Source organism: Denticeps clupeoides, chromosome 13, assembly GCF_900700375.1.
Source record: "Denticeps clupeoides chromosome 13, fDenClu1.1, whole genome shotgun sequence".
Lineage (NCBI taxonomy): Eukaryota > Metazoa > Chordata > Actinopteri > Clupeiformes > Denticipitidae > Denticeps > Denticeps clupeoides.
Genome location: NC_041719.1, coordinates 8,983,123 through 9,084,319, shown reverse-complemented (window position 1 = coordinate 9,084,319; position 101,197 = coordinate 8,983,123). Strand labels below are relative to the sequence as shown.

General features: G+C 44.6%; 1 protein-coding gene across 1 annotated transcript; it reads right to left on the bottom strand.

Moving 5' to 3' along the window:
- Positions 1-11,040: 11,040 nt before the first annotated feature.
- Positions 11,041-94,918, bottom strand: ror1 (receptor tyrosine kinase-like orphan receptor 1). Its single transcript, XM_029001556.1, has 9 exons — positions 94,550-94,918; positions 40,711-40,782; positions 36,237-36,524; positions 35,823-35,859; positions 18,293-18,420; positions 17,179-17,496; positions 16,444-16,689; positions 15,926-16,137; positions 11,041-13,385 (listed from the first exon to the last, which is right to left on the bottom strand). The coding sequence occupies exons 1-9, from the start codon at positions 94,638-94,640 to the stop codon at positions 11,943-11,945; spliced, it is 2,835 nt and encodes a 944-aa protein (XP_028857389.1). The 5' UTR covers positions 94,641-94,918; the 3' UTR covers positions 11,041-11,942.
- Between the last annotated feature and the right edge of the window lie 6,279 nt (positions 94,919-101,197).

The following is a 101,197-nucleotide window of genomic DNA, read 5'->3' as shown; positions in this document are numbered from 1 at the left end:
TCTTAGAATTCAATTTGCCATCATTACCAAGAGGCAAGAACTCACCCAATTCCCTACACTTGACCTAGAGTCATGGAAAGTAATCACTGTAAGGGAATACTGCGGGAGAGAAAGGGAACATGTGAGAGAGAGTTTCATCTTTGTTCACCACTTAGGCGATAAGAAAAACATCCAAATATGAATGATTCAGGATGATGAGAGAGAGGAAATGTTCTGTGGTGTTCCTCAAAATAATATTTTTCATGAGACACCTTTTGAGGAATGTCGCGTGGGCCCCATGAGGATGTTGTGATGTTCTTGGTGACATTTTTAGGCTCTGCTCTCGCTGCATTAAAAATTAAGAAGAACGGGGGGCGCTGCGGAGACAGGGGGATGTAGACGTGTTTTCCAGTGGCTCCTCAGAAGGGTGACTTTTTATATAATTTTTACTTTTTAAGTGCACTTGATTTACCCTCTTTTTCGAACCAAACTTTTGTGCCAAAGCTGCTCGCCTATTATTTTAATTTTTAGTGTATGGCACAATGGCTAACCGCGGAAAAACCGAGCAATCTAAGTCAGGCCGCAGTAAACATCGGTCTTCTCCTGAGCTGGAAGCTACTTCACAGTCGGACACTAACGAAAGTTTATTGCTGGGTATGAGACGAATGATGGACGAGATGCGAACCGACATCCTTGACAAATTTGACTCTATTATTTCGGAAACTGTCCGAAGGGAGATAACGGTGGCTCTGGAAGTTTTTGATGGCAGGTTAGCTGCACAAGGAGAGACAATCGCGAATCTCGAACGTTCGGCGAACGATCACGATGGTAAGCTAACCGAGCTGCAGGCTAGCGTTAGCACGCTAACAGCACAGGTAGATTACCTGTCCAGGAAATGTGAAGACCTGGAAAGTCGCTCCAGATTAAATAATATTCGCTTGGTGGGACTTCCCGAGGGTCTGGAGGGCCCACGACCAACTGAGTTTGTGGCGCAGTTCCTGCAGGACCTACTCGGTCTTGATGAGAAACCTGTACTGGATCGTGCTCACCGTACCTTACGTCCCAGGTCCAAAGATGGCGAACCTCCGCGTCCACTTATTATTAGAGTTAACCTGTTCCAGGTTCGGAACGAGATTCTACGAAGAGCCGGAGAAATGTCTCCTCTTCTCCACATGGGTAAGAAGATTTCTATTTTCCCGGACTTCACAGCGGCGGTGGCGAAGAAAAGAGCGACATTCGCTAACGTGAAGAAGGAGCTCCACTGCTGCCCGAACATTAAGTTTGGACTTCTCTATCCGGCCACACTGCGCATTACACTGGCCAACGGTCAGACCCACAGGTTCGAGGATCCCGCTTTGGCGCTGGACTTTATTGAGAAGAAAGTGAAAAAGGTGGTGGCTCCAGATTCCCTCTAGCTAGCTAATTAGCTAACGTGCCATTGTTGCTGGTAACATCGCGGAATTCATGTTCCCGGTGTTGTTCTAAAACTTTCTCACAAGGTGAGCTTTATATTCTTTTAAGAAGATCTGATTATGTACTCTAATAGAGCTATGATGTCGATCTTTCTTTCTTGGTGCTACCTTTAGAAATATCGAAATTTAGATTGTGTGTGTGTAGTTATTTTATTCTCTTCTTTTTTAAGATATACTGTGCCTTCCTTTAGGTATTGTGAATGCAAATTAATATTGCCGGTGTTTTCAAGTTGTAGGTTTATGTTTCACTTACTAATCCTGTTTTTCCTACTTAGGGTTAGTGCAATTTGTTACTAAGGGTTAACTTTAATTTATTTATTTTTGCGCACGGTTATTGGATTTCCAATTTGTCACTCTTCATTAGGAACGTCTTGTAGTGATGGGCAGTAGGTTACTTGCACCATCCACGGACGTGCCAAGAAGATGGTGTGTTATGGGGTGGGTGGCGCGCCTCCAGTTTTGGGAGAGGCTTCTGCTAGGTTGGGTGGGGTGGGGTCTTGGTTTTTTATTTCAGTTATTTATTTTTCCTTTTTGTTTTATTAATTTTATTTTACATTCAGCTTACTTCACTTCCCACTTTATTGCGGAGTTCCACTTTGAGACAACATTCCTCTTTTACTCTAAGTTATGACCAGGGCTAATTCTGTATCGATCCCAGGTGGGGGCAACATTTTATTTGCTAGTCTCAACTGTAGGGGGCTCAACAATCCTATAAAACGTAGTAAGATCTTTCATTATCTTCATCACGCAGGTGCCCATGTAATATTCTTACAAGAAACACATCTCAAACCCTCAGACCATGTCAGACTTAAGAAGGGCTGGATCAATCAAACCTACCACTCTTCATTCTCAGGGAAAGCAAGAGGAGTAGCCATACTACTGCATAAATCTGTCCCTTTTGTACATACAAGTGTAGTATCTGACCCTAATGGGAGATTCGTAATTGTTACGGGCCAAATTCATAATACTTCAGTGGCTCTAATTAATATATATGCCCCCAATTATGACGATGAGGGTTTCTTCAAACGTCTCTTTTCATTGATTCCTGATTTGTCTACACATTATCTAATATTAGGGGGTGACTTCAATTGCTGGCTTAATCCCCACTTGGACCGCTCTTCTTCTACAGTTTGTGCTCCTTCTAGGTCGGCTAAGGCTATTTTATCTTTTATGAAAGAATATGCAGTTTCTGATGCCTGGCGTTTCTTCAATCCTACTAAACGTGAATACTCCTTTTTTTCTCAAGTTCACCATACCTTCACTCGCATTGATCTTTTTTTGGTGGATAATAGATTACTTTCATCCACATCAGATTGTAAATATGATGCCATTGCCTTATCAGACCATGCATCAATCTCAATTAATATATTTTTCAAGAAATTTAATCACACTAGAGCACCATGGCGGCTTAATACTCGACTTCTTTTGAATGAAGAGTTTAATAAGTTCATTTCACAACAGATTGACTTATTTATTAGCTTCAATAAAACCCCTGATATATCAGCGTCTTTGTTGTGGGAAACCCTGAAGGCTTATATAAGGGGGGAGATTATCTCTTACTTAGGCTATGAGAAAAAACTTAGAAAGCGAAAAGAGACTGAGTTGTTGCAGCATATTTTTCATTTAGACAATGAATACGCCATTAATCAATCCCCAGACTTATACAAGGAGCGTCTCTCTGTGCAAGCAGAGTATGACACTCTTATGACACATCAAGCTACAGAAATGATACTTCAATCCAGAGCTAACTATTATGAACATGGAGACAAGGCCAGCAAGTTATTGGCACACCAGATACGTCGGACAGCAGCTTCCCGTCAAATACTACAGATCCAAACAGTCTCGGGCAAAACCTCTGATCCCCTGGAAATTAACAAAGCCTTTAAGGAATTCTATGTGTCTCTTTACTCCTCTGATCTTACATCTTCTTCTGCTGAGTTTGATAATTTTTTTGACAAACTGCATATTCCCTCCATAGACACATCCATTGCTGAGGATTTAGAGAAGCCAATCACCATTGCAGAACTTAGATCGGCACTGATGTCTCAGCAAACTGGAAAATGTCCCGGACCTGATGGATTTCCTTGTGAATTCTATAGAAAGTTCTGGGATAAACTGGCTCCATTATTGCTAGACATGTATAATGAATCGTTTGACTCTGGCTGCCTTCCTCAAACCCTTTCACAAGCCACCATCTCACTGCTTTTAAAAAAGGGCAAAGATCCTTTGTGCTGCTCATCCTACCGCCCAATCAGCTTGTTGAATGCAGATTTTAAACTTTTATCAAAATTGTTGGCTGTAAGACTGGAATCTACCCTCCCAAGCATCATCTCTGCAGACCAAACAGGATTTATCCGAAACAGACACTCTTTCTCTAACCTTAGATGTCTGTTTAATATAATTTATAACACTCCGGATCCCTCAGCTCAGGAGGTCCTCATATCACTCGATGCTGAAAAGGCTTTTGATAGAGTGGAATGGCCCTATCTTTTTCATACACTGGGAAGGTTTGGCTTTAAAACAAACTTCATTTCATGGATTAAGATACTTTACTCCTCACCGCAAGCATCTGTTAGAACAAATAATACTCAATCTGAATATTTCCCCCTCTATCGTTCGACTAGACAGGGTTGCCCCTTAAGCCCTTTATTATTTGCGCTTGCAGTTGAACCTCTTTCAATTGCACTTAGGTCTAACACTCAGATTACTGGAATTGTTAGGAATGGGCGGGAGGTGAGAGTGTCCCTTTATGCAGATGACCTCTTGTTATATATCTCTAATTTACCAGTTTCAATCCCTGCTGCTCTTACTATTCTTCAATCATTCTCTGAGATTTCTGGTTATAAATTAAATTTGAATAAAAGTGAATTATTTCCCATTAGTACTGCTGCTAGGAATTACCCTCTTTATAGCTTACCCTTTAAAATTGCCCATCATTTTACATATCTTGGTGTCTCTGTCACATCTAAATTTGAAGATCTTTTAAAGGCTAATTTTGTTTCCTTGCTATCTAAGGTTCGAGAGGATTGTGAACGGTGGTCCATTCTCAATCTGTCCCTGACTGCACGTGTTAATACGGTGAAAATGAATATTTTACCACGTTTTTCTTACCTATTTCAATGCATACCAATATTTCTGCCTCAGTCATTTTTTCAGAAAGTTGACTCTGTGATCTCTGAGTTTATCTGGAACAAGAAAGTTCCAAGACTACGCAAACAATACTTACAAAGACCAAGAAAACTGGGTGGGTTAGCCTTACCACATTTTAGGTTTTATTACTGGGCATCTAATATTAGGATCCTCAAATACTGGCTTCAGTCCGAACCATCAGATGCTCAAATCAATTGGTTGGCAATAGAAGCAAATTCGGTCAAACCTACATCTCTGAGAGCTTTAGTGCACTCTGCTATTCTGTCTTCCACTTTGCCTTATACTAAAAATAGGATTGTTAGAACTACTCTCAGAATTTGGGTGCAGTTTAAACGGTACTTTGGGTTACAAACTTCTTCCACCTATGCCCCGCTGGCTGCAAATCACCAGTTCCCTCCATCTCTGGTTGATGATCTGTTCTCTATGTGGTCAAAAGCTGGCATTCACTCTTTTAAAGACCTATACATAGACAATGTCTTTGCCTCTTTCTCACAACTGCTTCAGAAATATTCTCTTCCTCAGCATCATTTCTTTAGATACTTGCAGGTGCGTAGCTTTGCTCATCATACCTTTCCCACATTTCCCAATCTACCCCCAGACTCTGTTTTAGATGACCTTCTTAAACCAACTCCATCTCTGAAAGGTTTGGTTTCTCATACTTACAATCAGATTTTTAATATATGTACTAATTCACTAACCCCTCTGAAGACACTCTGGGAAGAGGATTTGGGACAGGAAATTCCTGATGAGATTTGGGGGGAGGTTTTGCTGCGATTTGTGCTAGACTTGGCCTCATACAGTTTAAAATCTTACACCGTTCATATTACACTAAGCTGCGGTTATCACAAATCTATGAGGGCGTCAGTCCTTTGTGTGACCGATGTCAGCAGTCCCCTGCCAATATTATTCATATGTTCTGGCTTTGCCCTTCTTTACACCAGTACTGGACTGAAATATTTGACATGTTGTCAGAATTTGTGGGGAAAAGAATAGAGCCCAACCCGCTTGGGGCATTGTTTGGGGTTTTCTCCTCACCTTCTTCATTGTCTGTTCATCAAAGGGACATGCTGGCCTTCTCTACCTTACTGGCAAGAAGACTCATTACAACAAACTGGAAATCCTCGAAACCTCCCAGCCAAATTCACTGGATACGAGATATTCTTTATTTTGTTAAACTGGAAAGGATAAGACTTTCACTTAGGGGTTCCCTTAAGACATTTAAAAAGATATGGGGTCCTTTCCTTGATCTGGTTAAGAATAAGAATTTCCCTTCTGGTCCTGGGTGATTCAGTCCGCATCTCGGTGGAGCTCTGCAGAAGTGGTTTTAAATTTATTTACTTATTTATTTATTTTTGTATAGGTTGATGGTGGGGGTGGATTGTAAGCTGCTTTTTTTTTTTTTTTTTTTGGTTTTGTGTTTTTTCTTTTTTTTTTTTTTTTTTTTTTTTTTTTTTTTCCCTCTTTATTTTTCTTTTTTTTCTTTTTTTTGGGTATATCTGAATGTGTATGTATGTATCAATGTGTGTATATATATGTGTGTGTGTGTATATATATATATATAATATTTTTATATTATTATTATCCTTTTTCTTCTGTTTGGTTGTTTAAGTTTGAGAGTTTGAGCTGTTTTCTTTTGTAACCTTCTGAGAATATTGCTATTGCCTATGCTCTAATTCTAATAAACAAAGTTTAAAAAAAAAAAAATTAAGAAGAACTTATGCACAGCTCTCTGGGACTCGCAACACATTCTGATTCTGACTTGACATTGAGAGGCGATCAAGGCATAATAGATTTTAGATTATTTACATAGATATAGATGTATATACCACATCTGTAATGTTACACTGGAGATTAATAATAATGTGTCACCTAATTAAACTGCGGATATATTTGCAGAATGTGATCTTGACATTTTAATGATCTCTGTTTGATGTGAATGTGCACATCTTAACAAGATTTCATATAAAATAGATGTATTTCTTGGTGAGTCATAAGTTTGTCTCAACCCCATTAATTCAAGTTCAATTTGAGATCTTACTGATACTAATCTTTTATTTAAAACTACATGTTCATTAAAGAGCATAATGAGAAACCAGTAATGATTTCTCAAGCCCTCAAATGTCCAGACATGAGACAATCTCATTCCAAGATAACATCAGCTCATGAGTTAAAAAAGATGATGTTATGGAATTCAATTCCCATGTTTCATACCTGTGCATCATTTTTCTCTCCTTAAAACCCCCCTGACCATGTTACTTTAAGATCACTGGCATCTCACTTCCTTGTGTTTTCAGGGGAGCGTGTTTGCAACGGAAGCCCAGAAGCCCAAGTGGGGAAGATTGGCCACTTTAGTTCCATGGGCTAACAGAAGATATGAACTGGGCCCTGACCTTGGACAGCGGCCACACAATGCAGCGCTTTGTTCAGGGGGTCAAACGGAGTCGTCCTCTCAACAACAACACTTCATCATCTCTGACAATCGGGGGTCTGTCTGAGGCACGGCCGGCTCCGGGAGAGAAGCGAGAGAGTAACAGAACACCATTACTCCTTCATTTTCTTCATCCCTGCCTCCTGCCTTTCATCTCGGCTGTAGGGCACATCAACCTGTCTCACACTCCTGGGTCATTCCGTCAGTCCGCTCCTCTTCTGGCAAGGCTCCATCAACCTAGAATATCAGTAGCAACTCAATGCTGACGGTACTTACTGTATCTTACAGAACAGAATAATTTCTAAGTTGAACAGACCATGGAAACAATGAAATATACACAAAATGTATGGAACATCTGACTGCAGCACAGTGGTTAACATAGGGTGGTAGTAGCCTAGTGGTAACACACTCGCCTGTGAATCAGAAGACCCGGGTTCAAATCCCACTTACTACCATTGTGTCCCTGAGCAAGACACTTAACCTTAAGTTGTTCCAGGGTGACTCTCCCTGTAACTACTGATTGAAAACCGCTCTGGATAAGGGTGTTTGATAAATGTTTGAAATTGTAGCCTCAGAGCTAAAAGATTGTGAGTTAGAATTCTGGCTCTGACTTTCTTTCTGTGTAGTTTTCCTCCACTATTCTCCAGTTTCCTCCCACCACGAAAAGGTATTCCTTGCCAACTCAGGGACAGTGGTGACCTAGTGGGTAAGGAAGTGGACTTGTAACTAAAGGGTTGTGGGTTCAAACCCCAAACTGCCCAGGTCCCAGCGAGTCCCCACACACTGCTCCCCGGGCGCCTTTCATGGCTGCCCACTTCTCGCCAAGGGTGATGGTTAAATGAAGAGGACACTATTCTTGCTGTGTATCACAAGGTCAAAACACTAAATCTAAATAGTCAATGTCCAATTGTTACCTTTACAATCTGCAGTTACAGGGACTGTTGCCCCCGGAGACAATCAGGGCTAATTCTCTTGCTCAGGGACACAATGGGAGTAAGTAGGGTTTGAGCCTATGACTTTGTGCATAGGCGAGTGTCTTACCCACTAGGCTACTTCCATCCAAAGGTGTGAATGGTGTGTGTGTGTGTGTGTGTGTGTGTGTGTGAGCCCTGCAGTGGGCTGGCATGCTGCCCCGGGTAAAGTGAGAGTGTGAACGAAGTTGCCAAATTCTCCTGGATATACAGTTTTGGTTACACCTGGTGGGCAAACCAGCCGACTGAATGAGGAGACTGGCCACGCCCTGGTGGGTTGGTGCTCCCACTCCGTGAACTCTTGACCCTGACTGTTGTCATCTGTTCTTGGTCTTGTCCTGACTGATGACCCTGATTGTGTTTATCTGGGTGTATACAATCCTGCCTGATGCGTCTCGTCTTTGCTCTGCCCTTTGTCAGTCCCACTCCCCACAATTTAAGGTTGCGTGTGTGGTTTATGTTTGTTTGTCTGTATTCTGGTTTAGTTTTGGGTCTCAGTCCATTTTCTGTTTTTCACTCATATAAATAAACCTGAGTATTGTCATGCAATTGTACCCCCATCTTCTCCCTCATGACAGGAAAGTACCTGTACCCCACATATAGTCTAGGAAAAATTGCAATGGACATATTTATGCATGCTGCATGTAGGAGACTCTTCACCCACCGCTCTATGGACCCCTAGTGTGATGCATGTTCATCAGTGTGGTGGGACCATGAAGCACAGTTTACCCAGGTGAATATTCACAGAAACTTGAGCCGCATTGAATTTTGACTGAGCTGAGGCCCAGCAGTCAATGACACATCAAACGCACCCTGAGATTCATGATGAAATCTTCAGATAAGCTCAAGAGCTAAAGGTTCTGAAGTTTGGTTTGCGAGTCAAGTAAGATGAAGCATCTGCTTTTCATTGTGGGAATGTTCCATCTCTGGCAGGGGGCTTGTCCTTCAAAAACAGAATAGTATTTTTTGTTTTCTCCCAGATTCCTCTTTTCTCCCCTCGCTTTTGATATCCACGACCCTTTCTCCATAAAGCAAACAGAAAACAGACGAGAGCTTAGGAGGAAAAGAGGCTCGGAGGGGTTGTGCGCTGCAGACAGGGCTGGCATGTTGTGGTCCGAGGGCACATCAAATTTTGAAGGCCTCATCCATATTGCATCAGCAGTGGGGGGATCGCATCGCTCCGCCTGGCGGATTTGGCCCCTACCTCGCATTGTGATACAGCTGTTGCATGAGAAAATGAGAAGGGCAGCATGTTAAAATGCATGGTAACAGGTCACTCAACGCAGACCTACAACACAAATACATTTACACGCGAAAAGAGGTGTCGGTCAGGTAGGTTTTATTCCGGCGCCTGGGAGTAAATAATTGATTGTGTCAGGTATCATTTAAAGGACCACCGCGCTACAGCATGGCAGGTACACCGCCTTCCTTATGACACTACATCAGCAAAGTTTTGTGCCGCACCCGTTCTTGCTTGCGGAAGAGGACAAAAACCTGCATCTGCAGTGTCCGCCTGATGTGCAAAATGCTGATGACAAAATGAGTAAAAATAGTGTGTTTTTTATTTAAACATGAGAAATAAATTGATTTCTTTAAATGCATGCGTAAAAACGACTGTTTTTGGCTATTTGTTTATTTTTCTGTTGCAGTACGTCTGGACGTCGAACCTGTCAGCCACATTTTGCACATCAGGATCATCATGAAAAAAATATCAGCATCGGCTGCTGAGTGCGCAAAGCCAATTACATTTTTTTATATGACAGTAGTATTTACCTCTAAAAAACTGCATTGATTTTTGTATTCTTAACATGCCTTGCCATTACATGCATTCCGTTATGCACCAAACATACCAAATCTGTTATACATTAGAGAATCTATACTTATGTATTGGCAAAAAAAAAACTGAATCCAGAAACCAACCAGTAAATTCAGGTTGTACAACGGTCCTACATTCCAGAAACAGCCTGCAAAGCATTCTGGGAAAAGGCTGGGAAGAAACGAGCAGGATGATCAAAACCATTCCTTCCATTGGATCCCCTCTCTCACTGATCCCTCTCACCCCTCCTCCCCATCGCATCAATTTTCAGAGCCCATCAAATCATTTTTCCATATGCTCACCATTACTCTTTCTTTTTGCAGGCATGAAAATGCACACATTTACCCATGCATTCACACCAGCGTACACTTTGTGCGTATACCCTTTTTATAGACTTAAATCAGAATGGGCAAGTAAATCAGTTCAATTTCACTCAGACTGTCACTATGCTAAAAAATGCTAAAATTAGTTTTTTTTATTCACAATTATGACAGCATATTTCAACTATAGTTCTCTTCAAATTTAACCTGTGCAATTGGATCTTGGGCCGTGATCTGAACATATAGATTGAAATGAAAACCTTTATATTTACAGAAGCTCAGAATGTACAAATGAAATTAAATGTACTCATTTCCAATTTAAACTTAGAATTATATATTTGATTTTTTTTTTTACTTTAAACTTTTTAAAAACTTTTTAAACTTTTATTAGTGGCCGAAAAACAAGGCAACACACCTTTTTCCGTTCAAAATGTGAGATTTGGCGCCATCTTCTGGTGCAGCGTTAAGACGACGCCACTTTTGCGGTGCAGTGCTACACCATCTCGTGGCCAAAAACAACATTACAACATTTTAAAAAGTCAAACTCAAGTCTTGCAGAACTGAGTGGCGCAACAGGCTGCTCCAAACTTTAAACATTTCTCAAAGTTAGGAGCACAAACCCTAGTGCATCTAGTATCACACTATAGAAAACTATAGGTTTTCTGACACCTACTGGACATTCAAAACAATGTCATGTCTGGGGTAACAGGCACACTAAAGAAACAGACAATGACCAAAAATGCCATTTAATAACGATTTTGCATTACAAAACATTTGTGCAAATTGTTTTCACAAAAAAGCTCTCTTGGTCAATAAAAGTGTAGTTGTAAACCATGTGATGAGCAATTGAATTGTTGTTTCTGAAAAAAGGTCGTTCCTCTTTAAAAAAAAAAAAAAAGGCACATATGGTAAAACAGCACACAGAAAAATCCAGTACCAAGATTCACAGTCTTGTGTTTATAAGTGGTTTTTGATCTGGAATACATTACGTTAATACTTAAGTAAGAGAAGATATCTGTATAAAACTTCAGATACCTAGGTAGGTAAAACTGCAAATTAAGAAACAAAAAGAAGAATACACAGGGGAAAACATCTTAAATATGGTTATGGGTTCATATGGTTCATTGCAGGACATGTAACCCAAGCACAGAACCTTTAGCAAGTCTGTACGATAGAAATGGGGGTTCAAATCTTCATGGAGAACCCTGAAAAGAGGACGATTGTCTGAATAAGAAGCCTGGGGGGTGCCACCATAGTAAATTGTTGCATAGCAACAAACACAATAAAATACTGATGTATAGCTTCTCATGTGAATCCTCTGAATCTTTCTAGCAATGAAAATCTTTATCCCTGTATGTGAGCACTCAGACCATCACAATGCTATGAAGTACTTTTTGTTAATCTGAAGGACACTGGAGCGACTATAGAATTTAGTCTGATGCCCCACCCCTAACCCTGGGTTCGACTCGCACCTTGAGAGCCGAGAAGTTCGGCAAGTGGCAGGCTGTGCGGAATCATGTGACCGCCCGTTCCCTCTCTTTTCTCCATTAGACTAACTGTGACACAGCCAAGCATCAGAAAGCTCCGGTCGAGCGAAGACTCTTATGTACAGACTGTATGTACAATTCAGGGTTGTCACCTCATTAAACCGCCACCTTAGCCGAGAGAGAAAAGTGTCCCTGGACAATATTTCTTCTTACATCGTTTGATAATAACACCATTATTGGACATACATCTTTCTTTTATTTACAAGATGATGAGTTTAAAGATATTAACGAAGAGCAGAAGCGTGCGAGACGCGTCTTTTCACAGGTCGGCAGTGATGACGGAATCGCCGTACATGAGTCTGCTGGTGTCGGCCAGCAGGGCGGCCTGTGCGGGGTCCATCTGCAGGGCCTTCTGTGCCAGGTGTCCATAGACGGGCATGGCGCCCGCCGGGGGCAGACCGGGCAGCGCGGACATGGGCGACAGGGTGACGCAGTGCGAAAGCAGGGGCGTGCTGGCGTCATGGTTGGAGCCCGTTGATGGCACGCTGGTCACGTGGCCGGTGCTGGTGGAGCCGCTGGCGGAGCTCGGGGAGCGGCTCTTGGGCGGGGGGCAGTGCTGGACCACGCGGGCGGGGCCCTGAGGCGCAGGGGCGAAGTGGGCAGCGGGGAAGGCGGCGTAGCCGGGAGGGATGGGGTAGCCGTTGACCGGGATGAAGCGCTGCGCCTGGGCGAGCGGGGCGGCCATGAAGCCGGCGATCTGGCCCGGCGCGGCCGGGTAGATGTAGCCGGCGTAGCGCGGGCTGCTGAGATTGCTGACGGGGCTTGCGCTCAGGGAGGTGGTCTGGGTGGTGGCGTTGCCCCCCGTCGGCGTGCTGGAGCTGGCGTGCGACGAAAGCCCCTCCCAGGCACGCAGGCGGGCGTGGACGTCTTTAAAGCGCGGCCGCTGGGCCGGCCCCTCGTGCCAGCACTCGGTCATCAGCGAGTACATCCGCGGCGGGCAGTCCTCCGGGCATGGCAGCAGCTGCCGCTTCCGCACCACCTCCATCACCTCCTGATTGCTGAAGCCGTAGTACGGCTGCAGGCCGAAGCTGAAGATCTCCCAGAGGACCACGCCGAAGGACCAGACGTCCGAGTCGGTGGTGAACTTCCCGTAGGCGATGGCCTCCGGGGGCATCCAGCGGATGGGCAGCAGGGCTTTGGGCTGGATGCGGTAGTAGTCGGAGGCGTAGATCTCCCGCGACAGGCCCAGGTCCGAGATCTTGACCAGGAGCTGCTCGCCCACCAAGATGTTGCGTGCCGCCAGGTCCTTGTGCACGAAGTAGCGGCTGGCCAGGTACTCCATGCCGGCAGCCACCTGGATGGCCAGGTGCAGGAAGTCGGCGTGATCCAGGCTGGAGCGAATGGTTCCGTCCTCGTCACTGCTGCAGCCCACGTCAGAGTGCGGAGATCTCAGGATGAGGAACTCGTGGAGGTCCCCCTGTGCCAGGAACTCGAAGAGCATGCAGACAGGCTGCTCCTGGGTGACCACGCCCAGCAGACACACCACATTCTGGTGCTGCAGCTCTGCCATCACGTTCACCTCGTGTTGGAAGTCGCCCCACTGCTGAGCGCTGGAGAAATCCTTCAGGGTCTTGATGGCTACCAGCTGAGCGTGTTCCATGCCAGGCAGGTACAGGTGGCCCTTGTAGATCTTCCCAAATCCACCCTCACCCAGCTCCTCCATAAAGCGCACAGCCGACAGGGGCAGCTCCTTAGCTTTACTCTGCAGGGCAGAGAGAGAAAGAGAGAGAGAGAGAGAGAGAGAGGGTGGTTCAATAAAGAGAGCCGACATGCTTTCTGTGATGCTCAATTCATGCACATCATCCTGCAGACAGAGGAAAAGGTCACCACTCAAAATCATTTTAAATTACTAGCAGAGAAAAATGAATGAATGGAAAATCAGACCCAAACAGTTTCAGCCAAAAAGAAACCCCGTAAATTGATAAATCCTAAAATTTGTTTAGTATAAAGTGCCTTATGGACGTATTTTCCTGCCCCTAAATACAATGAAGCACATGCGGTGTCTTTTCTGCTCAGGGTGATGGGTTAAATGCAGAGGACAAATTTCACTGTGTGCACCGTGTGCTGTGCTGTGTATCACATGTGACAATCACTACACTAACTTCTAGTATTTCCAGGAATGAATAGACACAGACTAAACAGGACTGCTCGCTGGCTACCTGCACATTGGAGAAGAGGATGGAACTTCCTGGCCATAGTTTCTGGAACATGCAAGATGACTGGGAGGATGGAGAGCAGGATGACTGCTCTCACACACCCCACTTCCTAATCCTCAACTGATATAAAGCATGCACAGGCGCAGTGCAGAATCCCACATCCTCCCTGTCGTTCCCTTGCTTTGCTCTCTTTCACTACACCCCTAATACTATCAAGACATCTCTGGACCACGCCCACTGTCTAGACAACAAAGCAGATTATGAGCACATTAATTCAAGAATTCAGATTGAAAACAGTAGTAAATGTGACATGAGCCATGAGGCCATTATCCATTTAAGTGTATATATATATGTTGGACTCCTGCTAAATAATTTTTGACAAAGTTAAAATGAGCATGAGAGCTGCTGTAATGTACTGTACAACATTTATTTTACCCTGAAAGTTGGCTGATCTTACAAGTTATTTTAGGAATTCCTTTCTACTGCTTCCAGAAGAAAGAAGCTCATCCCGCTGCAGCCATATCAGGGCGCTGATCTCGTTCACCTTTCACCTCTTCTTTTGACAACGGACCTGTTTGATATGTCTCCCAGGCTATTATGACCTGCCCTACACAGGGCTGGAATTTTGGCCGGAGAACAGTGATAACACCAGAAGCCTCCATGCATCTGAGCAGGTGTTTCAGAGCCTTTGTGTGGTCGTAAAAACCTTCATGTTTCCTTATCTGCGGGCCGCCGATCGGCTTCCGTCTCTCGTATGCACTAGATGAAGGAAGTGGGCTCTGGGGGACGGTGCACAGCTTTCAGAATGTGTGGGAGATAAAAGGTGAAGAGATCAGTGGGATGAGATTCCTTCTCGGCTAACTGGAGAAGGAGAGAGGGTCAGGTAAGGCAAGGAGGGCAAAACGCCATAAATGATGGTGACCCCAGTTTTACCTTTGACCTGGAGTTGAACTGGTTAGATTACAGCCCTGAGGTAGTAAAATGCAAAGATAAAGAGATAAGGAGTGATGTGATCTAGTAAAATTAGTTTTAGGCAAATTGGGATTTTAATTTGAACATGCATAAACATTACCAGTAAACATTAAGATGCAATCTGCACTGAAAAAACCCCAAAACAGTGGCTCAATAAAAAAAAAAAAACATGTAAGTAATCTGTGGGGTGCCATAATATTTTAGCCTTGCTGTAATGTAAATAAATCAAACAATCTCGCTGTCAGTAACATTATAATAAAGTAAAAAAATCAATGAACGTGTAAGCATAAATTAGACATCTTAGTTTGAGAGAGCAAACTAATGTTTTTTTTACTAATTGAAAGAGTAGGCAGGAACCAAGAACCAGGTCCTGGTTGACCACAAATCACTGTGAGTGACCAATAATTTTTTAAACACCTTTACTTTCTACTGAGGACGGATCCATGGAATGTACAATGAAAAAAAGTGAACACCGGCTAAACGTAATCTGTCACACCAAATATTTTAGCAGTGACGTAATGTAAATAAACAGGTTACAGCAGGGTTGAATGGTGTATTTACATTACGGCAATGCTAAAATAGTACATGTGACAGATTACAGGTGAGTACAGGTGCTAAAAAACACGCTCACATTATATATAAACTCCCTATACGTGTGGAAACATGTAAAAGTTCGACCAGGTAAAAGTCCAAGAATTTAGAGCAGGGGTCCAGTGTATTTGTGGGAGGAGTTTGCATGTGTGTGTGTTAGAATAGTAGCATTTGGTTTAATAATAATGTAATGATGCGGCTGCCGTAGCTGTACCATGCCTGACCTCTGTGATGGAAAAAGAGTTAAAGAAAGGATGATCACAGATCCCCTCACACCCTGGACACAAACATCTTAACCTGACGCCCTCTGGCAGATGATATGGAAGCCTGCAGGCCAGGACCAGTTTCTTTCCCCTCGCTTCCTAAATAGCTGACCTGTCACACTGCTTAACACCTACAGTATTGCTAGAGAGACGAAATCGACCGGAATCAGATTCCTTCTACGTGTTCACTCACACACTTGGCCAATAAACGCGATTCTGATTCTAAATATTGGCAGAACGTAAGAGAAAGAAAGACGCACCTTTGGCTTGTATGCGGGCAGCATGGACATCTCCACGTTTTGGCCACGGACCGGTTTGGGCTGGCGCGGGGCAGGGGGGCGGGCAGTCTTCTGGTTGTTGCGGCAGACGCAGATAAAGAAGAAGAGCAGGGCGATGGCCAGCGGGATGGCCACACTCGGCACCAGGATGTAGAGAATCTCCACGCCGCCGCCGCCACGGGGCTCTTTCGGGTCTGAAATGGCAGAGACAGTTCCTGAATTGTTGAATCTGGGCTAAATTATATGTTATTTTAATACAACTACATAATATATATGATTTTACAAAGAGTTAGTCATACGTCAGTAATTCTTTTAAACTGTGAAACCAACGAACTGTCAAATGAACAAACAGCATCTATGTAATAATACATTATGGACATTATGTGGAACATGGAATGCGTGAATGATTATCAGTAATTATTAAAAAGGACAGATGGAGTACAATTTTTCTTTACAGATCAGTAAACCCCATGCCCAAAGGCAAGCACCCAGATTCTCACCGCACACAGCAATGTCACACAGCTCCATGCGCACACTGTCGTCCAGTGTGAAACACCACGGCGCCTCGTGCTTGTTGCCAGGGTTACGACAGTATGAATGGCCTCCATTGAGTTCAGGGTAGCGCATGGCCAGGTAGGTGTGGCTGTGAGGGTACTGGGAGTTCCAGGGCTGGCACTGCCGGCCGGACCGGGTCACGCTGACCGTACCTCGGTAGTCCGAGCCGCTGCTGTTATAACACTTGTGGTCTAGCCGAGGCCGAACACGGACAGGAGGGAAGAAACAAGTTAATGGAGCAAGTAACAAGCAAGTTAAATGGAGAAAGGAGGAAAATTGCTCATAGAGATACAGAAACAACAATCATGTGTCAAATGTGTTTCTAAACCCTGGCCCTGGAGCACCAATTTCAGAAGTCCTACAAACATTATTAATTATACCCAAGCATCACTGTAACACTGTTCAAATCTTTGCAGCGTACATAAGCACATTCACAACATAATAAGAAAATAATAATTCAATGTACCATAGAAATATGTGAAGTCCATCACATATTTACAATGATAAAAATTATTTTAAGGCAACTTCCACTCTGGTACACAAAATTCAGATGGTAGAAACATTACAGTAAAGTGGGTTGAAAGTGCTCTCATAGGGGATAATTGAGGAGTCACACTTTAGAGCACAATTTGTGAACAGGCTCATTTTAATCTATTTGTGGATATCTGATGAGAACTTACTCTTATTAATGGACTCAGCCATGGGGATGCCAATCCGCATACAGTTGGCGGCCTCAGGACTGTTAGAGGAGGCCAGGTCCTCACAGTTGGGTAGCTTAAGGCGCTTGAGGATGATGGGGTTGGAGCGGGCAATGATGTACTCCGTCTTGCACAGGTCGTTCTCCAGGATCTCACACTCGTCCTTGCACAGGTCGCGCGGCTTGTCCATGCCAGAGCTGCGGTCGCATGTGGGGAAGGCAAAGTGGCACAGCGAGGGGATGGCAAACTGGGAGCAGCGATCTGACAGGTGGTTGGACGTGCCAATCATGGTGAATGCAGCTGATGGGAAAAGAAGGGAATGAGAGAAAAATGAAACATGAGCTGCTGTTCTGCTGGTTGGAGCTTAATTACACATTAAATACACATTAATTCTGGCATAAACTCAAACTGGAGTTATTATATATACTAGATATATAGTTTCTATAATGCATACCCTTAAAAAAAGAGGTTTTATGTAAAAAAAACATGACCCAGGCTTGAACCATTGGCCAATAGCACTGTGCAGAATTTGAGTTACACTCTGAATTCTATTTCAAATGACTGCGAGGAAATATGACAGCCGTGACCTGAGTGCAGGGGGGCTGTTCAGCCACAGGGCTGCACAAGGATTTGTGTTTTTTTGGATATCCCCATTTTGGACTGCAGTACTTATAATGTTTCTCCAGGCGCAGCATTATCCTGAAAGAACAATATGTCAGGTTATGTAAAGCTCTGTGGTTTGAGAGGCAAGCACAACTTTAGGGCCATGCACAAAAGGATGCACACTCAGACATGCACATCACCCAAGTGTTGATGGCTTGGAAAACCACAGACATTTCCTTGGGCAGCAGGCACTCTGCTTAAACAAAGGAAGCCACATGAATGCGCTGGTGTGCAGTTGCAGGCCCATATGTGACCCATACAGTTTAATTCAGCAGTGACCGTGTTTCTGTTTCAGATCCTATGGATGCTCTGGCATGATCAGGGCACCCAGACTGGCCAGAGATCAGTCTGCGTTAATAAGATTGCCTTTCAGATATTTTACCTGTCGGTCTAAGGTTAGATAAGGTTTGATCGAAATGAACGCCGTGTGTACCTGTTATCTGAGTTTCAATCTCTCCCTGCATCTGCAATGAGTCCACAAAGATGCTGCGGTTTCCGATGAAGCGGGCACAGGCAATACCCCGATAAGGCTGGCAGAATCCCTCTTCCTCAAAATCATCCCTGCAAGAAAACTGGCCATGTTAAGCATTTCACCATACCAACAATAGGGGGCAGTAAGGGCACAGTTTCTGAGATGAAATTCAATAATTAAATCTATATGCGAAGAAAAATGTATTCAACACATACATATACTTCTAAAATATACTTCTTATGTCATATTTTAAAGATCTGAGTAGCAGTTTATAGCCTGATGGCTCCCGGTGTTGCTGACTGTAGCCTATAATTTTAACTTCATGAATTGCAGGTTCCACTTGAAATGACTGTGCATCATCCCTGTGAGAGTATTTCGCTGTGTGTGGGTCAGCTGGCCTGAGTGACCACAAAGACATTCAGACACTTATTATATGTTACAATAAACCAGTTTGAAGAAAACTGTGTACATAAATATTGTGCATGCAAATGTATATACATTTATAAGCATCACATACTTCGTACTGCACTGCAATGGAAAATAAATAAATGTAGCATAGATGTAACATGATTTGAAATGTCCTGCAGAAGTGATTAAGTGTCAGATGTGTGCTATGGGTATTTAATTTTTTTATTTGACCCCTGACAGGACAACTGAAACCAGGATTGTACACTGCATCCCAGCCTGACCAAAATGTGGCTGAAGGAGACTACCAGAGAATATCCTGGTGTGAGTCATAGGAAAGGGTTAAGTGTCTGAGACACCCCCCCAAAATATGACCCCCATCATTGTCCGTCTACATCCATTCATACACATACAAGGCACTAATAAATACACACTCAGACATCTTCTCCTCGTCGTCTCAGCTCCTCTCACTACCTTACAATGAAAACATATTTCTCCTGCACACTTCAGAAACTTGGAAACTGTATATCTTTGGCCCTGCATTAATCTGATGACAGCAAACCACAGTAAAGGGAGTTGCACTGATGCTGCTGGGAGAGGATCACAGAGGTTCGCCTCTGCCAAAGACCCTCTCTCACACATTCACCGTCACCAATCCTTTACATCTAAAAATCTTCATCCTCCTCCTCCGCTCTGAAGTACGTCCAGCCAGGAAATTCAAAAGCCAGTGGAAGGCCTTAAAACATCTGATCTGTCAGTAAGAAGTAGCACTGTTGGTAAGCACCGTTTTCAGGCACGGTTCTTGTAATAACGCTAATAGCCCAAGCAAGTAGAACAAAAACAACTCCAGAGCGAAGGATAAGGCTTCTTTTTTACTAGTTCTCACAATCCACTGGCTAAGTGCAAGTGATTTACTGGTGATGTGCACACAAGCCTGCAAAAAAACAGTGTCGGAAATCGGGTTCAGTCGACTTTTTACATTTACATTTAAGGCATTTGGCAGACACCCTTATCCAGAGCGACTTACAACGTGCTTTCAAGTTATCATCGATGAAGAGATCAATTCTAGTTCATTAGGACCCTCAACTATGAATACAATCTTTTTATTCACTCTTGTTGTAGATTCTGTACATAAGTCAGACAATAAGAAAGTTACAAGTTAATCTAAATATTCTCTGAAGAGGAAGGTCTTGAGCTGCCGTTTGAAAATACTCAGTGACTGAGCTGTTCTGACCTCGAGGGGAAGGGGAGCCAAGACGGAGAAGAGTCTAGATGAATGTCTTCCTTATACCTTTAGCGATGGAGGGACCAGGCGAGCAGTACTGGAGGCTCGGAGTATACAAGGTGCAGTGCGAGGTGTAATAAGGTGAGGTAGGATGAGTGAAAGTGATTGTCATTTTTTATGAAAGTGATTGTCATACACAGCACACGGTGACACAACGAAATGTGTCCTCTGTTTTTAACCATCACCCTTAGTGAGCAGTGGGCAGCCATGACAGGCACCCGGGGATCAGTGTGTGGGGACGGTGGTTTTGCTCAGTGGCACCTTGGCGGATCGGGATTCGAACCGGCAAACTTCTGATTACGGGGCCGCTTCCTTAACCACTAGGCCACCACTGCCCCAACCTTTTTACAGCAGGATGGAACAGGGAGTTACAGAAAGCACCACACTGAGGTGATACAATGTAAAGGCGTGTGTGTGTTTATATGTAATTGTGTGTGTGTGTGTGTGTGTGTGTGTGTGTAGAAGAGCAGCGCGACCTCAGTGGATAAACAGAGCCGACATGCAGGCCTCCCTTTTTTTTACGCATCAGCACCAGCGCTAGTGACAGGGAGGCGTCTCCCCGTTCCTCCGCAGCTGCTAATTACAGGAAATGTTTGCCTTTCGGGGTCGACCCCCCCGGCAAAGTTTGCGTGTGATGATGTCATGGACGCCGCCCCAGAGAGCGAGATGAGAGGGAGCCACTGCAGACCAGCCGGAGAGGTGTGCTGCAGAGCATACCACACACGCGCAGAGTCGTAAAAGTAATAACGCACACAGATACAGATGTACACATAAATACACAGCCATGGCTGTAACAATAAAATGAAATAAAATCTCCTAGATTCACAGACAACAACAAAAAAAACAACACGAACACACAGACACATACTGTCATAAAAATGCTAACACATAGAATTCAGGCACAGACATGCACAATATAAATACATACATACACACACACAGACATTGGTGCACACTTTTTGTATTTGTATTTGTATGTGAATAGACGTAAGTGTGCATGTCCATTTTTTGCTCAATTAAATTATTGCAATTATGCATTACACATAGTAATAATTCCATAAAACCACATAATGTACCCTTTCTTGTACTGTTTAACGGTTGTTGCCAGACTGGGCTGTTCTGGAATTGCTATTTTGGGAATAGACTCCTTGGTAAAGGGTGAATTTTTGGATGTCGTTAGGCAGGTATCTGGCAGATTTAGTGCAATTCAGAACTGGTCAAACGAATAGAACATCACATACAGGTGTGATCCTAGACTGTTTGGTGCCATGGGCAACACCACCCCCCCTGTTAACAAAAAACACAGACATTTCCTTGGGCAACATCATACTGTGTATGTTTTGTATGTTTAATTCATGTTTAATTGTGTTTTGCTTTATTGTACCTGCAAAATAGGTTTCATTGACTGACTGCTATTAAGCTGTATTCATGCTTAAAATGGATGACTGTAAAAATATATTATGAAATAACTATTCATAAATAAAATGCTGCTGCAATTGGATTCGGTGCCACCCCTAATAAACACACACACAACTCACAGTGGAAATAGATTACGGAAATTTATTTTAAAAATTCACCTCTGTCTCTCTCTCTCTCTCTCTATATATATATATATACACACACACACACACACACACACACACGTGTATATATAAAGACACTCTCACATACTACACACCAAACCAAGCAATAGAGAGAGAAGGAGCAGCTGAGTTCAAGTTATCCAGTCGCGGCACGAAGGAGAAGAAGGCAATTTAAACACATGTTCCCGCAGGCCACCGGCCCAGGGAACCTTGGGAATGAAACTCCCGCAGACTTGAGGAAGACGGATCTGCCTGTCTCTCTGTGTGTTTTAGCCATAAACACTGTATAGCCTAAACTGGCAGAATTCTCGACACATCAAAAACATTAAATCACTAACTTTTTCTATAGTGTTAAAAGTTGATTATGTATAAACTATCATCTGTTTCTGGGCCTCGTTGATCCTCCCTTGTGGATAAAATAGGACAAAGGCTACAGTAAAAGCCAATAATTTTGGCCTCTCCAAAACGTGGCACCACAGTCTGATACAAGAGAGATAAAACAGGGTTTATGATCTCCAGAAAGACTATTTGTGAGGAAGTGTAGTCATGGACGTGCCAGAAGGCAAAAGATGTAAGGCTGCTGCTCAGCGTCGCCCAGGACCCATGCATCACTGCGCCAAAGCTTGAGTCAGAGACAATGAGGATGGGGCAAGGACAAATAAATATCATTCAACCCTGTAATAACGCGGCAAAATGAAAGAAAACATGCATTCATAAATGCAGATAGAACAACCCACAAAAATCTCACATTAAGTGGGTTGAATGCCACATGGAGATTTTAGACAGACCCCCTCTCTATATCCTAAACCACTTAATCAGAATCAGAAAACTTTATTAATCTCGAAGGAAATTGCTTAATGTAAATATATCAGTCCAAATGTATTTAATTAATTTCTCTTAATTTTTTTCAAACTAGAAATGCATATATTCAGTGCAGTGGGATTATAATTTAGTGAATTTTAAATGCACATTCACAAAACCAGTGCTTTGACTGTGTAAGTTCAGGGTCCCCTCAATGTAATCCTGAGGATGTCAACATTTCTCAGCCCTCGGGACCGCTGCACTACAAATAACTTTGCTGGCTGTCCTCAAACCCTGGGCTTTTCCAGTGAAGATCCTGCAAGGCTCCCTGAGCAAACGCACCATTTAATGTTGATTTATGGATCACGGCGACCGCAAACGTCCTTCTCCTGCCCGGTCTGCGCATGCAATGATCTTCCTGACTCCGCTACAGCAAAACAATAAAAGCTTGTGCAATCTCAGTTATGTGACATCTGGTCTCAGCTGTCCAAAGACGAGGCCTAGTGTCAACTTTATAGCATGTATCAGTTTCGAACACATAGTAAATAAGTATGCGTAAATCATTTAAACTGCAAATAAAATCTGTATAGCTGGTACCTTCATGGCTATGGGACATTCTAGTCTTCCTATCTGCAGCTCGAAAACGGGATCTGGACGTGGTCATTTTTTTAATGAGACGAGGTGAACCAGCAGCAGGAGGTTCATGCTTTGGGCGTTTCTGGTCCGTGACCATGGCCGGAGTAACTGAGGGAACTCTCATTAGAGCCGAATGAAGGAAGAGAAGAAAGCCTCTTCATGTTACATGGGGACAATAGCGGCCTCTATTAGAGAAGGAGAGGATAAGAGCCCATAACTCAGAGATTTCCCAGAGAATGGGGTGGCTGATGAAATTATAGTAAGTTCATGTGCAGAAATACATTTTTAAAATCAAAAACTGTTTATAGAATAAAACATTAACAGGGACATGATGAGACAGTGACTCGCTGAAGACACTGACAAGCATCCATCAACAGGGTCAGGAAGTTGGAGCTAAGACCCCTGTGGATCCATCCAGCTCACTTCCACAACCCTTATAAGAGATCTGGGGCTTCCCTACGAGGGGTAAATCCCATTTCTATCCCATCACTCCACACCGGGGTCTCGGGCTTGTGACATCACATCCAATTCCAAAGGTATTAGGGGACAAGGGGGAGGCTCTGGTTACACGCTGCCTTTAATATTCCGTCTGGGATCAGCTTTCAATCTTTAATTTGAACCCTTGCGAGCAAAACCATAGAAAGAGCCGTGCTGGACCAGTGGTTTGGGGCATAAGATAATACAGTGAAGGGGCGGCGAGATGGAGGGGGGCATGCGGAACACACTGGTCTTCTGTTTACACACGTCCAGTCATCGGATTCGCCAAACAAAGGAGGCTCAAGGGGTCAAGCTGTCAGAAGTCAATTACGGCTCGAGAGAGGCCGGGGGAAGAGACGAGCGCCGGCTCGGTTTTCTCTCCGCTGGCCCTCCGCTGTGTGCCGCCTCGCTGAAAAAAACAAACAGGGCTGGCGAAAAACAGGCGGCGGAGGTGTTGGAAGGTGAGGGAGCGTGGTCTGGGGATGCTTAGGAAGCGCGCGTGTGTTCCCTTAAAAACACATTCTTACAGCATCATTATGAAAGTGTTGCTGAGGGGTGTCTGTGTGAAACAGCTCGCGAGTAAAAGACAGAACCGTGCGGCTCCAAGTTCTTGTTATTGTGCTGTTTTAGAAAGAAAAAAAAAAGAAAGAAAAAAAGAAAGAAAAAAAGCCGTCAATATCTGCCAGCTTTAAGCACCTGGATCTCATTCTTTAAAGTGTTCTGGCCGAGTGCAGAGCCGAACCACATGGGGCAGGATCACACTGTGGCCATGAGAGTAATCAAAGGTCGATGACGGCATGAAAAAGAGACAGCGCCAGAGATAACTGCAGGCGAGAGCTACCGTGCCGCCATTTCATCTAATGATTTACGCGCCTCAGCTTCGACTGCAGTGACGGAGACGGCTGCTTAAGGAACAAGAGCGCGCACGTTCGACGCGAGTATGGCTTCCCGATGGGATCGGGAAAACCTGGAGAAGAGCAATTAAGCACAAGCCAGGCAGACTGCAGGGGGGAGGACGGCGTGACACAGCATGAGCCACGGACCGTCCCGATAAATCAGAAAGGTCTCCTGTCATCAAACTGCCAACCAAACGCAAAGCGTCTGCTAATCTGCTACACATCTTCAGCGGAGCATACCATAAGGATGGAGGCAACCATTTGGCCCAGCCAAAAGGCAACACTCCCAGAAGACTGTACAACATCCCTGACACATTCTAAAAATGATAGGCTCTAACATTCGAAACCGAATCTTGGATCATATTGACTTCAATGAAAATAAATAACTAAATAAATCTTTTTCTTTACATTTTCAAAATTTCCAATTTTCAGTGTCCCCTTTTAAAATCATCTAAAGTACAAAGCCGTATTTGATCCCGTAACTTTATATGAACGTAATAAACACAGTTTATTCAGATTTGCATCATCTTTTAAAAGGTGAAGCAGGAGCTTATTCCCATGACCCACAAAGGTCACAGGATCAAACCCCACTTGCTGCCTATGTCTCCCTGTGTTTCTCCAAAGTGACTTTCAGTGTAATTAGTGAAGACCAACGTGATGGCTAAACCACGAAAACATAAAGAAAAAATGCTTCTTAAATTAAATTTAAGTTAATTTTGGGGAACATAAAACAAATTGAACTCCTGAACACACATTTTTTCTTTGGCTGTTAAATTCCAAAAAGATGTAACTCTTGAAATCAGCACATTTACCCTTTATTATTTAAGAAATTGCTTTTACATGGAACAAAAACACCAGATGGGTGTCTGAATCGACTAATGGGTACCAGAGATGAGAGGTCCACACCCAGACCTAGTAGGCACAATTTTAGAATTGCTTACTTTGTTTTACAAATTCTTCTTAGATAGTGGGGCATCCATTTGAGAGGCAGAGTAAGGGTCCTAAAATGGGATTTACAGTTTCATCTTAAACCGACAGATACTGGACGCAAGTTACCCCGCACTGTGAAGAAAGGGGTGAGGAAGGGGTCTAGTGCTGTCAGGATTGCCTGCAGCTGGCCTCCACACCTGACTTTAATCCTGACGCCCCATAAATGCCGGAAGTTTCCGCCCGTTCGGGGTCGCTGGCATTTTCGTGAACTCTCTGCACGAACTTGACCTGGTTTAATTTATGTGTTTTGAGTTCTGGCAATCGCCACACGCCTACGGGTTTGTTTCAGTTCTTTATTTACGTTAAACTGTTTTCGGCCACCGCGCCATTGTTTCTTTGAGTTTATTGTTTGTTTATAAATAAAACCCCTTCCCAGTATGTCAGACCTCTGCGCTTCCTTCCCCCGTAAGTCCGTAGTCGTGACAGAATGCCAGCGACCCACCCAAAAGCGCAGAGGTGGAAAGCGGAGGAGAAGAAACGCCGCGAAGGACGCAGCGCGGCGCGGCGAACGCGGACGGCAGGGGAGAGACGCGCCGCCCGTTCTGGTGGAGCGTTTTCTCCCCGAGAAGCCGTGGTACGCGGCGCCGCGTGATGACGTCACCCCCGGGAAACTCCGCGAAACCCGGAAGCGACAACGTCGGCGGGTGAGGAGGCGGAGCGAGGACGTTGGCGTCGGCAGCAGCGAGGAAGTGACGTGGGCAGCGAGCGCAGAAGATGCGACCCCCACGATCTTCGCCATGTCGAGCCAAGAACTCTGCGCTCTGCTGGCAAGGCTCCCCGTGGACTGGGACGACACGGATGACGACGAGAGCACGGGAGACGAGAGTTGGGCTCCGCCCATCGCGCCAGTCTGCGATCGTCGCAAGGTCCGTGGGGACCCACGTCACTTCCAGGGGGGTGAGAAGCGGCAACAACAACGACGGCGTTCCTCCAGCGAGGAGGTGGGCAGCCTCCAGCCCGAATGGCCAGAGTACTGCCCATGGGAGCTTATCGCGCCATGGGTCCAGGATGTCCGCAGGGTGGACGACCCTCGGAGTCACCGGTGGGAGGACACGGATGACGAAAGCGATGATGACGTGGATTTTCGGTGGGCGGTCGGTGCCGGGATGGCTCCGCCCAGCGTGCGCGTCCGAGATCATCGCGGCGTCCGTGATGACCCATGTGACTTCCGGGGGTACGAGGTTGACACGGACGACGACCAGGATCGTCACGAGGTCCGTGGAGACCCACGTCCCTCCCAGCAGTGTGAGGAAAGCTGGTGGAAGAGGGCGACGGGATGTCGCCAGCCAGCAACTGCGCTGCCGGGACTGCCTCGCAGGGAATCCTCCATTCCTGCTCCAGTCGCCGACCCGCCTTCCCTCTGCCCGGACGTTCCCCAGCGAAAAGGCAGCGCAGCACCAGCGTCCACACCTGCTGGAGAAGACGTCCACCCCCCTCCACACCACACACCTACCACCATCTCCAGCGACGTGCCCAGCCCCATGTGGGACAGCCCAATTGTCCCGGGACCCTTCAGTGGGGCAGCAGACACTGATAAGACCACCACCATCCTCTCGTGTCTGCTTGGGTCAGCATGGGGCTGGAGCGCAGCCCTCTGGCAACAGGGAGAGACAGACCGCAGTTTTCGGGACTTCCAGCAGAGACTGAGGGCGGAGTTTGATCGGCCAGAGCCTGAGCCAGGGATCGAACTCTGCCCCTCCACCACGTCCAGCGCCAGTCAGGATCCGGGGCAAGAAGACCAAGCACTGGCGGGCGACGAGAAGGTCGCACCTCCCGAGATCCTGGCTGTGCCCCCTGAGGAGGTCCTGGAGAGCCCAGAGAGGGAGCCAGACGACCCTCTCTTCTGTCTGTCTCTGTCTGTGTGTGTCTGTGTGACATATGTGTCCGTATGTCGCCCCCACTTCCCCTCTTTGTGTCCACCAGATGGCGACCCAGCCGCGGAGCCGAACCCCAGGGAGGAGGTTCCTGACCCGAATGTGCTGGTCCAAGGCGAGGTGGACAAGCCCCAAGGTACCCCGAAGTCCAGCCGGGGGGGGTGCTCCCCCAAAGAATTTTTGGGGGGGTGCAGTTCGGGTTGGGGACTCCTCCTGAGGGGAGGGGAGGTGGGGAAGCGATGGAGCTGGGTCCTCCGGTAGCCAGTGAGGAGGGCGGGCCAGGCATGGGCCTGCGTCTGCCTCCAGAGGGGTGGAGCGCCATAGAGCCCCCGGGTAGGCATGAGGACCCAGCTGGGACAGGCAGGAAGAGGGCCTGCTTGTCCCAACGGACGCAGAAGGGGCTAGCCGGATGGTCTGGCAATGCCCCCCCCTTGGCACCAGGGCCGTGCAGCGAGAGGGGCTGCATAGTCCCAGAAGGCACCAGCCTGGGGTGCCTGGAACAGTCGCCGGAGGCTCTGGGACAATCTCCCTGCGCGGTGCAGGGGGTGACACAAGAAGTGTCAGAGGGGACGTGTGGAGACAGGGCCCACATGTACCCAGATGGATCGGCCCTGATTATTGTGTGCAGGTACGGGAGTCCGGGGGCCGCCATGCGGGACCACGCCGGGGAGCCAGGCCGAGGGTCCGGGGCCGCCATGCGGGACCACGCCGGGGAGCCAGGCCGAGGGTCCGGGGCCGCCAAGCGGGACCACGCCGGGGAGCCAGGCCGAGGGTCCGGGGCCGCCAAGCGGGACCACGCCGGGGAGCCAGGCCGAGGGTCCGGGGCCGCCAAGCGGGATCACGCCGGGGAGCCAGGCCGAGGGTCCGGGGCCGCCAAGCGGGACCACGCCGGGGAGCCAGGCCGAGGGTCCGGGGCCGCCAAGCGGGACCACGCCGGGGAGCCAGGCCGAGGGTCCGGGGCCGCCAAGCGGGACCACGCCGGGGAGCCAGGCCGAGGGTCCGGGGCCGCCACGCCTGACCACGCCGGGGAGCCAGGCCGAGGGTCCGGGGCCGCCACGCCTGACCACGCCGGGGAGCCAGCCCGAGGGTCCGGGGCCGCCACGCCTGACCACGCCGGGGAGCCAGCCCGAGGGTCCGGGGCCGCCACGCCTGACCACGCCGGGGAGCCAGCCCGAGGGACCGGGGCCGCCACGCCTGACCACGCCGGGGAGCCAGCCCGAGGGACCGGGGCCGCCACGCCTGACCACGCCGGGGAGCCAGCCCGAGGGACCGGGGCCGCCACGCCTGACCACGCCGGGGAGCCAGCCCGAGGGACCGGGGCCGCCACGCCTGACCACGCCGGGGAGCCAGCCCGAGGGACCGGGTCCTCCAAGGGGAGGATACAGCAGGGCAGGAGCCCTGTGGTTGCCGCCGTCCGCCCCGCCGCCTCCACTGATGGTACTGTTGGGGCTCCGAGGACGTAGCCCTTGGAGGGGGGGCTCTGTCAGGATTGCCTGCAGCTGGCCTCCACACCTGACTTTAATCCTGACGCCCCATAAATGCCGGAAGTTTCCGCCCGTTCGGGGTCGCTGGCATTTTCGTGAACTCTCTGCACGAACTTGACCTGGTTTAATTTATGTGTTTTGAGTTCTGGCAATCGCCACACGCCTACGGGTTTGTTTCAGTTCTTTATTTACGTTAAACTGTTTTCGGCCACCGCGCCATTGTTTCTTTGAGTTTATTGTTTGTTTATAAATAAAACCCCTTCCCAGAATGTCAGACCTCTGCGCTTCCTTCCCCCGTAAGTCCGTAGTCGTGACAAGTGCATTTATTCACACTTAGTAGTGTGTAAGAATGGATGCCCTTCTGCACAGCGCCTGTGGAAAAAATATCTTGGGGTTTGGCAGGAAGTCCCTGTTGATGGAAAAAGATGGAGAAGGAAAGAGAGGGTGTTAAAAGGCTAAGTTAGAGTGAGATTAAGAGCTCTCCTGTTCTCCCGAAGGTCTTAAAGTAAAAACTAATTTACCTATCGAGGATTTATAATTGGTTTTAGCATCAGAAAATTCCAAATACTTTTGCATGGTCTTTGTAGCAAGACCTACTGATCACCAATGGAAAACATTGTCAGAACAATACATTTTTCTGATATTTGGATAAGAAAAGCTTTGAATGTCCCTGCCCTGTTTAAATGTGAGAGAACCCATGATGCTCAGATACTGGACGTATTAAAATGCATTTCAGTGGCCCAGAGAAGTCAGTGAACTCAAAATGCAATCTCTGCAACGGGCCCGGTCTGCCCTGTTATAGGGCGCCGTGGGTCAGCACCGGCTCGCACCCTTGGCTGTCAGAAACAGACATGCATTAAATCCAGTAAAACCATTGTCAGGGGTTTCCGTTTATGTGCTGCATTTAAAACAGTATGAAGTGCCCTAAAGTCTTTGGCTGCACAGCGAGTGTTTTTGCCGCAGATAACAAGTCTCGAGTTTGGCCGAGATCTGTTACCAGGTTGGCTCTGGGGTGCAATGAACCTAAATCAGGTTTTTAAGAGACAAAGCAGTCTTGACCAACCCTATGAGGTCAGGGAAGACATATGATACAGCTCCTTAGATGAGGCTTAGTGCTCTAACTTATTAATCTTGCGGGGGGGCCACACACAGACCAGTCCATCATGGTCACCATCCCTCTTTCTGTCCTGTCCAGACTGACATTCGAGTTACACCCCCCCCCTTCTGTCTTCATGCCCCTGCTCCTGTGATGGATCCCCCTTAAAGAGACATTTTTGTGCCGTTCTCATTACGCATCACATGTGAAGGATGGGTGATGCTGGGATACCATTCCAAACGTCTCTCTGCTCATCTGAGAGGCTGAGACCTATTTCCATCTGCACAACCGCTAAAATCTGTACAAGTCGAAGTGAGGGGTCCTTTTCAGGGACTGAGAGAGAAAGGAGTTTAACACGAGTTAGCGTTGGCTGCGCTCCACAGACAGACAGAAAATGCACTCAGGCAGAAAAGGAGTCCGAATGGGACGTCAGAGCTGGATAAAAGCTTTTCTTTTTCCATTTTTTTTTTCCTGTGGGGGTGGGTGTGACTGGCACAGAATGGATGGTGGGATGTGGTGCAGCAGAAACAGTGGCATCATTCATGATGGGGAAACTGCCCTGGGGTGGCTGGAGAGGGGCAAGGTTACCAGCCGACCAACAGCCTCCACTGTTCCCAATGCTTCTCATGGAAATCTGGACGAGAGGCCAAAGCAAAGGCGATCCCTTAGGGGTCCCACACACACACACACACACACACACACTCTTGAATGGGAAACATAAGCCACTTACTAGCAGGGAGCCTTAAATCTTTAAGAGGATGGAGGGCAAGGGTGGTGAGGAGAGAGGCAGGTGGGGGCAGAGGTTACAGGCATAAGACAAACACGGCCATACAGGAAAACCCTCTGCCAGCTTTTATGAGGTTTTCTTTTTTTTCTATAAATCAGACTTTCTAAGGACCTGGTGGTGGTCAAGGAATGAAAAAAGTGCAACGTCTGTGGCACAGACCGGTTAAAGGGTTTCCCCCGGAGAATTATATTCAATCAATCACCACTTTGTTAAAGGGGATCCAAAAGCAGGCACCGACTGAGCAGTGTCTCTAAGAGCTGCCATTTCATATGTTGTACTTGAATAGGGTAAGAGTGAAGAGAGACTATAATGCAGCACTGTGTTTATGGATCCAGAAATAATGTGTTTGCTATGGCTGTGACAAGGTAAGTTCTACCTTAAAAGAATAACATGAAGCACATATACGATACTGTGTAGTGAAGAATGATTACATTAAGAATGATTGAAATTAATGCAGACAAGAAATAACTGGGCATTTTTACAGTGATTCTAAAAGCAGACGTGCTCTTGCCCTCGGGTTTAGGCACTGAAGTGCCACGGCGATCAGCTTTCAAGTCTAATTCCACCATCAAATGAAGTAAATGTAACTCGTCGTCAAACGTAAACACAGCCCAACACGGACCTCCAGTATATCTGTACACGTTTTACGCGTCTCAGACAGCAAGGCCTGCACAATCCAAGCTGGTCGTAGATCAGTTTAATGACGGAATAATTAACTTAACGTCAACAGCGTCTGCGAGAATTTCACTGTAAAAGCTTATCTTAGCATGCCTGTCCATTCACATCGTCCTTTCCAAACATTCCATGCGAACCCGTGCTTCTTTTAATCGCAGATGTGAATATTTTCCATCCTCGATAGCACACCGAGGCTGATGCACAGAGGGGGAGTGGCGGCCCTGCGGTTCTGCTGGACTCCCATGTAAACCTTTTGGAGAGGCATAATGGACCGTGGTAACTCAGACGTGGCGGGGAGGGCTTCCATTAGGATGTGCTCTTTCGGACGGAGCCCAGGCTTCTGGTGGAGCGGCGTCGGCCGCGCCCTGCCTGCCATGTCAGGGCTGCAGCGTGTGTGCGAGACGGTGTCTGGTCTTCGTTAAAAGCCCCCGCCCCCCCAACACCCGTCCTCTGCATGGCACAACCGGATGAGAGGAGCAAGGAGGGCTACCTTTTTTTTTTTTTTTTTCAGAATTTACGTAAAGGGGAAAAAAAAGAAAGTTAAACAGCTCTGACAGGGCCGCGCAGTAATATTAATCTTCTCATATCGGTAGAAAAAAAATACAAACGCAAAACTCAAGAGCCGCGTGTTAAAACAGCACCGGCCGACAGGCTTCTCCGAGAACCTATGGTGGGCCCAGCATGTATACGTTACCCTGTCTCTTAAAAGCAAAATCTCGGGCCAGAAATCCTGTCTGTTTATATTACACTGATGATATTTTGATTAGAGAAAATTATGGGCCAGTTTTCTCACGTTATTAATATGCTCCCACTTGGCTGCAAACGACCTTTCCTTTCCTGCAGTTGAAGCCGTGCCTAACTGGCACTGCAGAGAACATCCCAGAGCAAGGAACTGTGGGTAAAAAGCTGGACTCCGAATGACACAGTGTGATGCAACATGTGAATATATATATATATATATATATACACACACACACACACACACACACACACACACACACACACACACACACACATTTAACTTGCCCATCATCACAGTGGGTGAGATTTCAGAGATGCTATATTCAGTGTTTTATGTTTTATGACAATTGTGATTATTTAATTAAAAGGTAGATAATCTATCAGCATATTTGGTCTGGTAGCCGTTGTGGTTCTGAGATGCCTATTATAAATCACATTTGTCATGTCTGCTGATGGCAGCATAAAAAAGGTGTTAAACGAGTAGAAAAATGAAGGGAAATGGACAAGACGGATGCTTCACCACCCTTGTGCTTGTATATTGACAAGAGGAGGAGTAAATAATCCAGAATGGAAGTCAGTTTTTTTTTTTATTATTAAAACACTATTCATCTTCTGGGTGACATAAATGAATAGTGAACAGACCAGTTTTGTCCCAGCAGCTTTTTTTGCCACAGAATACGTGTTCTGATCTGCGAACCCATTTCAACAGCGCTCAGAAACAGCACCAGTACTGGGAAGGAAAGAGAGGTGTGGGACCAGGCTGGTCATCTCCACGGCTGATTGCAAACCCACCACAACAACTGCCGCCATTGTTCTGCCCCCCCCCCCCCCCCCCCCCCCCTCTGCAGTCTGTCCTTCTCCCCTGGGAGAATCCCCAAGATTCTATTACCACCACTGCAGGTGGTCCCGGTGAAGCAGCGAACATGAAGAAGAAAATCCATATTGTATTTATTAAAGCTAATGAATGAGAGCCTTTAATGTGCATAGCTACAAAGTGAGGTGCTAGCAGTTGAGAAAAGGGGTACATGAAAGGAAGGTCCTGTGTCTCTAATAGAGTCCTTGTGGAGTCCAAATCGCCCTACAAAACCTGAAATCGAATTGTATGCAGTGTTGGGAAATAATATGTTACAGTTAGATTACCGTGTTATTACTAAATGATTACATCGGGCAGTGCTGCTGAAGAGAACGGCTCAAGAATGAAGATGAGGCAGAGGACAGGAGGTATTTAGAGTGCAAATTAATATCTTGTGACATGGCAGCATAGCAGCATTGTGAAAAATGTTAACACTGGCAGTTGTGTAATTTATAGATTCATAATTTTTCAGACTGGCTGGGGAATTTGTGGTTATGCTGTTTTTACTGTTTACAATTCCCTTAATAGTTCCCAGTAAAATTGATTATTTTTCAGCTCTATAGTAACTCAAGAAGAAATGCACTGAAAAATGTGTTTCTTTCTCAAAGCTGCATATGTGATGTTTGGTGTCACATATAACCAAAGCTCCAGCTTGGCGAACAATTCTTTTTTTCCCCTTCCGGAAAACTCTTTCATGCCTATTTCTTCCTGACCTGCATATCTGTTCCTTCCTCTCCTAGACGTCTGAGTAGACACCACGGCTGAGTTGTGTGACAGGGCTGCTGCGGTGAACATATTCATTAGAGTCCCAGCCACAAAGCCCACCAGGGACCTGGCTCCGCCTCCCCACCTTTCTTTTTCCTCCCTGAGTCTCTCTGCAGCTGCCGTCTCGGCCAGCTGAGTCTGACATTGTGACACATCCGAAGAAAATCAGAGAAGAAGCATTAAAACAGACAAGCATACACACACGCAGAAGAAAACGAGTCTCCCTGATGAGTGCTGGCAGGACAGCGCCCTTTGATGATGACAGTAATGATAAGCACCGGTGTGCTCCTGGCTCTTGGCCCGGCTCAAAGGCAGCCCTGTGCACCTTAATGAAGGCAGTGTAATGATGCCATTTAGGCCAATTGAAGCCCAGCTCGGCCTGACGGGGTTTCGCGGCACAGAGGTGGGTTTTGTGGACTTTTAATCAGTATCAGCGCTGACTGGAGCACAGCCAGATGCGCCATTGGGCCTGTCAAGAAGTCGGAGAGGAGGCCTCTCATCAGGCTGCTCCCCTCCGTCCTGACCGGGGAAGAACACACTCTGCACATCTGTGCATAAATCAGCCGTGCGTTTCTATCCAGATGTCAACCAGCAGTGGTAGCCTAGCGGGGCAGTGGTGGCCCAGCGGTTAAGGAAGCGGCCCCGTAATCAGAATGTGGCCGGTTCGAATCCCGATCCGCCATGGTGCCACTGAGGTGCCACTGAGCAAAGCACCGTCCCCACACACTGCTCCCTGGGCGCCTGTCATGGCTGCCCACTGCTCACTCAGGGTGATGGGTTAAATGCAGAGGACAAATTTCAATGTGTGCACCGTGTGCTGTGCTTTAATTTAAAAGCATTCGCAATTTTCGTCACAACTTCTACTAGTAAAAAGTTACACACGGCATCATATGCAACTGACTGTCTTGTGGAGGAGCTTAAATGGAAACATCTGGCCAGGACAGGAATAGCCAGATGATAACTAGCGTTAACACAATGACACATGGACACTTTTGATGCATGCTATTGCTTACTGTTCCAGCACATTTCCCCACCCCAAACTCACAATGACCTTTCGCCTTCCACAAGACCATAAATCAGCCTACTGAAGGTCATCGCTGACCTCAGAAGGCACCCTGACAACTGCTTTCCACGCCTGCTGCAACCTATTAGCACCAGTCCTGCAATTACTTCAAAACGACACAACTGGACCTGGACCAGCAGTGAAATTCAGGGAGGACATGCATTTGCATGCATGTTGCTCATATCCCACTTTAGTAAGGTTCTGGCATCTCTTTCAGGGACACTTTCATGGTAAAATCTACGGTTACATGCATGAATTTAGAAAGTGTATTGAATGGCTACAGCCTCCAGGAAAGTAGTTTATTTGCATATGGAATCTGTATAGGTGTGACTTAACAATGAATAATATTTGTGAGTCTGCAGAGTAGACTGTAGACATTTGGTATTGGATAAGCACATAATAAGCATACAGTGACGCAGCCAGATGTCGAGACCATCTAGTTCAATATACCAAAGCGGCACGGCGTACATGGGGTGATGATATGAGGAGACATAACCTATGTGAGAGGACAGCCAAACATGGAGAGGAAAATGGGCAGAGCAGCAAAAGCAACAACAAGCTCCGGTACCAAACCAAAGGTAAAGCTGAGGGCAGAACACTTGAGTCCTGACTGTTTAAGATTCACTCGGGTCTAAGACAAAAACACGCACGCGCTTACGTATACAATGTACCCAAAGCCGTATGCAGGCCTAGTGCAGAGCAGGGGAGCAACGGAGGAAGAAAAATGAGGTGAAGAAAGGCACAGATGAAGTGGCATGTGAATATTTTGATGCCCATAAAATTCAGTATTGCCATATCATTCATTAAATATTCCTATACACCCATCCAGTGACAGAAATATACAAAATATCACTTGATGTTTTCTTGTTTTCTTCATGTTGTGTAGTTACAACTGATCTATATTTACTTCTCTTATGAATCTTATGAATTGACCAGCCATTTAAGTTATCTAACAGTATGGTGTGCGTCCCTCAGGACAGGTGAGCAAATTCCATGACAGTCTTGGAAAATCCTGGATGGGTGGCAGCACTCAGCACCACTGCGATTGATGACGTGTGCGGGCTGCATGGATTAACTTACGGTGAGGGCCGTCCAGACAGGGGTGTGGGCAGCGGATCTGCAAAAGAAAAACAGCAAACTGAGAAACGCTCCGTCTCAGAATGCCGGCACTTATCTTCGAGACAGCGCCGATGAATCCATTACAGAGAAACATTTTTACAATGTTCTTTGGTGTTGGCATTAAGCTGTGTTGATCCTGCCATGAGTTAGAACACTCTAGCACATCAGCAGTGGTATGCTTGGCCACGTTCGACTAAATATTTCAGCTCAAATATCTGCTGGAAGTGTTGGAATTTGAAGGCGGCGGTGATTCCTGTCATGAAGGCGAGTAAAACGCCTGTCAGCAGCTTGTTCTCTTGGTATCAGCTCTAATATCAGTGCCTATGCGTAACATCACCTCTAATGGAATCTCTGTGGGTGTCGAACCCCTCTCACCAAACTTGACGAAGAGGATGCCGGTGGTAGAGACGGTGCCGTAGCTGTTGGAGGCCACGCACTGAAAGTAGCCGGTGTCGGTGGTGTCCAAGTTGCGTATGCGCAGGCGTGAACCATATGTGGTGGGCCTGAAGGAAACACGACGCGGCTCTTGTACCACAGGAGCATCGTTCTTCAGCCAGCGAACAGATGGAGGAGGAAACCCTGACACGTGACAGTGCAGCTCTGCTGTCTGGCCCAGGGACGTTGTGATGTTGTTCATGGGAGAATCAAGCCTCAGGAAGTTCCCTAAGAACAAATAATACAAAAAGAATTGACATGGTGAATGAACAAAGTGACGGCATTCTTGGTGGTTGGAGCAAAGACCTTAATAATTATTAGGGAGGAAGAAGCTCTTAGCACACAAAACCAGAGTAACCCATGAAGTCATAGGATGAAGTGCAAGTACAACCATTGAATGACTGACCAACTGTCACAAAGAAATCTTTGAAACTGTTCAGAATGTCCCTGAAGTTGAAGTGGGTGTGCTATACCGTTGGCTGCCATTTTTGTCTTATTCCAGACAGAATGAGAGCATGGTTCTGCATTTTCACATCTTTGTTGTGCTAATCGAAATGCATCACCGGACCAATCATTTACCATGCAAGCCTGCATTAAAATTATAGAAATTATGCCTAAACCAGACCCTGTGAAAGAAATTCAGCTATAGTTTGAACCCTAATTACTGCATTTCTATATACACACACACACACACACACACACACACACACACACACACACACACACACAATACATACACTCACACAGACTTTAATCCATTGGATTTTATATATATATCTCCTCTACATATGAAATTTGGAAAGTTTAGTGGTTACGGCTGTGAATTTAGGATCCAATGAACACATGTGCATGCGGGTACGTATAGGTTCCCAGAGGACCTGGATATTTATGTTCCAGGATGTCCACAACTTTTCCTCAGGCCACATAAAGACCTTAAAACCACTGAGATTTGAACCCTGCTGGAGAGTGAGTCAGTAGAACACGCCTTCACTGTAACCCCCACATTTGTTGCACAACTAAAGGAAAGCAATGTAAATGAGAACCACAATCAGTTCTAGTTGCACTGTAAGAGCACCCTTGTGTGCATCACTGTGGTCAATATGATTTCAGCAGCTGCTTAGTTTTCTAGAAATAAAATGCTCTGTGAAGTTTCATTGACATTTTAAAATGCATCTTGGCTCAACCCGTTGGCTACAGCTGCTCCAACACTAACTCTAGTTAAATCTCAAGATTCATCGGACAAGTTTTAAATCCTCATCATTCTTTTTCTTCTTCTTTTGGAGACGCTCCTGCTCCTCACGGAAATTTCCAACTCTCTCTGTGTATTGTGTGTTGTCTTAACTGTTAAGTATCCTTTACGAGATGTTTTGTGGTTGGCACTGCGGTGGTTAATGATCCGTTTCTCTCACCAGGGCGGCATCTTGTCATAGGGGGGGATACATCTCTGGCGTCACATGAAATCTTTGGAAAGTTCCCCATCCAGCAGCAAAACGCTGCCAGGCTGAGTCCAGGGTTTGATAGCCAGCCAGCATCAACAAGACATCCCCACAAATCCTCTCAGTGCTTGGGGCATTACAAAGAGCAAGCGGTGGCAGGGTGGCAACATCTGAAATCGCTCCCTTATATTCGATTAATTAACAAATTATGCTCAATTGTATAGAACTGTTAATTTATGCATTCATTCTGCAGACAAGTACAAAGTACGAGTGTGCACAGGCTAGACACCTATTTATTTTTTACATTTTTTTTATTCATGCCAGGGTCACTGGTATGCTGGAGCACATCCCAGAAACTTCTGAGTGAGATGGCAGGAATGACCATTCAACTTGTTGCTCGAACTCCACATAGAGTTTTATAAGGAGTCACTTCTTATAACTGCAGGCAATGCAAAGCATCTGAGAATAAATAGGCTCCTCAGTGTCGGAAACAACTTCGTATAGTCATCAGAACAACTGAGTCCCTTCCCATCTTCAAAAAATACAAAAATAGATACATCTCATTTCTCCATTACCAAAAAAAAGCAACATTTTTGGAGTTGTCTACTTACTAATGTTTATCCTCCTGACTGTACTTTAGTTTTTTTTATGTAAGGTTCTTTGCAATTTCATATGGCTTGTGATGATATGTATACAGATATGAAGATCAGATATGGACGACAAAGTACTGATGTACATCGGTTTGGGCAAGAACGTCTGCTAAAGGCTGTAAATTTTCATTTGGTTTCAGCTTGGTCATCTACGATCTGCACTGCTACACAGTTTATCAAGGTGCACAAGTTACAACATGTTAACATTGGCATATTCCTAAGAAATAGCACAGACCTCCTATGCACTCATTGCCTGCTCATCTTCAAGTGATTGCAAAACTCCCGAGAAAACAAGGACTGCTGAGCATGGATCCGGGCACTCAGTGGGGCGAAAGAGGCTTTCCAAGCTACACTGGAGAGCGGATTACATCAGTCTGCAAAAGTTTGTTAAGCACTCAGTGTGATTCAACATGCCAGATGTGGTATTTTATTTCACCCTTTCAGGCTGTTTTGTGCGTTGAAAAAGTGTGTGTCAATTGGGGTTGCACCTCTGTGGGTCACACAGCACCACATCAAGATAATTATCACATGCAGACTGGGCTGCATATTCAGATGAGATTCTTCTGAGAAACGTGCGTCAAGAGTCGGGATCCAAAAGAGAAGGTTTGTTCAAATATCATTCATATGTAACCACTTCGTACGTTCAGATGTGAATAAACATTATGGTTAAATATGGGATTGAACAGACATGTAAAGTGTTTAGTCGTACTGTCTGCTCCTGGTTTATTTTTCCAGGGTTATCACATCATACAACCTCAGATGATTGAATAAATGGGTGTTTTTCATAATTCCTTTTGCCATGGCTTTATGGAGACATTTGTCTTGGCACGGCATGTCCTTTTCAGTGTGCATGTCAAAGTGACAGTCGAGGTAAAGATCTCTTCCACATGGCGGGTCCAACCCAATTCAGGTCCTCTTCTGTCTTTTTTCTTTCCAGCCAGGAGTCCCCAGAGAAGATTTTCCTTCCCAGCCTAATATCCTTCCCCTCCCTCACCATCTTAATTCCTTCTGTCCAAACAGCCACCGTCCTACAACAATATACAAACGTCACTCCTCAGAAACAGACACAGGATATTATTGCTGCATTTCAACCGATGCACACGTTGAAAGAGCTTACTTTTGAGGCACATACCGTCATAATAAATATAATATGCAGTGGCAACTGTCCTCAACACAAGCATCAACACATATGCATGGAAATAGCCAGTGATAGCAATGCAAGTAGAATTCGTTTTTTGGGGGTTCATGATAAGCCCAGTGCTGGTACACAAGCCCCTTTGTTTTCTTCTTAGGGGCTCCGCTATAAAATCCAAACACTTACCACCTGCATTAAATGCATTTCTCTTTGTCATCTATGAGACAGAGATATGAAACGAGAAAAATGCCTAAGTGAAGACAGCAAGAACAGAATGAAAGAGGATAAGGACATGGAAAGATGCCAAAGTTTGGGAGGAAAAAAAGTCCTTTACTGTTGTTGTACATTTTGAAGGTAACTAAATACACATGAAATTCTTAACTCCATCCATCAGCGTTTTAATATTGCAAATTACTTGCTAATCTAATCATCAAATTTCACTCAGGATTTATGTGGTTCCAGTCCTGAATGAAGAAACAAAAAAGCGAGGAAAGAAAAGAAAAATGTCCACAGGTTGTTCATTACATCAGATTTACTCTGCTGCAATAGAACACAACAGGATTATATCTTCATTCAACATAGGTTACAAGAGATTCCTGTTAAGATACATGATTGATACATATGAATTGCATGACTTCTTTGATCACTTTTACATAAAGCAGGTGCTTATTCTCAGATTGGGAAAAAAGATAAAAATCTAAAAATCTACTTAATGAGTATTTAACTTTCTTCTTTTTACTTTTAGTTTAACGTTTATTGGTTAGTGATTAAAGAAGTATGCTGACCTTGTACCTAAGTTTTAAAGTGAGGAATTGCAGCCCAAGATTTAAAGAAAGGCACAAAAGCAATATTTTGATACTTAAGATGCATGCATAATTGGACATGATCTTGAAGACAGTGTGATGTTTAATCAAGTGTCTCCCTTTCCACTATGACACTAAGAAGTGATGTCATCTGCACAAAAGGCCTCCTTCACAATTTGGACTTTCTGCAAGTGATGCATACCATACTTATCACGGCCATGAATGCTGTCAGAGCTGGCAATCAAAGTCAAGGCCCCGCTGCAGACACAACACCGACCAACCACAGTCCTTGTCTGTGAGATTACATGGAGCGTGTGCTGCCGGCTTTTCCACTAAAACCAGTGGGCTGTGACCCAACTTGAGTATCTGCCACTGCTTCCTGGTGCTTACCTTTCTCTGTGCCACTGGAGACATTCCAGGTAGAAGCAGCCACCAAGCTGGGGTCAAAGGGTACATCTGGCCCTACAAAGACAGAGACTGGTTCAATTAGAATAGAATGGATGAGATTTTACATACTTTTTCTCTGTGAAGCCTGCAGAAAACCTGGGATTTTCCTAGAAGATGATGAATAACATGGGGAATGTAGCCCATAAACTGCATAGTAAAATTCCTCTAGATAATAGTCAAAGCTGTACATGTAATACATGCAAATGTTTCTTCACTCCATTTCTACACAAATCTTTCCAAAAGGTGCAATGAGGCTGCAGAATTAACTAAAAACAAGCATTATTAGATCAATTATGCAATGACCAGAAAGTGCAGTTTGCACCAAATGGTTACATTTTGAAATGCTATGAAGATGAATTTACCTGAAACTGAAAGAGACAAACTAAATTCTGTATCAAACTTCATTTAACTTGATTTGGTTTTACACAGTATGTTTCCCCAAGATATCGAGTGGAATCATTTAGAAATTTCAATGTTCTCAATTCTGATTTAATAATATATTATCTAGTTTTCTTGTGTTGGACCTATGTGACCACCCTTCTACAAGGCACCTGAGGCCTTTGGGATTACTGTGAAAGCGGGATTGGGTTGCAGAGAACCCGCACAATATCAGCGGGTGCTGAAAGATTTCTAGTCGCCATTCCAGACATGGTGATGACTCACTTACAATGAGCCTTTTACAGTCCCCAGGCCAGCATTCCCATCCCGTTCGTACTGTAGGCAAGAAACAATGAGCGCCCTGCTGTAACGTGCCACTCAAGCATTATGCTTCTGCCGCTGCTCTCCGCCTCTCCTGAGTGCCGATAGCTATGAAGGCATCTATTCGTTACACTGGGATATGGCATTTGGAGAATTCCTTTTTTTTTGTCTTTGATCAGTTGTTCGGTCCTGTCATGTTAAGCAGACTAAACGTTTTCTCTCATCGCCTCTCATCTCGCTTTCCCTCTCTCCCTGTTTGCATCTCTCTACCCTTCTGTATTCCGTGAAGCCTATTCCTTGGTGAGAGTGGCCTCTGGTAATGGGTTGTCCAGACTCCCTACTGACTGGCTCTGATGAGGGGGATAAATTGCCAGGGTGCTGACAGGCGCAGGAATTGGCTGCCATGCTGCCTCAAGAAAGATGGGGTGATCCCCGTCCCCAAACTTTGTTATCCAAAACCCAAATACCAAAAAAAAAAAAGAAAAAGAAAAGAAAAAGCGATTAACACCTGAGAGCCCATGGGCCCAAAATGGAAGCAGAACAGCACAGAACATGCCATATGTCTGTCCTGCATCCTCTCACACACAGATTTCCAAATAGTAGATTTCATTTATTTTCAAAGGCCAGAGAAAGTTGTACAAAAGAAATTCAGACACTCCCCCCTCTAATTACATAACCACACAAGCCATTAGTGTCTGGACCAGGAGGCTAGTGGTGCAGCAATGTGGTGATCCTTAGGTCCAGGAGAAGCCAAATATGGTAACAGGATATTTCCACTATAAACACGTCTCACAGCCTGCGGTGCTGCTGCTGAGAGAGCAAGGAGACAGAATGCTGGTTGTTCGACAACAGCTACCCACCCTCCAACACTGCTCTGAAACTTAATGAACGACAGGAAATTGTTCAGAGAGAGCAAGAGGTGACATGGAGTCCCGGAAAACAAAACATGCTGAAGAAAATAAAAAGAACGTATAAGAAAAATAAGTCCAAAGGCCCTCATCAAAAATGGTGTGTGTGTATGTATGTATGTATGTATGTGTATATGTATATTTATGTATGTATGTATATGTATATGTATATGTATATATGTGTGTGTGTGTGTGTGTGTGTGTGTTTCTATGATGGTAAGGAGTCTAAATGATCAAAGTTTACTTCAGAACAAGTCTGAAGCATAGATTTAAGCCAATCCACAATAAAACCCAGAACATGAGTGTGGCAGAATAGTGCAGCATTACTTAAAATCAAATCACATCAAATTCATTTTTATACCAAATTAATAACAAAATCGCAAATCAATGTGCATTGCAATAAGAGGCAAATAATTATAAATGCTAAATAAAAATAAAAGAGTGAAAATGAAATTCCCATTATTAACCAGCTTCAATCTGCATAACCCCCATAGCTTTGTGGAAATCATTTCAAAAACTTAATGCATTTTGTTTATTGTGTGCTACACACCATGCATATTACTCTCATTTCCTAGCATGTTTGGCACATTGTCTAACTTATCCAGAGTGACAATCAGTATTTACAGGGACAGTGCTCCTGGAGACACTCAAGTGTCTTGGGACACAATGGTAGTAAGGTTCATAGGTTGGTAGTAGGTTGGTAGTAAGGTTCATGAACCTATGGTAGTAAGGACAAGAGGTTAATGGGTCTTCTGGTTCATAGGCAGGTGTGCTACCCACTAGGCTACCACCACACCAACTTATTAATATAATAATAATAATACAGCACATTCTTTGCACTGGCTGACTAAAGTTACTGCTCTTCTTTATTCAGAACGGAAGTCAAAATTGTGTTATTATGCCAGTAGGACAGGGGCATTAAGCAGAATGAGGTGTCATGGTGTTAAGTGGGTGTTAACGTGGCCTTTAACACATGCAGCGTTTAAAATTTCTAATGATCTTACACCTGCTACTGGGGAGAACCGCGGTTAATTGCCGTATCGTCTATCTCCCCTGCGCATTGCGTGTGGATGCCTAATGGTACTTAATGTTGAGAAGAGGGGAGCGAGCATGTGTAATTGTGCACGCGTGGTGGCTGCTGTGGGGCAGATGTCTGAATGCGGTGGGGTCTCACGGGGGTAATAAAACTGAGAAAAGCTTTTTTACACAGAGCCACCGATGACAGGAAATGTCATTTGCTTGCGCGACCCCTCCCACTCAAATGACTTTGTTTGCTGCCCGCAAGGACCGATTTAGGATAGGTTCCCTGCCTCGCCAACAGAGGCGAGGCAGCTGGCCAGACTGGGTTACAGTGGGTCAAGATTTGACCCTGCCAGGTTTAACATGCATAAGATGTTTGCATAAAAATGGAGCAGGCGTCGCTGAATAGTCTGGATAGTCTATGGTTTCCCATGGACAGTGATGATTACTGATCAAGCCAGTGGTCAGGTAGACACAAAACAGGCAAGAGCACGTCCAGAGGGGAGTGACGGCCATTGAATATCAAACCCTTTAAAAGGCATTTTCCTGACAATATCTGTAAGATACCCCATCATTAGATGATTGAGAAATATCCGGAAAATTGCGGGGTCATTTTGAGATTAGCATTCTAACGTTTCTCAAAAACAAAGGCTACCTGTATTAAGACTGTTTGCAAATGAAGCCTTAAAATAGGCTGGTCACAGTGACTACTCCAGGAAAGTAGATGAGAGACAAAGAAACCGGTGTTACTGACCTCTGCCCTGCCGAAGACGTTCTGATTTGAGAACAGAAATCTTTAGCCTATTTTTAATGAATAAATGAAATTAAATATAATTAGGAATACCAGAATACAATAAAAAGGGTTCACTCGGCATTAAAGCCTATTCCCATAGTAGAGTAGTTCAGTAATGAAATATATTGCAGCATTCGTCCTGCATGAGAGGTATGATAGAAAAGCCAAAAATACTCAGCATATACAGTATGTAGGAGTGCCAGAACAGAAATGTTCAATTTTGCATAATGTGTAATTTTGGATTTTGTGTGGTATGTGTGATTGATGTATGAGTCCTTTAAAATTGTTATTACAGTACATTGAATTTGCTGGAGAATTTCATAAATTAAGGGGTGTCTGGCAGATTACACAGCATCTCAGAGGACCATCAGAGGGTGGAGGAGGTAGTTGATCTGAAATATTTCTCCATGCTATGAATCTTTTCCTAGCATGGATCATTGGCAGGGATTAGGGATACAAACTCATAACTGGAAAACTCATAAAAAAGACAGGAAAAATGAAAATAAAATGACTGCGCTTTTTTGGCTTGACTGGGGTCCAGACCCAGAGTTGCCTGCCTTAATGAATTATTAGTGCAGTTAGTGTACAGCGTTGAGGTTGGAAAATGTGCTCCTGGCTGGAGTTTGAATCGGGATAAAGACGTCTGATGCGGGGGGATGTTAGAGGGAAAGTCCGATCCTGACGGAGCTGCTCGTAAACTCTGTGTTTTGTGGTGAGTTTATCTTGGCACTGTTTCTCTCCAGTGTCACTGCCCTAATGTGAACAGGACTTCTACAGGCTGGTCTGAGCAAAGGAGCTCCAGAGAGATGACAAGTGGAGAGAATGAATGTGGAAAATTAGAGATGGTTGGAGAAGAATCATGGCCCTCGCGGCTCGGTGTTGGAAAATGAGAAGGTTGAAAATGAAGGATTGGTCCAGTAACAGCGTATGTCTGGGAGCAGGAGGACGAAAGGAGAGCGGGAAAAGAGTAGAACTTTTCTTCCATCCTCTAAACTTGACCTGATTCCAATGAAAGGTCACCCATCAGGGAATATGAAGGAGGGAGGAGGAAATAAAGCAAAGGGGACCGCACCACGTCCAAGGGGGAACAAAGCATTTCTGCCCCTCGCTCCATCCCTACCCACCTCCCTATGGTCTTGAGTAAGGAAGTGAAGCTGTAATGCGATAACCCTGTTCCTGCCCCAGAGGCCCGAGTCGAGCTGGTATAGGTCTGGCTGCAGAGCAGCTGGAAGCTGGCTAGTGGACCCATGCAAATGGGCCAAGCCACAGAGGTTGTAATACAAGGACCTCTTCAGATTAGCACGACAAACAGCAGAGAGGAAACAAAGCAGCCTGCCCTCCTTGGCTGCCTGGTGTTCCATGGAGAACGTCATGTTAATGATGCTAATGGGCTAATGCTAGCCCCAAGAGACCCAGGGTGACTGGATTTTGAGAAATGTGATGCTAACATAGCTCTAAAGCAAATGCAGAGCTCTTTGATTAACATAACTTTATACTATACAGCGTAATTGCGGCATTCTGGTGTGGTGTATTTGGATACATTCTCATTATTTTCTATAGAAATTAGCGAGGTGATTTATTTCTGAAACCAGTACTACAGCAACACAATGTGTGTTTAATCAAACTGGCTTTTAAAAAAATACTATAAAACATGACATGGTACTGGAGACAAAACAAGAACTGATATTAAGTTCCAGCATCCACAGCTGAGATCACGAGAAACACACAGACACGGTCATGTGTTACCAAAGATATGTTCTCTGGTCAACATGGGTGACCGGTGTGTCAGTGTTGCAGAGTGACATAAGTGACATGAGAGCGGAGCGGCGACAGCGTCCAGTCATCACGGCAAATGCTCAGCATGCTGTTTGTTCAGATGAGCGGCGGGCCTTTCTGATGTGATATTGACTTACAGTTTAATGACCCATGTGTGCGCGGATTGCCAATCCTAGGAGAGGTTGGGATCTGCTGCTTTCAAGTAGACCGCTTCCGAATCCAGTGACTGGCTACCACCTACTGCAGAAGTCATTTATTATCCTGTGACAGGTCGGCTGTGTTGGAGGACATCAACCAGACTCACAGCCTTTCAAAACCTGCATACAAGTCTAAGACCCAATTGAAATCTGGTCAGCATTTGTTCCAAAGTATCATTGTTATTTCCAAATGTTCCACTTGACAATAGCACCATAATGGAACAAGTATGCCAGCTTTTAGAAAATCATGAAGAAACATCTTGTACTGATTAAGACTTCGGTACTGGCTCAAGTCTGATTGAGGGAGATCCACTGAAAGCAGACATGCTGAGTTCCGGCTTTATCTGCGGGATCTTTCATCATGAGTACAGTCTCCCCTCTGTGTCCTTGGCTCAATTACCCACAAACCACCTGGTCCAGTTGGTCTGCACCTGTCAGGTGTGCATGAGACAACAGACCCAGCCTTATGAAGCCACTGAAGGTCAGTCAGGATCTGATGAATGTTTGAATTAATAAACTCATTAGGAACAGCGCAACAAAAAGGGACATTAGTGGTGCTAATAAGAAGGTTGACTAGAGTCGCTTGAGGCCTAGACTCCACTATAGGTGCAATTCAGACTCAGGGCTGGTGGTCTGAAGTTGGCCAGGACTGCAGAAGAACATCTGGAGACTTATGAGCTTCACTCTAACAGTGAGCCTTTGTCACTTGATCCGATGGTGTGACAGTCTCGGGGAGATGAAACAGATTGCAGGCGGAATTCCACTGTCACTGCCAGTAAAAACCTTAGTCTTTTTTAATATTATTTCTCTGTTTTTTTCTGAAGACCAATACTCAACACATCACTGTGCCAAGCAGCAGGGAGACTGTCAGTGGGTCGTCCGAGGCCTCGGCCTGCCTGTCAATCATTCAGGTCTGTCTCATGATAGTGCTCCTGTCGGAGGTTAGGAAAATAAGTGCCGACATTCCAGCGAGCGTTTTTCGTGGCTGTGATGACTAACACAGCACTGAAGGGAGGGTAAGAAGTGAGCTAGCAGGACAGAACAAGGGTAGAGTGATTAACCGCGTTGGTCCAAAAATGCTCCGTCTGGGCCTTGCAAAAAATAGCCTGACATTTTGACAAACCAAAAGCCTCTTCGGGGAAATAGTTTTGTGAACTTTGGGTGATTTCCTGTATTAAAGAATAACATTATTTCTGCTCTGACATCTATGGTCCTGCTGAGTATTATTATTTTTTCTGAAAAGCCAATACGTCTTTGCAAAGGGAGCCAATAAGACTTGCAAAATGTTAGCGTACAAACACAGCTGGAACAAACATTTCAAGAACGTCCAATATTCACTTTGATTCCTTCTTTGATGTTCAACAGAGGTCTCGAAATTGTTCATATGAGAGCCAGTTCAAAGGAAAACCCAGGAACCGAACGTCAACTTTGGCTGGGGGATATCCCAACAAATGGGTATCGAACCAAACTGTCCACACATTCCAAGCAACACTTCATATGACTTTGTTTCAACAGAAAGGGGTGCTTGTAGCTGATGGACGATGAGCAATGATGTGCGGAGGCCTGGATCTGGTTTGGAGTTATGTGTGGAAATGGAAATAGAATCATTGCAGACACGAAGGCATGAACTGCTCAACAAAGAACAATGTTGGTTTAGAACCGTAGTAAGAAAATACTGAACTGCTTCACATCACACCTGTCATTGTCTGTTTGTTATAAACTTTCCAGAGCAAAGACTTATGGGGTGGCAGTAGCCATGGAGATTTGTAGTTTCACACCCCACTTGCCCCAATTTTCTGGTTTGTTTTGTTTAGTTTGATATAATTCTACAGTTCCCTCTTGCTTGTGTCCTTTTCTTTGGTTCTTGGCAGGTCAAGGCTTCAAGCTGGATATAAAGCAGATTGAGATGAAGTGGGACGTAAAAAGGGGCCACTCGGATGAGGCAGGATGTCTGGGGACAAATCATTTGAGGTGTTCTCACTGTAGACAGCAGTGGATTGGCCAGATGTGCTTTGCTGAGCCCCCTGCTGTAGCCCACCTGAAAGCCCGAGCCCTGCCTCTCTGCCTCTGAGCAGTTCCACAGACGCCGTCCGTTGCTTCAGGAATGCCACTGAGCCTTTCATAGCGTCCTGCCCTGAGTAAAAATCATGGAGCGAGACACAATAAGGACACCAGTGGAGAGGAAAAAAAAACTATAAAAAAGGGGACAATAATGTGACAGTGAGTAAACATCGATAAAGGAAAGAGAGGCCAAGGAAGCACCCAGACAAAGGCCTCCATTGTATTACCTCATTTCCTGTCGGGCCGGTGGTGGAGTGTCCCAGCTCGTGGAGATAAAATGCATTCCGCCTGCGCGACTGCTGCCGCGCTGCTGTGCGGCTAACGCAGAACACATTTCCTCCCACATGCGCGCATACGTGCCAATGTTTTAAATAGTTAATAACGAACAGGTAATGAAGAGGGAAGCCTCTAGCGAGAGGAAGAGAAGGGCGCAGGGGGCCGGGAGCGGAGGGGAAGGCTTCTCCAAACAAGAGCGAGAAGGTGGGACAGTGGCGCCTGGGGCTGATTAGCTTTTTTCATTCCCCCCCTTTCCACCGTGGCTTGCGAGCACCTCTGCCCTAATCTGCAGCCATTCCATATTTTGCGTCTGGGTAATTCGGGACACATGGCGAATGGGGGGTGGGCGTATGCACCCTCACCTCTCACCCTCTGCCGGCCAACTCCAGAGTAGGTCTGTCAGGGCCCCAGTGAGATCAAATGCCTCAATCAGCCGAAACGTCCCAAAGTCAGACGAGGGGTTTTGTTCCTTATTAAAACACCAGGGCCGTAAAATAAAAACAAAGGGCAGGGAGGAGTGGGAAGGGGGACAGCATCTGCCCCTGATAGCATATGGAAGATGTTTACAGCAATATTCCTCTCCTCTGATTGTTATCGTTCATGTTCCCATTTTCTGCTCAAATGTTCCCGGCAGGCCGGTAATATGGTCTCGTGTTTGTGAAAACTCATCTGATGGGTCAGACTCTTTGCCCTGAGCCAGACTAGAGATTCTTTTCTGGGAAATGACGAGCGCCGTTTTAAAATATAAACACGCTGACACAACTGTCATACGCTTTCAGAACCAATAAAAAAGAGGAAACACGTAATGGACATCCTTGGTTTCAATAGGTAAAAGAATAACTGTAAAATCTGTAAAATTATCCATTAGCACACAACCATCGTCGGAATTGTAATTGCAATCCAGACATAAAAGTTGTGCTTTAGAGGAACAGAGCTCCAGGGAAGCCAGGGATGCCCAAGTCCATTCCAAAAGGGAAAAGGAAATCTGCATTATCAAATGCAACGAATGTGCTTGTGCTTCATATATCACTCATTATGGTGCAATCTTGAAATGTAAGGATTAGTTATATTTTGTAGTTAAAGTATGTTCTTGGGGTGTTTATTTAACAAATATCATTATTTTTATACTGGACAAACATATATGACTCTACTTTGGGAAAAGGGAAGGCTCACACTCACGGGGTCACTCAAACTCAGACACGCACACACCCAAACTCAGACCAGGACTCCTTAAAACTGCACTGGGTCTGCAACATGGCAGCTCCTTAAATGGAGGGGATCCCGGGATGCCGCAAAGGGGCATGGCCTCCGCTCAGTGCCCCAGGACTGGTAATCGCCGGGGAGTACCATCGTTACAATTGCAGTGTAGGTCATTGCAGGTCATAACTCCTATCATCAAAAATGACAAAAGCCTCTGACCTATCTGTCCTTGCTTTGATGTATTTCCTGTTGTAGGCAGTAAAACTAGAACTAGCAATCAACAGACTTTGTGCCAAAAAAAAGTCTAAAAAGTCAGACAACAAGGCAAGAATTTTCCTCAGTTCAACACTTCTCATTTATAAAAGCCGCGCCTGCACAGCAAGTGCCTCGCTTGTGTGTCCGTCAATGGGGCTTGATATCTGCTGGACCAATCAGCACGGCCTCAGGGGTAAACTAAGGTGCCCTTCCAATGGCGACACAAACTGATTTCAAATCCAGACCCACATCCCAGGAGGCCTGCTGGGAGAGATAGCAGTGCTCTGTCACGATCTCTTCTGTCTTGCTTTCATTGGCTTTTCTCCACGCCTGGCTCCTGCTGCCATGGCCATGTTGGCTGGTAAAAGTGTCATTCCTCACATCTGGTATATCTGTTGGATGGTTTAAAGCTGTCTACACAATAGTCTTTGAAATGAAGAGCTGCTGATGACAGTTCGTAGGAGCCCCATACACACACACACACACACACACAGACACACATCCTCTCAGATGTCATATCTCTCCATAAAAATCCAGAGAACAGGGCTGGATATGTGTATGTGAGAGTGAAAAAGGAGGCAGGTGGGAAAAAAAAGATAAAAAAGTGCACCTGTGAACTGAATTCCCAGAAAGGTGGGACTGGGGGTGAAATCTGATAAAGACGGGGGCGAAGTGTTTCTGATCTTTGATGACGAATTAGTCAGGATGAGTCATACCTGCAGTTCTCTTTCCTTCACACTCGCATACACACAAAAACCAAACTCACTCTTTGCCTTCAGAGCAGTGGTTGGCCTAGCGGTGGGGAAGCGGACCCGTTATCAGAAGGTGGCCAGTTCGAATCCCAAACTGCCAAGGTGCCACTGAGGTGCCACTGAGCAAAGCACCACACACTGCTCCCCGGGCGTCTTTCATGGCTGCCCACTGATCACCAAGGTTTATGGTTAAAAGCAGAGGACACATTTTGTTGTGTCACTGTGTGCTGTGCTGTGTCTCACGCCACTTTCACTTTTCACTTTCAGTTCATCAGCTATGGGCATTTACACCTTTTTCAACTGATACCCAACTCCACTGCTCTCTTAATGCTCTTGTTTTTTTTCTCTCCGTCATTACTCTCTGTTTTATATGTAACTTTTTTGGTTCTCCTCAAATTCCTCTTGATGGCTACATGAACAGAGCTGTATGGAGGAACAGACTGAGCCTTGCTGATTGTGGTCAGGGGAGAATGCCGACGCCGAGTAGAAGTATGTGAACGAGTCCTCTCTGCGCAGCAAAGAAACCGCTGGAACGTCTGTACTAATGATCATTTTTGAATGTTCATCTTTCATCAGCATTTAGAATTTGCTGCCACAGCATTGCAGTATACATACCAGAGTAACTCGACTCCTGACGTTGGAGGACTTTTACATTAAAAAGTACACAGTTCTTCAGAGAGAAGAGAGAAAATTAGCCAGATTTCTGTTCTCTGTGGTTTGAATTGCGTGACTGAATTCTCTGTCGGCTTTCCTTGGCATGACCAGGCTTTTAGTCATCCATCAAAAAAGAAAACTCCCTTGACCCTTGCTGTCCCATGAGATGAAAGGGTCACAGCATGCTAGGATGTCTGGTGACCCCCACTGATGCCTTCTGCTTGGTGTGAGCTAATGGCTTTTACAGCATGGCAAGGATGTTGGCTGGCACCAATACAGACATTTCTAAAAGGGTGGGCAATGGAGAAATAAAATGCAGGAGTCAGTATGATTGGAGGAGGCCTGGGCTATAGACATGGCTGCTCATTTAGGATTTTTTGTTTAATATAATGTAAGTAGACATTTAGGATCGTGCACCAAAATTTTCAGATCTCCAACACACCAAAAATGACTCATTTTGCCACATTCCAATACTTAAGACAGTAAATATTGCACTTTGTTCACAGCCCATGTGAAGTAATCAAAGGTCACAAAAATGTGACATCATAGAGGCCAAAAGAAAGTGACAAATCAGACTGCTGAAACTGCAATAATTATTGTTGAACGATTTGGCCTAGTAGGATAGTAAAGTTTCATTGGGAATGTCATTAAAGAATTCACAATAAACCAATTTGTCTTGTGTAATGCAAAATGTAAATAAAGCAGAAAAGAGCTTCTGTAGACTCGTAATTCTTGTTAAGCATTTGTGCCTAGTGGGTAAGTAAGCGAACCCCCAAGGTGCCACTGACACTGCTCCCTGGGTGCCATTCATGACTTCCCACTGTTCACTAAGGGTGATGGGTTAAAAGCAGAGGACACATTTCGCTGTGTTGTGTGTGAACAATGACAATCAATTCACTTTCTTTCTTACACATACATGGCTAAGCAGTCAGGGTTGTAATGGGACAAGCTCAAACAATGGAAAAAGACCAGGTTAAACAATGCAATTACAGTGTCACAAGTGTAGAGCAGCAAGCAATTGTACGTCTTTCTAAAGTTGAAAGTAAGTTTAAGTAAAATCGTGAACACAGCAGTATTACTTCCATGTGTGTCTCTGCAGATCTCAGAAAGCGTTTAATTGAAGCCTGAAAACAGTTTTCTTGTCAGATGTCACGCGCGGGCGACTCGGGCCGTAATTCTACGCAGATATTTGGGGGACATTTTCCTCCGAGACCCTCCAATCTAATCACTGTGATCACAAGAAGCCACAAACCCAAAAGGCCTTTTAAAAAAATGCTCACCACACACACGCACAGCAACACATAAAGTAACACGAATGAAGCTGACGCTCGGCTTTGTGTCACAGCACACATTTCAAATCATTTGCAGGCGGCCTTTTTCGTTACCGTTTTCTCCAAGGCCTGCGTTTGATTGGAGATCAATTACAGTATGCTGCTAGCCTGTGATTCTGTTCTTTTGTGTGTGTGTGTGTGTGTGTGTTTTTTGAGCCTGTTCATCCATCCATTCCAGCCCAGGCTCAGTCAGCAGCATGAACTCAATGATTGGAGAGCTGTTCAGGCCACATGTGTGTGCTCTGCTAAACATCAAGCTCGTACATAACCAGACCTGATTTAGCGCTGCTGTAGAAATGGTTGCTGATGCGATTGCAGTAAATGGAGAGTGGAGTGAAGAGGAATAGATGCCGGGGAAAAGAGGAGCTCAATGGACTCCTGTCTGCATCATCTCCTGAGAGAAATGGGGAGAGCAGTGGAGGAGGTCTCCATCTGTCCATCTCCAGGGTCCCATCGATCAGCGGGATCTGAGGGAAGAGCGCGCCATAAATCCCTCGGAATTCTGAGCATGCCTGCGCTGGGAAAACAAAGCCTGTTTTCCCCAAAAGTTTTAATCAGCCACACATGAGCAGGGCAAAAGGGAAACATCTGCAGCCGAGTGGAGGCTTTCAGAGTCGTAGCGTCTCATGTTGAAAAATGACACAGAGGACAGTGTTCAAGTGAGCCTATGATGTCTGAAACCCCAAAACAAGCTGTACATCCACGGGTGGCCAAGCGTTTTTACTGTTTGTGAGACGTCCAGACCTCTTTCCCCTCTTTTTACTTGGATTTGGTTCTAGTTTTAGACAAATCAGCAAACCACATATGAGAAAATAAACAGAAGAAATCAGAAGGAATACAGAGGAATAGAAAAAAATTGTGATTAGTAATAAATAACGGTAGTAAACCATGAGGTTAATAAAGACACTAAACTACATAAAAGGCCTCTAAATAACCAAAGGACAAAGATATGAACCTGACAGGAACTGCAAAGAGAGGCTTGAACTACACAAGCCCTTAGGTGAACCATGGAGCCCCTCAGCAGAAGCCAGCCATCCATCAGCATGCTCTCCGAGGAGCTTCATGTCCTCTCGCTGACAGGCCGGCTGGAGATAGAGATGAACTGCATCCACGTTCGGAGGGGGAACGAGCGCCTGGGAGCGGGAGGCCTACGCCGAGACCGGCGGGGAGAGGCTTGGCCGGGACCGCGCCGCTCTCTCCTCCGCTGAGACGGCAGATTACAGCCGATAACAATTCCCCAGGAAACGGCGTTAAAGGCCAGGCCTACATAAATCCTCCCCGTGCCGCGGCTGCATGCTGAGAGACGACCGAACGCATATATATCTCCTTTATATCCTGCCGCGTTGTGCTGTTCGACCCACAAAGTCGTTCGGTTTTGTCCGGATCTAGCATTTCCTTCAGGTGCTCGAGGCCCGCTTTGGAAATGGCTCTTCTGGGAGATTGGGTTACTGCCTCATGCATGCATGTTTGATGGATTTGGTTTTTATAAAAGGGAGGATCAAAGCTGGTGGGCACGCAGGGCAGTGGCCATGAGTGGAGGGACGGAGAGCATTAATCTCCCATGACGAAAAAGAGTGGAGTAATAAAACACACTCCTGTGCATTAAAACTCTACACAGATGTTATGGAACAATAAAGTGTAAGCTGCATGTCTACTTTTTTGCCATGAAATTTGGCATTTTTATTAATGGTCAACAAGTATGTTTTTTTTTTTTACCCTTTCCAACTTCAATTATTCAGATTTTCTTAATCAAAGAACTTTTGTTCTTTTCATGCTTGCTTGGTCTGTAATTAACTTGAAAGGATGCAATTAACTTTTAAGAATGCTTGTCATTTTAAGGTATTGCCTTAAAATTAAATAGCCACAATATCACAATATCATGGCAATTCCATAATAACTTGACATGAACAGAGTGGAATGCACATGTTAGTGTAAGTGTGTGTGTGTGTGTAAAATTATGACCACTACACTGCACAATTTAACCTCATCAAGAGATTGATTTTTAATAGCAGAAGGCAATTACCAACTCACTCATCAGCTAACCCTCCTGACATGCCGCCAACATCATCTGAGCGCCGCGCTTTCACAAGATTCCACATTAATTCCTGCAGGTCTAATTCAATTTAACATGGCTCAGTGGAAGTGTTTATTTTACTCTTTTGAATATGAAGCCGCTGCAGAAACTGAGAATTGGTGAGATGTTGACATAACTGCACCACCAAAGCCCGTGTGTGTCTGGTACATAAATAAACACAAAGTTTATACTCCAACATACACAGACACCAAGCAAGACAGATTTTTGAGCCCGGTTCAACATTTGACACGTGTTAATACAACCAAATAATCCCAAATGTCTATGCAGTGTCTTTTCAAACTACACTGAACGCAAAGAAGGTAGAATTTGCACATGACATTAAACCTTTTTTTTATGATTTTTAAAGTCTTGAAATTGTCATTTGTTCTTGGTCATATGTAAAACACTGAAATGCTTATAAGGGGTCTTTGAACCAGCAAAACGAATTTCGTAAATGTAACACAATGAATATGTTTCTTTGTAAACACGTGTAGCGTGTCGCGTCACCGCACCAGCTGGACGTTGCGCGTGAGCTGCTGTTTTTGCTGCTGTTCCGGCTCCGATGAGGAGGATTGGCGTCGCCCCCAGCCTACCGGAAGTTTGTCCGCGGTCAAGCGGGGCGGGGTTGAGCTTTTATGAATGGACTCCACAATCGGTTCGTCATTTCAAAAAGTGTGTTTTTGCTCTCATTCAGTGTGTTGCCCAGTTTTGAGTTGCATGTGTTTGTTTTCTGTTTGTCGGACCGGAGACCCGAAAATCCTAGCAGAAGCGTGCCCATACATGTAACTCGTAGGATTTATACTGTTATATTCAGTATAAGGCTGATAGTATTCAATAAGGGTGGTAGTGGCCTAGTGGGTAACACACTCGCCTGTGAACCAGAAGACCCAGGTTCAAATCCCACCACTACCATTGTGTCCCTGAGCAAGACACTTAACCCTAAGTTGCTCCAGGGGGACTGTCCCTGTAACTACTGATTGTAAATCGCTCTGGATAAGGGCGTCTGATAAATGCTGTAAAATGTAAATGTAAATGTATTCAGTATATACCCAGGAGTAGTGCCAGGTGGGTGCCAACCCTTGTATATTTTAGAGTGTTATAGGTTAGCCAGGCCGTCCTAATTACTGAAATCTAGGAGGTTATATTAGGGAAAGACGTGTTTATTTCTTTCTTTCCTTTAGCGCCGCCCTGGGCCTTCGCCACGGTGGTTTTCCACGATGTTGCAAGCGCTGTAAACTGTTGGCACTATACTAAAAGGTTGTCTGTTGCTATGACCCAATTGAAAACCTGAAATCAATTTAATCATGTTTGGCCACTGATAATCGGATCAGATATTGCAAGTTAATTTGCAGGCAGGATTGCTGTGATCATATTGATGGCTCCTTCCTGTTCAACTATTAAATGGCTTTGGCTGAAATTTGTCTCTGCTGTTAAAAGTAGTGAGTAGTGAACAAAATACAAAAGGATGTCTACATCAAATTTATAGTTAATTGTGATAAATACAGTTGGAATTCTGTAGTTATATGTAGTTCCAGTTTACATTTCACAATAAATTGGTATTACAGGAACTGAATATTACATTAACCCAACATGATTTTTCAAAAATAGTCTTATATAATTGAAATATTTTGCTTTGATTTAATTGCGTAAGAGAAACATTAATGTCAGTTGGCTGTATTCTGATCATGTGGGACTGATGTACACATTTAAATCAAGTAAATACATAGGACTGCTATTTTCAGTGAAGTTGAAATAATACAAAAACATGCTTAAGAAAACTCATGGAAAGAGATGGAGTTCCACAGGGATCAGTTCCTGGTCAAATTTTAGTTCTTTAGTTCTAGAATAACTAACTTTGTACATTTATTAATTAACAGATGCATGTGTGTCTTAATGACATTCTATATCATTTTTTGTGATGGAGCAGTATTGTGTGTAAGAGAAAAAGTACAAGTGATTCAGTATATGTATAAAACCCTTTGTCTTTAGGGCTGTGGTGAAGCAATAATAACATGCTCTGTAATTGGCTGCGGCATTGTTTAAAATTGTGGTTGCACCAAAAAGCCTTATTCTGGCACACCAGATGTTCCATACTCACACAGTCTATCCTGCAGGCACAGGGGAATTCTGTGGTGAGTGAAAGCAGGTACAAAGGTTCCCTGGGGTTCTGATACACAAAGACCGAGCAGATCCACCAACATTAAATTAGAGCGTAATGCTCTTGATTATGATGATGCAATGAGGATGTTTATTTTTATAATAAAGACTTACCACATCACACCAAACTAAATCAAAATCTGACATAAACGGACAGTAATCTTATGGTCACCTGGTCACCAAATGTTTCATCGCTGTCACTGTATATACCAGTACATAATTATATAGAAAGAAATTAATATTCTGACAAATGCAGGCATTCTTACTTATGTAATGCTTATTCAGTGCTTAAGTGCTTATTAAGTAGTCTTGTCATGATTTGATAAAGACACTTGTGTTGCAGTACATTTACAATCGTAAACAGTGTTCAAATGCAAACCAATAGCCACAGTGTTATTGTGTAAGAGTATTTTTTGGGGAGGGGGTAAAAAGAGCACACAGTTATGGCTGGCTGACATTTCCTCAGTTCGACCTAGGCAACATGTGGCACATAAATGCGGGGAAAGCAGCCCTTAAACTTTTATAGAGTGATATTATCCCTCCTGCCCTGTTACAAGGCCCTGTGGTGCAGGACAGCTCACAGAGCCATAAACGCACTCTCTGTGTGCAGCACTGACAGCAGACTGCATCCAATGAGCAGCTCACTAATTGAAGCACTCAAGCTTTTCCCACTTAATAACTTGAATTATGATGATGAATTAATGAGCGCATTAAAACATTTACCAATAGCTATCATGTCAAAAACAAAAGTTAAAAGAGCACTAGCCACCATGACTGCTTATGCTCAGCTTTCCCAATCACACACACACCCATACTTTGCTAATCTGACAAGCTCCATCTGTCTCCATCCACTCCGTCCCCACTTCCGCACCCCAGGCTGGTCTAATGGAAACTCTGTGCAGGGATCTCACATTACCAGCCTTGACACAGGCCCCAACACTGTCATTACATGTTAGCACTGCTCAAAGCTGAGATACTGCTGAATAACTGGGAATTGCACTTCATTTCCGACAGGTTTATGCAAGGAATTCAGTTACAGTGGGTTCACCCTGACGGTTCATTATGATTACAGGCCAACGTGATCTGCAGTGTCGGCTCAAGGTCGGCGCACTGAGCTGCATGTCAACTTCAAACTGTTTGCTTTGCGCTGTTCACTATAAAAGTGTAGCACAATGGATATTCTATTGGGCAATAATTAAAGGCATCTCGCACGGACGCGAACCCACAATGTGATAGACGCACATCGCTGAACCGTTAGTATAGAGCGGGAGCTCATAAACCCATAAACCACCTCTTTAGTTTCACACTTGGCATGACTTTTACAAGCCTGCCTTGTGTTTAGTGGATGAGGGACTCCCCTCGCTTGAAACACCACCGCACTACTTGCTAGAGACTGGACCTTCATTGCTTCTTTTGCAATGCTGTTGGTGACAATGCGCTTCTATACTACCCAAAAATACAATCAAAGAAAAAAAAAAAACCACAAAAAATCTTAATAATGAGTCTGTTTTAGTCAGAGTTACTGTTTCAGGTTGCTAATTCTGGCGTACAGACTCAGATCTACAGGACACTGGGCGCTGTCCCTCCATCGTGTGTTTCTGTGTCTGTGTTTATTGCTCAGAAGCGCATTATGAAGGCTCAGACGTAATCACAGCTTTCCCCTGCCAGTCCCGTTGTCCGGTCTTCTGTCGTGAGTAATGGATGGAGGCACTGGGTTCATTCATCATACAGACACAGAGTAAGGATTTGTGAAAAGGAAAGTGACACGTCGTGTAACCAGAGAACTCAAAGTACTGGGGACTTTATGTAAGGTGTGTGTGTGTGTGTGTGTGTGTGTGTGTGTGCACGTGCCTGAGGTGGACCGAGTCTGGGTAGTCTTACCCTTGGCTTGATGAGGCAGGAAGTCATCCGAAAACAAGTGATGTGGGTCGAAGTGGAGCATGATGGTGTTAAGCACACCGTACTGGACCACACGCAGTGCTTTACCACACCTGGCTACACACACAACATGTGTTTTCTGCCCAATACCGTTCCCTCACTTTTTATCATACACTCTTCTTCCTCTCTTTCCCGACCAGACATGAAATATGCAAATGCATCACAAATCAGTTTAAAAACTTTACAAACGTGTGACGCTTCAAATTGGTTGCAATATAAGGGTGTCTGAAAAGCACACTCCTTGCAACCTACTGAAGCGATATCCAGCTGTAGCACTCACACACACAAGAGCTGGGATTGTCACATGGTACCGTGCTGTATGTGACTAAATGCAGGTGACGGCCCAGTTATATTTCAGATGTATGGCAGCATTTTGTCTAATCTCTGTCTTAGTAGTAAATAAAGGAAATATTCATTCAAAATTGATTCATTGAACTGAATAGAATTTTGAGTTGAGTCGTTATGTCCCCAGTATATATAATCTGTATGTGTGTGAGTGATTGAATGCATGTAAGGAGTATGCTCCGTTACTAAATTGTAGTGTCCCAGCTAGGTCATCTCAGGCTTGTCCCAGTATGGCCCTTCGCAAAAAGCGGGGGAGATAACAAATCCGGTGAATCCCGGGAACTGTGGAAGAAGCCCACGGGGCCATGCAGGAGGCCCATAAATCATCTAACTGCACGGAGAATGGGTGTGGTCATGTGGGTGGGCATTGGCTGGTTGTCAAACGTGTTATGTCAACAGCTGGACTTGCAGAAGCTGCACCACCCCTTAGGGCAGCTGGGGTGACAGGCATCGGACTATTTTGAGCCTCCACCAATCGGCACTTCGCTGAGTTCTACATTCAGATCCCTGTATAACTGTACCTCACCCTACCGGCTTGATGGGTATTCCCCTGAAACTACCAAGAGGCAGTAATACAATGCCCTAATGTAATCTTGAAACCACAGAGAGCTACTTAATCATGTAATTCATTGTGATGCATGTATAGAAAATGGACTCTTACATCAGACTCATATATCAATGTATATATATCAACGATTGTAAGTTGCTCTGGGTAAGGGCATCAGATAAATGCTGTAAATGTAAATGTAACGTCTCAAACCTGATATTGTATCGTGGGGGGAGAAATGGCATTGTTGTTACTGCGGTAACCCAGGCCTCACACTGTCTCCACTAATCCCGCAGGTATTTTTATTTGGTGTCCCCGCTCAGACTGACTGAAGCCTCGTGTGGAAGGTTTCCAAAGCTATCTTTTTATCTGCGCTTTCCTCATTAAATCCAGCCCACTCCACTCACTCTCTCATTCCCCCTCCAGGGGAACATCTCGCTCATTCATTAGCTTTATCCTACACAAGCCCCAGCAAATTCTTACTTGTTTTACAACGGATTCACATAATAGGCAATTACACAGCTGGGTAAAATAAATCCTGATGTCAGCCTTCATCCTGGTGACAGGCACAATTTCAGGCAAATGCACTTCACACGTCCCTTCCGTCGAAAAATGACCACATCTGGAAGAAGGCATTATTCTTAAAGCCCTCATGCTGTCATGGGAGACAACATCGGCCTGGAGAGTTCAGTGCAATGACAACATCACCTCAACCTAATCCCAAGAATAATAAACCTTCATGTCTGGGACTGGGATGTCCTGAGAAATGCAACACATTTATACATGGTTTGTGTGTGTTAATTCACATATTCAATTAATGATGGAATAAGTGAAGACGCATGAGATTTATAAACCTTGCACATGGTCCTTTAAAGATCACAGTGAGGTTTCTTTATTTATTCTGAAAGTAGACAGAATAGTTCTCAACGCAAGGAAGCTCAAAAACTGAGGAGTACTGTTTGCTTCCTGTTTCTCAGTATCAGATGAACTCTTTTTAACCCCAATTCTACCCGATCAGATATTAGGAGCGTTGAGATTTTTCACAAGGAGCAACCAGTCGAGCAGCCCTGAAAGCATCCCTGACCGGATGCCAGGCTACTGACACCACTGACATAGTTAACTGATACAGCAGTGATGGGACTGGGGGAGACACATAGACATACTTGTTCATTTCTGCTGAGTGAATATTCATTCAGCCTTTTGGTTGTTCAGACCAGAGTGTCAGAAAAAAATGGATTTCTGATCAAGAACCTTAATGAAAGTCAATTACTCTGGATTTGAGTAGCAGTTAAACGGATAAATGTAATTCAAACAAATACTCACCTTTTCATTAACATGATAAATGTACTATTTAAACCTACACATTTATCCATGGCATAAACTGATCAGAAAGCAAATGTTGGTAGACCTTATTTCTTCTAGGACTGATATACAGCACTAAAATGTAGACATAACATTTGTTACTGTGCTGAATATATATCACACAGATATCAAGGCAATAAGATGTCCAGATACAAAAGCTCCATTCACTGCACCGATCTTAACAAGGCCTAATAAAGGCGGTCAGGGAGCTGGTGAGACAAGGAGCACAACCTTGGCCCAAAAGCTTCATAAAAACAGACACACGATAGCTCCTAATAAAATATGACCGTGGCACAGTGCAAAAAGGTCAGGCCTCAACCTTGGACAGATGACCTCGGAAAGACTGAGTGAATGGTGTCAGGGCCACTGGCGTATCAAAACAAAACCTTTACTGTGTAAGTGAGTGTATTTATTAGCCATCTAACATCACAATTAAGACCTGAGCCCAGATCCTCACTTTTATCAAAATGAGGAAGAGTGGTCTACAGTACATCACGCTCACCAAGCACTGATCTAAATAAATAGGAATTTAGATAATTCCTTGGCTTGAAATCAATATCCAGATTCACACCCAACTCACCCCTCCCTCCATATAACAGCGAATCTTTGCTTCAGCGTGTTAATGTTGCGGTTCTACATTTAGACTGATGTGCAACGTGAATTGAGATTGAGATTTTTATTCAATTAATTGTGCAGGCCTATGGTTCCTGAGAGCACCATGGGGAAAAAAAGAACTCATGAAAACATATCTGGTTCCATTTAATGCATTTTGACAAAGCACACATCTCGCATTGGCTTAGTTGCTTCCTTATTTTAGGGGAAACTGTTGCATGCCAAATTATTTACCCTTTTAAAAACTTTCTTTAGTTGGTTGGCTTTTACACTCATATTAATACACACTGACACACACACACACACTATCTGGCAGAGGTGGAACAACACTCCTCTAAATTGCTTGCAGATTGCCTACCGGGTTAAAAGCCAGGCAGGGTTTGCGTGGATTTGGCCGGGTGTCGGCTCGCGGTGGGGAGAGTTGTGCACTTTGTTCTGCAGCCGCGCTCCGCGCCCGGAGCCCTGATGACAGGCAAACAGGCGCTGCGCTTCACATCACTTAATAAGAGGGATGGACCCGTGAGCTCATCGACAGGGGAGTGAGGGTCGGCCAACAGTTCGGTCACCCACCACCAGCCGCACGTTTCATGACCCCAGGGTTTCATTTGGGAAGTTCACAATCACATTCATTTGGAATGTCCTTTTATCTAAAGCGAGTGACAAAGAGCACTAACATATATAACAATTATGACATATAGTTATTTAATATTCACTGATATAGTTTATTACCTATGTTATGTTGTAATAATGACACAATATCAAGTTGTAACATTATGAAGGGGGTCTGTGATAGAGCCAGAACGTTCTGTTATTATAATTTAAGGTAATGATGTGATACATGAAATATTCAACTTATGTTTTAATTTGTGATAGCTGATTACAATTATATAATTAGATTTGTTTTGTCACCCTGAGCAATTTGGAGTGCATTCAACCCATTTCAGACAGGTGACTGCAAGAAAGCAACCTGACAATTCAACAAGTAGCGCACTACAGACAGAAATTACGCTGCCGACTCCTGAAGAAGGAAACTGCGCTTTGGCTTTAGGCCACTGTCTCATCCACCGGCGTGTTTAAAGCAGCAGCTCCACTAGTCGACTGGTAGCGATTACCTTTCGCTATTTACACCATTCCCCCAGACCGGGTAAAAGTGGCCACCATCTGTTGCCGCACATTCTGGGGACCAAAAAGCAACCAATTGCAGCCAATTTGCTACTGGATCCATTTCGATCAATCTATTCCTGAAGTGGAACAAGTCGCTCTGGCTGGCCTGCACTGGGAATGGCCACATTCCTGTCTAAAAGCAGCACTGGCTAAAAACAAACAGAATCAAAGGGAAACAGCAAAATTAAACCCCCGAGTCACTTGAGAAATGAGCAGAGCTGAGCTCTCAGAAAAAATGGTCTGCTAACATATGCGGTTTAAAACAAAAACAAGGAAGGAAATTATGAAGAATGTCAACACCCTGAATGCATGAATTGAAATCATAAGCTGAAGAAGTTTGCATTAGGCCTCCATTTATTCTAGATGTATTATCACTACTGCAACCAATGCTGCTATTACTGTGACCATCACAACACTTAATTTTGTAATATTTTACAAATATTACAAACTGTCTTTCTTGAAGTATAAGACATGGTCAATATATGTGATTGGTGCATTTAAAAAATTACTTAAACATTGTTTCTTAGCTAACTTCAAAAGTACATTCTGAAATTGGCAGATCTTCTACCGTATCCGTACCATACCTGTAAAATGCGACCATGTATACAGTACAGCACATATCTGTCACATCATCTCATGTTTGAATTTTAACAAAAACAAAAATACATGTAAATTCACATAAACCTAAATTAACATTTTGACTGAAGCAGTGATTTCATTTACAAATGTCATGTGTGAAAAAGCCTTTATTAAATGTATAAAACTGGCCTCTGAGCCACATTCCCTTGAGTAAGCCCATGAAAAAAATACACCATTTCATGTACCAAAAGCTGCAGCATTTGCCTTGAATTCTATGCTATGCATGTGGGACATTAACACTTCCTGTAGATTAACATCTCGCCTGGTGTCCAAAGTGAGCCAACATCTATGCCAAAAGACCAGACATGAAGACAACTTGAGCGTGCCTCACATCGTACCCAGACTAAACTCCTTTTAACACAGACAGGGCTGAACTGGCATGGCGTGAGAAAGACCAGGCGAGCCACTACTGTCAGCTAATGGCTATTTCAGCTGAGTTACCGGCAGCCAGAGCCGTACGGTGGCCTCTGATGGACATTAATAACATCAGTAATGGCTCCTCAGGCATGGGCAGATGCCACTGTTTCAACAGAGGGGTCGCAGGGTCCACCAATCAATACAACAGGACGTCAAGTCAGGTATGTGAGGTTAGTGCCAGTGAGACAGGCCGCAGAGGTGGTACACACCCCCTTACCACCTGATTTAAAGTCGAAGGACTTTTCCTTGCAGATTTGACCATTAGCTGGAATTAACTGCTCTGAGGACAGGTATTACCCACCTGTCTGGGCCACAGAGGAAAGGAAGGGGGTGACGTATGAAAGGATGTTTCTTTCCCCCGGCCTCTTTGTATATGACACACAGTGCTGGTCTGGCATTCCAGCCAGCAGGCAGCTTTATCAGCAGTGCTCAGGGGTCACGTGCAATAAAAGGCCAGTTGTAAAACACACACCCTCAGCTGAGCGGTATCTTAACACGAACAGCACACACAGGCATCTGAATGACGCACCTCAGGTATCTCAGTACTAGCTATAAGATGGGATCACAATTTTTCATGTGTAAACTATTATAATTTTTGCAGATATGGGAATATGACAGATGGTTTGAAACAGTCCATTCCAAAAAAAATTGAGTCTAGGAGCATGATTAATACATGAATGGCAAACTGACGCATAATGATAATAAATTAAAAAATTATGTATTAAAACTATTCATATTTGAAACTTGATGCTGTCACCACATGTGCAGTACATAATTAAATCTTCGTCTTAGCTGAGTTATAAAATGCTTCAAATATGACAGAACATATTTTTTAAGAACTTATTTCTTTGTCATCGTTCTGGAATGGAGTATCGCTTCGCTTTGCTTCAGTTTTGAAATAAATATTTTTTTGTCCTAATCAGATCACGCAGATGTATGAGGGACAGGATGCCGGGCTCCAGTTGCAGCCACAGGCAGGGCCAACTGTGGGGCAGCCAACAACAAAGGCATGTTCCCATGGCCTTTGAAGTCTCCTCTTCTGCTCCTCTCATCTCCTACGAGACTCTGTCCTATCACAAGCCCGTGTGTTCATCTCTGGCCAGGACATCCAGGTCCCGCAAATCACAAGAGGGGTCAGACATGGTGGCATGCGGGAGGGAGAGTGACTGATCCCTGGAGGGTGTGGGTCTCTTCCCAGGGTCCATAAAGTTGCATGCTGCAGGTCGGCCAGGTCCAAAGGTCAAGAGGGTAAAGGAGACATTTGCCTGCGGGGGCCGATCCTTGGCTGTTGGATCACTGAGGGGGACCAGCTATTTTGAAGCGGTGCAGGGTGACTGTAAGGAGCTGTGCTTGTTCTTAAACCACAACACAGAACACAGTTGAGTCAGAGATCTGCATCTCGACATCCAAGAACTGATTGGGGATCATTACAGAGCAGTGAACCCCAGACGGAACCCAAGGCAGCACATCAAAAGTATGTCAGTTTTCAGAATGCACAGTGCACTCAGCAACAAGCCTGGCTGTGTGATGTATACCTAACTACTATACCTAACGCAGGGCATTGATCTTTAGAATCACGCAGCTAACAGCATAGCTGCTTTTAGCTTCCTCTTTTAGAGAATATTTAGATTAACTTGTAACCTTGTCTGACTTATGTATAGAAACTACAACAGAGTGAATAAAAGATTGTATTCATAGTTGGGGGTCCTAGTGAACCAGAATTGATCACTTCATCAATGGTAACATGGAAGCATGTTGTAAGTTGCTATGGATAAGGGCGTCTGCCAAATGCCTTAAATGTAAATGTAAATGTCCTTTGTGAGTGATTTTTGTGAGATTTGTGAGAAGTGTTACAGTAATTACTGTGTTAGAGTCATGCAATTTTATCTAATGGCATTTATGTGCTCTTCAAAAATACATGATATTAATATTTCAAGTAGTGCGTATGTTGGTATGTGTATGTATATACACTCACACACTACATCTATTAAGGTGTAAGTGTGTTTGCATGTGTTTGTTCATATCTGGAAACTGTAACACAATGAGAAAGAGGGGCGGAAAGGTCAGAATTAAACCAGCGCAGTGATCTTTTTTTTGCCGTAAAAGTGAAAGCCAGAAATGCTGGAAGCAATCCGTTTTATTTAATTCACCCTTCTTCACTTCCACCACCCATTCATTAATCACCAGCATGCAGGAGGTCAGGAGGAGTTCAGTGTGTAGTGATGCAGCTCTGGGAGGGAGGTTGGGTGTAAGCTCAAGCCCCAAAGAATCTGATTATGACCCCTAAACATCTCACCAGATGTAGTGGCTGTATTAGATGCAATGCAGTGTGTGTGTGTGTGTGTGTGTGTGTGTGTGTGTGTGTAAATTATCTCAAATCTTGAGGTTATACACATGAACTGTGAGAGTGGGAAGTTTAGCATTCAGTGGAACATAAAGCTGTCTCTAACTTCTGCATGGGCCAAATAATTATATCCCCCTTCTCCTAGAGTAGGGCTCCCCATTCACTCCCCATTTACCCAGGTTTGGGACCTGCACCAAGAAATGCACAGTTATATGTATCCCCAGTATCCCCAGTAATAATGTATAACCATCGGTAATAATCAATTTATAATCAATGGCCTTGTGTGAAGTTTATTTTAATTTATAACCACATAGGTATAAAAAAGTAGAAAACCTACGCAAACACTGGCTAAACCTATAAATACTGAATTCATTTGTCACACCTAATCTTTTGGTTTCTTTACATTACGTTTACATTTACATTTTACATTTACAGCATTTATCAGACGCCCTTATCCAGAGCGACTTACAATCAGTATTACAGGGACAGTCTCCCTGGAGCAATTTAGGGTTAAGTGTCTCGCTCAGGGACACAATGGTAGTAAGTGGGATTCGAACCCGGGTCTTCTGGTTCATAGGCGAGTGTGTTACCCACTAGGCTACTACCACCATTACATCAATGCTAAAATATTTTTTAGCATAAGTTTAGCCAGTGTTCACTTTTTACATGGTAGAACTGTGAACAAGGCCTGGATTCAGATTCGACGAATATATTTGTTATCTTTCCCTCCCAGTTTCTGCAGGTCCATCTTTAGTCATAATGGATTCACGTGGAGCAGAATAAACGCAAATGTTTTTACTTTGTGTTCATTCACAAAGCAAGGTTCCCACCAGCGTACCCCGGTTCATAAACCGTTCCTCACCCCACTCTGTTAGCACATAATCTAAGAGCTGCCTGCGGCTGCGTCGGTCCCGATGGGCGTCTGCCTGCCCAAATCTCTGACCAGGCATTAAACCACCGGTCAGCTGCCATATTAGCCAGAGCCTACAGTCTGCTGGCCATGCTGGAGGGAGCAGAGCATGTCCTGAGAGGGACAAACCGCAGTTTGAAACAACCATTAAACTTGGGAATAGAAAGAGGCTTTGAGGAAAAGAAGCCAGGAAAATACTCAAGTAGACAAATGCAGTGTGATCACTTGGAAAAAAGAATCCAAGAATGTTGATAGAAGGCTTATACAATGAAAAAACTATGTATTAAAAACGGTGTATCTTATCCACTTAATAGGACACTGCTAGTAAAAAAAAAGAATATATACCCATTCAAAGTAACATGACTACGTTATATTGATTTATTCTGACGCTGAGAACGAAATACCCCCATAAATGTGTTTGCTCACTATTTTGTCACCCACAGAGCTTTTTTTTAAAGACTGGGTACATCCATGGGTAAGATCCATAAACTGCACAAAATGCACATTAAATATGACAGGTCATAATCATATAGCACGTACAGTAACAAGAGGAGAGAATAAAAATTACAGACTGCCAGACAGAACACAAAGCTTTTACTTGGAGGCATTTTCCATCTGGGGGAGACACAGGAGTGAGAAAGATGTGGAATATGGCTGAAATATATGTAAAAAAAAGAATATGAGAGCTTGTCTGCCAAGAGGGTAGGGAGAGTGCAGGAACCGAGCTGCAGGAAAAATGGAAAGGGGGTGGAGGGTGGTGTGTGACCCCATCTCCCGTCTCCCTGCTGTTGACCTCTGACCCCTGCCTCACTCAGTCTATCCGTCTGCTTAACACGATGCTCTCTCGTGTGGATCCAGTATCTGATAAATTGGACATTCACTGCTTTTTTTCTAACAGACCAAACTACATTAGTAACAGCTCCCCAAAAGGTGTGTAATTCATTAAGAATTAGAATCAACCATTGTAAATGCTAAGGATATTACTCTACAAATACCTAATTTAATTTTAGTTTAACAAAGTGTGTTTTGGCAGCATTCGGTCAGTATACTTGTGAAACACAAATTTTTTATTTTTTTTACTTCATAACTCCTCCCCAATAATGTGTCTTCCCTATTTTATTTAAGTGAAGCCAGAAACATATAGTCTGTAATGTCTTTGTAATAAGAGACATTATTTAACTAATCCAGAACGTCAAATGCATTGAATGAACGTTCTCCTCCCAGATAAACCCTGAAAGGACCCCAAGAATTTACATCATCCTGGCCCACCTCCAGTCTTCACAGGAAAATGTGAGCATTCCTTTAGAAACTAATTTGCCTGTAATTGAGCAACCAGACACAAAGCTCACGACTGAGATGAGCTTTTGACTGCTTGCAAAAAAAAAAAAAAAAAAAACTGATGGCATGAATCACTACGAACGTGTGAATCGGGATGTTGCCTTATTTGGTTGAAGGAGAAGTCCTGATCCTCCATGTTCCTCGCAGCCTGCCCGGCCATAACCTTGCCTCACCTTGTCATTTAGCCCTAAACACATCCAAGAAGAACTGTCCATCTGTGCTACACATGAAGTGTGTACATGTACTCAGTGTGTGTGTGTGAATGACCTAATAAACAGATGAGTTGAGAACGCAACTCACACGTAACACTTGACACAGCCACCACTGACAATACACAGGCTGAGGCACATTTCCCACCCTCTTCATCGGCCTTTTCACCTGTCTGTCAGCCTCTCATCCTTACAGCGTTCACAAACACAGGCATCTCCAGTTACCGACTACACCACTTCGGGCAAAACTCCACTTCCTGCCACTCACTCAGCAAGCACTTCCTCTGCTCTGTCATCACAGCCGTGCGATAACAGGAGGCGGCTTCCTCCTCCCTGTCCCATCACGCCTCTACATCTCCATCCTGTAGCCATGCAGTGGATAAATAAATAAATAAATAAAAAGGAGGGACGCCATGGAACACCCAACACTGCCGGAGCCCGGTAGAGCTCAAGGGGGAGGACTGGATGGCCGGGCCGGTTCGCATCCCGGCACGTGCAGCCAAGAATGTGCCGTGGAACGTGCCACGCGCACACCACCAGATGAGGTCGGAGGGTCACGTTACAAACGGCCAATCCATCAGGCCCTTCTTCCACAGAGGTGCCCGGGTCCCAATAACTGCAGGCCTGACAGTTTGAGAGCCACAGAGATGCTAATTCTGTCCTGCGTTTAGGTCCTAAGAGGTTTCAATGTGCATTTTTTTGCTGCCTGTAACAACGCTGTATTGATAGTTAATTTTATAGATTGATTTTTTTATGACAGAAGTACAGAAGCTTTTAGTCTCCTTCACACACTAAGTATATTTTTGCCGTGGCAGGAGGGTAAAATACAGTGAGCCAATCCACAGAATTCTTCACCATAATAAAAACTGTTGTTTCTTAATGTTTTAAAGTAAATATTGCACACATTGCACCTTTAATGCCTGTGAAAACCGTACCTTACTTATCAGCACAACACTGTTCTACAAATATGCCTATTTTTATTAGGAAAAATTTAAATTGTGTAATTAATTTTGACAAGTCACTGGACATGTGTGATGCATTAGTCCTGAGCATGTCTGGTGAGTGTACGTTTCTGTGTGTGAGGGACAGAGACAGGCAAAGACGGAGCGCGGGCAGCGAGGGATCATCACGCTCAGCAGAAAGACTGATGAATGGGCGCACTGTGAACTGAATCCAGGGGTAATGACATGCAAATAGAGGGCGAAACCCACTAATGAGCGCACAAACATCCTGGTCTCTCATTTGTTTACTCAAACTGTCAATCAAAGTTGGGGCGAGCCACCCCATCCTGCAACGTCACTGGGAAATTACCGGATTTAACCAAAAAAAAAAAAGAAGAAGAAGAAAGTTTTCCAGGAATATGCAGAAGCTGCTGTGGAATCCTGCTGACATTTTATTTCAGTAAAGCAACTCCACAGCAAAAACACTGGTGATTTGTGGTGAGCGCTGGGCTGTGTTCTGAGGGGCCGCAGATTGTGGTGGTTTTCTGAGCAGCAATGGGCCCCGGAACAGCACTGGAGAACGTGGTCACTTCAGACAGTCGGGATCCTGGCAGCGTCTGAGGGCTGCTCTGTGATGGAGGACCCATGTCAACACTACTGGTTCCCATGGCAGCGCAGGTTCCATGCAACACGAGAACAGACTACGGCTGCTGATGTGGAGCGAAGACTTAAAAATGGAAAAAAAACGGCATCTACTTTTTCTTTTGTGGCGAGAATGGCAACGGTGCACCTGCTTTTATTTGGTATTTGGTAGACTTCACTTTTCATGCAGGTGATAAATACACACAGATACACACAAGGCACCGAATGACGTGTGTAAACGCACACAGAATGATTGACGAATCTGTACAGTTGCATACTGGTCAGAATGCCCATGCTGACTTGTTTATGTCTAAAATCAGAAATTGATCCAACATCATTAATATATTAAAATAAAAAGTAACTACAGAGATGCTAATAAGATCAATGTTACCGATGCACAGACTTTCACATTATTATAATGAAGGCCTCAGGCCAGAGCCTGCTCTGTGTGAACATAAATTTACTGCTCATCAGTGAATCCTTTGTAATTTTTTGTGCTAAAATCAGATGAGGAATAAGGAGAATGGGAGAGGTTCTGAGAAAAAAAAAGGGAGAGGAAATACGGTGCTGATTGGCGTTCTTCTGTAGTGCAGAGATCTGGAGAGTTTTACTCTGAACTTTAATCCCCAGTGTGCCTACAATCAAGGGAACACACCAGCACACAAAGTCCCACACACACACACACACACACACACGTTTTTCTTGCTTTGCACTCGGGAGAGGAAGCCAGGGACCTCTTTCACCCGCCATAGTAAGCCTTTTATTTCCTAGCCCTGCTCTGGTATAAGTCAAGAATCTGTTTCCTTTCAGCACCACATCCACTATCTGTCTGCTCCGCCCACCGTCCATTTGGCACCACAGCGTTGCTGTCTCTGGCTTCACTTATTTATATTAAAAATCAGCCCCTGAATTAGCTGATAATTGTTCTTCTGCTTTTTTATGACCAGCACAGCGGTAGGGCAGAGATACATGGTTTTGTTGCAGTCAAACTTTATGTAACCACCTTCATTTGAAGCTTTCATAAAAGTTCAAACCGAAGTTTGACCTTCTGAAGCCATGGCAGTGAGTAGAGAAAGGCGTTTTAAAAAATAATTAACAATTTGCACCGCTTTGAAAAGAATTCAGTATATTTATTTGCCAACAGAGGACCTATCACACAACACAAGGTAAACTGTAATAATCAGAAAGTTTGAATGTTGCATATTAGCAAAATATATGGAATATAATAATTTCATTTTTAAAATGGCCACCTTCAATCCTTTATCAACAACCTCCACGTCCTGACAGAATAAATGAAAATACTTTTCAGAAGCTGGACATTTCTTTACTGCGAATCTTGTTGTATATTAAAATGCAATTGAATGTAATGAATATAGCAGGCTATGGTGCCGGCTTACATTTCTAATTCAGTTATGAAAACACAGTTTTTACATTTTTTAGATGTAATCATTTTGAACCAGACACGTGTGAATCATTCAATACCGAATGTTTGTTTACTAATATTGCAAAATAGCATTTGCCAATATGAGCAATATTGGCAAATGCCAATATTATATCCTGGTCACTTAATATTTTTACTACACTTTCCTTTTTAAATGAACAATGAATAACCCACTAGGCAGTTGTTTAAGTGTAACATGGCAATTCCTGCAGAGATCATGTATGGGGTCAGTTCTTCTCTCATTTGAGCAGAATAAATCTGCCCTAGTGACTATAAGCACAAATGGCTCTCATTTCAAATCATGTTTTCATTCCATGCCTTCAAAAGGACCACCATGGAGCACACAGCTGAGAACAGAGCACTTCAGCATCTGCAAACAAGGTAAAGGAGCTTCACCCTGGAACATGACCATGAAGCTTTCTTGGGAATATTTCGTCCTATCCACATCTACTCTTGGATCTGGACAGATTCCTCCCACGTCCTAGCTCTGTTTCCAGACTAAATGCCTCAGGAATGGTCTGGGTTCAGTCATCCTGAGCGGCCACAGACACTGCTAAAGCTGACCTGGGATCAGGAGTCCCATGTTGACCTGTACCTCTCCAGTTTCCCCTTCTGTACCCGGATGATTAATGTGACTCAGTCCAGGTGGCACTGAAACAAATCCGAAAGGCAGCAAGTCCGCGAAGCCAGAAGACCCAATGAGGAGCTGCGTAGATGTGACGCCTGCAGCATCAGGTGCCTTGCTTTCATCGGCTCCCCAAAAAAATCACAAAAATCACCTTATAAAGCGCAAACATTGTCAAGGAGGCATTGCCAGTCCCAGCATGTGCTGCCCACATGAACAGAGTGCATTCACGTCCAATCCACTCTGTGAACATTTGTGAAAATTATACCACAATGTGCGTGGAAATTAAAACCAAAACCGAGACAGGCGGAAAATGTTTTGAAGCCGTACTTGCATTCAGCGTTGATTTCAATCATCAGAAATAAAAGGCCGAAATGCAGCGCAGGCCTCCCTCCATCCTCCGCCTTCTTTTTATTGCTTTGTTGTTGTTGCATCATATTAATGCGCCTGAAATGCATTACTGCGCGCACAGATTCTGGCGATGTTCGACCAGCTGGAAAATCTCAGGGTTAAAAGAAACGTGTCGCCACCACAGCGTCAGTGTGCGCAGAGTTCGGTAAAGGGGACATGTAGTCCAACGTTTTATGTGTGCAGAACAACAAGAGCGACGAGATAACGTGTGAGACTCATGTGACATGTCACAAGCTCAGTCAGATGCTCCGTTATAAACAGACAACGACTCCACAACCAAACAACCAAACAAACACTACCAAACAAACACTACAAATCGCAATATTCGTGCCCGTGGGAACTAAAGAGGGAGCTTGCGATGCCCAAATACTGTACATGTCGAGTGAGATAAAAGATTCGTGCACCACCAATATGTCACTTTTCATCCCATTTCCTCCGTGTTCTTTCCTCGTTATTAAACTTCTCCAAAACTCCCGACGTGCTACATCCCCCTGCATCTATCAAGAAAATTACGGCGCTCCGTCAGGCGAAGGGTGAGGTTACTCCACGGGTTGCTTGCGGAAGACAGGATGGGCCGCGGTTTAGATGAAAGGGACATTCGGAATAATAGTTGAAGAGGGCGTGGAGGCTCCGGCATGACTCTGGAGGGCGAGCATGAGTGTCTGATTGGAAAAAGCCTGGTTCCAGCAGAATGAGTCATGGGACGGTGGGAGAGAACTTTCATCCGTCCCGGAGCTCCGAGGGCTGCTGCATGTTTGGACAAGGGCCATAGCAGAGTCATGAAGGATTCATAGAAAAATAAACGGCTTCTCCTCACAGAGCACAAAGTGTACACCACTTTAGGTTTCACGCTGCTCCTCAAACACCAATTCATACTTATTTGGAACATCACTTCATATAAAAATCTGTGATCTTGACTTTTGCCTCTTCAGTGTAAATTGCAGCAATTCCCTTGGACAAGCTGAGGTTTTGGCTTTAAAAAAGAAGATGATGACAATTCAGTCCAACTTTGTTGTGTTCTCCAGCTCGAGAGAATCCATCTGTACCTTATATGTTTTTTTGGGGTTTTTTTGTGCTGAAGAGTCGTGAGATGACCTTGATTTTTAGCTAAACAAATGTGATTCCCAGATGTGAAGCTTCACAAATACCACATCTGAATCAGTTTTTGCTGCAACCACAGCTTTCGGGATAAATATGGATCGATTTTAATATTTTTCAAGACTTTCCTTTTGGGCCGACTGCTCCTAGTCGGTTTAATGGAGATTCAGTTGGACGTCAATTTTCCATGGATTTGTATTATTATTATGAATGACTGATCATTCTGCTCCTGAATCATCCCAGAATCACTTTGGCTTTTTTCACTGGGTTCACTGAACATTGATTTTTTTAAACAGTACGATGCAAGTTTCCTTGCAGAATGAAAAATTTTATTTTGCCATATTTCCATTAATTTCTCCATCTGCTAATAAAAAGCCGCCAAATGGCACAATGGTGGACAGGCAGCATTAGGTTTGTGCCACAGATCGCGTCTGACTCTTAGCTAAGGAGCTCTGTCTGTCTGTCTGTCATCCGACCACTGAACTTTTTTCCTTGTAACAATGACGGTTCTGTAGATTGTTTCCACACCGTATTCTATTTTGTGTCACGCTTGACCTTGTTCTTCCACATTTACTGTCAGTGTGCGGTGAAAGCCACACAAACCGACAACACTGAAACCACGTTCCTAATCGTTCTCAACCTACGAGTTCTGAGCATCCTCCCCAGTCATGTTTTCAATTTCCGAAGCCATTAGGAGACAGGGCAACTCCAGATCAGTGTCTCAGTTTCTCTGTATAAGGCTCTGAACTTTGTTTCTTAAGTAACTTTCCCCTCTCTGAGCACAAAAAAAAAAAAATGAAATAAAAAAATAAACCAATGGTGCAGATATCTCCTTTAAACACATCGGTTAAAAACTTTATGACAGAAGTGTCAATCTTATTAGCTATAATTTTGTAAAAATGTGGGAAGAGCTCAACCCGTAGGGTCGGCCACGCAGCCAAGTTTTATAAATACAGAATTGAGAACATGAAAAGTAGTGATTTCTTGAGTTCACTTTCTACCCAAAGAGCCACATGTCTCTGCCAATAGCATTCCGCATACATCTCAGCACAGCAGAGGCCACCACCAGTGGTGAACAGGCACACATGTGCGAGCGAGTGTGGGCATAGTGAGTGCGTGATTGTATGAGTAAAAAGGAGAAACAGGACATGAGTACGAGAAGTCGGAATCTACTCCCCTTCCCGCCAATGTCATCCTCTGTTATGGTTTTGTTTTCTCTTCTCACCTCTCCTCCACTTGCTCATTTCCTTGGTTTCCTTTTTTTAATGACTCCGTGATCTAATATTAGTCTTGACAACAGCATTCCTCCATAATCCGGAAATGTATTTAAAATGTTATTAAAGGAACTGTTCCTGTACTGAAAAAGCCAGCCATTCCAGTGATTCTTGTCAATGGAAGGGTGCCATCCTAAAATGAGTCAGGTCCGGCGGGGATCAACCCGCATTCCTACCCATATTAATAATCCACACCGACCAGAGAACAGTGGGGAGCTTCTCAAAGTGGTGCTCTGTTCACACTGGGACACATGACATGTGCGGCTGTTCAGAACATAAGACACACAATGTACATTTAAAATGAAACACAAAGGACTGGAGACCATTTGCAAAACAATGCAACAATCATTTCTCAAAGATGTTTGTTGCAACAATAGAGATGCTATGTGACAACGATATATTAAATATGCAGAATGGATTAATGCAATCAATTTATGCATTCAATAGACTGTAGCAACTGCAATTTTGGAAACAGCAATAAATTAATATTGTGATGCATCCAGTAAACTAAAATTGGAACTTTCATTAATACTCTATCAGATAATGCTAATATCTAAATCATATTTGACATCAATTTTACTCAAGAATGTTTTGCAGCACACAGTGCTTTTGTTATTTTGTTAAATAATATTAGCTCATAATATGGCTCATTTACAGTCACATGATACTTACAAAGTACTGCAATCCATTACTACAGCCTGATCTGTATAATAATCACACCACAGCAAGATGTAATGTGAAAAGTGTTGCCGCTTGCGTGTTTATCTCAGGCTCAAATCATTACCCGAACAGCTCAAATAACTTCAAACCAACGTTCTCAAGAGGAATGAAAGAAACATGTGTAAAGGGCCTATCCAGCATGATCTAACAGAGAAAAGAAAGAAATACTGTGAGACATCCCAGAGCAAGAGAACACTGTCTGCCTAAATCCCACATCAGACAGGCATTTGACCCACACATGCTAAGCTTGGCCTGCCTGCCGCTCCGCTCTGTAAACAAGCTGAGGCTGTGGGGAGGATGGTGTACCAGGGCAGGCAGATGCGAGGCGCTGATAAGCCCAGTGGCGAATCCCATACCCACACATGCCTGCCTGTTCAGAGTCATCCCGTCATCCTGCCAGCTCCACCTGCATCCGCTCCCTCCGACCGGCCAGGTCCAAAGGACGCTATTGTCCCTTTGAGACCTAGGGCAGTGATGACACAGGAGGGGAGCCGCCGAACAAGGACTGCCCAGGGAGGAAGCCCCGGAGCTGGGGAAAGGGGGAGAGCAATGCAGTCCTACCCCTCCAGCAACCCCTGGCGGAGGCGGAGAAGGAGAGGAGGAGGGGAGAAAAAAGAAACCCGTATCTTCTACAGCACACACACAATACATCAAAACACTCGCTCACACACACACACATACATACGTACACACAGTAATGAATATGCTACATGGGTAAAACATGTATGCTTAAACCTAAACCCATCACTAAAAATCCTTAACTTTGTAATTAAGCATGTTTTTACTAACAATGACCAGCAAAATGTCCCCAGTTTTGTAAAATTTCTCACACACATGAATAAGGCATATGGTGTGCCATCAGATGATCTACATGAAAAGCACACAGTTGCTTCTATTTACTTTCAGTTTACAACAGACATGAAATTAAGCTCCTTAAATCTCCAGCTCTGTCCAATCCAAAAATCTGTTTATGGGAAACTGTGTTCAGCGAGGCCTTGAACAGTTTAGCTGAATTAAAAAGGAAGCGCCAAGTCCAGAATACAAGTAAAGAGGAGCAACTAATACATTGGGACAACGCCCTGATCGCTCCTGATCGCTCCTGATCAGTGGGTCTGAATGAGCAGTGTAATGAAGAATGGACCTGGCTACACACCCGCGGGCTTGATTTCTCTGGGGTTTTTAGTAATTGCTTCAAGGTATGCACAGACATCTGACAGGAAATACTTCATATGAGTGCAGTCTCCAAGTGCATGCAGAAAAAAGGCCACGTAACCCACCAAAAAGACCCCCGTGTTCAGAAATGTCTCCATGGTCATCTTTGGTTCTTGGTTCTACAATAAATAATATTATTTTCTTACATTTCTGGAAACCTTATTTTAACAACAGATGTACAAATGATTATGAAATATCAGAATATTTTGGAATTAATGACAATGAAGTTTTCAGAATATCTTTTGCAATTTTTTTATGTAATAAGTGTAGAACCATTTTTACACACTTGTGCACAGTGCAGCACCCTTTAAACGCAATGGACAGTGCCAGCAAATACGTAGTGACCTTCTTTTTCATCTTTTTCCTCCATCTTGCCCTGTCGGACCCTCTCGGCAGGAAACCCTCACTGGGTGATGTGTCTGGTGTCCAGACAGCTCCCAGCAGCCTCTGCACTACACACGACACCACACAGTACCCAGACACAGCAGGCCGACTGTGTGTCTGTGAGTTACGGTATAACAGATGTAGGTAGGTAGAACTTTATTAAACCCTTGGGGAGGTGCCTCAGGGAATTTCAGTTTAGGATATAATTTAAAAATATAATTTTATGAATTATTTTAAACTATTAAAAGTATAAAAATAGCAACAACCACACAAATGCACTGAGTAATAATAAATAGTTGTTGGATAAAAGCACTGATTAAAAGTAAAAAAAAAGTGAAGTGAAGAGCTGAAGAGTTGAAGGCGGGGAACATTTTCTGGCGAGAGGACGGGGACGTCTAGAATGACTAAATCCAGAAAACACTCTCAGGGATGAAATAACCCTGAGAACCCCCATCCAGACGCAGGTCGCCAAGAAGCAACCAATCAGATGAGAGAAAGCCCAGCTGAGTCTGTGATTTTTATCAGACCTGCTAGACGGTTAAATTGGCTCCACGGCAACCTCAGTCTCGACCCCCGTCCCCTCTCACCCCCGCACTGAATTTCCACCTCATGGGCCTTGGGATAAACTACAGCGCAGCATGTGTGCCGAGCCTCAGCCAGGAGGTGTAGGACAGGTAAATTAACAGGTCCATCCAGGGTTACACTGATATGGGATTTATGAGGCATGTCACCAGGTAAAAGCTGCAGCACAGCCCGGTGACACATGACAGCAGTGAGTTACCGAGGGCTCGGGTTAGAAAATATCCATTTCAGCGCTAATTCAATTGAGAGCACGTTGTAATATCTCAGTGTATGCTGAGAATGATGGAGTGTTAAGAAAGGCACGGCCATAGGTCTTCATGGGGTCACTAAAGAAGTCAGTGAGGGCTTACAAGATAAAACATACAGGAAAAAAATGCAGGATGAGACAGGATTGAACTAAACTCTTGTGATTAACCATCTAAAAGAATGAAAGAGCAGCAGCCAGTAAAAACCACGGCCACTACCAAACCAAGTATGCAGATTGTAATAACTTTCAAGAAGGGCTGCACGATTTGGGGGAAAAGACATATTGCGATTATTGAGATCAATATTGTGATAAGGACACTTGCTTGTATATCAATGAAAAGTTGCATACTAATAGTGAAATGTTTAATTTCAAAGTGAAACATATAACAACCTGAAATGCCCAGTGCTTTCAAAATACAATATTCTACAAATATAAAATAATCACCAAAAATATTAAATAATCACCAAAAAAAATAATCACTCTTTTACATTACTGTCGAACGAGAAACCATGGTAAGGCTAAACAACTGTTTTGATTATATTTGGCCATTATAAAATCCCGTATTATAATTCTTACGTTTTTTGGAGGCTGACTTGAACACAGGGATGCATAGCTTTGCTAGCTTAGCTAAGGTTAAGATTTGTAAACTGAGGTGAATTTCTTTAGGAAACCTTCAAAGTTTGAAAAAAGTTAACTAAACAGCTAAGAACAGTCTAAATAGTTAATGCCTACGTTTAGCCAAAACGTTGTTTGGAGGCTGACTTGAACACAGGAAAGCTTCGCTAGCTTAGCCTAGCTTATCTAAGGTTAAGACTTATAAAACAGGATTTTATAATGGCCAAATATATTCAAAACAATTGTCCAGCCTTACCTATGAAATGTAATCCCCGGGATCTGGTTTGGAGCGCACAGCAGTTTGTACAGCCCCAAGCAGCACAAGAGTGAGGCATTTTTATGCACTTCTCTCCATAGACATGTATATGCTTCACGCCACAGCAGAGCCTATCGCAATATGGCGGCGGCGTTGACGTACGATGCAGCGCGTCATGCGCCGTCTACCCATATGTCTCCGAATCGAAAGTCATGTGACCAAACACGTCACATCCGACTGAGATGTGCGATGTGATATGTGAGACTTCAGTCAGCTCGCCAACTTTGAAAGAATGAGAGAATGGATTGGCAACATATCCGATCCAATCTATGTACTAATCATTTAAATCGCAGCTTTTTGCGTTCATGTAATCGCACAGACTGACATCGCGATTACGATTGCAATTAGATTAATCGTGCAGCACTACTTTCAAGCCTTCTGGTTCCTGAACACTCCCAATTCGCCACGCAGAGTCCTACACAGAGCCAGGAAAATATCCCTGAATGACTCAGACGTATTAATAAAACGTGATATTGTGATATCCTTCTGGACCTGTAAAGGTAGCCACATGGGATTTTGGACATTTGAATCACAATTTCCATCTTGGAAAAATGTATACAGGGTCATCCAAAATTGTTGCTTTGAGTAGTTCAGTGCCTGTAGGCCTACACCTTTATACAGTAAGGTTACATTTGTTTGTTCAAGAACAGGCATTTGTATGTTACATCTGTACGTCTTACTGTAGATTAAGCGCAATAGAGGCAAAAGTTCTTCAGCATTATGCCCTAAGAATCTGATTCCTGCTGACAATATCTGCTCCAGACAAAAGCAACCCAGCTCTGATACAGAGATAAAGATCTGCATTCCATCTGTATGTAAACTGCCTCCTTTTACAACACACAATGTTTGTGTGTGTGTGTGTGTGTGTGTGTGTGTGTGTGTGTGTGTGTGACATGATTATACAGGTCTTGGCTCTGTTCCTGCCACAGTAAGGCCTTTGGTTCTCTCAGTGCTACGAGCCCATAGCTTAAACAAAAAGGTCGTTTTAATCAGGCAAATGCCAGCCACCTTAATCTGCACGACCCTTCTGGTGCATAAACAGAGGATATCCACGACTTAGGATGGCTAAGGTACCTGTAGCCATGGAAAAGTCCTTTTCGGGGAACTACCCGGGAGTCGGCATTCCTGCCTCCCTGCTTGTTTTTCCTGTATGGCACTAATCCCCCCCGTTTCACACGGCGCCATCATTATTGCTTCTGTGAACCTGTTGCAGGTCGTGCACCTCTGACCAACACAACAACACCAAACACCAGTAATCCTTCATGAGCCGGGTGCCCCGGCTCCTCACATAAGGAAGCATGTATAATGTGTGTGTGTGTGTGTGTGTGTGTGTGTGTGTGTGTGTGTGTGTGTGTGCGTGTGTGTTTTACAGTCCAATAACATATCCCCCAAATTCCATAGTGGCATGATGTTTAACATACGCGGCTTTCTTCAAAACCGCCGTTACCTAATTACACCGAGGTTAGCATGTTAGCTAACGAGGTTAGCTCTCCCGCCATCAGACCCAGGCGGTCGGCAGGAATCTGGTGACTGGTTTAAAAGCATCTGGCATCTGGGTGGCACGTTCAGCAGCCCTGCCGAGACCCTCGGCCATTTTTCCTCACTCCCACCCACGCCACGGGTCAACATGCCAGGACCCTGAGTAATGGGCTGTTGAATTCGCTTCTCAGTGTTGTCGTGGGACCCTCGCTGCTCTTATGCCATATCTTCCTGACTATTTTTACCCCCTTCCACTCCACACGGGCAGGCGCTGTTCCAAACCCCTCAAAATCCCTGCAGATCCCACCTCTTCACCTCGCCGTCTGCCTCTGTGTGATAAGGACAAAAGCTTACAGGCAGGAACACACACACACACACATACACACACACACACGCCGTCTATTTCACATATCCAGTCTGAGCAGCAGCCTTTTCAGACACACACATCCGTATGAAAACACACTCACACACAACTGTGTTTTGGGTCACAGCCTTTTTATCACCACTGGCTTTACCCCCAGAGGTCTGCTCGTGATTGAGTGGTCAAAAAAGGAATCAGTTTAGCTTATCCAGGCCCGAGAAATGAAAACCAGAGTGGCCCAAGTCTCCAGATAACAAGCTAATCTCTCGGACCTAATTTATGGGCAACACATTATTGGGACCCTTCCGCCGTAATCTGACAGGGCTGCCTCCAGTTGCTAAAAAGAGAGCGGCCTGAAAAGCCCTCCAGGGCCAAAACACTAGAGTCAAGAGTGTGTTTCCCGAAGGCCTGCGTTCCTCGCCTTATCGCAGGGAACTCTGGGACGTTTATCCTGAGGGCCGCTTCAAGTGTCTGGCATCTGCCGGCAGTGGCGCGGCGTAGGCTGGCACTCGACTGCCCAAACCTGGGACTTTTCAGACCGCGGGCGGGTTAAGTGTGTCAGCAGACCCTCTTATCCGAACGCTCTCCTGTCCGCTCAGGCGGACATGGGTACCTCAGACGTGCATTCCTGCGTGACATGTTTATCCCTCATTCTGATTACGACACATCAGAAAAAAACAGCACTGGGGGTTTCCTGCGTGACTTCGGAAGCAACGCTACCTCTATCCTGGGATATGCAGAGGCTATTTTTATGCCATTCTGCTATGTGACAAATATTCTTGTTGTGGAAGGAAACCAACTGATGCAAAAGGTCTCCAGTTCTGGTCATGTGCATAATTGTCCAATTTATTGCAGTTGAATACAGTAGATGTTAAACACAAAGCATCCCTCTTGTACGTTATCAATACAATCAGTTTTGTAAATGAAAGCATTTCTGTGCACTACACTGCCGTATACATGCACAATTAACCATTCAACTCATGAAATAGGGCACATCTTGTGACACCCTTGTTTACTCTTCAAACATTTGCAGAAATGCTTGAAGAACGCTTGAAGAACGTTGGCATATTAAAAGCAAGGTGGGTTGGTGCAAAAGTGGGGGGTCTTCCAGGAGCCGCCAAAAAAACTCTACTGGATCGAAATACAGTGCGCAGAGTGAGAAATTCATTCCGGAGTGCTCTTTCTTACAAAGGCAGCTTTGTGTTGTACCGAACACGCTCAACATTTTTTACAAAGATGTTCTGGATTTAGAATGAGTCTTTTACTTCAGGGCAGAATAATGTTATTCCTCCTCTGCTGGCCAAAAGCAACTGACAGCAACTACTGTCAATCCTCTATACTAGACATATTTGAATGTTAATGGTAATATGAAATGACTCAAATTTCGGCATTAGAATTTGAGCACCCCTCCTCACACCAAAAATCACAGATTTTCCCTGTTTAAATGTAAAAAGGGCTCTTTTATAATAATGGGTACAGTTGAGAAAGATGGAGATAGGTATAGAAGTCAGATTTACAGACTGAAATTTCCTATTATACAAAAATGTACAAATATTTGAAGGTTAAAAATAGACTAATTATTTACTTCCATGAACCTGGAGTGTGGGGTTTTTCTGTAAGGGTCTATTTAATCTCATTGGAACATTGTTTGTGATTTTAGGCTTGAAATAAGTGTAGTGGATACTTTTCTTTTTCTGCCAATTAATTTAATATACTTTGACGTAAGTGTCTAAAATTGGTCAAATGTGGGGAAGAAATTGGAAAGAAAATCCCATCTGTACGGAATTAGAGTAAAAAGCCTCAAATCTAGTCTAAATACTGAAGACACATGCTTTTCCCGAAATGTGGAAAAGAAATTTGGTAAAAATGTCTGCTGCTGCCATTCTGCGGGTATGTTGTATGTGGGATGTGAATGGCCTTCACTAGAGGAGAGAGGTCGGATGGATGAGCGGCGGTGAAAGATCCACTGTGGATCCACTGTGAACACCTGCCTCCACTTAACCCCAACACGTCTTTCTGCTTGAGCTGCCTCTCTGTCCCCCTCCTCTGCACAGTGGCCCCTCGACGCCCCACAGGCACAAGGGCTGTGGCCCCTCAACCCCTCAAAAGCCAAAACGTCCAGAGCAGCATGGGACTCTCCCCCCAAAAAACTTCACAGAGCTACACACACACACACACACACACACACACTGCTTGTTATGAAGGCTCTTGCTTAGGTCAAGACTCTCACAACTGTAGAATAGGAACGTGGGGTGCGTCTATAGAAGACCCTCTGTTGGTTGGCTGTGGGAAGGTGGGGACCAGGATCACTCGCCAAGATGAACACCCATTTTATCTCCCCCCCACTCCCCCTCCGAACCTCAGTGAAGTCCCCCCTCTCCCCGCTTTTAATTCACCATTTCCGAAACGTGATGGATCTCCCGGCCCGTCCTCAGTGGTAACAGTCTCGAGTGGCTGTTTGTCTTCGGCCGGCCCGCGGTTTGTTTAAAGCGGTGTCAGAGAACGTACGCCTCCGCAGACGGAAGAGCGCTGCGGCTTTTCTTTTAGCCCCCTCTCTCCTTTTTTCTTCGGTCCCCATCAGCTCTGTGTTAACCGTGCCGATGGCCAAATGAAAACCGTCAGTCTGAAGGCACATGTTATGTGAGAGGGTGAGATAAAGGGGCTGTCTTTTTCTTTCCCTCCGTCACGCTGTTTACTTTGGCTGTTGCCAGGTTGGATATGCAGGTTTATCACAGGCAAGTTTGCATGTTCATGCCTCAGGTGATGGACCTGCATACACCATAAGCCAAGAGGTTTTTTTTAAAAAAAGGATAATTTCTTTCTTTTTTTTAATTTGCACTTTTGGATGCATCATTTTCTGTTTCCTTCCCTTTTCCCTCTTGGCTACTCTGACTGCAGGAATCCAGCTGCTTTCAATGTTCTGTGAACCTAACAATCTTTTCTTTTCTTTTTTCTTTTCTTGAAAACACAGTTGAGTAACTGAATCATGTCGCTGGCGGTCAGCTCCAAATTGGTGTGAAACGAGACACAGCTATATTTACACGGCCTGGGCCGCTCTTAAATCTTAGTGCGCTGGGCGCCCCTCACTAAATCTCAGAGGAAACCGTGCGTGTTCCGTTTGGTCACAAGGCCCAGGATGGACCCTAGCCATGTACGAATCAGACCAGTAAGAAACTGGTGAAATGTCGCTAGTATGTCTGGTCTGTTTGCTCACTTTCCATAACCTCTTATTCCTGCCGGAGCCCAACATGGGAAATTGGGAGCAGGGTGGGGACTCATCACAGATTTACAGTATAGGACAAAAGTTTGGACCCACCTTCTCATTCAATGTGTTTCCTTTATTTTCATGACCATTTCCTTTGGTAGATTCTCACTGAAGGCATCAAAACTATGAATGAACACATGTGGAGTTATGTACTTATCAAAAAAGGGGGAAATAACTGAAAACATGTTTTATATTCTAGTTTCTTCAAAATAGCCGCCCTTTGCTCTGATTACTGCTTTGATGCCTTCAGCGAGAATGTAACACTGTAAATGGTCATGAAAATAAAGAAAACACATTGAATGAGTGTGGCCTGTACTGTATATTGTTGTAATAAAAATTACATTTCTTGAAACAAAGCATTTAAATAATAGTATATTTTTGCGTTGAGTTTTGCTTTTACAGTTTTAATGTTTAAAAAGTAGGAGCAAATGAACAGTAAGCGGTAAAATTAAACAGCCTGGTGCTGCTGTTCACCAGCTGGCAGTCACAAAAGCTTGACACCGCAGGCAAGGGGAAAAAAGCGGAAAGCTCCCCAGATCTCCCTCTGATCTCCACTTTGATAGACAAATGTGCCGAAAATAACCCCGGCTAAGGTGCCCATTTCCTCCACGGCACTGGGACGACGGAATCCGGGGATGAGGTGAGGAGTCTGAAGGAGGCGGAGGTGAGGAACCACTACGCAATGCTAAGATGATTTTAGGCTACTGTCCAGTACAACAGAAGTAAAGTGCTGGAAAAAAAACACCACAAGACTGTAGAATGTCCTGATTGAAAGTGAAGCTGTTTCACCTCCTCTGTGGTGCAGTGAAATATGCTTCACATCATTTTCTCCTGACCGGCGGGCTTCATCCAGAAGTGGTGAAAATGGCTCTCCCGACAAGCTTTGCACTCATATTAAATCGCTATAATGGGTCAGCTGACAAGCCATCCGGTGTTGGTAGGAGTTTTTCCAACCCACATCAGTGTAGGGAATTTGGATGTAGTTTAGGATAGTGTGCAAAGGGCAGGCACTGTTAAAGTTATGAGAGCGTGACTTATTGCACGTAAGAGTTAGGTAAACATCAAGACCTCACAGACGGCTCCGAACACAGAAACAGTCATCATAAGAGCCAGAAAGCTCCAAAAAGATCTAGTCAAAGGCAGAGAGTTGGATCATGAAGACAAGGGGGAAATATTTTCAGACTGATTTGTCCCTAGAGGTTCCAGTGATTCCAGAATCTTCACAAGTGCACACATTATTACATCAGTCATGGCTCATAGCACGTGAAATGAGCACAATCGCGTAATTCTTGCACAAAAAGCAGAGCACTGCAAATTAATGGCTTATCATGTCCCACACACAATAAAAAAACATGAAATGTACATATACTCTCCCTAATTATCATAATTACTGTAAAAACAAACATATTACAGACACTTTTGTTCTTCTGTTCCTTTGACTTTTTCTGATTCTGAACATGTAAGGGAAACAGTCTTAATGCTCGGGACAAATATACAGTACATGAGATGGTAATGGCTTGTGTCTCTTTTTCTTACTAATGACAGACTAAAGAAAACAGAGTTGAAAGGAGCCTGCAGTCGGTGGCCGAGAGAGATGTGGGTGTTTATCTATGGCAGATGAACGTAGGGGAGAATTACCAGCACCAACATGGACCCTGGCGACCCACATGCGCTTTGTTATTCCACATATCTGCCTTCTCTGTGAAACCACTGCTAATTGCTTTCCCATTACGAGCTGCCCCAGAGACACTGGGCCCGGTCCAAGACCACCTTCGAGATGTGAAACACTGTAAAGCTCCACATGCTCCTTCCACCTTTCGCAACAGAACAAAAGGTTAGAATAGCACTGAATTTACCTGGAACTGTTCGTGCCTGCAAAGTGCTGACGGTTATTTAGAACTTGCAATAAGGGGTTTAATGTCATCAGAAAATGTCTTAAGAGTTAAATAAAAAACCCTGCCAAGGGTTTTTGCCAAGATACTGCCTTTAAAAAAAAAACAATCAACACCAACGATTCCACTCGCCAGTGGTTCCTGGCTGTTAAGAAGGGGCATAGGTACCTGGGCATCCAGGCCCGGGACTGTGAGACACAGCAGGGCACAAAGATGGCAAAAGCTACTTCTGTTGCGTCTAATATCCTTTCTCACTATGCTGATGAAAATGATGTTTATACATTTATACTGCAAGCGATAAGCTATTACCAAAATGTAATATTTAATCGCCATTTTTTTATAACCATTAGTCTGAAACACTATAGTGTCACTATAGGATTCAACAACTCAACTAAAATAAATACAATGTACAAAATCAAGAAGCTACATTGTCTTCTATCCGCAGGATGCATGAAACCTAACCAGCAAAGCCACGTATTTCTTTAAATAAATAATGTCCTTAATTTAACCACTTAGCCCACTCCAAGGCAAAAAATAAAGTCGTGTTTAGGTCTGATTTATGTCGTGCAGCAACAGTAATGAGCCATGCCAGGCACACTCCCTGGGCACAGGCAGCAATTCCATATCACTGACCCGACCAAGCAGGAGTCAAATTATAATAATCCAGAGTGCACATAGTGGTCTCCCTACCCAGCCGTGTGTTTCTGCCAGGAGGAACACATTTACATTTCCAGCATTTATCAGAAGCCCTTTTCCAGGGCGACTTACAGTCAGTAGTTACAGGGACAGTCCCCCCCTGGAGACACCCAGGGTTAAGTGTCTTGCTCAGGGACACAATGGTAGTAAGTGGGATTTGAACACATTGGGCACACATTATCTTTTTTTATCTCTTTAGTAAGGCACTAACTTTTCATTTTCTGACCCCGAAACATCAATGTGAATTTCACCACAATTGTGTCCTTTATATCTTTGTTTTACCTTCAAAAGCTGTTTTGGATTATTTCAATGAAATTCATTAGCTCCTTTCACCATCAAAGCAGCGTGTGGGTGCTGGTGCTAGAGAACATGCCCCGTCCATTCTGGCTGAAATTTGAGTGGACTGTAAGAGGGAAAGGCCACATTGATCAGATCTCATTTTGAGGGTGGCCCTAATCTCCTTATGGCCTCTCAGAAGAAGCGATCACTGGGTTTTTAACAGGGTGGAGATGCAGGGTAGGTTACAGTAGTCACTGGCCTGTGGCATTCCTCGTGTCTCCATGCACACCCACATGGGTCCATCCCAGTTCAGCTCTTGAAGATGCACATTCGACAGATGCAGCACAAGGCAAATGCTGCAATTCTCAAAAGTCAAAGTGCATTTATAAAGTGGAAAAAACATTTTGAAAAATTGCTTGATTCTTTATGGCCTTTAATACACTGTATTAAATTAATGCTTAACACACCCATTTCATTCATATAGGGACAAGTAGACTAAATTGGGTTCAGCTTTATTCATTATATAAATATGAATTCTATCAATAATCCATTGATGTTGCTTAACAAACATTCAGGTTACAGAAGGAATAAGCAGTGACTTTAACTCAGTTTCCGAGGGAGCAAGTCGGTGCTACAGAGTAGTTTATAGTGCACTGTCATCAAACTGCAACTCAGTATAGATTGATTCCTCGGGTTTTCGCAGATTCTCTTGTTTCTTTTTACTGGCTCGCTGATCCCTACACACCTGCCATACATTTCCCTCCTTTCTGCTGCCGTCGGACTTAATGGCTTTTCTCAGTGGGAGACTGGAAAAACACAGTTATACTTTTTCATGTCTCTTCTTTCTGCTTTTTTGTTGCTGTGTCTTTGTCTTTTTCACTCCCCGCGGGAGTGAAACAAGGGACTTTAGGGGTGAGATGCTGCCTTTGCCTGCCTGAGTAGTGGAGCAGCACCATGACCAAAGGGCATAACCTGGTGCATGTTCAAGAGTAAAAAAAAAGGATGAAAAGGCAGTGCCAGACCTGACAGAAACCCAAAAGGAAATGAAATAAGTGGAAATCTGAAGAAAAAGAAAGCTCTTTTGAACCAGGTAAAATTTTGCCCTCATCGCTTCCAAAGATTTTTATCCACCTCTGAAATTCTGTGCTCGCCAGAGTGGCATTCCTCATGCCGCAGAATAAATTTCCCACCAGAGAGGACCTCACCAGAGGCAAACACAGAAGTGGCCTTCTACAGCCATGGTGAACAGTGAACTGCAGTCAAATTCAGCTTTAGGCCAGGAACTCTTTTGAGGGTGGAATCTGTGGCATCTCAAATAATCCCATCTAAAAATAATTTTTTGCAGAAATTATACATTAAAACACAATTCATGAATCTCAATGAAGAATGACATTATTTGCCATTAATGCTGCCATCAGCTTCTGTCATGTAACCACTGCCTCAGCATCCCGAAAGTCATTCTTTTAAAAAAATAAATCAGGGTATATCAAAATAAATCAGATTATAATTTGGATTTGTCTGGTTGTGAATGTGTAATTGCTGTGCCATGTAAGGCATATAATGTAAAAACCATGCTGGTAATTAAATGAATAGCATAGCTGACTAAATGATTTTTTTAAATGAATGAAAATAGTTTAGATATGTGGAGTTGCGAGTTGAAGCGGTAGTTTTTAGGATGGGCAAAGGCGCTCCACCTTCTCAAGGCCTCATACTCGGCCCCTGGCATCACGGTGCCCCTACAACATCGGCACATAGCTGATCTGAGGAGTCATTGCGCACTGTGGCCCACTTGGCTGATGATCAGAGAAAATTTGGGAAATTGAGCTTTTTATTTCAGGATTCTCTGGCTAGTGTGGTCGGGCAAGCCATTTTCCCCTCACCGCAGGGCGAGAGAGTGAAGAGGCCTGGCGCTGCCGCCACTTAAGCGGGGTAAACAGGAGAGAGTTACACTGGCAGACTGCGGAGGAGTCCGAGAGGGAAATTGTAGTCAAAGGGCTGAAATTCTGGGACAATTATTACAAAACGCAAAAAAATAAATAATAATAATAATAATAATGGAGCCCCCTCCTTTCCCCCATTTTCCAAAACTGGCAACATAGTTCTGAGGCAGAATGAAGTGGCGGAGTGAACTGGGGCTGGTGTCCGACAGTAAGCTACCATCAGTCCATTTAAACACAAAATAAGGTGAAGGTGGAATGGAGAAGGTGGCAGAGAAGTGACTCAGTAAATGCCTTAAAAAAATTATTGCATTAAAGCGAAGGCAGACTGACCTATGAAGAGCTCTTCTTAAAATATGGTGGAAAAGAAATATAGGTATAAAAAAGATGGAGCCAATTAATATATGGGTACAATATCTACCAAAAAAATAAAAACATGACGTTGCATTGTGGTCTACACCAGGAACCCTTGGAATAAAGAAAAATTTGAATGTGAATGTGAAGTACACGTTTGTCTGAAGGGAGCTACATGAGTAGAAGTGTGCCAAAGACAAAACAATTAGAAGAGCTCAGCTTTTCCCTAAATCCATTCCTGTTCCTCAGAGATCCTGACATCACAGTGGCTAAAAGGCAGCTTGTTAAAACACTGGCTCTGGCTTAAACCCATTTAGCAGCACTAATCTTCAAAGTGCTCAGAATTCCATGCTTCGGCCTCAAACAGGATTAAAGTTTCTATGGATACTGATCATAATTACCAACCAATGAAGCCCAGGCAAGTTAAACACACTTCTGAGAGTTAAATAAACTTAAGCGAATTCCTAAACGGCTTACTGCAGAGGCGAAGCCAATTTGAACTCGTCATCGGGTCGACACCCCTCAGCGCACACAGACAGTCGGTGTCAGCCTCTTCCACCCCCCCCGTAATCTCAGGTGTACACCAAAATGCCCCCCCCCCCCCCCCCCCCCCCCGCTTCGAAAGACGAGGAAACGTTAGGTTTAACGTTCCTCTGCGCTCCATAGTGCCGGTTAAATTTAATTTCCTGTGATGCGAGCGGTCGGGTTCTGCTCGGGACAGTCTCAGTGAATGGAAGTTAGCTCGCATCCCGCATGATGTGCATCCCGCAGTGATGTGAAGATTTCCAGGAAGATCTCAGGACCTCAATAGAAACACCTATTGCCCCTCGTATGTGTCAAAATTCTCATTTTTCCTCATGAAAAATGAAAAATAATTCAACGCTGTCATAACTGGCCAAAGTCACTGGAAGGAATAAATCGTACGACTAAATACAGGGACGAGAAGACCGGAGGCACATTAGGTGTTTCCTCTCGCGCCGCACCGCAGTTCCCGAGCTTTGTGTCTCTCCGAGCGAGATGATGTTGGGGTGATGATGGGGTGGTAGTGGCCCACCCATGGTAGTGGCCTAGTGGCCTAGTGGGTGAGACACTCGCCTATGAACCAGAAGATCTAGGTTCAAATCCCACTTACTACCATAGTGTCTCCAGGGGGGGACTGTCCCTGTAACTACTGATTGTAAGTCGCTCTGGATAAGGGCGTCTGATAAATGTGATGATGTGCGCGCAGGTCAGTCCGCTCTCCTCCTTCCATTCCGGGCAGCGGGAGCCGACGTGGCGGCCTGCGCCGGCTGTCACTCAACTCGAACAGGAGCGGCCAAAAGCCGAGCGGAATGGGGGCCGACGGCGCGGAGAAGAGGAAAACAGAGCATGACATGATACTAAGAGTGTCAGCCAAAATCGTATCTGTCTGACGGGGAAAGAAATCCACGTTCGTTCGTCTGAGTGCATGTGCAGCGGCCATCGTGGTCACCGGCTGCATTTTCCTGGCGCTGTGTCAGATGTAGCACACGGGAAATGTTTATTTATGTCTTCTGGACTTGCAGAAATAAACTGAAAGAATTCTGCTTGGCCTCCCCGGCCAGCTGTTTTCATGAATTCTGCCGCCTAGAACGTGAACTTTGATGGTGTAAAAAGGGGAGGAGCCCACGTGCACGATTGAGAGCGCTCTAAAAGGTGCCGTCGTTTGTGACGGGGTCTCCGATGGCCGATAGGTTGCACTTAAATTTTCAGTTTTTAAAAGCAAATATTAATCTATGGCTGAAAGGGCTATAAAGGTCGGGTATTTATTAGCTCTTAGGGAGAGTGGCACATACAAAGGGCCGACTGTGGGCGGCAAGAGATTTGCCAGTCATCTTGCAACAGGGGTTTTCTTAAGCCCTTAATGCAATGCAAACAAGCTTTAAAGACTCAGGCTGACACATTTACGGCAGAAATTAAAAAGCCATGTTTCATCGCTCCTGCTTTCAAGTCAGAGGTAGCACGGTCGCCTGCCATTAAAATGGACTAGACGTTGTCTGTGGGAAATTGGTCGTTTGATAAGGTGTGCTGAGATCCAGATCTTCTCTGCTAATAATGACTTTTCATTTCCTAAATGAACCCAGAAGGGGCCCGCGGGGCAGGGTGATGCGTAGCTTTTATAATTCATTTCAAGTGGATGCTCCAGCGCTCAACAGAAGAACTTGTAAAATGATCTGTGATGCTTCCTGCTCTGCCTTAAGGACACGGCGTAAGTGGTTACAATATCAAGGGCTTTTCTCAGCATAACTCACACACGTTAAATTTTGACCTCAATAATTACGGCACTAATACTTACATCCTTACAACAACCCAAAAATACATGAGCTATTACAATGACTATCCCAATGGTGCCTCTAGCAAGAGTAAAGTAAAAAAAAAAAATCTAAATTAGATTCCACAATACAATATTTGCATCCCTGACCCAGCTGTTCCTCAGCAACAAGCAGCAGTCTGCAGTGTGTTACATAATGTAATAAGTGACAGTGATTAGCTGTCACATGTGACACACCACAGCACAGCACCGAGTGCACACAGTGAAATGTGTCCTCTGCTTTTAACCATCACCCTTTGCTCAGTGGCACCTCAGTGGCACCTTGGCGGATCGGGATTCGACCCGGCAACCTTCCAATAATGGGTCTGATTCCTTACCTTTCAGGCCAACCACTGCTCAAATCATAAGGTGGAAGCATAATTAATAAGATGAGTCACTCCCAGAAGTCATCTAAGCCAATGAAAAAATATTGCATCCACAGACCTTTGATTTGTTAAATATTAATGGTGACATTAAATACACCCGATCAAGGTCATTCAGTTACCAGTCAAGTCGGCAGCAGAAGATTGTCACTTCAGTGAACTAAAGTCCACTCCCCGTTGATCAATCAGCTACCCTACAATAGGAAATGTGTCGATAGTCAAGGGTAGTGTGCACCAGTCTGTACCAACAAACCGTTCCTTCTATGGATAGATAGTACTGGTTTAAGGCGATAAGATATGTTATTGCATTATGTCCATCCTTCAAAGGAAAAGCAGAGATCAAGGCAGAGTAGTAGATACTCATGGGGGGACATTGATAAGAGTCATTAAGAAAATCCCTTTCCAAACAAGAACGTCGCAAGAAGCATTGCATAAGATAAAAAAGACATATAAATGGAGCTGAAACAATCTAAATGGACGCCTAAACAATCTCCAAAGTCATTTGTCATTCCATTAGCTGTTTATATAGTGAATGGGATCCAGTGTAGAGTACAGGCTGGGGCCCTTTTCCGCCGCCGTACATAAGAAGCCCTTTTACAGCGCGGCCATTCCACTCCAGGAAACTGCGGTGACGGACATATCTGCCATCTGAAGGAAACTCACCCGGCGAGGTGTGCGCCGTTTTACACGCGGCCTTCACCAAGCGGCGAGGAGCGAGCGACGGCCATCAGATACCGGCCTGTTGCTACATCACAAACCAAAACAGACAAGCGCCTGAAAGCAACGCGCGGACGTGATGAAGAGCAGATGGGCTCATACGGGAATTTATTTCAGTTCTTGCCTGACGTCACTTGAGCAGAAAATGACAATTATTAATTCAAATCTGATTAATAACAGAAAACGTTGCGATTCGCCATGTGCAGGGTCTGTGCAGGTTAGCAATAAAAGGCCCACAAGTGTAGTAATTACTTAGCCTGACAAGGCGCATACACACATTTTACGTCCGTCTTGATTTATTGCCCGGTGCTGATTAACAGAACGCGCGTGTAACCGGATCAACAGGGAGGGAAAGAAAAAAGAATATTAAAAAGTGGATTCGTAGGTTTACGTTATTTTCACTCACGCATTCCTACACGTCCTCAAAGGCTTTTAAAAAAAGAAACGAGGCCTTCCCGCCCGACTAACAGAACCGCCACTTCGGATGCGGGGGCCGGAGCCTGACACTGTGGTGGTGTTACTTTATTTTTTTACGTCCTTCCGAAGGTAAAGTGCATTTAGTGTCAACATTCTGTCTTGCTGAAATCCGCACACGTTCTGCTCCGCCCGAGTGATTTATAGTCACCCAACAGCTATTAAGTCAGAGGTGGAATGATGGCAAAGTCTCTGTTTCAGCACAGGGAACTTTCGATAAAAAAAAAAAAAATTTAAAAAATGTTCCACAGACACATTTTATGGGCTCTGAACGTTATTGACTCTGAGAGCGGCAATAAAAAAAATTATAATAAAACCCAAAACTGGAAGTCAGGAAGCGAGCAGCACCACACTGCTTTAGATAAGCCAAGAGGTCAAACTCTGAGCCGGGGCCGCGACCGGTATCACGTTCTGGACCCACAATGCCGCTGGGAAACTGAGCCCATCTGGGGACCTGCCTCGTCCCCGGGACCCAAGAAAAGAAAAGAAAAACCTTCACAGGTCAAGTGGGGATCTCGGCATCAAATAGGACAGATCGTTCGGATCACTGGAGTTAAAAAATAATGAAGATGACGCCTCACTCGATACGAGCCGTACAGAAGACTTATTACAAGGCAGAACAGCAATCTTTCATTTAAATATTTAAACACTACAGCGCTATCCTTTAATACAACTTCTGAATATATGGTTTTTAAATATATACGTTGTAATAAATAAATAAACATCACTAATTCTTTAATGAAGAGGATTCATGACCAATCTGTTATTTGTTACATTTTGTTATTATATTTACGAATTATAAACGACCATCATTTTGTTAAAATTCGATTGTATTCATGGAAATGGGAAATGGACTCGACTGGAAGTCTGTTTTTTGGGGGTTTTTTTATGTTTGCAGAAATGTATGCATTATGACAGTACACGCATTGTTCTGGAGAAATGAAGAGGCTTCTGTTCCCCATCAGCCAGATAGCAAAGTTTGGCCCGCTTAATCGCCTAAAGCCCCGCTGCCTTTCTGCCGCTCCCGATCACGAAGGTCCCCGTTCGGCGACCGGCTCCGTCGTTCTGTTTATTATCGATCTACTTTCCGCTTTCTCGCCGCGACGCACTTCGTTTTAGACGGTCCTTACCGTGAGCAGAAGCCGACCCGCAGCAGCAGAAGTGCAGAACCGCCGCGGCCCGGAGGAAGCTGAGCGGACCTCCCGGTGCTGCGGCCCGCATCTCGTACGTCCCTCTGGTTCTTTACAAACTGACGGCTTTTTTTTACTTTTACATCCACTTCTTGTTCGGCTCGGGAGTTTTGCGAAGTTCTTCTCTCTCTCTCTCTCTCTCTCTCTCTCTCTCTTCACCCGCGCGGCTTGTCGGCGCGCTGGCGCGTGCGTGCGTGCGTGCGTGCGTGCGTGCGTGCGTGCGGCGTGAGGGAAGGCGAGTCTGTCTCTCTCCGCCGCCGCTGCCGCGTCTCAGCTCCGCTCGGGTCCGACTGCACACACACCCCCCCACCAGCGGCACCTCCATCCACCGTCCAGCACGCAGCATCCAGCCCTCCTCGAACCCGCCTTCCGCGCTGACGTGTCGCCACCTGCTGCTGGGAGTGGAGAAGGGGTGGATGCTGGATTCGGACACCGAACCCCGAACCTTGGACCGTGGTATTTACCAAATTCTACCAAATGCCAGCAGGGACTTCAGTTTCTACTTAGAAGCGAGCAGCCAAGGAGAATGGTGGGAAAAGTATAGGGTGGTAGTAGCCTAGTGGGTAAAACCCTCGCCTATGAACCAGAAGGCCCAGGTTCAAATCCCACTTACTACCATTGTGTCCCTGAGTGTCTCCAGGGGGGGACTGTCCCTGTAACTACTGATTGTAAGTCGCTCTGGATAAGGACGTCTGATAAATGCTGTAAATGTAAAAGGTTTCCCGGCAGAACGCTGGCAGAAACATCGCTCGGCTCCGGTGCTTGCCGTGTGTGCCTCAGCATCTTAGATCTTCTTATGATGATGACGGTGTGTAGCAGTCGGGAAGGAGTCTTATTCATTTTCTACTGTTTAAAAGAAAATGTGTTTCTCCCTACAGTCCGGGGGACTCTAAATAGTAGGTCGAGGGATTGAGAAAGGCCTCCACAAACCAGATCTGTCGTCTTAATTAGCGTGATAATCAAATCACGTATGGGGATTTACACAGTAATCAAGTGGATCCCGGCATCTTAAAACGTACATTGAGCCTGAAATGAATTATTGAAGAGACAGAGCTTTAACTCTGCCTGAATTAAAAAAAAAAAAAAACGTACCACTCCCTCAGAGGCGTTTAATCGAACGCAGGTTACGGACAGTCGCAGCGACGTGCTGTTGGCGAAGGGAAACACATTTACTTCTTTGTGCATTTTCGTACTCCCAGACGGACTGCAGTTTAATGCTGTCTCTGAACTGTTTTAAGGTGTACATGACACTCTAAAATTGGCCTTCAAAGAGGATTGGCTCTTAAAAATCGGTGCTTCTCAGCATAAATCACCGCTTTCAGGGGACGTCGCAATAATCGAATACATATTTGCGGTGACAGAGTTGTGCGGCGCAGAAATCCGCGGGGCCGCGCCGGAGAAATGGCAGCGATTTACAGGGCCCGGTTCCCGCGTCCTGACCCGCTTCTCTTTATTTGTGTCGCGAGGGAGGGCTGGAGCGGCCGCCGATGGCCCGCCAGACGCCGGCGTTCGTCTCTCATTTCCTGCCTGACCCATGACCCCCCCCCCGCAGGCTCTAATGTGGCGCAATAATAGAAAATGCAGCTTTCAATAGGGAGACGTTGGTGAACAAAGGCACGTGAGCTCCATAATTACACTCCGATTACGCTGCCGTAAAATAATAAAAGGGCCTTACTCTCCCCGGCCGTCAGCACTTATGTCTGTGTCCATTCCGAAGCAATGCGGCGCATACGTTTTAGTTTTTTTTTTATCAAAACTTGGACAGGGTGGCGTGGGCGAGGCTCAGAAGAGTTAAAGATGACAGAGGTCATTAGAGCCAGGAGAAGTCGCCGAAATCATTATTCATCCCCGTACAGGGGCCCTTGCGCGGTCCCTCGGCTGCAGAACCCCCGTTTCATAACCGAAGGAGGAACACTGAGATTGATTGCAGGATTGGGTTACGGCGATGTTTCTCCCGATGAAAGACACTGCCTGTTCCTCCCCGGGTTTAACAGGGTAAAGGGTCTTTTGAAGCGGCCCGGCTCACCGCCCCGCGTCCTGTCTCACGGCCGAGTGCGGCGCTGTCGCCGAAGCATCAGTTTCAAGGTGTCAGCAGTTCTTTATTGTCCCATCGCAGTCAGAAATGGGGCTAAATAATTCAGAGACAATAAGACCAAGCTCACCGCATTTGGTTTTTCAGAATTCGAATCAAATTCAAATTTTATTTGTCACATACACAGTCGTACACGGTATGATATGCAGTGAAATGCTTTAAATTCTTCCTCAGCAACATTCTATATTGCCATCTGTATGTATGTGATATGCGTGTTTTTACTGCTTCTTACTACTGTATACAGTAGTTATGAATTTTGACGTGGCGTTCTTCAGCGTTAATTGATTAAATATTAAAATTGTTTAAATGGCCATTGGCTGTGGAGAAGCACTCAAGTAAGAATTTCACTGCAGGACAATTAAGCTTTGAATTTTGAACGTGAGCGAGTTTTGGAGGGAAGTACAGATGAACAACAAAGGTGTGACCTTCCTGAAGCTTGTGCGGTGTGCTGTAGTTTAGGTTAGTGTGACAGGTTTGTGCGGTGTTATTTCTATGTTTGGATATGGACATTACTAAACCCGTATTGACAGAAGGGCCAAGAAAAATAATAAAACAGAAGGCGAGGAAATAAAGGACAGAAAGACAGCGGACAGACAAGAACTGAATGCTGGACATCAGGGATTCTTTTTACAAAGACTAAATAAAGGTAAACCAGGGAATGATGGGCGTGGCCACGCCAAATCATTGGGATATCGTTAAACAACGGACGAATTAAAACACAAGTTGCAAATATTTACAGCAGTGAGCTGTGATGGAATGAGGAGCTCACAGTTCTGCCGGTTCCTCGGCGCGGTTACAGAGAAGCTCTGTGCCTCTCTGCAGCGTGATTACATCTAATATTAAACATTTGGAAGCCATTACCCAGGAACCAGCTTAAAAGTGCGCAGAAGTATTTAGGACGTGGGGCTATTTTTCTTTCTGATGCCTATCTGCATTATTTTCTCTGGGTTAAAAACGAGATTATTGAAATTGCAACCATGCGCGGCAAAACTCATCTAATTGTAATGAGAGTGAGGTTGAGGCCTTGTGCAGGGTGCTTTGAAGAGGAATCCCCCCGGCCCCGGCTGCACTCGCGGGGAACGGGGTGGAGAATGACCTCTCGGTCTCGGGCCGAGGTTGATCTTGTGGGAAAGGAGCATCGGCACAAATTGAATTCGGCTTAATGAAGGCGCTACTGGCTTTTCCTTTGACTTCGGGCCTTTGATCGGCCTGGATTATCCGGCCGTGGCTCTGCACATCGCAACCCAACACACTGCATCACTGCGAACAAGTCTCAAGTGGATCTCCGATGGCACGAGCCACCAGCTACACGCTATGCTGATATTTTACAGAAAATATAACAATACCATTTCAACACCACTGTACATGGTTTAGAGGGCAGAAATGAAGTCGTTGTTGCTGAGCAGGTGTTGTTCATCTCGCTCTGGGTGTCTGGAGCGGGGCTGTGACTCGAGCTCTGAATAGAAGAGGACCGGCGGGGAGGGGGAGGATTTCGCTGCCGACTCTGGGTGGTCCCGCACTTACGTGATCCGTTCTGTCAGCCTCCAATAACAACTGTGTTCCAGGGTGGATGACTAAAGGCGTCTCGACGCACGAAAATGGCGGCTCTGCGTGCTCACCGAGGCTGAGGTCATTTTCCGGCACTGCTAGACAGATGTGTGCTTGGGAGGGCCGGGTCGCGATCGTGTGTTTGAACAGATTTATTATTAGTTCATGGCCCTTGTCACATCCCTGTCTCTGTTTGAGGGAGACAGAGTAATGACGGTTTCGTGAACAGAGCAGGAGCTCTTTTTCTGAAGAGAGGGATGAAGGGACGACTGAAACCCCCTCCTGTTAATGCATCAGCAGTGCAGTTGAAGCACAATCTGTAAGCCTCCGTTCTATACGTTCATAACACAAAGCGTCAGCAGAAATCCGTCATAACCCTCTCATGAATCTATCAGCACTTTGAGCATTCTGGTGTGTGATCTAGTGAACGTATTATTTGCAAACATGCCTTGAAAGGCATTGCAAAAAGTCCTGGACTGTTTAACCTGCCTGTAGTGTTCTAGTTTCATCGCATGCATTGAATTTTGAGATAAGTTGGTCAGCACAGAGAATTTCTGGGCCACATTCAAAGCAGTTGTTTTGATGTTAATCCAGTCTTGTTAGCAGACAATGGAATCATTTGATGATGATGATGTCATCAGTCTACAAATTGTTACTAAAGTGTGTCATTTTTGGAAAAATATAAATTTTAAAAGACTGCTTGCTAATTAGCCACAATTAACAAAGCAAAGCGAAAACCAATGGCACTTCCCATTGATGGACATTCAGAGAGAAAATGCAGAAAGTACGGTGAGTAAGAACACGTGATGTGATGTTTGTGAGTGCTGTGATGTTGGTGGGTGATAGTAGCCTAGTGGGTAACACACTCGCCTATGAACCAGAAGATCCAGGTTCAAATCCCACTTACTACCATTGTGTCCCTGGGCAAGACACTTAACCCTAAATTGCTCCGGGGGGGACTGTCCCTGTAACTACTGATTGTAAGTTGCTCTGGTTAAGGGTGTCTGATAAATGCTGGAAATGTAAATGAATGTGAGTAGAGCCACTTATAACCCATAGCATCTTCACCACAGATGCATGTTTTTCCTCACTGCAATAACTCTACTGCACGCAGAAATTAAGACTTGCACTGGACCTTTTCCTTCTGCAGAATAAAGAAGCAGATGTCTCGCTTTTGTGCACTTGATTCTTTCGGGGCACTCTGGATGCACACAATGCACAAACTCTAACACAAATTACTCTCATTTTCAGGTTACGGCACATGAGCGAGCCCGGAGAGCAAATATTATGGAACCTGGATGCATCTCTGGGCTAATTTGTCATGCTCGGTGCAGGAAAATAAACGGAACGCAAGGCTGGATTTGTTGTCTTAGGGTTGATTTCCGCTGCAGTGGCTATTTATTTGTGCGGCCCCTGAACCTTGACACCCTACAAGAAACAAAGAAAACGTGTCACTGCACATTGCACGGCAATGTCAGTGCAGTGTCAGGTGCGGTCTTTGCAACGACAAGGTCGTTAGCTAATTATGCAGAGCTGTGTGCTGGGGGATAAGTGATAAAGTGAAGTGATTGTCACAGCAGCACAGCACACGGTGCACACAGTGAAATATGTCCTCTGCATTTAACCCATCACCCTGAGAGAGCAGTGGGCAGCCATGACAGTGGCACCTTGGCGGATCGGGATTCGAACGGCAAACCTTTTGATACCAGGGCCGCTTCCTTAACCTTCCTTCATGGTGGACTTATTTTAGTTTAGCACAGCAAAGAGAAACCGAAGTATCTTCAAACAACAGGGATCCTGTGGGAATGCTGATAACACTACACTCAATAGATAAATGAATCCAATTAATTTTAACTAAGCTAATTAAATTAAGCAATTAAGCACAGTGCATGCATAATTATCATGATTTCCAATTAGTGAAACCTTCTCCAGGGCCTGTCCAATTGTTACAGTGGATTTAATGTAGATGAGACTACAACAGTCCATTGAAGCCCACTTTACTTAAGCTGTAAGATACGTATACTCCCCTGCCCGTTACTAGCCATAAAACCAGTGACGTGTTATGAAGCATTTAAATGTTTTTAATGTAGAGCTATTGGAGAAAGACTGAGAAAGTACAAAAATGTAAGCATTATTGTACCTTTTTTATTTCTTTTCAATTTGAAATTTGATTCAAGAATATAAAGAATGTTTTAAAAAGTTTTTTTAATTATTATCTGACACACATGCAATTTACTGAAAGCGTGTGCCTAAATAAATGTCTTCTTTCTTGTTCTTTCTGTACTTATCATTGCTTACGACGAGAAACTATAAAGCTATTTCCTACAAAACAACACAGGTCCCAATAACAAACCAGTGACTTTCAAATAAGGCCTTAAAACCCAGAACTGCAACCGCGGTTTGGACCTGCCATGCGTGTTTGCATCAGTCACATTAGAAGGCCTTCAAATGGCTGCATCGATCAGAACAATCAAGCTGCTAAAGGACATCTTTAAATGTCATCAGCTGTATTGTGTTACCAGTTTAAACAAGGCAGTAGAAATTGGCTCGAAAGCGCTTAAGCAGATAAGAGATGGGGAATTCATATTCCAGACGCCCGGTTCCGTCTGCTAGCTGGGCATTTTTATGTTTAAATGCAGTGCCATAAAATAATTCAAAGTGATGTATGTTTAAAGAGTTTATTTGTCGCCTTCATGTCCAATATAGAGACTTCAGAAGGTGATCTTAGGTTTAGTGGACCTGTCTCGCTGAACAAGGGCAAAAATCCAGACTGCTGTAAAAATACAGCTTCGCTGCCAGGCACAGGAAAAGCACACGCTCTCCCGGCTAATACCGCCGAAGCTAAATGCGTTATTACGATTACCTGACGTAATGACAGCCAATCAAAATAAAGCCTGCAAACCATTAGGGCTCGCACAGGCAAACACATTATGCGTGACACCGTCCAG

What these genes read in the sequence shown, in the direction of transcription:
- ror1 (XM_029001556.1), bottom strand. Translation starts at nt 94,640, where the DNA reads ATGCGGGCCGCAGCACCGGGAGGTCCGCTCAGCTTCCTCCGGGCCGCG. An exon ending in CTGTCTGGACGGCCCTCACC is followed by an intron (nt 18,421 to 35,822) that starts GTAAGTTAATCC and finishes GTTTTCTTGCAG; the next exon opens with GGATGATTTTGAGGAAGAGG. An exon ending in GGCTGAGTCCATTAATAAGA is followed by an intron (nt 16,690 to 17,178) that starts GTAAGTTCTCAT and finishes GGCCTCGGCTAG; the next exon opens with ACCACAAGTGTTATAACAGC.